Source organism: Amblyomma mixtum, chromosome 3 (genome assembly GCF_055824585.1).
Source record: "Amblyomma mixtum isolate Tamu chromosome 3, ASM5582458v1, whole genome shotgun sequence".
NCBI classification, from domain to species: Eukaryota; Metazoa; Arthropoda; class Arachnida; order Ixodida; family Ixodidae; genus Amblyomma; species Amblyomma mixtum.
The window spans coordinates 330098509-330242687 of record NC_143014.1 but is presented as its reverse complement, the minus strand read 5'-3'; the positions used below and the strand labels follow the sequence as shown (position 1 = coordinate 330242687).

Here is a 144179-nt window from a genome sequence, read left to right as displayed (position 1 = left end):
ACTTGGAATCATGGATCTCATCTACCCCTTTTTCTTGTACAGGAAACGTGCCGATTCTTTCTTTCTCCAAGCAAGAAAGTATGATGTCCGGAGCACCGTGTACACTCGAGCGGAAACTCGACGCTTATCTGCGAAAACACGCTGGTGCGCGATGTCAAAGGAAAAAAAATTAATAACCGGGCATAATTCTATCCAGGAGATTATTTTCTATTCAACCTTGCGAGGTACAGCAACTTCCGGTAGCTCTGTTCCTGTTTTTTTTCTTACCTTACCGTGGCTAGGCGCGAAAAAATACCTGGCACCCCCTATAAAATTACCTGGAAACGCAGCTCGCTGCTCTCAAGCTTTACATTGTTTAATTGGCAAGCCTTGCGAAGGAACTCGAAAGGCGTGCGCGACATGAGAGCTTCGTTCGACGTATCGGGCATCGCGATAAGGAAACTGCAACGCGTAGGCGTAGACGCGAGCCGCCGGCAGCACACCCGAACTGGATGCCGCCGAGCAGTGCTTCGCGCAGCATGGCCGCTGAGCAACGTGAAGTTCTCCTACAGCATGTCTGGTTCGGGAACACGGGGCTCTTCCTGAGAATTGATGCGCGGCAGTCGTTTCTCGCTTTGTCCCAAACCAAGGCAGGACGCCCACGCACGGAGCTGACCGGATACCGGCCAGTGGATGGGGAGTTGTTCAACGACAGGAAGCGAGCTTTCGTGGGAAGCACTGCATGGCCCATTCGATCGCCGACATAGCCGAGCTCGAGCACGCCGCGGCGGCGAGGCAAGTTGCAATGCCTGCTGCTGCTACCGTTAGACGTGTCGAGTGCATTTCATACGCAACACTTGAGTGGGCTGGAGTGGCGGCGGGCGTCATTTACGCTGTGTGCGGGCTGGTACGGGGCTTTTTGAGTGGGCGCGCTTGGGCGTGCGATTTCGAGGCGTACTCTCCGAGCCTGCCCGTAGACCTAGGCTTGCCGTGGGGCTTGTATTTGTCACCCTTTCTGTTTAATGTGGCTATGTCGGTGGTTACGGGCTACCTTCCCTCGGGCGCTCGACACAATGTGTACCAGGGTCGTAGCCAGGGTGCGGAGGGGGGGAAGCTTATGGGGTTTCAGCCTCCCCCCGAAATTTTTTACAACTGTCACGCACCGCTGAACAAAACAACCACCGGCGCCGGAAGTCGTTCTGGATTTTGTCACCTACAATGTCTTTTTCAGACTAGAAAAGACATTTTGGCACGAGCATTGCTAACTCTGATTAGATTTCGTGCCAACGCCCATGCACCTGGAGTCACGAACGCAAGCATCATTTAGCATCATGACCAAAATTACGATGCGAATACGAAAATTTTGACGACATCAATAACCGATCTTCATTGGCCTTGCTCATTGAAAGCCCTGCCCAAGCGGCGTTTTCCAACATATACACTCGGATATCGGTTATTTCAACTTGTGGCATCACTCGTGGCTTTCGTTTGTCCTTCTCTTCCCTTTTTAGCTAACTGCTTTCACTTTTTCTTTGAACCAAAAGAATACCCTTCTGTAATTATGGGTGCGGAATAATTGCCGTCGTGTAGGTAGTTATAAATTACGTACTTTCGTGTTTATTTCAGCATTGTTCTCCTAGTATTCTAACAATATGGTGCTGTCGCGACCCTAGCATGATCCAAGTACATATCTATACTCCGTCTCACAAGATGCAGCACTACGAAAGGTAGAGCTCTCTCGTCCAATCAGGATGGCGCGCACTACATTAGTGTGTTCCTACACGCCTCTTGCTCGATCCACCTGATGTCCAGGTGGCTCGATCCATATCAAAGAAGGCGTACTAGTAGTTAGCTTTAGCTTCTTTCTACCTCTAGCAGGTGGCGCTTGATGTCTTTTTATTCTTTCTTTGGTTTGTTTTTGGACAGGCGGACGCCGGTTCCAAAGAGACTAGCCCCACTTTTTTTTATGTCACGACCTGTTCTCATCAGTTCCTCTGTTATCACGTCACAGTAAATTTCAGTGATCGTGTCATGTGCATATAAATTTATTTACACCAGCGTGCCGAGGCAGCCGAATGTCGATGGTGGCGAAATGCAAAACAAGCCAATGTGCTGCGGGAAAGTCAACGCACGTTAAACGGGCTCGATCATCTCATCGTCCTCATCACAACTTAATTCAGCACTGCTGGTTGTGTCGTCCTCCAGGTTGACAACAATGGCTGGTCCTTGGTCAACAAAATCGTCGATGATGTGGTCCAGTTTTCTCACCACATCTTCCTCACTGATAATATGCTGCACGTAATTCTTCAATTTCTCAGCAGTCACTTGCGTGGTACCTTGCCAAACCAGAGGCTCGACGTCTTGGAGCTTAAACGTCTTGTTTTGGCCGGCCACGAAACCCTTGACGTCGCTCCAGACAAGCTCTATCGGGTTCAGTTGGCAGTCGTAGGGTGGCAGGCGCACAACGAGATAGCCAGCAGCGATGCAGTCCACACGGTATCACTCCCCACCTGTGTTCACATTGCTGACAAGCTGCATGAGCTCGGCCTTCACCATGCCGCTTCTCCATGCGAAACGTTTTCCAGACGGCCAAGCCTGTATGTCTTTTTTGAGGCTACTCATCCAGGACACTTTATCCTGCTTTACAGAATGATATGGCGCGTTGTCCATCACTGTAACGCTGCCGGGTGGTAGCAGTAGGGAGAGGTTTCTTGGAGAACCAGTTTTCGTAGTGTTCCCCGTTCATTTCCTCGTGGTAATCGCCCGAGTTTTTCTTAGCTCGGAAAACTTCCGCTGCGCCTTTGACAAAACCTTGCTCACTTCCGCATTGCGTCACAACAAGCCTGCCACCTTTGCCACTGGGGTTTTGTAGACCAGTCGACAGTCCGGATTGATGCGCTTGGTGTGCAGATTGGATGGTGCAGTCAGTCCACACTCGACTTCGCGTGTGGCCGGCGTTAACCCACGTTTCGTCGGTGAAGAAAATAGGCCGACCCTGGCGTCGCAGCTCCGCTATCTGGCGCAGGTACCGGCGGCGACACTGCACAATGTGCGTCGCTTCGGTTAACATCGCATTCCGAAAGCGCTTCTTGTATCGGAAGCAAAGTTTCTTCAACATCCTCTGCATTGTCGCTGTGGACACGGTCGGTAGAGTGTCGTCCTCTTCGAAATGCGCAACCACCTTCGCGATAGTTGGAATTTCCCCTCTCTGGAAAAAGCTGTGTACCACCCTTCGCAACACGCTCAGGTCAAAATCGTCCAGCTTCTTCGTCCGGTCGCGGCCTCTTCCGCCAGCACGCTTCTTCGGTGACAACACTCGGCCCGCCTTCAGCGTCTCCACTGTCCACTTGTAAAGCGTGCGCTCGCTCACCTGCGTGAGTTTTGCCGTCCTCTTGATGAGCGCATTTGTACTCGAACTGCCCCCGCACTCGACGCGAAGCGCTTCAAGAACATTTAAAGCCACCTGCTTCGCCTGCTTTGGGAAACAGGGCACTGTCGGTGTAGAGCACACAGGAGACACAACAGACTCGACCGACGCCATGTTGGAAAGTGGCGACGCATCACTACCTCGGAGCAGGCCTCCGCAGAGCTGTGTCCGTACGGGCTTTCTCTGGTAATATCACCAGTGATTAAAACACTCTCTACCATTAAAATATACCTGTCCAAAGCATGTTTTAAGTTGCTATGCTTATTGTTTTGATTAATAGTCATACGCTCCTCAAATATTCGAGGGGCTATTTTTTGTGTTTCTGCAGTCCTGATTGGACGAGAGAGCTCAACCTTCCGTAGTGCTGCAAACATCTTGTGAGACGAAGTATAGGCTTCTGCTATCATAGTTTTCTTCTTCCCTGGATCGTCTGTCTTTCCGTGTGTACAGTCCACTATCTGTGATTGCGCAAGATGTTTATTTGCCTTGTTTGACGCATTATATAGAGTGACTTTTGCTTAGGTACGTAGATTTAATGGAGACATACGTGTATATAAATATCTTGTTGCGAGGTTTTGTGTATACATACAGCGACTTGTTTCCATTGACACTTTTTAGTCCTTTATAAAATTGTATCTACGCATTTCTAATACTCCAATTTATTTTCGTACTTCTAATGCATATTTTGCAGAACTCCTCATTTATACATGTTCTCGCTGTTGCGACCAAAATTTCGGTGCAATTACTCGCAATGATTGACTGGTGACAGCTGCTGCTGCGCAGTACACTGGAACGCAGGACTGCGTCGTTGAGATTTTTTCCTGGCCGTTGCGTATGTACAAAAATGTAAAGGTTCTTGAACGACAGATATTCATTAAAATATTTGTCCTCTACTTGCTAATTTTTCTGGCCTTTATGTTTTTCATATTAGCGGCATGCACTGCTTTGCTTGTTTCGGACTGATATAGTTCTAGACTTCATGTGATATTCTCTTTACTTATTAAATACGCAAAAACATGGAAGCATTGGTATCAGTTATGTCTGCCACGATTTTTAAGACATACGAATACATTTTTCTATTTAAAAAAGTACATATTTCACTTGTCTAAACAGTCAGTAGCTGCTGACCCGAAAGACGCGGGTTCGCTCCCGGCCATGGTTGCTGAATTTCGATGAAAGCGAAATTCTAGAGGCCCGTGTGCTGTGCGATGTCAGTGCACGTTACAGAACCCCAGGTGGTCGAAATTTCCGGAGCCCTTCACTACGGGGTCCCTCATAGCCTGAGTCGCTTTGGGATGTTAAACCCCAATACACCAATAAACCTAAACATATTTCACTTGTCTAGACAGTTAGTAGTTTTAACTAATACACAATGGCATTGCCAATGGCAATGCAGTTATTGTTCTTGTGTGTGATCCCTCCACAAATTCTATGAGGAGGCCGCGCTGCAACATAAGGCCCCCCCCCCCCCCCCCAAACAAAATTTCTGGCTACGTCACTGATGTGTACTGATACTCTCATACGCAGGTGACATTGCCCTGTGATGTTTGGGACCAACGGGCGAGGCGCGCCGCGTGCGCGAGTGCCCGCTGGGAGCTCTGGCCACAGTTGACGCCATGTTTGCGTGGCCTCGGCCTCTAGCACTGTGCTGCCACGTCCATCGCCATTGACTGCGTTTTATCTCGCGCGCGCTAGACCGCCGACGCTTGAACGGACAGAACTGCGCGGTCGTGGTGCCCGTCGTTGCGATACCTGGGTGTGGTCCTCGACAAGGGCCTTTCCGTCCACCCTGCGGCAACGAAAGCCTCTTCACAGATGAAGAGGGCTACCGTCGCCGTGTACAGAAGCTCACCGCCCGCTGCCAGGGCATCTGTTAGCAAGCCGCGTTGACTGAACAACTGTTATTTCTATCACGAAAGACGTTTATCCCCGCCCACGGCACGCAGGCCTGGGTGACGGGGAGTTGCGCGTCCACGGTTAGAGGCTGGCTGGCAGTCCTTGACTAGTAGCGGCCTCTTCCGCCGTATGAATTGTGGTGCGCTCAAGCTCAGGGTCCGGGCTTCTTAGCAGGGTTTCCCAGGCTTTTGCTCTATCGGCACGTTTACCGCAGAGGGCGCAGTAGGGGCTGTAGCCGCCGGGAAACATCGCAGCATGTATAATGTAATGGCGTAATGTAGGGAGAGACAGCGTTTGAAGCTGTCGCCAAAGGACTGTGTCAGAACCAAGCACGTTCGCAAGCGAGCCGTCAACAAGTCGCCCAACCAACTAGTCCCACAACTTCATGTCACTCTGCACGAACCGCGGAGAAACGAGACAGGTTGCTGGAATGTTGCCTCGGTATGACAGCTTCCGGGAACCGGAACAATAAACAAACCGCGTTCGTGGACCCGGTTGGCGCTGTTCGCCGGCCGGGCGAATTTCCAGGTGACACCGCACCAACCAAACCAAGCACTTCGCGGTGATTCGCCGCTTTTGTGCCTTTCGTGCTTGGAAACGTCGTTTTCAAAGTGCAAAAAAGAGCGCTTCCTTTCGTGGTAATGCTGTCTGCTGTGGTATGGTGTCTTGCAGGCGGGTGCATACGGGAAGGCTGCCGTGGAGAAGTACGTTCGTCCCCCTCGCATTCTTGTGAGCAAGCGTACACTTCTGACGAGCACGGTTCTGTAGGGAGCCAAAAGGAATGTCCTGTTCCAGGGAGTGCCTCGGACGCGAGCTCCAGAAGTTTCTTGACGGGTTTGTGCGCGAGGACCACCCGAGCAGGAGCCGGCATACGAGCGTGCCAGTTGCTCGCGTGAACATGCCGCCGTCGTACTCGTGCCGCCAGGAAAGTGACCTGATCGCGATGATTGAAGAGAGGCGCCTTCCATGGGATATAACAGACCCAAAATATCAACAGTGCAATCTGAAGGAATCTGTGTTTCAAGAGATCGCTAGCTGGGACCGTATTTCACAGGTGAGCGCGAGTTACCGGTTACCTGTTCTGCTATTTTTGAACTTGAGATGAACAAGAAAGCAGTGCTGCATTTTTTCTTTGAGATCGCAATCCGAATAACTTTGCTAGGTTCCCATTTGATTGCAGGAATGATGAGTATAATTATACCTTTTTTTAGTACTCTGACAGCGTGAAACTCGATGAGTCTGCCGAGATTCTGGCGTGATTTGTAGTAACCGGCCGGGTTATAAAGCATTGTGCAACAGCAGCGCAAGATACAAAATTGGTAGAAGTAGACACAGGGCACAGAAAGTAGACGCGTGTAGCCCGTGTTTAATTCTCTCGCATGAAGTTTTTGAAAATGCTCAGGCGCTCTTCACAGCTAGTCTATCATCCAGCGCGGTTCCTCTGCGGTGGCGGCTCGCCGTCCGAGTCAGAATCGAGCAAGGCTGCACCTCAGCCGCCGCGTACGGTCATAATTCGTCCGATATTCTGCAAAACCGCCTGTACCTACGGCAGCGCAAGGTGTCTGCAGTTTCCGCGGCTGTGCACACGCACGGAGGAGAGCGCGCGAGCAAGAGCAGAGAAGCGCCGGGGAACGCGATCGAAGTGGTTTTTCTGGTATGACAGAATGTTTCTGAACAAGTAGCGCACATGAGGCCAACACAGGCTGGCGGGAGACAGCGACACGTTCACCCACTGTTCGTGTTGACGCGGTGTGACAGGATCGCCAACCCGACGAAAACACTGTTTCGTCGGACGGGTTGACCGACTGTTTCCGCAGTCTGACTCGGCCGGGAGGTGTCCAAGCGGTCCTTCGCGGAAAACACCGGGTGCACAGGAGCCGGCCAATGGCCCTCTCCGATGGGTGAGACCTCGAGCAGCGTCGTGTGCGTGTGTTTCCCGGTGCGGGTGCAGTGTGAGCGGGGATCCAGATGATGGAAATGATGTGGCCATCGATTAAGGCTGTCCGAAGGATGAAAAGAGCAACACGGGCAGAATGCCGGCCTTTGGCAATGCTGTGTAATGGAACCAGAAAAAAAAATTAAAAAAGGGCAAGGAACCTGTCTTTTCTCAGAGTGGGCTATGCATTTGGGTAGAATTTTGAGTTCATATTTGTGGTGGTGGTTCAAGCTTTCTACAGCGGAGCAAACCACCGCAGGAAAATGCTATAGAGAGTTTTAGCATAACGGATAATTATTTACCGCAGACGTATAACGGATTACCGGACGCATCCTGTGCATGCGCAGTGGCAAGGATGAGACCAGGTTCGGTAATCCAGTAAAAGCTTAATCCTTCTCTGCTATGCTAGAACTCTAATAACGAGTGTTTCTGTGAGCACTTCATAAAATTCTTGGAAATAAGTGGCTTTAAATAACAATAAATGTTTTTAGAAACGGGCTCACAATCGGGACGGACGTCAGTTAGATAAACAACGTGAATTGGTTGGCTAATTAACTGATGAGTACTAATTACAATTTTAAGTAACTCATTGTGATGAGCTATAGTGTCAATGGGGAGTTCGTAGCGACGGACAAGACAATGTTTCTCTAAAGCCCTGCATGCTTCGGCGTAAGGAAATTCGCTGCTTTTCTTTCGCTCAAAAGCGAAATTGAGCGCGCTGTGCTCGCAGGGTGCCCAATGGAAACACAACGTTCGCTGGTGGCGTGTTGCAGCGAGTATGGCGCCAAATTCCAGCTTACTGCGCGTTTGTAACGCAGTATGAACTTCCTTTATACGAAGATATCAACCAGCATATTCTTTAACCTCATTACATGGGATGCCGAACTGACTCGCCCTGCGTACTGTGTATGAGAGACAGGAGCCAGGAGATTACGTCGTTAATGACGTCAAGTGACATGACAAATCTTGCCATGAGTAAGTACATCGGTTATGCATGCGCTACTGAGCTCACATGACGCAACAGTTATAGGATTACGCCTAGCGGAGTTGCAGCAATCGCTGTGTGAATCAACATATTTTAACCAACTATGTGCACAATACCGAAACGATCGGTCCTTCATGCTCTACTGAGCTGACACATCAGGCTAACATTACGCAAGTGGTGACGCCCCGTTACATGACAAAATCATAGAGCCTGCACGTCTCAAACTACCTTGTTTCAGATATAAAAGTGATTGTCTCTGCGCACAGTACTGAGCTCACATACCACAATCCTACTGAGCCGAGAGATAGTATAGCCAAAGCATTACGCCACTGATGACCTCAAATGACATGACATTAAATTGAGGAATAAGCATATTTTATGCCACCTAGTGTAAGATATCGAAGTGATCAGTTGTGTATGCCCTACTGAGCTGACATGACGCAGCAGTCGTAGGTCTACGCCACGCGTGACGTCACGTGACGCGCCGACATCACGGGTTATCATATTTTAAACCACCTTGTGTAGGATAGCAAAATGACCGGCACCGCATGCTGTACTGGACCCACATGAAAGTATATAGCATTATTGTTACCCCATTGATAGCGCCACGGGACGTGACACGAAATCAAGGAATGAGCACGTTTTAAGCCGCCTTGCGTAAGATATCAACGTGAACGATTCTGCATGAGCTACCGAGCTAACATGACCAAACAGCTGTAGGGCTGAGCCAAGTGACGCGACCGCTATCACAGTGTCAACACATTTTAAACAATCTCGCGCGGGATATCAGGACAACCAGCGGTGCATGCTATACTGCGCCGGAACGATAGTATAATCAGAGTATTACGTCACTGATGACGCCACGTGACATGAATTCTAGGAGTCGTAACATTTTAAGCCATCATGCCCACCTTTCCGGGAAATGTACTACTTGCGCCATCTGTCGGCAGTGGCGGCGACACGGCGCGTAACTGAATGGGAAGGGGACAAAAAAATCTTAAAACGTGAACAAAAGCACCTACAAAAAATGACCCGGGGATTTTTATAGTATACACTTAGATGAGGAATGTGCCGAAGTTTCAGTTCTGTGCTGTTAATACACGACCTTCCCAGCGCGTTTGAATATTATACGATGCTGCCTATCGGAAGGGGCCACATTTTGCCCATTTTTCAGACTTTAAGACTGTATAGCGCCGTAACAAAGATAGATATCGAAAATTACACTCGGTTTTAGGTACCCTAACATATGCTGTTTAAAATGGTGTGTGTCGATCTGTCATAGCTTTGATCCAGAAGCTTCCCAAGGCCTTTTTATCTGAAACCTGGTATTGCCGAACATATGAAAGATGGCGCATGGTAGCTAGTTACGCTGCAGAAATGGTTCGAAGCGATGAATTTCCGTCCAGTTTGATTATTATCTTTTTGTAAGGTGACTTATGCCTTATAGAAAAGGACACATGCGAGAGTTCGAACCTAGTGTATGAACCGGAGTTTTAAACAAACAAAGTTATTAGGCTGGAAATTAACGTAGATACAAAAAGTATTCGTGGGTGTTCATAGTGCCTGTAGCGGAGCAACTTCGCGAATTGTCAGCCCTGTGCTATTATTCAAAAAGTTTATTTCCGTCTGTGATCATGGTAGAACAGGCTATGAAAGCTAGATCGTTGGAATTTAGATATTCTTGTTACTTTGGAAGGGCGTAGCGGCAACCAAACGGCCGGCATCAAAATTATTGTCTGATGTAATTGTTTTAAGCTTATTTTCTTAATGGTGAAGAAGATTGATGGAGCTTTACTTAGAGACGTTCTGTATCTGTTCAGCTTAGTGCATGTCGTCGGGAATAATAGAAAATTACAAGTCTAGAAGCAGATGGCTTTTGGTTACAAGGTCAACTATCGCTTCAATCTGTGATGCTTTCAAATTAGTGATTGGTCGGAATATGGTGACTGGGGTTTGGACTTGGGGTTCTAACCTGTGTTGGAAACTCTTTTTTTTGTCAACCGATTTTAATAAAGAGTTCTCGTTTCAAGGCCTCGAAAATATATTAGTATCAATGGGCAATTTCACGCATTATAACCATTCGTACATTTATTAAAACAGCTATACATGATTTTAGTTTCGATACCTGGGCGCCGCCATGTTTGTTTTACTCGAGCGCCGCCTACCGCCGACGCCATCTTGGACTGATAATTTGCAGCTGGTGGGCTGCAGACGAAGCAGCGTGCGATCTCTGAAATTGTCATCCGCCCGTTTTATTCCTGCCAAGCCTAGAAATTTTGGGTGGGCGTTCGCCTCGTGTCCATCCTCGTTTGTGCTATGCCATTAGCTCCTGCAATAACCAACTGGGAGCAAGCGACCATTCCTCGACGCAGCGAACGGTCAGCACCGGTGAGTGCCATGCTCGCAGTTCACGCGTGCTTTTTTGTCGCCGGTTGCCTGTAGGGCGAATGCGGCACGGTGTTGCATGTTAGAAAAAACGAAAGCAAAATGTGTTGAAACACAAGATCGCACGAGAGCAATGAATATCTAGTTTTTGGTGGAGCGCAGTTTTTCATGAACGCTCTCGCTGCCTGCTTGGACATGGCGAGTGTGACAGTTTAGATGCTGAGCTTGCGACAGAGTACCCCGTTTTGCAAACTGTACATTTTGGAAACAGCGAGTACATGACCTAAACGAATCCACTTCTGATGATTAGAATGTTTGCGGAGATACGCGCGATGAAATTGAAATTCGGCCCCTCCTGCCGCTTGCGTAGGGCTGTTCGTACTACGAGCGATACAAGCCAGTTGACTGAAAGCAATTCGCCTTCTCCGCTCCCGCCAGTACTCACTGGTGCACAAATACCAGAAAACGTGCAGTTACACGATCTAATAGGTTGGTACGCTAATGGAACGCTATTACCACTTACACTGACAGGCAGAATCGCCGCACCTGTTTTGAGAATTCCAATCTCAATCGGGTCGGGGCACTGCTCAAGTCGCTGCGTTTGTTGTATCTCTGGCACGGTTATGCATAGTGTGGATTTTTTTTTACAGTGCATTCGATGAGATTTCAGTCGAATAATTTATTACAATGCGTGGCAGAGTTTACCGTCCTGTGCATGCCGTGTATTTTTTCATCTTACGTTGCCATGGCTGCATTTTTCCTCACTTTGCAGTTGGGTAAAAGTTCATGTCGCCGCTTCTATTCATGCCATGCTGTGCAAATTAAATTAGTATTTTTGCACTCACGACATGTTTATTTTTTTCAGGTGGTGATCCCCACACCCTCCCGATATTGACGATCATGTGGGGCGGCGAAACGAAGTGGCCAAATTTGTGAAGTCCTCACATAGTGTACTGCTGAATTAAAAGAACTTTGCCAAGGCCGTCCAAATACTTGATCTCTTAAAATTATGCACATATTACAGTTTGGTAACCCAGGCGCTGAGCTTCGTTCCGCGCCTGATGTTAGGCACAGGCAGTGGGTTTGTTTCTGTCTGCATTTCGCTCACAAAGTGCATAAACGTTTAAGCTTTTTGTTGGCGCAAGTATTTTTTGTTCAACTACGCCCACTGCCAATGCAACTCGGGACCGGCGGAAAAGCGGTGAAGAAATGGACACCGCAGACGTGCTGAGACCTTCACATAACATAGTGCACGTAAATACTGGGGGCGTTTGTTTTTTCTACTTTCGTCGACTATTTCCGCAACCGACAATAAAACAATGATGTCTAGAAGACGTTGGTGTTTCGTACATCATTGCTGCTTTTGTTGTACAGACGCAAACACGCGCTTGACCGGTAGCTAAGCAACCGCGGACGTTGCTCCGCGCGCCGGATTATCAGCCCAGAGGAGGACGGCAACAGTGGGGTGTCGCGCAGCGCACGTGTTTGAGAGTATTTCTCCCTCTCCTGCCCGCTCCTCGTAAAATGGTGTATAGGCTACTTCTTTTTGGTGTTCTTTCATTCGGTTTGGTTTGGTTTATTGGGGTTTAACATCCCAAAGCAACCTAGGCTACGAGGGACGCCGTAGTGAAGGGCTCCGGAAATTTCGACCACCTGGGGTTCTTTAACGTGCACTGACATCGCCCAGTGCACGGGCCTCTAGAATTTCGCTTTCATCGTAATTCGGCTGCCGCGCCGGGATCGAACCCGCGCCTTTCGGGTCAGCAGCCGAGCGCCGTAACCACTCAGCCACCGCGGCGGGGCTATTCTTTCATTCAAATTTCTGCCATATACATGCATGACGTATAGCCAGGATCCAATCAGTGGGGTATCACTGCAGAAATAAGGCTGCGATTTTGAGTCACGAAAGTTCTCTTATACCACAAGATACCACCAACTTTGTTTACTTGTTGCGAATAAAGTGGGGAATTTAATTTTGTCGACTGCTGTCCTACGAAAAAGCGCTCTTATATGGGCCTCGGCAAGAAAGCAGTTTACAAATGGCAGATATAAATGGTAAGTAAAGCAGCTGTAGCATTTTGCTACGCTACCGGTAGGGAGATTGCATACAGTCGGATACAGCTCAAGAATTCAGCGGCAAATGCCCGACAAAGCAGACCCTTCAGCGAATGGCAGCGGCCGATTGTCATGGTGCCGCGGTTAATCCCGCCATCCCTCCAACAGTTACATTGCAGGGGGCTGGGAGGTACAAAAGGCTTAACCGCGGATTAATAGGGTTAGCCGCGAAGTCATGTCAATCGGCGGGCGCCATTGGCTTGATGGCCTCCTTTGAGCAGCGTTTGCACCTGTACTCTTGAAGCTGTGCTCTAATCATTTTTAGAAAAGAAATTATTCTATATTGCCAGTGTAGGAGATAAGTTCCGTTATCGCTCACATCTTTCTTTTACGATTCATCCTCCTGCTCAAAATGCAATGAAAACGAATAAAAAACTGATCGCGAAAAGCCAGGTCAAAGGATGTCGAAGGGGAAGAAAAGGAACAACTAAACAGCCCTGCCCAAGCCAATACAAATACTATGTTCTGAATCTTAAAAGAATGAAAACTGGAAACATATGTTAGGATGGGCAATAAAAAAAAAGGGAACTCTTCTCGTCCAAGAGCATGACGTCAAAGAGACAAGTCCCTGTGGGAAAAATCGCCCACTTTTGCTTCTAAACTGGTTTTGTATGTTTCAATCATTTTCCCATCGCCTTTCTTCTCCCGATTAGAGACGCCTTGGTATGAAGAGGGTATGAGTAACACCTTGTGCTCCTCCCGGTCAGAAGTCACATGATCTGCCCGCCACACCAGAGACATGCGCGCCGATAACATAACATCTCCTCTCTGGACTGCCGAAAACCGGTTCCGCCGCCGCTTCCACCGTACTAACGCGAGGTGCCCACTGCAGTCCAGTGAACAACATGGCAGCGCCCAGGGAGCCGTTACTGGAAAGGTGTATTGAAAGTGGACGTTTTCTTTTTTGGTTCCTACCTTAGCAGGTATGGAAAGGCACAATTGTTACGTGTTGCGGGGGCGACCGGTTGCGGGATGGAGGGGAAGTGGCTCTTGAAGGAGCGTGGCAACGCCTTGTGTTGTGAGTCATACCATGCACTCACTTGTTCTCTATTTTGTTTCTGCGAGTCGCTCCGCGAAGCATGAGGCAGGTCTCGGAATTTCGTCCAGTGTTTGTGTTCTGGGTAAGCTAAGAAGTGGATGGCAATAGTATAAAGCCCCGACTCCAATGACACATCCTGTGCGTACGCGCTCAGCGTCGGTGCTCTTGGACTACTCCGGAACGGGCGTCGAAAAGGGGCATGCATCCCCATGTCCCTGGTGCTGGCTCGCTCCCCCTCTCGAGTCTAGGGAAAGAATTTCAAGCCTTGAAGAAAAGGGGTTGGAGGGTGCTGAAAGGACCCATTAAACTGCGAAGAAAAGTTCGGGGAACCCGAAAGGGGCTCAAGTCATGAAAGAAAGAGTCACCGAGACTCCCGCGGTCCTCCGAGTGTTGCAAACCGGACCCCGCTTCCGACACGTACGCGAGCGCCCGTGCGCTGATATCTAGCACGGACAGACATCGACGCCTCGCCGAGGTTCGCCAAGAGAGAAGACGCTGGGCCCGTACGCCCAGGAAGGTCTCTTGGAGTTGGCACTTAAAACTTGGACTGAAATTTTGGTCGTGTTCTCAGGGTACCTTTGTGGTCGTTGCAATCTGGATGACCGGTAGCTCCGTGCGCTCCCTCAAGATGTTCCGAACGAAGTTCTTGCGTTGATTCTATTTTTCTGCTTTTCGTTTCACCAGTGCATGCCGTCAGGCACTTTCCACAAAGGATTTCGTTCATTAGGCCTTCATCTCTTTCTCTTTGGTGGAACGAGGAATATTTATCTCATGAAAAAGATGCACACAAATAAAGCTAGCAGAATGCATAGCCGAGTGCGCCATGGGAGATACATTTAATGGATAACAATCCTCGTGTCTTGAAGAGCAAACCGTGTGCCCATAGACCCTTCTCCGAAAATGAGGGGTATAGCAAAAAAAAATGAGAAATACAAACACAAAAAGTATATGGGGGCACCTAAGCAATTCTCATTTTGTGTAAATGCAAGAGCACTTCTTTTTCGCTGAGTTGTTCCTGGGAACTTGGGGGCTGAACGTTCTTTCGCTGCAGCAGCTCGCTTCGCTGCGTTGGTCGCGTATTTCATCGGCCGCCTACGGCTACGCTTTACTTTCTCGCCTGTCGAAGCAGACGCGAGCTATCGAACTTGAACGATAAATGCTGCATAGCACCGCAACCTCATTCACCTAATGCTGAAGGTCTGCGGCGGCGGGGCTTCAATTTTGTGTAATATCTCGCCGCGTTTACATAAACGCGACAGAGGCGCATCGTATTTCCTCGCGTATCTTGCGGAGACGACACGCCATTAGAGAGTTTTAGTATAGCGTCACCCTATCGCTTTGTGTCATAGGGAAATAGCGGGATGCTACTGCGCATGCGCAGAACGCTAACGCCCCTTGGGTGTTTGGGTGAGCGGGCGACGCTAACGCTAAATCGGCGAAATAGCGTGCGCCCCAAAGCCGCTTTACGTTGGGTCAACATGGCGGCGCCCGTCGAAGCGGGGCCTCTCGCTTCAGCACCGATTCGTCGTTACCGCTACTCTGGCTCACGCTCCCGGGAAACTAAAGGCGCACGAGGCTTTCGCTTTGGCTGAAGTTGCCCGAACCACAAAATTTTAGCGATAAAATACGCCTAATTTTCAGATTGCTTCCGTGTTTACAGAGCTGCTAGGCTTAGCGAGTGCTCGTCGAGTGACGTCAGAAAGCGGGGGAGGTTCGAACTACTGATCTCCACAAACAGGTTTGCCATTTTGGTCTTCCTGTGTGAATAGTCTTGGCTCGGATTGAACATGTCCGCATTATAAAAAAAAATATTTACATCATTTTTCTCATTTACTAAGTGTAAATTGGTAACTGTAACAGTTTGCATGTCGTTTTATTTACACAGTGAAAAAATACAGCCTATATATTAACTTATTTGTTCTCGAAGCTTCTCTTTCCCGCCGTTATGGCGCTGCCTTCAAACAATGCAAAGCGACCATCCGCGGCCCTATTCTATAGATAGAAAACGTGAACCCGTTCCCCTAACGCTAAGCGCATGCGGATAGGGTCATCCTATTCGCCACGACGCTATTCTAAACTCTCTATTGTTTACATGTACCACATCAAGTCAGGCGGTACTGTGGCATCTAGCCCAGTGCCTGCGGCAGAGGGGCCAGCAGCTCCCATCTTGAGCCTGGTGACCCCAGGAATGCGGTGGGGTGCCCCAAACCTGTTTCCATTCAACACGGAAGTCGTCTTGCCCTTCTCGGAAGGGGAGAGTCGCATTGATGATGATGACGTCACTCGCGTGCGGCGTCCCTGCCACGCGTGCCTTCCTGCCATGGCTTTCTGGCTACGTCGAGGTTTTCGCATAACGAGCCAAGTGCCTTGTCACACAGGCAGGATTAGGGACACTTTCACGAAGTGCACTTCTCTTGAACGAATGACACTTTGGGAGTGCGCTGTCACATGGCAAAAAGGAGCGTCATTTGGAAATGATGGCAGTGGCGAGGGATGTTTCTGCACCTTTGAGAAATTCTTTTTTTTCGCGTAAATACCTACAAAATACATTTTTTTCGCAAATGTAATTACTTCGAGTCAATTTTCACATTTATTTCCACATCTGAATAAATATTAAAAACAAAAAACATCATGATCCGTGCCCTGTTACAAGAAACTTTCGAATGCCTTCCAACTGAATGTCATTCGACTCGACTGCCGCATTGTGCTCCTAGAGAAATTTTTTAATAGCATTCGGCTGAGATACATTCCAGTCAACGTAGCTCTGCGAATTCATTCGAGATTTTGGGATACCTCCGAAGCTCGAACACAGCCGGCACCAGCCGCACTGACCAACAGCCGTCGCCATCGCATCGCGAGCTGCGCATTAGTTATCTTAATTAAAATAATTTTTGTAACGGTTGTACCATTTATTGTTTACAAAGTGCGACAACACTGTAGGAAGCGCCGATGCGACTGCGCGCCTGGGAAACACTTAGTAGCCTGGTTGCTGACATCGCGTAGGACCGGCGCTTCTCGGTAATCGTCCCAGCTTTCTCCGATGAGACAAATATCTCATTTTTAATCAGTTTACGCAGAAGCATATTCGATGACCCGTTCGCATTCACTGAAACAGCCTTATTTGTCATCCACAAGTGACGGCAGCGACTGCTGCTGGCTACCTAAGACATTGAGCGGCAGTCCGAATCCCACCGGCGCTTCCCGTTCAGTGCATGCGCGTCCTGTAATGTAAGCGACCGTCGATTTCAGGTCACCTTTGGCAAAACTACACTCGCTGTTCATTTGGGTTCGCTGAAATTTGAGAATTCGCTCTCCACAATCGCTGAAATTGCGTACACACATCCTGTGGACTCATTAGGCCTACACGGAAGGGGGTCGCAGTCGTCTGCAAAGCTAGAGTAGCTGTTCAAGTGTGCATGGGCATTAATTTTATTTGCAGATGAATCAGAACAAGCTTTCATTAAAAGGCCCAATCAAAAAATTAAGATGGAGATCTTTAATTCTCAAAACAAATTTTTGAATGCCGGAGAACTGCTGTTGCGGCTACACACTCGCCTTGCCGGACCAAGTGGAGTGCGCCCACCAAACTCGCTACGAGGAAAGTGCGTTCTGCAGCGAGTGTCACTAAAGCTCATCGTGTGACAGTGCTCAGATGACACTTTAAGCGAATGTCGCTTGCTTAAAGTGGCACTACATGCTCCAGCGTGGCAGGAGAACAATGCTCTCCCATTAAAAACGGTTCCAATCCGTGTTACACCAGATTGCAGTAATGCATGCGTTGTGTGCCGTGTTCTGTAGCAATGTATAGATATCGAGCGTTGTCACTACAGAAATCTTTATGAATTTGTCTCGTTGCGCTTGCATTTCGTGCTGTCTCCCAGGACGCCTTCCACGTGAGGGAAACTTCAAGAGAAACCTCATTTAGTGTTCTGGCTTCTATGGTCAATTGCCCAAGGGCGTGAAGTGATGGCTTGGCTAGACTACATGCTGCAAACGCTACTGCATGAAATGAACGTCGCTTCTCAGCTCTCGGTCGCTCTTTGCGAAGGTGATCTCGGCGCCTCTTCACCGCTCTTCGTCGTGGTGTTTGTGGCACCAGGAGAAAGTGCGCCTCTTCGGACTACTCCTTCCTCCTCTGTTAACATTCATGTCGCCAAAACCGCTTTACTGTAGAGCCTAGATCACATATTTAGTGTTTATGTCTCTTGGCTTCATTTCTAGTCTTTTCGTGTTGCTTTTCTGCCTTGAACGGGTCGCTTACCGCCGCTCAGCGTAGAGTGCTAATTTTTGCAACTATAAATGCCTTCTAGAGACATGCACTGGTGACTTAAGGGGATGGTCGTGCTGTTTACAAAGCCACACACTCTTATAGCGCACTTAAAAGTTAGAAACACGATGAAACTTAAAACTATTCCAGATGTGCTTTTTTTTCGGGCGACTTGTTGCGTCAAGTGGAAGGTGTAGCCTCGAAATGCATGCCTGTGTTAATACACGCTTGAACAATACACTCATGGCCACAACTGAACACCATCGCACAAAAACAAAATATATCACCTCATCGCATGGCCGGAATGTAGGAAACGACTTCCTCGTTTTCCTTCAATCTCTGATTTCTGTTACTATAATTTTACTTGGTCGATGAGGCAGACAGTGCGCTCATTTATTCCTCAGTCACTGTCATCACAAAGAAGGCTAACAATATTTCTCTTACTGTGTTGTTTCTTGATTTTGCAATTATAGTTGTTTTCTCAAACTTCAGCGCATATTGCCAGTGCGATATTTGCTCAATCGGCCACATGACACGGCGCAGGTATGCAGACGCACGCTACATGTGCTTTCTGTGCTCCAGATTGCGTTCGTGCGTGGGTGCGTGCGTGCGTATGTGTAGCATAGCGCGCGTGCAGGGAAAAATACGGGGCCGGAGAGACATGGCACTCTATGTATGACTGCGTCATGTTTCTACCAGGATGTATCTTTTTCTTTTCTCTACACCCTGGAGGCACCTTTTGGAAACCTTACAACTCGTCAGAAAGAAACGCGGAAAGCATCTTCGCCCCCTCGTGCGACTCAACAAGCCCGTCAAACACCTTGCCTTTCCCGTCCCCTCTTTCCCTTCTCAGCGTGCGTTCGTCAGGCGCCGAGAAGGCTTCACGCCTCATTGATACTTTTCTTTCGCCCGCAGAGCCCTTCCTGTTCCCCCTTCTCCCACAGTGTTGAAGATATAACCGCCCATCCCTCCGCAGTGTTCCCTCCCGTCTGCCCGCGTGCGGCTATGCGAGGCAGGAAAGGGGAAAATAAGAGGGAGAGGAGGAGTTCAGGGTGAAGCGGCCCGCGGTGGCAGTTTGACGAACTAAACGGCCATGTCCCGGAAGGCTGGGCTTGCTTGAGCAAAATATCAGAGTAACGGTTTCTGCATGCGCTACTGAGCCCATATCACCAACAGCAACAAGACTACGTCATTTGTCACGTGTACTCTTACGTGACGTGACGTGTGACTTCAGTCATTACTGCGTCAGCCTATTTAAAGGTACAGGAAGGAAACCTCTGCTCAGTTCTTTTCAGTAAAAATTGATCACCCGGCTGTTGCTGGCCGTGTTGATGTTCCTCCCGCAGCAAAAGCCGCTATCTGCGAGAAAATATTATTTAATATTCTCCTGACATTCCATTGAAACAAGTGACGTCATTGCGGAAACGAACTGGTTGCCATCGTTTTGAAGGAGATGGCAGTGTAGCTCGGCTTCTATTATCCGCGCCAAAGAAAAAAAGTCGCTGCTGACGCATGCATTTTACTTACGAAAATGACCGGTGATGGAGGCACCTGTATTTCCTTTCTTGTTCTTTTCCAGCGCATAAAAGTCCCTTCTTCGGTGAGAGATCAGAGTGCGGTACCCTGTATGTACAGGGCAACTTGTGTTTTACTTCAGAGTCCCTTTAAGGGGGCTTACATGGGATATAAAATTGATTGGAGCTGTGTGTTGTACTGCACTAACACGATTATGCCGTCATATGACTTTATCGCTTATGGTGTCACGTGCCATGATTAAAATTAGAGCGCGAGTCAGCATACCTCCAGTACAATCCGCCAGCCATACGTGCTTAAAGGCTGAAATTTTGTGATTTACAAGCTGACTACAGGTGCGGAATATAGGCATGCTGCGTATCTAACTCCGCAGCGACGCGCGCGCCTCTAGCCTCGGCGCGAGCGTCTGGAGGGGGAAGGGCGACGGTGATGGAGCAGCTTCTGCGGTTTGTCGCAGAGTTTATTTCAGGCACCTATGGAGCCTAACAAGAGTAACCACAACTGCTGTGTAGTTGGCTGCAACAGCACAGGCCGGAATTCGCCAGGGGCTAAGTTTTGCCGCTTTCCGACGAGGCATTGGGAGCACGAACGGCGAAAACTTTGCATGGGTTCAAATCGTCCGTTTTCAGAAGTAAGCTCCTGTTGTAATCTTTCTGCGTGACTGTTTTCATCGTACATGCGTTTGTTGTCGTCTTGTAAAGACGACATCTATAAAAGGCTATCTATAATATCTATAAAGGGCTGCTTTCCTGTTGCATACGTGCTGTTTGGAGTTAAATAATGCAGTAAGCTAATAATTCCCTAGCTATTTTTCTTTCCCGTGGCTCCTTTGTCGTCGGCCAGTGGCAAATGGCCACGTTACTTCCCTCCCATGTTTAGTCATAAAGGGACACTCAAGCACTTTCTTTGAAAATCGGGCTCGCAGAGGCGTCCTATAGTTTTTCATGCTGTATACTGGAATATCGCATCCAAATAAGGCAAAAACAAGCGCGAATTGCATTTTTTTTAGCAGAAATATGCGGCCTGTGACGCGGGGCACACCGTACGACGCGCCGTCGCCTGCGGTTGGTCAAGAGGTCGTGACGACACTTTGAGGGCCGGAGAAGCTGCCGATATGGATCCGGCGCTGCGCTGAGTGCCGAACGCGGCTTTCCGTGGCGTTGTAAAAGCGAATATGGCGATTGTATCGGGCATGCGCTGTCTGCCTTATCATGACAACGCATGGATTGTCTTATCTTGTTGTGGAAGTGCTACCGTAAACTGTACGCTTGGCACTGCTACTGGCCCGCCCCTATTGCCTGTAAAAGGGCGTGCTAATAAACCCTGCTGGTTCGTCTTGTTCCTGCTACCATGTAGTTGACTCTGTCCTTAGCGCGACACACATCGCGTTACATGGTGTCAGAAGTAGGCCGCAGCGACAACGATGGAGCTTCTAAGGGCCCCGCCACCCTTGCAACTGACCGGCAGTCCCTCTGAAAATTGGAAACGCTTCAAGCAGAAGTTCGACCTGTTCCTGCAGGCGTTCACGACGAAGGAGTAACCTCGCAGCGAAGCTGCAAAAGCCGCGCTCCTGCTGAGCGTAGCCGGTGATGATGCGCTGGACGTGTTCAACACGTCCAAGTTCGTGGCAGCAGAAAGCAAGGACGAGTACACAACGGTGGTTGGGAAACTCGAGCCCCACTGTGCCGAGGTGAGCAACGAAGTTCCTGAACGTTATGTCTTTCGCTCGAGAAGGCAGGCAGAGGGAGAGAAATTTGAGACCTTTTGAGAAATTTGTACGGGACCTCGAAAAGCAAGGCGCGCAGTGCAGTTTCGGAGATCAGCGCAATTCACTGATCAGGGCCGAGATCCTGTTCGCACGAATGACTCAAAGCTGCGCAGGAAAATGCTTCAAAAAAAGTCTTTAACATTGCTGAAAGCTGAAGAATTGTGCAAGGTAGCAGAGTCTCTCGCACAACAAAAAGAATTCTGGAAAGCTGCGGGAGACTGCGTCGATGCCGTTTCAAGGCACGCGCCACCGTCACGAACCAAAAGTGGCGACGAGTTCAGCAAGCAGTACCGTTGCAAAAACTGAAACCGATGGCACCGGCCCAGGCGGTGTCCAGCCTACGGGAAAAGGTGCCACGAATGCCGCAATCTTCATCACTTCGCAGTTTGCTGTCAGGGATTGTTTACGGTTGTACAAGTTAGCAAAGACAGCAGTGATGATGCCTTTGAAGTCTTAGACGTTGGAACTGACCACGGTGGAATCCACCGTGGAACTGACAAAGGAAGCAACAAAGACCGGGTAGTGGGAGCTCAAGTTGCCGGAGAAATATTTTCTTCAAAGTGAACACCGGGTCGCAGGCCAGCCTGTTACCGTTCTCGGTGTACCGCAAGACTAGAGAGGCACAGGAGTTGACGCCTACAAGTGCGGTGCTCCGAGCTTACACCGGGAGCGTCATAACCCACCTCGGAATGCCGACACAGGAAGTAACAGTCGGTATCGCTTCCGCCACCGTAAAGTTCTTTGTGGTAAAGAATGGCCGTAAAGCCTGGATGCAAGCGAAGCACTGGGACTTGTCCAGCGCATGGTGGCCCCTGTAAATGCCTTGGAGTACGAAGCAGTGAAGGATTTCAAACATGTCTTCCAGGGGCTAGGCTCCTGAAGCAACCCTACAGCATGGTCATGCAACCGTAGGCGGTTCCAGTCGTTCAACCAGCCCGACGGGTTCCCCTTTCCCTGCGACAACCGCTTCGGGAAGAGCTGCGAAGAATGGAGCGTGCGGGCATCATCGTCAAAGAAAATGGCGCCACAGACTGGGTACGCCCCTTGGTCTTGGTTAAGAAAAAAACTACGGCGAGGCTTAGCTTAGGTTAAGCCTAGTCAGATGCGAAGCATATTGTCGCCGAGTTGCATATCGAACACGCCGCTTGGCTAGACGTTCTTCACGCTCTTCATCAGTCTCTGTGGCACGCCGCAACTTTTGCTTCTCATTCCAACGAGCAGCCCTGTCTCCAGGAGGCATCTCTATCTCGTGTACGCCTAGGAGAGGCAGCCGCACCCCCTTGTATACCGCCGCTCCAGCATCACGTGTTCACTACAGCGCACCCAGCAGCAGAAGCAGGAAACACATTGGTCGCGAAGCCTCGCGCGACGGCGCGAGCTGGGGCCCCGTTTCTCCTATGTCGTTACGTCACGCATCACGTGGTTCTCATTGGTCGCGACGCCTCGCACGACGGCGCGAGCTGGGCCCCCGTTTCTCATCTGCTGTGACGTCACGCACCACGTGGTATGACATGGAGGTCACGAAATGTCAATGGTAACGACACCGCCGCGCTCGAGGAGCTGGGTTGGGCTATTTTAGTATGCTTCGCATAAAAAGATGGCAAACTTAAAGTTTGCATGGACCCAAGAAAAATAAACGAGCACGTAAAAAGGCAGCAGTACCAGCTCCCGAAGAGTGAGGACATGGAAGGGGAACTGGCCGGCGCAGCCTATTTTAGCTGTACTCGAAAATGGAAAAAACAGTAGCGCCGAAGAACACACACAGCTGAAGAACGACGTAGGACAAGCGCTCACTTCATCTGACTTTAATCTCTGAAAATCGAGCAAATATACAAAAGCGTAGGCATGCGAAGAAAGTAACCTGATGTCCAATCAACAGAACCGTTCAAGATATGACATTTCAGTTTTAAAAAGGTTCACAGAAGTATCGCTGACACAACTCTGCACAGTGTTTGGGCAGATGCGCACCTCCTACTTCTTTGAGCGAGCGCGCGTGCTCCGCTGCACGGTCGTTGATGCACCTGCCTGTTTGGCCCACATAGGCCTTGCCGCAGGTCAGCGGTATTTCATAGACCACGCCGGTGCAGCACTTCACAAAGTGCTTCCCATGTTTTTTACCGCAGTCATTCCTCTTCCCATCGCTCGCTACGCGTGCACAGATCTGGGCTAGCTTCCGTGCAGCCGAAAAGACGACAGACACGCCATATCTGTTTGCCACCTTTTTTGCGTTGTGGGCAACCCTGTGCACGTACGGAACAACTTCAGGTTTCGCGTCTTGCGTCCGTCGCTCTGAAGGCCGCTTAAACATAGCGCCCTTGAATTTTTGTTGGGGGGCTTCAGCAGCACCTGTGATTACCGAGCTTGGGAACCCGGCCCCCACTAATCGATCCACTTGCGTATCAAAGCTCTCTTGCATTCTATGCTGACACGACTTCACGAGTGCAGATTCGAGGCAAAGATTAGCAATAGCGCGTTTAACTGTCTTAGAATGAGCCGAAGCATTCGGTAGCAGCTCCTTTCTAGCTCGAGGGGCATACTGCCAACGTACGTGATCTTCTCCAAACGTAAGCTTCAGGTCTCAAAACTGTAAACATCCCTGCAAGCGCATCTCATGCGTGAAAACCAGTCCCCTCCCATTCTCTTTAAATATCTCTAAAACACTGCTTACAGCTTCGGTGTAGGTCACGTCGACCAGTTTTTTAAAAACCACTAAAAAATCGTCCACGTATCTGAACACTTTTTGTACCCCCTTCCCTGTCAAACTTCGTTCTAGGGCGAGGTCAATATAGACTAAAGATATGCTGGTTAGCACCGGGGCTACGCAAGAACCGATGCATATCCCTTTCTTTTGTCGATAAAAACTGTTAAAAGATACAAACGTCACTTTAAGGTAAAATTCCAGCATTCTCAAAAAATTCGCTACCGACACGCCTCACAAAGCCAAGGGCGCCATGTTTAAGCGGCCTTCAGAGCGAAAGAAGCAAGACGCGAAACCTGAAGTTGTTCCGTACGTGCGCAGGGTTGCCCACAACGTAAAAAAGGTGGCAAACAGATATGGCGTGTCTGTCGTCTTTTCGGCTCCACGGAAGCTAGCCCAGATCTGTGCACGCGTAGCGAGCGATGGGAAGAGGAATGACTGCGGTAAAAAACATGGGAAGCACTTTGTGAAGTGCTGCACCGGCGTGGTCTATGAAATACCGCTGACCTGCGGCAAGGCCTATGTGGGCCAAACAGGCAGGTGCATCAACGACCGTGCAGCGGAGCACGCGCGCTCGCTCAAAGAAGTAGGAGGTGCGCATCTGCCCAAACACTGTGCAGAGTGCAAGGTGTGTCACCGAGCGGCAGAACAAAATTGTGAGTTCTGCAAAAAGTGTGAACCACGACTTGATGGGATAAAGATTCCGGGCAGGAGCGGTGATAGTAAGGCACGGGAGTTTTTGGAGGCGTACCACATAAGAAAAAAAGGAAAAAGTTGTGTCAGCGATACTTCTGTGAATCTTTAAAACTGAAATTTCATATCTTGAACGGTTCTGTTGATTGCACATCAGTCTACTTTCTTCGCATGCTTACGCTTTTGTATACTTGCTCGATTTTCAGATTAAAGTCAGATGAAGTGAGTGCTTGTCCTACGTCGTTCTTGAGCTGTTTGTTCGTTTTTCTGCGCTACTGTTTTTTCCATTTTCGAGTACAATGAACCATCCAGCCCAAATAGAAGTTCTTCTAAAACTATTTTAGCTGTTTGGACTCAAATTCTGATTTCCATCAGATACCTCTTGATGAGAAGACGTCCAAAATATGCACTTTTTTCTACACCCTTTGGACGATACCGCTATCTCCGGTTGCCTTTCGGCATTCATCTGCTCCCGAGGTTTTTCAAGAGCAGATGAGTGACGTCTTCGGCGGTCTTGCAGGTTTACACATTCACATCGACGATATTTGGGTGTGGGGCGCAAGCAAACAAGAGCATGATCAGACATTAGTAGCAGTCGTGGAAGAGTCTGAAAAAGCTGGTCTGACGAACAACCCAGAAAATGTAAGTTTGGCGCAGTTCCTAGGCGATATCACATGCAAAGGCATCTCGCCAAACCCAAAACTTGTGAAAAGTTTGCTGCAAATGCCTCCGCCCAAGAACAAATCCTATGCTCAGCGCATGCTCGGTGTGTTGGACTATTTTGGTAAATACGTTCCGCGCCTGTCTAAGCGAACTGCGTTACTGCTCCCACTTATCAAGTCGCACGTTCGAGTGGACTGAAAACCACATGAGGGAGTGGAAAAGTGTCGTGCAGATTTTAAGCACCACACCCGTGCTAGCAATCTTCGATCCCCGAAAAGAATTCAAGATAACTTGCGATGCATCTCGTGTGCTAACGCAAGCTGAGCAGCGTTATGCGGAAATTGAAAGAGTTGCTGAGCATTTCTCTTGGCTGCGACAAGTTTTATCGGTTCAGTTGAATTCCCTCTTAAAGGGGCTGCGAAACATTGCTTGGGGGGATACCGGCTATACTTCAAGTGGGTTCTTTATGTCACACAGATGCTGACTTAAAAAGAATTACAGGAATCGATGCACAGGAACGGGAGTTATTCAGTGAAGAAATTTGAAAATACATGCAAACAAAACGCTGCCCTCAACTCAATTTTGGCGGGGCTTCCCACTCCTATTTCGCTCTCCCAATGACGGCACCTGGCGCAACCAATCAAAACAGCCAGCCAGAGCACGTCGCGGAAGTTTGTACTCCATGGTTGCCTGCTCTCTGTAACTCGTTCTTGCTGAGACTGGCAGCGTCGTCGCGTCGTTTCCATGCCAGAGCGCCCCTGGTGGTGTATTTTTATTTTACTTGCTTTGCAGGGCTTTTATCTAAGACAAACAAGTTGTTTTTGTTGATCTAATATAAAACGCAGACAGGTGACAAAATGTGTCTCTATTTATTCACACAATTTGCAGTATATTTACTGTTTGTCCGATCATCAAGCTCGCGCCAGGTGATGTCATATCCGCTGCTAAAAACCCGCCACTGTGTGGCGACACCATCAGAGCCATGAAGTTGTTTTTGGGAGGACATTAAAATATTAAAAAACGGCATATACGCGGTATTACCGACGCTAATAGCACCATTATAACTCACTGTATGCAATCAACAGACAAACAGTTGACTAAGATTGTGTTTCTGGGCCCCTTTAAGATCTCGTCGAGGGGAATTGCTGTTGAAGATGATTGTTGTAGGATTCTTGACGTCTTGAAGATTCGAATTGCTCAATCACATTGCAAGAGGACACTTTAGGAGAGGTTAACTTTTTATAACAATTAAAAGCACAAAGGAAGATACAAGCAAGGAGAAAAGATATTTACACTTGACTGGCTCGTAGTTCTACAGGACGAAACCAGCCCTCGGTCCTGCCGAAGCAGCGGGTTTTAAATCCTATGTCCCCGCCCTCGGTGGGAGAATAACCAATCAGGTACTATACAAACATCCACCAAATAACTTATTGGGGAAAGGAAAATACAACCAATAAATGATTGGGGAAAGAAGGTAGCCCCTCGCGACACCGTACACATATGTACACTTTCTAATATCACTGCTTCGAGCTTCGCGAACATTCACTTTCCCACTTTCCCAACGTCCGGTTGACCCAAGTTCCAGGAAAGCCACTCCAATCCATCCGTTTCTCATCGTCGCTCCTCATGCCTGCAGCTAGCGTGACAATACGTCAAAGCACGCCGCTGCCGACATAGCACAAAAGCCACACACTGTGACGCGGGTCAGCCTCGCTGTACACAGGTGCACACAGGATGCCACCTAATACTGCTGTCACACGGGCACTTTCGATCGCGATCGGTCTCGAGCGCGGTTTGAAGTTTGGAGCGCGATCGAGGTGGACAGCTGCTACACGTAACCACTCGATTCCGATCAACAAGTTAGATTGCTACATACGAGATGGCGCTGCGCCTACTGTCGTCATCGCTATCGATTTGTAATAAATTAAAAATAACAATCGTTGATAAAAATTTTATTGTGAAAATTTCAAACTATGAGCAGAAAAAGCAGCTTAATTACTTTCTGCTTCAACCAGCAGTGGACTCGATAGCGAGCAGCAGCAAAGCAACGCTCGGTGCACGCGTGAACGGTAGCGCCATCTAGTGACAAGGCGCCAAAGCACATCAACTCTGTGATGAAAAAGTTTTCTTCCGTATTTACTGGTAGCTAGGGTCGGTGCATTGCAAGCCTTTTTTTTTCTTTCCAAGAAGAAAAACTGCAAATAGTAGAAAATGTAACAACTGACTAAAAGCAAGACAACTGCTTCGCCAGGTGTCGCTCTTGCGAGGTAAACACTAGAGTTACTGTATATGCTACCAAAGGTAGCAGAGTTGCGCGTCTGTTTGATCAACGCCGCTCGCGACTCCATTGGTAGAGCGCCATCACGTGGTATCCAAGCAACCGTGTACTGCGGAGAAGACGACGCTCGATGGGCAAAATCCTCCACTTTCGGTTCTGAACCGGTTTTACCGGTGTCGAGGGCTCCCCGCCGCCTCTGTTCCCCGATTCGACACGCCCTGCAGCCTTTCTTCTCCCTGTGAGAGCCTCCTCGGTACGGTGCATGTTTTGCCCATCGGACCAGAAACACGTGCGCTGATGACGTAGGCCGGCAGCGAACTGGATTGACAGCCGGCCAAGTTCGAAGCGGATCCACTGTCCAACGGCTGTTTACGTTCGCTGCTGTGGGGTGTCTAGCGTGCGTAGCTCACGCCTTTTTCGTTTTTTTTTGCTAAAAGTTGCATTGAGGTTTCTTTACCGAAAACAGGCTGGACTTGCGGCTCTGCGCTTTTTCGTGTACACTGTTGAAACGCTAAAATAGAGCTCTGCGTTGCGTATTTATCCCTGCTGGCTTATCCTGAATGGCAAACAATTTTTAATCGAGGGAAACATGTTTAGGCACCTGATTGTTGACTTCAGATGGTAACGTTCATCCAGTTTCGATTAAACTGTATTTTGGAGTTTCATACTGTCCTTTGTATAGTTCCGGCTCATAACTTTTTGCAGGATTTCGTATTTAGTAAAGGAGACTATAAACAGGTTTTTTAAAGGGATACTGAACCAAACTTTTGGAGCGGCTCTTTTGCATGTAAACAAGAGCTTGACTGCTAAAATTGATAAATATGACAAGCATTTTAGCGAAAAAGGCGGATAACACGCTTTTTTTCGCGATTCATTGCCGTATCGTTGCACCTGGTGGCCGCCTGTGGAAGCTGCGACTAGACGTCATAACACCCGCGCGCCCACCGTTCCCGCAGAAGCACGATTGCCATCGCTACTCGCGGCTTTTCCATGTTCTTCGTCTGCTCACGGCGTACACAGATATGTCAAAATGTTAATCGATGCTGTCTACATACCATAACCGTATGCACGCTTACGTCCGCTAAATTCAGGTACTTTTTCCGGACCTTGTGCCATTTCTAGCATTCTCGCTTTTAAAACAGAAGCGCGACGATGTTCAGACTAGTGGCGCCATCCGGTGGTTAGAAGGGGAAGCATTGTTGTCAACAAACCGACACCCCTCTTAGCCTAAAGGGGGCAGAATCGCCACTCTAAATAAAAAATAAAGCAAATTTATTACTCGTAAGTTTTCTTATGTGCAACAGGAGATGAAACGAAAGACTGGTGGCCCATTTATGGCCAGTGAACGCGCTGAAGAAGCCAGTAACAACGACGCAACCAGTCCGAAGCGACGTTTCATGCATCGAAGGGCGCCGCCATATTTGTCGCCGCGGGAGGGTGCCATGACGTCACGCTTTCCACCTCGCGCCGAGCGGGAGGGTTGGCGCGCGCTCATGAAACATCGAAAATAAAACCATCCGCTGAAAAATATGCGCAGAGACGACTAGATTTCGCTGTAATCACATTCCGAGAATATATATTCAGCCTTTCTGTTCAATTTTCAGATTTTGCTTCAGTATCCCTTTAACGCAGGTCCGGTGAATAAATGTTGCCGCAAAGATGAATGAATGCTGCATTTGCACGGCGTAATTAGAGTACTGAGTCTGCCCTTAGGTTATCAGGTAAATAGTTCGGGGAAGGTGACGGTGGGAATCGCATGCTGCCGCAGCTCACGGCGCGCGCTAGAAACAGCACCGTTTTTTCTTGGCTATATTTTTTTACTAGGTTACGCGGTCAGCTTTTTAGATGCTTTTTGTTTGCGATCAATCGAAAAAGTGGTTTAAGAACCTCGGAAAAGCGCCCACGGTCGATCGGTGATACGCCAGGCATGTCGCCTGCAGAAACGGAGTGCGGCTTCGCCGCATAACTTCGGTTGCTTGACAGGCAAGATGGCGGACCTACGCGCGACTCTGCTACCTTTGGTAGCATATACAGTAACTCTAGTAAACACACTGCATTTAGTTAGGCCTAAGAGCTTGAAAATCGCCAAATTATCTGAAAAACAGGGGCTACTTATCGCTTAAATCTCTATGCGTGGGCGAGAGTGTGCGAAATAAAAGCGAACCGCTACCATTTGAGCGAGCTATCGCGTCGAAGAATCCAGCGGTGACATGTATTTATTCCGAAGCGGGCGAGCAGGGCGCCGCCATCTTGTCAACGCATCCCCTCGATCGTGCTCCATGCGCTCGAGCAGGATCGCGGTCGATCGCGATTGAATTCGCCGTGTAGCAACGCCGGATCTGCATCGAGTTCGATTTCGATCGACTCGATCGCGATCGAAAGTGACCGTGTGACAGCAGTATAACGACTCCGTCCATGAGGGGAGTTTGAAGTCTCCCGTAATCCCCCGCCATTCGGCGCCCCCTCTTCTCCCGCCGGGTTGACTGACCCCTTTCTGTGCGTTTGTGCGGAGGACCCAAGAAAAAGGACGTAATGGGCATTCCCATAAAGCGACCGGATGCAGCAACAAAATACGGCACCGCGAACTTCACTGGTTCGTTTACGGACAAATTTTCATCGAGATGGATCGTAAACCTCTGCTATCCATAGATGCAAAAGAAATTTGTGAAAGGCCTCCCCGCCTCCAAAGGTTCTTTTTAAAGCTTCTCAAATATGGCTTTGCGTTGCAATGTGCCCCGGTAAAGCGGTAAAGCAACTCGTCTTGGCAGACATGCTGTCACGATCGCCTCCGGCTGCTCAAGAGGACAGCACTGGCTCCACGGACGACGTGGAGGTACACGCATTTGCTGTCCTGGGCTACATGGTCACGGATGCAACATGTGAAAAGCTGGTGAATGAAACTCTGCACGACGACTACCTCAGGGCAGTCATCTCTTGCCTGTCAACCGGCGAGAACATCGAAGGAAAACTAAAGCCGTTTTCGTGCGAGCTTTCCGTCATGAATGGTGTAATGCTCAAAGGCACGAAAGTGTTCATACCAAAAAGCATGCGGCGTGGAATTCTAGCAGGAATTCATGCCAGACATTGGGAACTGCAGAAATGAAAAGAAAGGGCCCATCGTCTTGTCTCTTGAGACAGGTCCAATTCCTGAAAATATCGAAGTCCGGGTACTGGGGCTCTTCATACATCAAAACAGACGGTCAGAAACAACATTGGCCAAACTCCGTCAGGTGGGGGACCAGGTGGGCCGCTTGGTCCGCCGAGTTTCTAACAAGCGCGGGGGGTTACGATGTAAGGACGCCTTGCGGCTGGCGCATGCATTTGTAACCAGTCGAATTCTATATTCGACTCCATACCTCCACCTGCGGAAGCAAGACGAGGATTCACTCGAAGTCATCCTCCGCAAAATTATTAAGCGAGCTCTGGGCCTCCCCGTGAACACCTCCAACAAGCGCCTCCTGGGGCTGGGCATGGTGAACACATTTCGGGAGCTCCGGGAAGCCCACTTGACCAACCAATACACACGTCTCTCAAAGACATCGTCGGGTCGCCGCCTGCTTGCCCGACTGCACATCCAACACACCACTCTTATGGAAGAGCGCGTACGTATTCCATCCCAGTGGAGATGCGCCCTCCACGTGCGCCCTCTTCCCGCGAACATGAACCGTGAAGACCATAATGGCCGGCGCCTGGCGCGGGCGGAAGCCCTGGCCCGCCACTATGGATCGAAACCCGGCGTATTCTACGTGGATGCCTCCGGCCCCCACCACGGGGGATGGTACACGGCCGCAGTCATCCACCAATCCAAAACAGTGAACGGCCTTACTTTCCGAGCCCGTGACATAACACACGCGGAGGAGGTCGCCATTGCGTTGGCTGCATCTGATTCCAATTCAAAAACAATTATTTCCGACTCGCGAGGGGCATGTCGGAACGTCGAGCAGGGCTGGGTACCATATCTAGCCTACCGCATTCTCCAAAACAGCGTCTACACCGGGGACCCCGCGCACCGGCGTATCGTTTGGGCTCCTGCTCACATGGGCCTTGAGGGAAATGAGGCAGCTGACGCCGCCGCCCGCGCGCTCTCTCACCGGACATTTCCCTCCGACCCCGACGATCAGGAACTCGAATTCACTCCCGCTTACTCCTTTAAAGACATTGTTTTACATTATCAATCTGGCCATGGTCTTTATCCCCGCCCGTGTAAAGGTCTCTCAAAGGCGGAGGAGCGGCTTTTGCTTCGCCTGTATACCAATACTTTGCTGTGCCCGGCAGCTCTCAAACACTTCGACCCTTCTTTCTCGGGCAGCTGTCCGCACTGTGCGGAGAAGTCTTCGGACATTTACCACATGGTGTGGGCCTGCCCCTCCAACCCTGCTATCCCCCCTCACCCCAACCCAACCCGGGAGGACTGGGAGGCGACCCTGCTCGGCTGCTCTGACCTGCAGGCCCAACGGGCCTTGGTCGCGCGAGCCCGGGCGGCGGCCGACGCCACTGGGGTCCCGAACTAGGGACCTCCACCTAGTACTTGTAAGGGCTGGCCCCCTCTGGGTCAGCTCATGCAATACCTCCAGTAGTGCATGTGTAAATAAATGTTTTCCACCACCACCACCAAGGCCTGAGAGCTAATCTTCCAGGTTTTGGTGCTGTGCAGCCAAATGTGGTTGAGAAGCACCATAAGAAGAGTAGCGGAAAGACTGCCACATTTGGCTAAAGGATCTGTCGTGAGGCTCGGGGGTAAAACATGGTCCAAAAAAGGTACGTTCCTCGGCACTTCTGCTCCAAGGTCTTACCAGATGCAAACCGAGGATCGCCGGGTGTTCAGGCGCAACAGGCGGCATCTTACGCAAGCCCACGAGGAGTGTGTAGCAGACTCTAGTGACGACGACAGTTGTTCGTCCGAGCGGGAGCCAGGTAGCCTCTTCCCGTCCGCTCCACATATCTTTCCTGCAAGCACAGGACGACCATCTGCTGACTCGCCTCTGCAACAGTCTGCCACCGGCAGCTCGGCGTCCGCAAGCACTGGGCACCACACACCATTAGCTTCTCCTGGGCCGACACCTGCCCCAAGAAGGTCGGCACGTACAGTGAAGTCGCCGCCACTGCTCCCTTACGACGCTGCTTTTAATCAAGTAGCCTGAACATTCGTTGTTTTTATTACCCCGCGGGGGATGTATTGGGCATGGGCTGTCTGTTTTATCATGACAACGCATGGACTGCCTTACAGGGCCACGGACTGCCCTCAGGTAGTCTCTACCTCTCACCTCTCTTAAAGCGAGCTTCCTCTCCTTCCGTTCCCTCCTCGAGATTTTTCTCTCTCGCGCCTCGTCGAGTAGGCTCCGCAGGGCAAAATCACCCTTCCTCCTCCTATGTTAGCCGGAGGTGAGGTGACTGGTGGAGTGCGTCACACGTCTACGTCATGGCCCCGCCTTGAATACAATTCTTTTCTTGGTTTTTGCTTGCTCCCCGGTCTAGTTGCGTGGGGAGGGGGGGGGGAGCGGCGGGCCTCTCAAAGCCCTCTCTATTTTGCTCTTTGGGTCTCCTCGCGGTGTTTCGTCGCCTTCCTCTCCCCAGTTGCTTGGGTCGTGGACGTAATCGTTCGGAGCGAAGTGCCTTCCGCAAATCACCATATTCTTTACCGTTGTGTCTGGAAGGCCGATGCGTTGGAGCCAGACACGACTCAACTCATAATCTCCTAGAAATCTGTCCCGAATTGTGGTTCGACTCCAGTCGCTGCGTGCGCATCTACTGACGAAACAACGTCGTTGCATTTTCTCCGCACACTGAATGATCGAGAGGCGCGATCGGCTCGACCACCTAAACTTGTTAGCGAGCGCATCCTTTCATACATCAGTTTGTCAACTCCAGTTAGCGAGTCACCTTTTCATTTTTCTTTTTTAGGCCTACACATCGTTTCAAGACCGGAGACGCGGCAGTCGGTTTTGTTCGAAACACGCGCCGAAGCGCGGACCCGGCAACCACCCGTTTGCTTTTCTCCGTGTGTGTTTATGTGTTCTGTGTGTTTGTGTCTTTTTCTCCGCTCCTGAGCTCATATCGTTCATTGGAGTCAAGGCGTAGGCAAGATGCACGAAGGATAAGCGGTGTGTGTGCGGAGTGGTCAAGTGGGCGAGCGAGGGAAAGGCTTTACTGCACAAGTAAATAAAACCTTGTTTTGGGGGGCTTGCATGGAAGAAAAAAAAAAGCTGAGAAGGGAGCGCGCACGCAGAGGGCTATCTTGCAACGCGATGGAGGACCTTTGTTCTTGCACTTAGAAGCAACCTCACTTCCAGAGGCTGCTTTATTCAGTTTAACCTTCGGAGGCTGGGGGAGCGTCCACGCACGGCGTAGCCTTGGCTAGGAGATACAAAGCGCGGTGACGATGGCGACGGGCCGTCCTGCCCGTGTCTTTGTGGATGGACTGCCGTCGCGCTCCCCGGTCAACTGTTTGTTCGTTCCCGTTCTGAACTTTCTCTACAGCTGTCGCTAATTGGACTCTCGCCTTCGTTCTGACCTGTGCAGAGGAGCGTTCTTTCCAATGTATAACTTAATTCAGTGCATTTAATGCGATGTGTTTTTCCGCAACTGTTTTGTAGGCTGTCCATTACGCGCCTGTAAAAGCTGTCGTAGTCTTCGTATCGAACCTATAAACGTTGTTTTGTGGTTGTTACCTCTTAACACGCCTCTGTCTCATTCACTATGTTTGCTTACCGGCTGTGCTGGTCATCGAACGGCCAGCTCCTCATTTTCATGACTCGGTGATGACCTCGCGTAATCCCCGAATCCGTGACAGCGAGAGTTACTGAACCAACTCGCGACAATCCTACAAAGTAATGCACCAGTGTAGTAGAAATTATGGGCTTCAAATACCCAACGATTATTTGCAACAATACAAACTACGTAAATTTTATTAAGTCACAATTTACAGCTGCATAAATATTTTATAACAGAATTTTACATTTGTCTAGAAATTTAGTTTGTTACCAGACGTACGTGAATAACCTTGGTGGCCAGATTTCTGAACCAAAACTATAATTTCCCACTTTTAATAAAAATGCTTAATGACAACATATTATTTGGTGAGTCCAAAACAACCACATTTCTGCAACAACCAAAATATAAATTCGAATCTCATAACAAAGACATTTTTGGTGTAGTGTGGCCAGATGTTTGTGCTCATAATGGCGATTATTTCTTTTCGCAGATATGTTTTGCGTTTTATCAATTGAAAACTTGCAGCTGCACAATTATTTTATAACAAAATTCTACGTTTGTTTAAAAATTTAAACTTTGTTGCCAGACGTACGTGAATAACCTCGGTGGCCAGATTTTTGAACCAAAACTATCATTTCCCACTTTTAATAAAAACGCTTAATGGCAACATATTATTTGCTGAGTCAAAAACAATCCTAATTCTGCAGCAATCAAAGCAGCAAAAATTCCAATCTCATAGCAAAGAGTTTTGGTGCGTTCCAATACTCCCGAATAGACGTCTGCTTAGACCATAGAGTTTCTAATTATTACCTAGAGGGAAAGCTGGCAACCCTTCTGTGCGAGTTTGCATGGAGCTCCCTCAAGACCACTTCAGCCACCATGGGCGCTCAAAGCATCATGGGGCGGTGAGCTACCGACTGCAGAACTACAACTTTTGCATTACATAATGCAAAAATAAACGCTGTTTGATAACCAAGAATGTCCTAATATTCAATATCCTGTCTAATGATTGCAACAAATGAGCAGAAAAGCATGCAAATGCAAAGATTGCCCAAAATAAGAGCTACCTCGCTCTCCTATTGGCCAAGTATTGAACATACAAAAACTAATGTTTTGTGTTTAACAGGCGCACTTTAAAAAAAAATTTTTTTCAAAAAATGTTGTTGGAAAAACATTTTTAAAAGTTCTTTAATGGTATTTCGGAAATAAAAACCATTATTGACGTCGTGTGCTGTTGCGGTTTCACTACTATGGTTTTTGCACACTGCGTTCGCGCCAGTCGTCTGCGCACACACGAACACCTTTTTCGGAATGAAACACCTTAGTAGTGACACTCCATGTTCCCGAAAAAATACGACTGTCCCGAAACAAGGAGCTCACCGCCCCATGATGCTTTGAGCGTTCATGGTGGCTGAAGCGCTGCGCCGGCAGCTTTCCCTCTAGGTAATAGTAAGCCACTGTAGTAATAGTGAGAAACTCGATGGTTTAGACGTCTTGCCGGACAGCCGACATTTGGACACACGTTCCATTTTTCACGAAGCCGTCCAATAAGACTGCTTCGCCGAAGTCAACATCGATGCAGGATAACTTCCTGTCTAAAGATAGCGGAGCAGTTGGTGCAGTCGGAGCTGAGCGAGCCGTGTTCTTCGCGGGCACTGGAGCCCGGAGAGGCACCATCTTTAAGTGTGAGTCATTCCGTTAAGTTGATTTTTATGAGAACTGGCGGCCAATGAAGCAGTCTTTATGGACCTACGATTGCTATAGTAGGTTATATACGGGAGGAAATCGTCTGCGATAGCAATGAACGCACCATTACTGCAGAAAAAAAAGCAAGCTACTAACAGCGCGTTTTTAACTTGTTTTATTGACAATTTTTAAGAACACAGGCGTGCAACTATTCTTAAATTTTAGTTCAATTTATCTGCCGCAAGGCGGCGCGTGAAGTAGACACGTTCCAATATGTAGACATGTAGACGGCTTCCTAGACGTCACACTGGCCCCGAGAAAGGCGCGGTGACGCCACGTCCGGTTGAGAACGAGGGCGAAGCCGAAAAACGTCACTGAGAAGCGCATTCCGTTTACCAATCAGTGTTTCCAGCCTACCTTCCCCCAAGCACGGCCGGTACCATGGCCGGTGCGGCTGGTCTCGACGCGCGCGCTCTCTCGAGCGCGTCGAGAACGCTTCTCTAGAACGCTGTAGCACGGGGAAAGTGTGCCGTCCGCAGCGCGGAGCGGTGGGTGGTAGAGGTGGTTGCCGAATAGATGAAAGGGGCAGAGGGCGCTGGCTGTAAGAGGACTGCTGCCGCATCGCTCGCGCTGCGAAGAGAATACGTGCGGCGTTTGCCTCTTTACTATGTTTCGTGCGTTGTTTTCTGCCAAGTTACGTTGTTTTGCTGTCGTTCGTGCCATGGGACAATGTGAACTGACGAGAAAGGAGGACAGTCGACGCGACAAGAGACACTGCCGCGCTTGGCAGCGCGCAACAGTGGTGGCCGCTAGCTGGGAGAAGCCTTAAAGGGGTAGAGACACCAAATTTTTGTGTTGTACCTCTGGGTTGTAAATAATGCGTAGCGATTCAGTCAGCATGGAACACCATCTTAGAAGCATGAACAGAAGCATGAACTCGCATTATATAATTAATTATCGTATTATTTGTACCCAGCAGTTTCGGTTTCGGTTCGTAGTTGCCAGGTTTTGCCAGGCTTTTACATGACGTCAAAAACCAGACAATGCGTTGTCACGTGGGTCCGCAAAGCCGTGACGTCGTTGTAGGCAAGTCGTCTGCTTGACACGCACGTGGTGCGCGTAAACACGGAGAGCTGGGCGGAGGGCAAGTCGCAATGCCGAACAGCTCCGAGTCGAAAAGAAGAGTTTTATTTCGGCGAAGCCACCGATTATGAGGAATCGCGGGATGACGCAGACGAGGAACTACACTAGGCCGACGGGACCCCGATGCCGACGCGACAGCGATGCCGACGGTCGCGTCGGCCAACCTGGTCGTTCCCCGACTAGCCAGTCACACTGCACCGACGACGATGCCCCAACGACCAAGCGTCCTCCTAGTGTGACAACGCCGCCAACCAAAGATGCCGACGAGACCCGTCGGCCGACGTGTCTTGGGCAGATCGGTGGCCGAGCGAGAACATTCGCCGACCAAAAGCAAGTAGCGAGCTCAGAGCGCGAAGTGCAATCATTATTTAGACAAATAATGCACGCGCAGCAACATTCATCCAGCCATATGGCCACTTGGCCGACGCGCCACACCGATCGTCGCTTGCGAACTGCCGCCCCACTGCAAGCAGGGACACGGAGCGGTGAGCATCGCTGCGCCGCTCTACCCAAGCTCCGCCCACAACCGGTGTCGCACTTCGCCGCCGTGCAGCAGTGCCTGAGCGCTGCTTGGGATGGTGTACAAATCTCATAAGAAAAGACAAGATCGCCTTGTTATCAGAAAGACTGCTCGAGCAGCGACAAAGCATGCCTGCTTATGTTTCGAGCTTTCGGCAACGGCATCGCTCGCGGGCGCTCCGGGCGACGAGCTCTGCTGCTGCCTGGTTGCCGTGGTCGTCGCTAGGCCTATAGCCTCTTCCGCATCGAAGCAGCAGCGGCCGGCGCTTCGGAAGTCGCCTGCGCTATAATAAACGGCCTACTCTACACATCGCTTTACTGTCAACAGCATCATCTCACAATAAAATAATAGTATGGTAAATCTCCGCGACGCCTTCAGCAGCGAAGCGAGCGGGCGCCAGGCGAGCCGGACCCCTTCGGGCCAGCGGCAGCTGCGAGGCGGTTGCGGCGAGAAGTTTGCTCGTATCACAGCCGTTACCTTTGCCAGCAGCTCAGTATTGGTCAGCGATCCTCAAAAATTACACATTTTTCACATTTCTTATACCAGGGTTTATTATTTACGTCAATAACACACTTTGGCTCGTTTTTATGACGCCGGCAGACGGGATCCAGGCTGGCCGGCCGGCATGATCGGCGTACTTCACGTTCGCACAAGAAAATACATAACATCCATGATACCAGAGAATGCTTCCTAGATTAGGGCACCGGCAATATGCCTGCGCAAAAGTGGATCTTTCGGCAACGACATCGCCTGCGGCAACGCCGGGCGTAAAGCACCGTCGCACTCGCGAGCGTGCAGAAAAAAAAGACTCGTGAGCACTCGTAACCAATGTTGCTAGGCCGCGAAACCGCAAAACTTGGTCCCGTACGTCAGAAAACTGTGCAATGACGTAGGAAATACTTGCTTGTGTTTTCTTCTCTGTTCCTACGTCACATTGATGCACTAGCGATGGCTCAGACTACAAGAGTGAGCATTTTCACAAACTTTAAAATTAAATTAAAATATGTTCTAGACCTCCTTTAAATTTAATACTTCGCTCTTATGGTCCTCACATACAAAGGAAACGTATGGCAGTCTTTTGTACAACCTTGGAATTTGATGTCTCTACCCCTTTAAGGCGGGGACACATGTCAGGCGGGCGCTCCGAATCCGGTGCGGCTCGCCTCGTCCGGCGGCGCCGCTCCGGCCAGCCGGCGACCGCCGGACGCGTCAAACCGCGTAGATATGTCCGGTGCACCGCGTCCGGCGAATGTCCGGCACGCCGCTCCGGCGGGCAGTAGCAGCCAATGCGAGCGCGCAGAGCGCCAACGTCACGATGACGTCGAGTTCGCGACGTCACAGGTGAGCGGTGTGTCGGCTATGTGTTCGTTCAAACAGTCCCGGATTTGGGAGAACGAACAAGGGGTGCCGAGTGTAGCACCTTTTTTGAGCGCTGGCCAGTCCCGAAGAGCCCTCGGCTGCGGCGTCGATACGAAAACACTAGGCCTAGCGACGACTAGGGCAGTCGGGGACTAGCGCGCAGTTCGTCGCCCGGCGTTGCCGCAGGCGATGTCGTTGCCGAAAGCTCCACTCTAGCACAGGCATGCTGTCGTTGCTCGAATCTAGGAAGCATCCTTTCTGGTAGCATGGCTGTTCTGTATTATGCGAAGCATATTAACGTAGGTGTCGGGCCTTCGCGCGACGCCCGGCGGTGGCCACCATTGACCTTGAAGTGAGATCACATGATGTGACGTCACGTGATGACGTCACACCGGCTGCAGATGGGGCCTCATATCGCGCCGTCGGACGTCGCCCGGCGGAGGCCTGCACGCTTCGGTTCGCGCCGTCGCGCGCGACGCGGCGGCGGCGCCACCATAGCTGCCTCACGTGATATGTGACGTCACGCCAGGGATGAAGCGGCGCGCGCCCGCCGTCGCGTCAGTCTCTGTGCCCGCAACCGCGCCAGCGTCTTTGCGCCGGGCGTGTATGCGGTCAAGATGCCTCCAAACGCTAAGGACGTTAATAATAAGAATGCAAAACGAAGGCTGCTTCGCATCCACTGGGGCTTAACCTTGATAAGCCTCCAACATTTTTTCTTGTGCGAACGTGAAGTAAGCCGAGCCTGCCGGCCGGTCAGCCTGCATCCCGTCTGCCGGCGTCATAAAAACGAGCTAATGAGTGTTCTTGACGTAAATAATAAACCCTGGGATAGGGAAATGAGAAAATTATATCATTTTTTTGGTTCATTGGCCAATACCGAGTTGCTGGTAAAAGTAACAACTGTGGTACGAGCGAATTAGTTGCGAGAACCGCCTCGCAGCTGCTGCAGCTAGCTGGCCCGACGCTGGGTTCCGGCTCAACTGGCGCCCGCTAGCCGCTGCTGAAGGCGCCACGGAAACTGACCATGCTATTATTTTATTGTGAGATGATGCTGTTGACAGCAAAGCGGAGTGAAGAAAAGGCCTTTAATTATAGCGCAGGCGACTTCCGAAGCGCCGGCCCCTGCCGCTTCGATGCGAAGCAGGCTATAGGCCTAGCGACGACCACGGCAGACAGGCAGCAGCAGAGCTCGTCGCCCGGAGCGCCCGCGAGCGGTGCCGTTGCCGAAAGCTCGCAACATAAGCAGGCATGCTTTCTCGCCGCTCGAGTATAGCTGGCAGTCTTTCTGATAAAGAGGCGATGCCGTCTTTTCTTGCAATATTTGTATACCAAGCCAAGCAGCGCTCAGACACTGCTGCGCGGCGGCAAAGTGCGACGCCGGTTGTGGGCGGAGCTTGGGTTGAGCGGCGCAGCGATGCTCACCGCTCCCTTTGTGTCCCTGCTGGCTGTGGTGCGGCAGTTCGGAAGCGGCGACCGGAGCGGCGCGCCGGACGCGTTGCCGGACATGTGTCCCCTGCTTTATCTGTGTTTAGCGCTCCGCTTGTAGCCCATCGACGTGAAGCTTAATCGCGGTACGTCAAAAAGAAAAAAAAGAGAGAATGGCAGTCGGGTTCGGTACTGTGTGACAGTTTACTGGAAATAAAGATGATCCTACACCGCACCACTTCCTAGCCGGGCTAACGTTAAATATTAGCAAATGGTTTATTCTCTACTCAGAAATACCCGTTTTGCCCGGCGCGTTAGCAGGACGATTGACAACTTTGAAAAGAACAAATCATTGCTACAGCACACTGATCGCTTCACAGTCGGTAACACTCGGCACCATTTGCGCAAAGAATAATTGCCTGCAAACGTCTCGAAAGAGCATGTATTTTAGCGCGGTGTATCCAAACTTAATTTGTTGGGCAACAGCACCGAAGGCAAACGCGTTTTCGGAATTCTGCAAAAAAAAATGATATGGATATTAGTTACGCTGGGCTACACGCCTCTCAATAATTAAGAAGCAGCAGCAATTGCATAAAAAGTTTATTAAATATACAGTATTGTGCATCTTTATCGTTAAGGTTTAAAAAAATTTTCTCGCCTCAACCTCTGGCCCGTTCGCGGTAAAACTGAGCACAGAGCTTGCGTATTGTGGTAACTTTTTTCTCGTAGCAAGTTTTACAACGATACTTACTTGATTCAGCCACGAATGTTGCAATTCTGTAATCGTCTACGCAGAGGTCGACGAATTGATAAGAATTCAGTCTTCAATTACGCAGGCACATTTACGGGCAGGCTGCCCTTCCTGCAGAGCCCATGCAAACCTGCGTGTTCGTTAATCTAACTAAGCGACCATAATGACAGCGTTTAAATAAACGTCCGAGAAATAAAATTCCCACAATACGCACAGAAAATTGCATGCTCTTTCACGGCAGCTGAACAGCATTTGATATTACTACGCTGCAGGGTCGTAGCAGTCTTCCTGCGCACCACCCACACTTCTCGAGACCTACAGGCATTAGGCGCGCACAGCCACGGCCTGATATACTAGGCGAACACTGGTGCCTAAGCAGCAAAGTTTTCGTGTAACCGCCTTCGTAACCACGCGAAATATTGCGCCGTGATGACGAATTCAACATAAATTGCGGCGACAGAGGTGGCTCGTCAAGCTGTCTGCTCCGGGCTCATAGCACTCTTCTAGAGTTACTGTATATGCTAGCATATACATTAACTCTACACTCTTCTTACACACAGCGCCCTCTCGTGCCGCCCTGAGTATAGTGTAGTTCACTATAGACCGTTTACAGAGAGCAGTTTGCTCTGTCCACGATAGATGGCGCCACTAGAAAGTGCGCCACTTCTGGCCTTCAGAGAAGGCGTTAGCAGCATCGCCGCGCAGTGCGAAACGCTGTTGCGCAGCTTGTGTGCGAACTTCAAGTTACTCTTAAACAACCCAGCTGTGATACGGATGTCATGCGTATTGTTGAATTAATATCCAGATCTAATATCCCTATGGTGTGTGTCGGAGAAATAGACGCGCTTGTTACATAAAGGAAACCGCGAAACATCTTTGGAGGAGAAATTCTAGAAGCCCGTGTACTGTGCGATGTCAGTGCACGTTAAGGGACAGTGAGGAGAGCTCTATCAGTATTTTTTTGTTTACAGCAAAATCCGATAGTTTGGCATTTCATGGCTTTGTTGCCACTTGGCCGGCAGCGAAAGATGCATTTATTTCTAAGAAATTTGGATTTGAAGTTGAAAAAGTTTTTCCCGCCGCTCTGATTCAAACTTGGGATTCTCCTATGACGGCACAGGACTAAGGGACGTGAAACATGACGTGTACATGACGTGTACATGACGCAGACTCCGCAGGCGCAGACTCCGTGATTTCTGACGGCGAGCAGTGCGGCCTGGCAGCAGCCGAAAAGAAAGCTACCGCCGGCAGCACGTTGAAGGCATCTATCGGCTATTGAGGCCGTCGCTTCGTTTACGTTTGCACCGGCGTTTAGCCAGCGTTACGATGGATCCCGTTCTCGAAGTCGTCAAGGAAGTTCTAGCAAATAGACATCTTTAGCATACCGTGTACCTTGTTACCGCTAGCGGAATACCGGGAGCCCGCCTACTGCCGGTGAGCAGGCGCTTATTGGTCCCGATGCTGCAGGCGCGCGCGTAGCTGCCTAGAGTATATACAGTAACTCTACTGCCGGATACGTGGCGTCATCTGGCGACGTCAAGGAGATTTTCGCATGCATTGGCTGCGCCTCAGTGATTTGTAACTTCTCGTGTTCTAGTGTTTCTAGAATCATTGGTTCTAGCAACACTGTTTTGTCCTATGACGTCATCACGCTTGTACTTGCGAGTTTGGCCTGTGGCGGCGATACCTGTATTTTGGTTCTTGCTCTTTTCTACGTTACAAGAGCTTTGTTGTCAGTATGAGTGGCGTTTTTGTAATCGGGAGCTTGTATTCTGTCGATACAAGCCAGCTTCAATTTCTCCTCAGTGTCCCTTTAAAGAACCCCAGGTGGTCGAAATTTCCGGGGCCCTCCACTACGGCCTCTCTCATAGCCTTAGTCGCTTTGGGACGTTAAACCCCATAAACCAAACCAAACCGAAACCGCGAAACAATTACCGTCGTTTTTGAAGGAGCTGTCTAGCGAGTTCATGCTGCTTCCAAGCAGAACAGAACGTTAATCTGTTTTTCCACGAAAAAATAAACATATCACATACGCCGCGCGCCAGTTTATTTCAACGCCAGCAGTAGCTGCGGGAATGGCAGAACGAGCGCATATATGCCTGTAACTTTTCTCACCTTCGACAAATACTGATCCAATACATCGAATGATCGGTGCTTCTTTAGACCTTTGCAATAAATGCTTCCTTGGCGTCGGCACAGTGCTCACTAAACTGTCGTGCGTACTTAACGCTAGCGCGATGGAAGCAGCAACTGGGCGTTTGCAAAAGTCCTCAAAGGGGGCGCTTCGACAAGCAATTCTGTCGCCCAGTGCAAAGCTCTACAGAAGTGCGCTGATGCACGGGACAGGGGTGAAATTTATGATTACAGGACTTCGAATACTCCAGCTTATTCCGACTGCTTACATCCGCGGGTGCTGAACTTCGAGCAGTTTTCAGTTTTACTTAGCAAGAGAGCACGGTCGAACGTCGCTGAGCTTCTGAAGGGGTCCTTGAAAAAATTACCGACGATTACGTTACTTCCTAATGCGAAATTTGAGCGCAGCAAATAAGCTGTTTCACCTTTTCGATAGATTGAGGCAAAGAAATCGAGCAACACATGTATGCGCTATCACAGAATTTTTTTTTTAGCAGACGGAGGACTTCCATCGGTCGTCTCGCTCATGGCTCAGAAAGAACTGGCAGATAATTTCGCAGTGGCGAACGGCAGCGGCAATTTCGGCTCGGGCGGTGCACATATACAGATCCGCCGCCACCGATCTGGCTCTCTGATTGCCACCGCACAGGGCGAACGGCAGCGGCAATTTCGGCTCGGGCGGTGCACATATACAGATCCGCCGCCACCGATCTGGCTCTCTGATTGCCACCGCACAGGGGTTGCATTGGAGGAGGAGCGAAGAAAGGAATTAAGTTCGAGCCGGCGCTTTGACAACCGGAGACTCGCAGGAAGAGCGGGGAGGGGGGCGGCGTGTACACCCAGCGGCAAACGATGGGGGCAGAAGCGCGCGCAGCAAGCGGACAACACGATAAAGGGAGGAGGGAAGAGATAGCAGCGACTGACTGATGCCGCTGACGCCGATAGTGAGTCAACCCCAGCTGCGGATGAAAGGGGGGCGGAGCTGGTTACGAGGCCGACGACAACGCCGACGACGACGCGAAACCCAGGAACGGACGCCAAAGAGCTGCGCTCTAAAATGCAGGCTAAAGAAATTGAACGCGCCTGCTACAAAATGACAATTTGTGAACGCTGTGTTCGAGAAAATTTGTGTGTGTCAGGCGGCCAAGGATCATGGCCTTTCGATTTCTTTTATAAAGAGTGGACACTACGTGAAAGTTGCCCCCAGCAAAACACTTCAGGGCCTATAGATTCCACTTAATTCGCGAACTAACGCCACCCGCGCGCCACCGAACATAAACTAGGCTAGGCTGCAGCGGCACCGGCGTCATGTTAAATCACTGCTTGCTCTTCATGCAGTTCATCGCTTGTTTTGCTGACCACGGCCCTTGCGGAATCGTCTCGTCTGGCTTGGCTTCTTCGCCTCTGGATGGGCACGTGGATACCACCGTGTGCTTACCCTTGGACTTGCCAGCTGATACCCTGTGTGATGGCTTCGGGTTTCCCGCATTCTTCCAATATCTGCAAGCCAGTCATCTCGCCAACTTCTCGTTAGGTCAACCAATCTCGCTGCACTGCTGGTCCATGACGTCATCTGCCAAGGATATAAAGGCCATGTGCGCGGATCGGCTCTTCAGTGGGCTAGGCTGCAGCGGCACCGGCGTCATGTTAAATCACTGCTTGCTCTTCATGCAGGTATGTTACTATTCTGACGCTGAGTGCGTCCGGTCTGATGTTCGATTCTTGCTGCTGTACCCTTGCCCACGTACTCTTGTGTCCTGCTGCGTGCACGCGTTTTATTGCACATGTCATCTCCTCCTGAGTGGTGACGTGGAACTCAATCCAGGCCCCCATCAAAGTCAGCGAACTCCAGTAAAAGCAGTACATCTGGTACCAGACCTTTAACCCGGTCTGTGAGTGGTTCCAGTCTCACTCTCGGGGAGGCTTACGATGCGAGTTCTTCCGCTGTAAATCTTGACAGTGAAATCTCTTCGAATCCTTCGGTGTCTGACATGTTTTCTAGAATACTAGCTGGGCAGAATCAGTTGGCCCGTGACATCGCGGACATTAAGCAGTCTTTTGCTTGCCGCTTTGATGCTTTGGAGTCACGTGTGGCTGCATTAGAGTCTTTACCCACGCCCGAAAATTCCAATCTAATTTCTGATTTACACGCTGAAATTAACTCTTTAAATTCCAGAGTAACACAACTGATGCAAAAGAATGATGACCTTGAAAACCGCTCTCGAAGAAATAACATTATAATACACGGCGTTTCAGAAGACCCGAACGAAACCGCTGACACATTGTTGGCTAGCATCTCATCTGTATGTACTGATAAATTGAAGATTAGCTGTCCCAGTATTGAGCGCTTCCACAGGCTCGGTGCAGCTCGCAGAGGTTATACTCGTCCAGTTATCCTAAATCTTTCTAGCTTCAACGACAGAAGTGTGGTTTTTAAAAACGTCTCTAAACTCAACGGCTCTGCCTTCTTCATTACAGAAGATTTTTCTGCAAGGGTTAGGTCCATTCGTAAAAAACTATGGGACGCATCAGGGTCTTTTCGTGACAACGGTTCTGTCGTGAGTTTAAGTTTCGATCATGTCTTCATTGACAAGGTTCGTTGCAATTGGGATGAAAGTTCTAACTCGTTGGTAAAAGCTGTGGGCGATTCCTCTGCGCGGGGACGCACAGGCAGTCACTCGAGGCAGGACTTTGTACAAACGGTTTATTCTCACATCAGGGGGGCCGGTCGTCGTCGTGGCAGCTGGGTCAGGTGGTCCTTTGGCAGGGCTGGTCCAAGAGCGAGAGAGCGCGAGCCTTCCCGGTCTCGCCTTATAAAGGCTTTCTCCCAGCCTCGCTCCCCCCGTCCCCCAACTCGGGAAGAAGGGGTCCGAGGCTACCCGCGGTGAGCGGCGCGAGATTTGACTTGCCCGCGAGCAGACCCTACATCTCCCCCCCCCCCTCAAACGTCCGTCCCGGGGTCCGCCAGTAGGCGTTCGATGACCTCTGGGTCCGGGTCCATAGAGTCGTCGCAGGGGGGAGGGGTGCTCGCCGGGAGGCCGCTCACCGCTGGCTGGACGGGCTCCTCACGAGCCGCCTGGGGGAGCGAGGCGCCTGGCTCCACCGGGGGCCCTGCCGGCAGCGCCCTCCAAAGCTCCTCGGCCGCCGGGGACAGCAGGTCTGGGCGGCTGGACTGGAGGATGCGGAGGGCCGCCTCCTCCGGGCTGCCCCTCTGCAGTGGCGCAGCGGGGGAAGGTGCTGCAGCCGCCAAGCGCCTCTTCGCCGCCTCCCTGCGCGCTCTATGCAGCGCACCGGCCTCGCGGCGGGGCCGGTGCACAACAAGTGTGCCGCAGAGGGAACACAGGCCGGCCCGCTCCTCGTCATTAAACACGGCCGGGGGCTCCTGGTCCCTCTCCTCCAGGGTCAGGCCGCGGAAAGACAGCGGCACTTCCTGGAGGTCACCGCCGCGAAGGGGCTGCGCCTGGTCCCGCCACCTGGACCGCGCGCAGTAAGAGATGGCCGCTCCGTTGGCGACCGTGGTCCAGGTGGCCACGTGCCGCAGGACCCTGGGCCGCTTGGGTTGCGGCTGCTCGGCGGCCGAAGCGCCGGCTGGGTGCCGAGGGAGGCCCTGCGCCTGGTCGTCACTGGCCCTCTTGCGTTGTCCTGCACCACTGGGAGGTTCTCTCCAGTGGTCAGGCGCGCGGTTAGACTGGCGGTGGGGGCCACCGCGGCCGTCGAACCTGCGCCACTCGCGCGGCTCCTGCCGCCAGCCGGGTGGCGCGCCTTGATGGCGGCCACCGTTCGACGGTGGTCTGCCTTGCCTTCTGGAGTCCGAGCCACGGGCGTCGGTCCGCTGGAGCTTCCTAGAAGACATACTGAGAGGGCGAGAGCACTGCGAGTGATAATTGATCGAGAGACACGTGTGCTACCTGGTCCTCAGGTTGTAGCGTCGGTTGCGAACCTCACCGCTACCTGCTCGTCCTCCCGGGGGTGAGATCGCCGCATCGCGCTGATTTTCCACCGCTTCGCAGCCATCGTCCTTGCGAAGGTGGAAAGCCTTCAAATCAGCGACATGCACCGGACCGGCGGTTTCGCCGTTTGTCAACAACCGCAACTGGTAGGTGAGCGGCGTAGTCCGTGCCGTAACTTCGTACGGCCCAGCCCACTTGTGCGCTAGCGACGCGGCGAAACCGCGCGCTGCGTTACTAAGTGGGTGCGTTCTCTTGAGTACTAAGTCGCCCGTGTTGAAAACGACGTGACGGCGACCTTTGTTGTACTGATCCGCCTGCTCCATGCGCGCGACATCGAGGTTTTCGCGGGCTGCTCGCTGCGCTGCCTCCAGGCGCTCCCGGAGCCTTGCCGCGTACTGCGAAAGCGGAGTGGGCGCAGGCCCCGCCGCGTCGAGTAGGGCATTCTCTAGCGGAAAAGCGATCTCTCTCCCAAAATTCAAGTAAGCGGGTGTAATACCCACTGACCTGTTCACGGTTGTCCTTGTAGCGAACGCCAGTTCGGACAGCCGCGCGTCCCAATCTTCGTGCTGCTCGGTCGTCGCGACCAGTATGCTCTTCAGATTTCGATTCACCCGCTCGGTTATGTTGCTCTGAGCGTGGTAGGGACTCGTTCTCCTGTGGCGGATTTGAAGCGCCCGACAAGAGTCTACAAAGACTTTGCTTGTGAAATACGAAGCATTGTCTGTAATCAGGTCGGAAGGGAAACCGAAACGAGTGAAAGTCTCCAACAGTTTTTCCCAAATTCGTTCCGACACAAGCTTCCTAAGGGGGAAAACCTCAACCCACTTGGAATAGTGGTCCGTTATTACCAGGATGAATTGGTTTCCGCGCGCGGACCGAGGGAGGGGTCCCATGATATCGCACGCGACCACTTGCCACGGGTAGTTGCTAACTACCGCCTTCATCATGCCAGCGGGCTTGCCCGCCCGCGGCTTGGCTACCTGGCATACCGGGCAGGTACGGGCGTATCCCAGCACATCCTTTCTCATGCCTCCAGGTCGCGACACGGCATAACTTGTCGTAAGTCTTACTGCCGCTGCCATGGCCTGCCAGCGCTGAGTCATGGAAGTACTGCAGGAACCGTTTCCGCAACCTTCTCGGGACCACGACTCGGAAAGGGGATGCCATCGCCTCTTCCTCGTCAAGTTGGGGAATATAGCGGAGCAGCAAGCCATTATCGCCCAGCAGATACGCGTCGTACTTGCCCTCAGCGTTCCTGGTGCAAGCTGCGCTGCTCGCAAGCTCCTTCAGCACCCGCTGGCAAAGACCGTCTGCTTTCTGGGCCTCGATCAGCTCTTCTCTACTTACCGCTACTCCCCAAGAAAGATTTCTTTCTGCCTCGCTCCTAGGCAGGCGAGCGGTCGCCGCCACGAGCTGCTGTGTTTCCCTTCCGTCACAGCACCGTGCGGGACCTTTGTCCGTCTCCTCTCTCTCCAAACAGGGCGCGACACTCCCGTCCGCCCTCTCCTCCTCTCCAACAGCGGTGACGCCGCTTTTTACAAAGCTGGGCTGCGCCTCTGAAGCGCTTCCGCCAGCATTCCACGGTGCGCGCGATAAAGCATCGGCCACCTTGTTCAAGCTGCCCCGGCGGTACTCGATGGCGTACGCGTAACGTTGCAACGTCAGCGCCCATCTCGCGAGTCTGCCTGCGGGGTTCTTGAGCCTCTTTAACCAAGACAATGCCTGATGATCTGTCTGCACGGTGAAGACCGCTCCGTCTAGGTACATGTCGAACTTCGACAATGCGAACATGATCGCCAGGCATTCCTTTTCGGTCACGGAGTAATTCCGCTCCGCCGATGTGAGCGTGCGACTAGCGAACGCGACAGGGCGCAGTTTGCCCTCGTGTTCCTGTAACAAAACAGCTCCAACACCGTAGTCACTAGCGTCTGTCTGCAAGACAAACTGCTTGTTCAGGTCGGGGAGGCGCAGACTAGCGGTATTCGCTATCGCGCGAGCCAAGGCAACAAATGCGTCACTCTGTTCCTTGCCCCAGACCCACTTCGAGCCTTTACGCAACAGCAGGTTCAGCGGCCTTGCAAGCTCCGAACAGCGCGGGATGAATTGCCTGTAGAACGCAACCATCCCCAAAACCCTCTGCAAGCTTTTCACATCCATGGGGCAGGGGTAGTTCAGAATTGCCTGCAGTTTGTCATCATTCGGTCTCAGTGTGCCATCATCCACGACAAAGCCCAAGAGGTTCACTCTCTTCGATGCCAACTGCATTTTCTTTGGATTAATGGTTAGACCGGCTCGTCTCATTCTATCGAGAACGGAATTCAGGTGAATGAGGTGCTCCTCGAACGACTGTGAGAATATCACAACGTCGTCGAGGTACGCCATGGCGTAGTTGAACCTTGCATCGCCCAGCACGATGTCCATCAGTCGCATGCATGGGCGTCCGGAGGGGGGGGGGGGGCAAGGGGGGGCGGCTGCACCCCCCTGGAAAATCACTCACTCGAACCGTGAGTGATGGCCGCACGCCAGGGGCGGTGGTGCGCTCAGCCAAAAGGGTAAAAGCAGCCCCGCTTCGACGCTTGGTCACATCTGCGAAATGCCGCGTCCGGGCGCGCGTCGTTCCGCCGTTTTCAAACCACGCCACCGCCAGCTCTGCTGAAGGACGACCTGTTGCAGACATGCAGCGGCACTGGCGAGCATGTGTTTCGAGATGGGTGTCTGTTTCTTTGATCTCTAGAGAGATAGCGACACGGAGGCAGACAGTGCACAGGGCACAGGTCGCTCGCTATAATCATGATACGTTCGTACGCCGGCCAGCGATGAATTCTTGAGGGGGGAAGGACAAATCAGCCGTGTCCACCCCCGCTTTGTCGGGCTGCTCAGGGGCAAGCGGGCGACGAGTTGGCGCCGCCGCCGCGCGCTGTCTCCTCCGATCCACGGGAGAGCTCGGTGCGGTAGAAGCGCCGCTTTCAGAACCTTCGGCAAAGGGGATTAGCTGCTTTTGTTCACGGCGACGCAGTCTCCATAGGCGCCCCCACACCAGCGTTCCTTGCGTCTTCTCCGAAAACCAGCGCCTTTGGTCAACGCAGCCCGATGGCGCCTGCCTGGCTCGCCTGTCACCTCTGGCTGGGCCTCAAATCACAACAGCGCCCATGTACTGTGCGTGTCAGTGCATGGTAAAGAGACCCAGGTGGTCGACATTATCCGAAACTCTGTACTACTCCGTCCCTCATAGCCTGAGTCGTTTTGGGGCTCTGAACCCCATAAAAGCACAAAAACAAATTTTCCGGCCGAATTAGTTGCGGGTGTCCCTTCCCCTCGGAAGTCGCGCGGCGTTCCTTACACCCCAAAAGTGCGCATTCGTGGATATTGTGGCAAGTAAGCCCTTGCACGTGTGCGCGCCTCTGTGTTTGTGCTTCGGTGTTTTTAGTGGCGGGTTGTCAACGAAGGTGAGAACAACCAAGACAGCGGACGAGAAAACGACGAGCGGCGAGCAGTGTGTGTGCGGTTGCTCGACTGTGCGGATGCGCGAGCAAGATGGAGCGAGGTGTATGAAGCTGCGAGCGTGCATTTATCTTGTAAATAAGTTTTCGTTGTATATATAGTCATCTTTTGTTTTCAACGTACTCGTTCAACCATTTTTCCAATCAATATATATGATGACTGTGCACTGAGAGCGTGTAATGAAGCACAGAAATGAATTTATCACCCGTGTAACTACGCAATTCGCCCAGAAAAATCCGAGGCGCCTACAGTTGCTGTTCAAGGAAGACTGACTGAGTGACTGTAGTTGCGTGTTTGTGAACATATTGCGCTGTGTGCTGGTCATCAATTCGGGTGAGTCGAGAACCCGTATGCAGTAAGACTGAGCACTTCGAGTATTGATAGTATCTTTTTGCATTTTTATTAATTTTAATTGTTTCTCTGTTGATAAACTCCAATGTATCTCTACAATCCGCGCTTTAATTTGCTGCTTGTAATTTTCTTTCATGTGTGTATTTTACTTATTTTTTATTTATATATAAATAAATAAATTTACTCCGCAAATAGTGCCTTTTCGCTACGAATATACCCCCCCCCCTCCGGCGCCAACAACCAATGGGCCCCCCCCTGCAAAAAATTCTGCGGACGCCCTTGGTCGCATGAACGTGCTCGGGGCGTTAGACAAACCAAACGGGAGTCGAGTAAATTCGAAGAGCCCGCGGTGGCAGGTGAATGCGGTTTTCTCAATGTCACCTTCGGCCACCTCAATCTGCAGGTACCCTCTGCTTGCATCTAGGACTGTGAAGAACCTCGCGTTCCCTAACGCGTACATCACAGCCTCGATCGACTGAAAAGGGTACGCAACCGTAGGCGTCAGTGAGTTGAGCTTACGATAATCAACACACAGCCTGACCGATCCATCTTTCTTCGGCGCTAGAACCACTTGTGACGCCCAGGGACTTTGTGAGGGTCTCACCGCACCGGTGTCAATCATCTCGTCAAGGGCACAGTCGAGAAGCTGCCTCTTATGCGCACTTAACGGCCTCGGGTTACACCTGAAAGGGCGCGTATCACCCGTCTGAATCTCGTGCTGAAGCAGGTCGGTTCTGCCCGGTTTCTCCGTGAAGCAATCCGAAAACGGGAGTAAAGTTTCCGCGAGCCTTCGGCGCTGACTACTGGGTCCTGAGAAAGACGCAATAATCGCTTCTAACGGGCCACCGTCTCTCAGCATCTCGAGGGAGCTCACCTGCCTTTCTGTCGCACAGGTGTGGACACCCACCTTTTGTGCAGGACCGGGCAAGGATGCGCTTTCGAAGGGAATGAGGGGGGCGAGCTGGCTGTAACGATAGCCATTCTCCCCCATGTCGAGCACAATGCCTTCGCTCGAGAGAAAATCCCTTCCCAGAATTACTGGTATCGACAAGCCAGGCAGATAGACGAAGCGATGTCTCGGCTTTCTGCCGTCAAAGCGCATAGTAAGACGCACTGCTCCCTTTGCCTTTGCCGCCCCAGCTGCTAAGCTTAACGGGGTTTGGGCCGGTCTGACACGGATGTTACCTATCCGGCAGGCCTCGTACACCTCGTCACCGACCAGTGACAGCGTTGAGCCCGTGTCTACGAGTGCAGAGTAGCATCGACCCGCTAACTGCACTAGCATAAAAGGGCTTGAGCGCGGAACGACTCCCTGAGCTCTACAGGCGAGCGGGACAAAGGCCTCCCCGTCGCCGGCGCGGGAGTTCTTTTCCTGACTAGCACCTTGACAACCATGAAATTCTCCCGCTGACGGTGAAAGGCCGGTGCCACCAGACATCGCCGCCAGCGCCTGGCGTTTCCCTGCATACGCCTAGCTTGGCATTCGCGTGCCACGTGGCCGGGCTGGTTGCAATTCCAGCAAAGCCGGTCGTTCACCCGCCGCGTGGACGGAGGACCCCTCGTTCCACGAAGCGGTTGGGGACGACTCTCCCCTTTCTCCGCGCATTGCTCGGCGCGTGGCCTGTGAGGCCGGCCCGGCGCCGCTGCTCGAATGCGTACGGGTCCAGCGCGCGAGGGACAACAGGGGGTTCCGCCTGCCTTTCCACGGCCATTACCTCGGCGCGCCGAGCCCTCATCGCGCATTCTCGGCCTCCATCCCATGCGCATCCCGGTTCTAGCGATTCGGCCGGCCTGGGGGGCGGCTGGTAGCGCAGTTCGGCGAGTAAATCCGCCTGCACGGTCTTGGCCTCCTGCGCTAGGGCCTCGAGGTTTGTAAAACTGCGGCCCCGCAGATACGGCTTGAAGCGTGGATGGCACTGCCTGATCACACGCGCAACCTGATCTCGGTCGGTTGCCGTCGGATCTGCCCTCTTGTACAGCTCTTGCATTGCGCGTACGTACTCGAGGAGGCTTTCCTCTGGGTGTTGGGTGCGCAACGCGAGCTCCTCCAGCATCCGGCGCTCATAATCAGGCGGCAAGAACTCGGCGCGGAAACGGTTTTTGAAGTCCGCCATCGACTGGAAAGTCGGCTGGCAGCGCCTCCATCGCGCCGCGCTCTCGACGAGTGCTACAGGCAGGACCTGCCCTAGCATTACGTCATCTGGGGCGCCCAGAGCCGTCTGGTAGTCCTCGAGTTGTTGTAGAAACTCGTGGACTGATTTCGCGTCCGTGTACCCGGAAAAGGAGGGGACCTCCATATTTATCCGCGGGCGCGATGCTGTCGCCGATGCTACCGATGCTGCGGCCTGGTTGGCGCCAGCCACCGAACCGAGCTGACGGGCTAATGCGGCAAACATCTCAGTCACCTGCCCCATCACGGCCGCCGCGTCGGCCGTCTCACTACCGGCTGCCCCGCCATCCAAAGCCGTGGCTGAAACATCCTTTCTGGGAGGCATAGTTCGCGCTAACTGTCCGGCCGCACCGGCTAACTGCTCATGGCAACAAGAACATTCACATACACAACAATCTATCTACAAACACGCGGAAATACACAACAGAAAACGCCCGAAAACTACATAAATAACACAAAACCCCTAACAAATTTACAACACTACACAAGTCGCTACCCCGCGAACATTCCGCCTGACCCGCTCCTTAACCCTATCGGTCCGGCGTGGCCCCGAACAAAGAGGGCTTGCCACGAGTCTGACTGCACGTCCCAAAATCGGCAGAGAAATCGTCCACAAGGTGTTAATTAAAGCCCCACGTTGGGCGCCATTATTTGTGGGCGATTCCTCTGCGCGGGGACGCACAGGCAGTCACTCGAGGCAGGACTTTGTACAAACGGTTTATTCTCATATCAGGGGGGCCGGTCGTCGTCGTGGCAGCTGGGTCAGGTGGTCCTTTGGCAGGGCTGGTCCAAGAGCGAGAGAGCGCGAGCCTTCCCGGTCTCGCCTTATAAAGGCTTTCTCCCAGCCTCGCTCCCCCCGCCCCCCCCCCCACTCGGGAAGAAGGGGTCCGAGGCTACCCGCGGTGAGCGGCGCGAGATTTGACTTGCCCGCGAGCAGACCCTACAAAGCATACAATGATCCTGCTTGTTCTGCGCCTGTGTCCTTGACTGCCGCATCATCGACTCCCTGACTTAGCTCTGGCCGTCCTGATAAGCTAGTTGTTCTAAATATTAACGCTCGTAGCATTGTTAAAAAATTTCCAGATTTACTGTCCCTTATTTCTGTTCACTCCCCCTATATTATTGGCATAACGGAGACTTGGATGCATAGTGGAATTTACGACTCCGAATTCACTCCACCAGGTTTTGTTACCGTGCGCTTAGACAGAAGTTGCAGTACTGGTGGCGGTGTGGCATTGCTTATGAGATCGGATTTACGATTCTCAGTTTTGCCTTCTCCCCCTGATACAGAATCCTTGTGGTACAAAGTTTATCTAAACAATTATAGTATTCTAATCAGTGTTATTTATCGTCCACCTGGTTCTTCCGTTGATGTCCTTCACGCTGTCGCAAATTTCATGACCAAGATCAACATTACTTCATCAAGATTTATCTGTTTGGGAGACTTCAACACTCCTGGCATCCACTGGCCATCGTTGTCTGCATTTGGTCGTGACATTACAATTTGTAAAGAACTAATAAACATTTCCTTATTGTTTGGACTAACTCAGGTTGTTTCTAGTGCTACTAGGCTGAATTCCATCCTCGACTTAGTTTTTCTAAGCTCTACTTTGGCCCAAAATGACTTCTCTTGTGAAGTAATTGATGGGCTCTCAGACCATAAAGGCGTGTTAGTTTCACTCTCTTGTCCAGTCTCCAAATCACCCTATTTGTTTACTACTTTTCCTGACTTCACTCGTGCTGACGACAATTCCATTATTGAGGTTTTAGCTGATCGTTTCGATACATTCTCTGCTTTCTCAGCAAGCCACGACGTAAATTTTCTTACTAATTACTTTGAATGTCTTGTCAAGGATTGTGTCCAACGCTATGTTCCTATTAAAACTAAGAAAAGAAATACTAATGTTCCTTGGATGACTCGAGACATTTTGCATTTATCTCGTCGCGTTCGTAGACTAAGGCGATCTAGAAGAAGCAACGATCCCATAACCTTAGACAGATTTCACAAGGCAAAAAAAGAACTTAATCTTAAGTTGCGCATGGCCAAGGATTTCTTTTTTCGTGTCCACCTGCGCGATCTGTTAAAAACTAACCCCCGAAAATTTTGGTCATCCATCTTACCTCGTGATACTGCATCCACTTCGTTCAGATTAGATAATGACGTCATCAGTGAGCCGGCTGTAATATCGGATGCTTTCAACAAATATTTTAACTCGGTGTTCGTTCCGGATAACAACGTCATTCCGCCACTCACTAATATAATTTCTTCTCCAGCAATCAGTGATGTTGTCGTAAACACTGATGGCATCCTAAATCTTGTATTAAACCTCGACGTTAAGAAATGTACCGGCCCAGACGGAATACACAATGCATTCCTGGTTCGTTACTCCATGTGGTCTTCAAAATATCTGACCATCATATTCAACAAGTCCTTAGCATCTGCTACCGTTCCTTCTTCTTGGAAATTAGCCAAAGTGCTCCCTCTTTTCAAATCTGGTGATAGACAGTGCTTGTCGAACTACAGACCGATTTCATTGACATCACAGTCATGCAAAATGTTGGAACATGTCAGTCATAAACACATCATGCTTTTTCTTGAATCCAATAATTTGCTGTCTGACTTTCAGCATGGGTTTAGGCGCGGATTTAGTACGACGTAACACAATTAACAGAATTCGCTCATGATATATTACATAACCTCGATGTCGGTACCCAAGTTGATGCCATTTTTATAGACTTCTCGAAAGCATTCGATACTGTTCTACATTCCAAGCTTCTTGCTAAACTAAATGCTATACTAAACAATCCTCACTTGGTTGATTGGATATCTAGCTTTCTCTCATCTCGTTCCCAGTTCGTATCTTATAATTCTTCTCATTCTGCTGCTGTTGATGTAACGTCAGGAGTGCCTCAAGGCTCCGTCCTTGGACCACTACTCTTTTTAATATATATAAATGACTTGCCACATAACATTTCTTCTAACATTCGTCTTTACGCTGATGACTGCGTTTTATACGAAATAATTAATGGCCCTAATGATCATCGTCACCTCCAAGAGTCATTTGCTATGTTTTGTAGTTGGTGTAGTACCTGGCAAATGAGAATTAATTTCGACAAAACCGTCCTCATGTCTTTTTGTAACAAATCTTCTGTTTCCCATTTTAGTTACTCTTTCAATGGCCGTGTGGTGGATAGGGTCTCTCAGTACAAATATCTTGGTGCCATATTCACGCATAACATGTCTTGGTCTAAACACATTGATTACGTATGTAATAAAGCACTAAAAAAACTAGGTTATCTACGACGCACGCTACCCAATTCACCAAAAGACACAAAGCTACTGTTGTATAAATATCTAATCCGCCCTGTTCTTGATTCGAAATTCGAAATTCTTGATTCGAATTCGAATTGTTCTTGATTCGAATTCGAAATGATTCGAAATTAACATCTTAGAAGCAGTCCAAAAGAAAGCTGTGCGTTTTATATGTCATCGTTATGATCGCGATTTCTCACCCTCTTCTACACTTCTCTCATTGAATTTAACCACGCTGTCTGCCCGTCGCCACACTGAATCATTAAAATTCTTACATTGTGTTGTCAATTCCTCAGTAAGGCTCTCAGCTAACCACTACATTAACTTTGCACCATTATCATGTACAAGAAGTCATCACGAGCTTAATTTGATACCGTATTTTGCGCATGCTAATTTTTTCAAATTCAGTTTTTTTCCCCGTTCAATAGAAGCCTGGAATTCTTTACCTGGGTCCATTCGTTCTCGTCCATTTCAAAACTTTGTAACTGCCGTTGAAGACGCATAATAGCTGTGTATTCTTACCCTGTTGTTAACAGTTCCTTTCTTGTTTGATATTTCATTTGTGATTTTAACTTTTTGTATTTCTCACTTTGTACATTTTGCTGCATTTTGTTTCCTTGCATTTTGTGTTTTTCCCACTCCTGCCATAGCGCATTAAATTGCGCTGCAGTTTGTATAAATAAATAAATAAAGTAAATAAACTGTTGCCGTCTGCACACGTGAGCGTTCTCCCATTGACGGTGCACCACGGGTGACCATGGTACCAGAATAATGGTAAAACACAAAGAGAACTTAAGTCTCCCTACGTGGTGCGAATGCGTAAGAATTAAATGCTACTGTTTCGCTTCTGTTGCGCGGTTCAACAACTTAAGTCTCCCTACGTGGTGCGAATGCGTAAGAATTAAATGCTACTGTTTCGCTTCTGTTGCGCGGTTCAACAAGGGGAAGCTTTGGGCCAGTTGGTCAGACATGTTGGGGAGTAGGGATAACCGCAAACTTGACAGGACTGAAGATCGACCGCTCGTCCTGTCCTCATCTCGATCTTCAGTCCTGTCAAGTTTGCGGTTATCCCTCCTCCCCAACTGTTGCGCGGTTTCGTGATCCTCACATATTAATCGGTAACCGTAGACGTGGCCTAGTGGTTTGGGCGTCCGCTTCGGCTGCGGTAGTGGTTGGTTGGAAACCCACCGCCAGGCATGTTCTTTTTTTGTATTGTTTATTCTGGTTCTGTGGACACATTCTGCTCAAGATACGCATGAGGCAAGTAATTTGCTTACGCATTAATAAGGTATTCCTCTGTTTCTTCTTAATCTCGTGGTGGATACAGCAAGCGCGCCACTCGCAAGAGCCTACGCTTTTTCTGCAGCCTCAAGCGGCACACGTGCAGCCCTCGAGATTCATTGCGAGCTACGCGAGAGGGCCGTGTCCGTTGCGTAATCCGCGTGCACTCATGCGGTGCCATGGCGTCATCCCTTGGCGCGGCGCGGAACCCACTATAACTACTAACGAGGACGGCGGAAGTTAGTGGCATGACATGGCGACATGTCATTAGATCCGTCGCTACGAGAACTTTAATCAGAATGGGCAAATGGCTATGTACATCCGGAACTACAGAAATAAATGGAAAAAGGAGACGGAATTCCAGGGTAAAATGTTTTTCTCATTATTGTGAAAGTACTGTTAGACTGAAGATGATATCGATATAGATTATCATCTAATGGCACATATCCTTAATTTATTCAGAGCTCATGCATATCGTCGATTGTAGCTTCAAGAAGGCGCATGCTAGGTGCTTTGAGGTGACGCTCTCAGCGAGACCCTTTCTCTTAATGCATAAAAATGAAATGTGAGGCTGCGTAAGTATACAGCAAGGTATTTGCACTGTCGATGTGTGTAATCTGCGCGCGAACATTTAAAAGGTGAAATATTTATAAACTAGAGTTGCGCCGCGGTTCTTTGCCGCTTGCAGACTGGCTGTCGTAACCCGCCTCAGGTGATATGGCCTACTGCCGCGCATGAAAAGTGGAACTGCGGCCCCATCTTCAGGACCTGGTTAGCGCACCTGGTTAGCCGCAATGGTTAGCGAGCATGAGGGATGCGAAACGTAACAACGGAAAGAACACGCCGTGAGCACCACCTCAGACATCATGTGCGGGAAAGAAATCTAATATGTAAATATTCTTGCAGAAAATTAATTTATTATGCTTAAGAAATGTCGTCCCAAAAACAAATATTTTTGGCTACTTTCGGGCTGCGCAAAATTTTCGCTTTTGGCTACTTTTGGGCTACTACATAGACCAGAGGCCGGAGCCATCTGGCAACCCTGCTAAAAGTGGCGCGATACAGTTGTGGCGCGATTTGCTCGGGTAGGTTGAACGACTTTCAGGGCGGTTCGGTAAGTTACACGCGATTGTTCTCACACAGCTTTTGAATCTTTGATGACAGTTTGGAGGTGGGGTAGTTGGTGCAGGCTGATGCTAAGAAGGCAGCGCGGAGACGGTAAGTAGCGCTGCTGTTGTGTCTTGCTGGCCTCTCACGGCGTTCTTAACCAGATCGTTGACGGTGCACGTAGTCAGAATTCCAATCTTGGTTGCTGCTTGCAGGTACCTTTTATTGTTCCAACGATGAATGATCCGTGCAGCGTAACCAACCCTATGACGGGCAAAGTTGAAGAGAAGCCTCCGAGAGATGATAACGATCTGCAGCGAGACATCGCGAGGTAATCCAACGGCGTACCAACTGCGTTTGTGTTGCCTTTGTGACGTGTGTTAACGATGCTCTTTCTGTTGGTTTAGGACCTCCTTCGGAGATGTGTTTCACGACGAAGAAAGGGTAATGGGCATTTTTTTTCACCGTTGCTTTCTCAACGCACATTTTCCAGGTTAACTACAGGTTGGTAATCATTTCCTTCTTCTTCAGAATCGCAAGTACCATGTCGCATTATGCGAAGCCATCGACAGCGTCCGAGCACGGGGCGAAAAAGTTAAAGTTTTGACTCTTGGCACTGGATCTACTTTATTGGCAATGATGGCTGCCAAACATGGAGCAGACGTTGTATATGCTTGCGAGGTATGCTGCCGCAGTTCTGCGGTTTTGTCATTTGGCGTTTCTGCCTCTAGGTGAGGCCAGTGTCTGTCACCGGCAGCCGCGAGAATTTCTGGGCGGAAACTCTCCCTGTCGTTTAGTTTTTTTTTTCTCTTTGTTATTATTTTTCCATGAGTGCGCATACGGTAAAGGCCGGTTCACATGCAAGCGACTGAGCGATTGAGCGGCGCGTCGCAGTGAAAATTTCCAACTTGTTGAAACCTGGCCGCTCATCGCAGCGATAACTCAAAAAAGGTTTTTCCGCCGCGGCGGCAGGATCCGCTAGCATTTTCGCTTGCATGTGAAACAGGCTTAAGCTGCACTTATTTCGATGTTCGATGCGCTGAACTTCCATGCCGCGACTGCTGGGGGTTATTTCGCTGACATGAAGGCTGTCTCGAAAAGATCCATCCAGCAGCCGGGAGAATTTCCGTGCTCTCGGCTGCTGGCTGGATCTTTTTGACATAGCCTTCATGTCAGCGAAATAACACCCAGCAGTCGCGGCATGGAACTTCAGCGCATCGAACATCGAAATAAGTGCAGATTACCGTATGTGTACTCGTGGAAAAAAAGGGTTTCTAATGTTTTCTCTCTCTCACACTCATTATTTACTAGGCCATTAATTCTTCATGCCTTCCATAGAGCTTGTACAAAATAAAACCCAATGCTGTGGCGTTCTCCTGGCTTGTAATGACACATACCCACGCTGAGGAGGGGATTGGGCAGCCTAGAATCGGGAGGCGTAGGAACGCTAATCGGCAGGACACGATGTTTACAATATTCATGCACAGAATTTTCTTTGTTGTTTAGATAGTATTCGATAGCTACTCTAGATGTGAAACCCATATATGTGAGTTGTCGCTTTATTTCCATGGCTGTGGATAACTTGCCTAGGCATTTAATTCTATTTCCTTCTGCTCACTAAATGGCAAAAATGAGGCCATGTCATGGGGTTTAGGAATCACAAAGGTGGTTGTGTCAGCTGAACCAACGCAGTTTTCACTTTTCCCCTCCAGGGTTAGAAAAAATCGATGCAGGCATTATATTTTTTTAGCTATTTGAATTTGTATGAAAACTACTCATGCTGATTACAATTCCAACTGTTTCAATTTCTCTTCTTGAACACTTGCATTGGTAAATGAGTAGGTAGCACCTTCCAAAAAACTGCTTCCTCTTGTGCCATTTGACGCGAACGTTTACATGAACTGAAGATCCTTTGAGAAAAGAATTACATGTTTACTGATCTTCTTTTCTTTTGCAATTATGCAAGTCATTTCAAGCTGTTTCACAGTGTGCAGCGCAAGATATAAAGGATAACAACCTTGGAGACAGGATACATGTTATTCTCAAGGAGTCTACGAGTATTCAAGTTGGACCAGGTGAGAGCAGAATTAATTATCTTTGTATTATAGCCAAATTGCATGATTTGTTGTGAGAGTGTAGCACGATTTATTTGCAAGTTTGACTTAGTGTGTTGCCATCACACAGTATCCTCCAGTACTGCTCGAGGGATGGTACCGTCTCATAGCTTCAGACTTGATTTGGCGGGATATTTGCGTTTTAGCACACAGCCATGGCAACAGAGTTGTAAAGTATCCATATAACACATGGAAAGCGTACAGTATGGGCAGAAAACATAAAAGCAACTGCATTTTCTGTCTACCTCAATGCTTAAACTATCTGCTCAAAGGTGAGATGAATCTGATACACTCCCTCTAGATTCTAAGCTCTAGAAAGGATGGATAATCAAACCTCATTTTGGAAAGCCTGCGACCACGGCTGTGGCGGTATGTAGTGTGCATCTCAGCCCTAGTGATTTTAGAACCACCAGTGGGCAGCTGGTGAGCAATGATATTGACAGATGCAAGTCGCATGTAAGCCTTGATGGAAAGCTTTTCAGCAGCGACCACTTGACCATAAAAGTGTTTTTTGAGAAATGAAAAATGTCTGTTTCTTGCCTGATTCAGTGTGTGCAGTGCTTACAATCAGTAGTTGCCAGTTCACACTAACTTGGAAGTTTGAGCAGAACTTTTACGGAGGTTAGGAGCAGTCAGTACTGGCAGGTACAATCATTTGTAACCCCGAAGTACTACTAGTTGAGTTTTTTACAAGCTGTAACTTCTTATGTTTTGAAGCATTTGACACCAAGAAAATGTTTTCATTGGTTCTTGTTCACGATTTATGTAAGTAAAAATCGCTTGTAACTGGGGTGCTCCAAAAGAAGTCACTGGGGCTGAAATGCACACTGTAGGCTGTCTTTGCTGCTTTGTACCTGTGCTTTGTTGTGCCTAGACCACTATTCTTTGTGTTGTGCTTGTCTAGGCAGCCAGATGCAATGGCGTATGTGTAGAAGTAAGGTGGAAAACTGGGCCAGTGGCTGTGAGCCGGTGTGCATACATACTGCATGCATTAATATGCACTTTTCTACATCTTGAAATGCTGCAGTCTGTGACTGCTGAAAGATTGGACAAGCATTGAAAATTTTCTGCCTGGAGATCTGAGGACAAAAACAAAACAAGGAGCCAGAGTGCAGACATTTTAACTCTGATGGCAGAGCTAAAAGTTAGTTCTATCAATGGTCATTTGTCTACAACCTTGCTGTGCCCATTCTTTCATTTTTTTTCTGCCTGTTTCTTTTCGACAAATCACCGCAGCAAACTTGTGCATGCTTGTAATGTTGAAAGGTGTGGCTTAGCTGGAGTCATTGTGGCCTCTACATTTGTTTCACTCAAGTGTTGTGTGTTCCCCTGCAGCTTTTCTTCTGTCTCAGACCAGAGCTGTCTCAGTATGTGTTGCACCTGCTGCACTATGCCGTCAGGAGCCAAACGTTTTGCTTAACATACTGCCTTGCCTTTGTTGGGTGGCTTCGGTCACAGCTGTGATGTTTGCTGTGAGGGCTTGTGCCATGATAGACAATGTCCTGCATGTTTTCACACTACTACACACACACACACACACACCATGCACTGCACTGAAAGCTTCTTCACTTTTAGCAAGGCAGCACACTCTTGTCTCAGTTACACCAATGTGGGATATTATGCATTCCAATGTTGGAGGGTAGGTAAATTGCATGTACATTTGAATGCAGCATCAGATAGTGCTGCTGCACTGGGCTAGAAAGAGTGGCTGCGTGATCACTAGTCAGGCAGCCATATTGTTTAGTTTTTGGTGGAACTCACTAAAGTCCACGAAACTTGCAAATAGCAGTTGCTGCCATGGCGCAGTATTTGGCATATGCTATAATTACTGTTGCAGCGTCTCATTACAAGCAGTGTCATCTTGTGTGCTTTTTTTCTGCTTAGTTTTGAGCTTTGAACTGCCTTACAAAATAAAAGCTATAGTCGGATACAACGTAAGTCTCCAGTGAAGTTCCGCCCACATTCAGGATCGCCGCACAGAATTCCTTCGCGATAAAAAAAGTAGTCCGTTTTCAAAGTTTTTCTTGTTAACTAATCAAGAAGCTGATCACAAGAAAAAAAAATTATGAGCTCCAGAATTCTGGTACCTGGTTTGTTTAATATAGTAAAATATTAAAAAGCTTATTTCTTTTTCTGCTCTGAGTGTTTAGCGGAGTAATACAGGACACCTCAGACCGTGGCTTAATGCCAGCAACTTCTGTTTTTTTAAGCTGTATCTTACTATAAGAGCTAAAGCTCTGATTCTTTAAATAGACAAAAATGAGAATCGCATATGTCATATAGCTCATGTTGATTTAAACGGCTTTTGTTATCTATCTCAACTTTTTTTTCTGCAGCCTTGGGAATTGTGCACATGCTTGTTGCTGGGTGAAAAAAAGAAAGCAAATAACCTTTGAAAGTTGGTATGTGTTTCGTGGTGTTTCTTGTTCTCTTTCATGTCCATATTTTATTTTCTACAAAGTTTTACTTCCACGTCCCATTTTTTTCCCTCTTCGCTCTTAAGGCAGCACAGCTAGGCTAACCTCACTAGATAAGGCTGCAGCATTAAGCATGCCTGATTTACTTTGAAAGTGCAACCTGTAGATTTCAAGTACTTTCTGCTAAGTTGCAGGTCTGGCTATTTCCTTAGTTTTCACAACTACTGGGGATTCAGGGCCGAGGGTTTCTAATGAAATTTGCATGGGACATAATGGCATGCAGCGTGCACAGTCATGTTTGGTGAGCGGGTACCTTTGAGTTTCACAGAGTGTGTCTGCGCTTTGAACCAGCCTACCCAATCCTCCGTCACTGTTTAGTGGGATCAGGCAGCTTCCCAGGCTTGGCTTTGCTCCTTCAACACCCAGTTTCAGAGCCCAGGTGATGCCTTTTTTAAATTGTTTTGTGCCTACTAAGCAAGCGTAGCAGGGGGCGGCAGAAAGTTAGGTGGGCGGATGAAATCAAGAAGTTTGCGGGGATGTGGTGGCTGCAACTGGCAAAGGACAGGGTTAATTTGGAGAGACATGGGAGAGGCCTTTGCCCTGCAGTGAGCGTAGCCAGGCTGATGATGATGATGACCTTGCCAAAAGAAGGCCTGTACCCACTTTTTGCTTGAAGTAATGGCTTTTTGGTGACGTCAAGATTTGAACCCAGTACAGTCTGTACTTGAGAAGGTGGCTGTCTCACTAGACTGTTGCTGTAGTGACTGCTTATGGCTTCAAAAAGTTAGGGACATGGAGCATAACTTAATCAAATTATTCTTCTCTGCAAAAATTGATTCTGTGGCTTCTTTGATGTATTTTAGTGCTTGGCAGACAGTAAAAAGACCTTTATTGTTAGAAAAATTTCTTTTAAAAATCTTCCCAACACTTGATTCGCACTCATGACAGACCAAAAAGGACTCGGTGCATCATTTTTATGGTGAATAGGGGTGCAGCTTAACCTTTGGGATTCGCACCTAAAGAACTGCATCAACGCATGTAGTTTACTTGTGAAATCAGCCATAATGAAGACACTATTTTGTTTTGGTCTTTTGTATCCTGTGAAAGGTCAGTTTCGATGAAAGCAGCTTTGTTGTTAAAATGCAGTTTCTATCAATACAGGCCAACTTAACCTTTTGTAAGGCAGTCACATTTCCAATGCGAATTTTGAATTTTTCTAATGCCTTGCAAAATGGCTAAGAATAACTTTACTGCAAAAATGAGCTCCATATGTGCAGTGTTTACTCACGCAAGTTAAAAACTTTTTCTTTCAATTGAAGCTTTAAGGGGGGGAGGGGTGCAAATTACAGGGGAAATTTTGCAAACGTGTCCTAAAAAATTCTGCAAAGGTTGTAACAAGCAATTGTACATCGACCCCCCCCCCCTCTTGCCCCCTTTGCTGGCCAGGAGAAAGCAGAGTCGAAACATAGGACTCGTACTGCGCACATCCCCTCCCACCCCCACTCACGTTGTGTGGTTCCCTGCGGGATGGCATGACGGTGCATGCATAGCTAAAAGCAATCAATGCGCGATGGTACAATTACAAAGCCACCGCTCAGGTGCAAATGGAGATAAAAGACAATAAACCGGTGCTCTCGCATGTGGCCCGGCTCACTAGCAGCAAATCGAACAGCAAACAGTCCGGTAGTTTTGGATTCTGGCGCGTGCCGGTGATTACCAGAAGTTTGCTCTCACAACCATTCGTCCAGGAAAGCAACCGCCAGCATGAGTGAGCTGGGTAAACGGTGGGCACTTCATCCCCTTCTCGCCACTCACACCTTTCATAGCCGCACATTGTGATGCGGCCACACTGAAATCCCAAGCCTGCCTTGCTCACACCCGCATGCACGCTGGCGGTCTGGCAAAGCAAGGAGCATAAAATATGTGAGTAAATTTTTTTTAGACAAGTTAGTAAATTAGTGGTGCACAAATTACGCGAGTAAATACCATCAGTTAGCAAGGCCAAAAAATGTTTCCCACTAATACTATGGTTTTTTTTTTAAGTGTGGAATAAAAGTAACCCATCACCATTTTCAGAGGAACGCGAAGTATTTATCTTCAACACAGACTGCTTGGCACTTTGAATTTATCTTCGCATGGGAGCTTGCATGCAGTATGTGTCCTTGTGAAAAACAGAAAAATGCTCGATGGGCAGGGGAATACTGCAGGTTTAGCGTTCATAATTTGTGTGTGCTTCTTGTCCCTTGTGGAGCACCAGCAGCATATTTGCCTTGACATGCCTCGCTGTGGGTGGTGCTTACGACCCATGAAGCGCACTTCGTTTGGGACGCTCACCATTTTCTGTTCGTCCAGTTTTTTCTCGTTCAGAACGCGCCGATATCTTTGCATGTCCTGAAGGTTTTGCTGCTCATGAGTTGATGTTCCAAAAGCAGGCAAAAAAAAACTCATAGGTATATTCATGGCTAGCATACTGGTACTGGTTAAATGCTTTGGCCTCAGTGGCTTCGAGCCACTGCAAATGAAATAGTCGAATCCAACCCCTCTTCGAACTGTGATTGAACTGGTAGCTGTTGTGTCACAAATCAAAACGGTCCACACCACCTATTGTAGTAGGATAGTGGTTTTGGGTGTGTTACTCCTACCACATACCCATTAGTGAGCTTTCTGGGCACTTCTATGGTTTTTTTTTTGAGGTCATAGAAGTCAGATAGGATATGGACATCTTTGTTGCCCGACCATTGAAAGGTTGTTGCAACCCCATTGGTGCACCAAACATATTAACCTTTTAGAAGGTTAGCTTTAGACTTTACTTCTTCAGGATGATTCTTAAGGTTTGTGTGAATTGTTGTTGCTGCTAGAATATTGGGTTGAGCAAGCTTTTTCATGAGCCTTATGGCAGTGTAAAAATTGAAGTACAGCTCAGTTTCTGGTGAAGATGTTTCCCTAAAGGCTAAGAACAATGTTTGCCAAGAGTGACATCAGGTAGCCGTGATGAGTCTTTGCCCTTGTAAACTAGGAGTTGAACCAGGTAGCCTGTTTGAGTCTACTCAGCACCATACATTGTTGCCTCTCTTGATAGGCTTGAGTGACATGTATACTGCTTGAGTGATAAGCCACTTGTGAAAAGAACCAGGCTCTTGTGAATTGACTTATGTGCCAGCAGGCAATACTGAGTGGAAAAATGCTGATTCAGAAGGTTGACCAATAGCCTCACTCTTCAAAGCCTTTTGTAGCTGTCTTCACCCCGTTTCTTCTGTGTGGCAGTGGTGTAGAGCGTTCAAGGTAGCTTGGAACCTTTTATATGTTGTCATGGATATTTCGCGATTGTGAAAAAAAAGCTGTCACTGCTCCAATACAAATAAAAATGGTGCTATGCGTTGACGCATTTAGGAATGCCTCATGTTCGCTTCTTTCTGTATCTTGCTATTCACACCTGTTCTTCTGCTGTTTGTTTCTAAAACAAGTTGACTGATGTCAGTGTCAAAATAGGAGGAGTAGGATGGCTCCCTTGTCTTTGGGGCTGCCACAATGTTGGTTGGTGTTCTAACCAACATTGAGTGACAGTCTTGAACTTCATCCACAACATCTGTGTTTTTAGTGGTGGTATGTTGCTTCTTACTGCTGCATTTCTTTTCCTATGACTTCCATTTTTTTCTTCACATACATAGGAGGTACTTGCATATCTTTCTCATCTTCATCAGTCTGCACCAAACGAGGCTCCTTCTCTCTTGGCACAGTGTAATCAGATAGGCTGAAGTAAAGTTTGAGGGCTTCTCCAGTTAGTTGGCTTGGCCCTAGGATTTAATAATTAGTTATTCAAACAGTGCAAGAACAAACGCAAATGACTGAAGGACACCCACGCAATGCTGAATGATGCTTGGGCGAGTTGGTTGCACATAGTAAATGCAAACAGAGTGAGAACAGGTACAGAGAACTGGGGGACACACAGACGGTGGTACTCATAAAATCACAATTTATTTAAGAGATGTGCTACATGAAAATGTGCGGCAAGGCAGTTGGGGTTTGTTGGCCGGTGTATCGCGACATCGACCTCAAGCGACATTCACAAATAGTAATTTCAACGCACTATTGGAGATACCTTTTAAAATCTAAGGCCCAGAGACCCCATGTTCAAGAGCGTCAAAAGGGGAAGCTTACAAGGCATATGTATAGCAAAAAACTACCTCAGGAAACTGGTCCAAACAATTTTGACAAGGCCTTTTTGTTTTCAGCATTTTGTTTCTCTTAGTCACACCAACTGATTACTCTCAGAAGTGCAAGAATCACTTCTCTGTCCCTTCATAAGGTGAAAACATATCACTTTATGGAATGAAGTGTAGCCATTGTTTGTTGTGGAGCATTCAAAGGCGAACTGAAAAGTGGGAAATTTTTGACCCTGCAAGCCACAAAGCGTTTATTTGTCCTTGGTGTCCCTTTAAAATTGTGTGGTCAACCACTGTGATCATCATTACATTCATTGTTCAACAGGGAAAGATATGGAAGAAAGAGCCAACATTCTTGTGACGGAAGTGTTTGACACTGAGCTCATAGGTAAAGGTGCCATTGAAACACTCGTCCATGCATGGGAGGAGCTCTTAGAGGTAGGCTTCTGTTCTCTTTTTCTTTTCTTTTTCATATTGCCTTGTCAACCTTGTGATACCCAGGCTATTGCAGTGTTAATAAACTCAGAATTTTGTCCTTGCTAATGCTGCATTGTAGAGGTGTAAAAGACTGGTAGGTTTTTTGAGAAAAATACGGCTACTCTTTAAAGAGGTAATTATTTTGGGGTTAAGTTAGTGAATACAAGCACTGTTTTTTCTGGTATTAATATTTAATTGTTTATCTCACTGCTTTATATTGTGAAAGGTTGTGAAGAATTTATCATAGACATCCTGAGTGGTCTGGTATATTTGCTAATAAAAGGTTATATCTTTACACACCCATAGCCCACTGAGAATAACTCTTTGCATTTGCTTTTATTTTTTATTTTATTTTAGCCTACTGACTCTGCCTATTGCCTAGCAAGTTTTCTTTTTTTGTACTGCATTTTGCACCCCTTTTCACTGCCATTTCACCCCTGTTATCATCGCGTTTCATCAACTCGATACTGCCCCTGGTAATGGCAGAGGCACATGCTCAGTTCTCATGCATTTGCGCCTTCTCGCCCACTTAAGTGTTTTGTATAGCCCAAATATTTCGTTTGCTTTGCCGTACTCATTTTCTCGCTTTTCAGAGCTGTAGTTGTTGAAGGCTGTAGCTGGGCCATGCACACCTTTTATCTGTGATACATTTATCATTATTTTAGTAATGCTGTAGCATGTTAGTGCATGTGCTGGTCATGGGTTTTTTGAGCTGTGTAGTTATCGCCAAGTGTGTGAGGCATTCCTTTGCCATGTCCACTGGCGGACAGTGGACAGTGGCTGACTGAGATTAGTTTGAGTAACGCCTGCTGTTGGGCTAGTTGGTCATCCATGATCTTTGATGGAGTGCAAAAAGACAGCGGACAAGTTGAAGAAGGACGATGAAGTGCAGAAATGAGGCCTTTATGTTCAGGAGTGTGCGGTTCATAGATGTTGCGCATTAAATGTTCTTTTGGCAGACGTTCATACTTTTGGTTGTGCGATGTGTGATAGTACTTTGGCCAGGCTGCCACTGTTGCCTGTAATGTAGGGCTTGCTTTGTTGCTTATTTCTGTAGCCCCTATGAGTTTTCTGAGCATCTCCTGTCCGTGAACATGTATGAGGGAACACTACTAGGTTCATTATGCTAAGTCACTGTTAATGTCACCCAGGGGAGACCTAAATTTTGCCTTTTTATGGGAGATCATTGCAACTCCATGTTTGGCACATGGTATCCTCAGCTGCTAGTGCGCCATAAAACCCCAACACACCGACTGACCATCTTGTTATATGGCCAGTAAACTTTACATTGCACTTTAACAGTGTTTAAATGGCTTCTAAACTATTACTTACGGGAGGGGCATTTTCTTTGTTTTTGAGACTTTCTCCTCTCAGCACTGGAACGGTGTTGGAAGCTACAAGGGCACATACAATGCAGCATGTGTACCGCTGCCGATGGGCCACGTGGGATGCGCCTGACATTTGGCCATCCATGTGGCATCCTGCTTCGTCTTCATTTATTATTTCTGGTGGTGTACGCTTTACTACGTCCTTTTTTTTAAAGCAAGAAAGCAAGCAGTGGTGGCACATTATTTCACTTGACTTTTGTGATGTAACAGTGTGACCCCCTAATGTCTTGAAGAATGCCAAACAAACAGGTGGATGTGGGTGGGTTTAAAACACTCGCTGTCGGTGAACAGTTCTGTACTACAGTGCAAGTAAGTATTTCAACCAGAAGTAGTTATACCTCACTCTTGGTTGACATGCTCAAAACATGTAGAAACTTCTGTAGCTATTGTAAAGGTCAGGTTCGGTCACTTTGTATCTCAAAGAGGCTCAGTTATGACAATTACTTCTATTCATGAAGGTTGTGTTATCACAGCACAATAACAAAAGTGTGCGGAATTTCTTGCATTATTGCAGTGACTTGTGCCATAAGTAGAGGCTGGATTTTTATTTTTTTAGTCAGGGAGAAAAAAAAATCGTACAAGTATGCCAGATTAATTTCTTAGTATTCAGTTTTAACCTGTAAAAGTCAGTATCCTTGACATGCACACCACAGCTAGCTGGTTAGTGAGTAGGAGTTGCGCTCGGTCAGAGGAAAAAGTGGTAGGGTAAGAACGCAGGTAAACTCGGTAGACGTGTGCAAAAGCACGTATTTAGCCTGATTGGCTCATGGTTTTGCTTTGCTGGGCCGTCGACACATCTGGCGACGATATTATGTTTGAGTTAAGCTCTGATTGAGGTTGAGCTGATCTGATCTGTTCGCTTTGCCAATGGAAGTTAGTGAAGACGACAATGTGCAATGCACAGTGTGAGATGGTGTTGCAGTTTAACACGAGGCATGATTGGCTGTGAAAATAGCATATTGCCTTCGTGCAGTGGCCAGCAGAGCTGATCTGTTCATGCCGCTGTGTGTTTGAAACCCAGTTGCGGCAATATTTATTTTATTTCTGCATGGGCTGTGGCTATGCTAGGCTTTGCCAAGGTCACCTTCAAGGCTACAGCTTAACACAAACTCTGTGAGCCGGTTAGACCATGTGAAGTAGTGCTTTTGCACGTACGTAAACCAAGGACATAGTGAAATGGTGCTATTGGTGGATTAAGTAGTGTGGCTGTATGCATTGACGCATCTCCATCACCTCAGACACCCACTGATGCAGACAAGGAGACTCCATCTTTTGCCAAACAAAACACATTGAACACACAAGACTCAAACAGATTTTTGAAATACGCCAAAGAAGCAGGAATGTAAAATTGTGCAACAGCAGAGTGAGTGCAGTGCAACTATGGGTGCCTCCTGGCCAATTAGTTCTTAAAGTATTTTTGAATTACTGTTATTAACATTCATTTCACATGTCGATACATACTAACAATGAAAAGTAAACTGATTATGAAAGCAAACGAAAAATTTTTTTCCTTGAAATAAGGTATCACACTTACTTTACTTTTTCGGTAAATATATGTTTATTTGCTCTCGCAGTACTCACTTTTTGCTGCATTGTTAAGGGGTTCTATGATAAAACCCCAAAGATGCTAAGATAGAATTTGAGGGTAGTGGAAAAAATATCCCGGGAAAAATGAGGACAAGAAAACAGAAGCAACGCTTTGACTTGTCGTATTTCTTGCATTTTTATTTTTTCTAGTAAAGACACTAGCGTGGCCAACAGCCTTTTCCTGGGGATAGTGCAAAATACCCTCGCAAGAGTGCTGGTTACACTAGAATCCTTGCTTTATGTGCCTTCTTGACCTGTGTTTTTGCTCCCTATGTGAAAGCCACTGGGTCGGGGGTAAGTTGCTGCACCATATACTAGGACATGTGGTCCCTATGGGGCAGTCGGAGATATTTTTCTGGATGCATGCTGCATTAGGAGATATTTAGTTTGATATATTTATTTTAGTAGGTTGAGTCTCTATAAAGCCGGTACTGTTTGAAACACTTAATGATTCATAGCTTGAAAACAACAAAGACAAGATGCTGCAGCAACATGAGTACTCTCTGGCTGCTGAAGGTTGATTGAAGGTACAGGGACACTTTAAACAGTAATTGCAAAATGAGAAATGAATGACCGTTCTCAGAACTGACTGCGGGTGCGACGCTTGTGTGCATGAGTGTGTTTAGTGATTTGCGACCCGGGAACTCCAGCTCTTTTCTTTAGGGGCCACAAACATGGCTTGCAAAAGTTCTCATTAGTCTTTCAGTGTGGTATTCTTTTCAAAATTTTTCAAGTATGCTAGCTTATGTGCTTTGTGTTGCTGAAGTATTAAAGTGACATGTGTGGCAGTGATGGCAACTGAGAACAAGTCTTGTCTTTAAATAAAATGTCTAATTGGTGATGTTTTGACACAATCTCCTCTTTGGCCATTGTTCAGTTATCCTGCAAGATCTGCAGTGGATACCTCTGGCGCCCTAACTGAGTTTTTCACCAAACTGCCATACTTTTAGACTGTTGTCTTGCTTGCTATTGCTATTTCTTGTTTCATCTTGCTAGTTCTTGTGCAAAGTGTTCATTGTCAGTAAACCTACTGCAATACTACTAGTGTTGCCCCAAAATTTTCTGCTTGTCATTATCATGCTCTAAATGATGGAGGGCTATAAGTTGATAGAGGTAGTTTTTGCTTTTTGTTGTCCTGTGGCAGACAGAAGTCTTTGGGATGCACAGTAGTTAGTGATCTATGTGTATAAATATGCTATGTTCCAGCAAACATCTGATTAAACTTGCTCAACTTAAAGAACGTGGTTTCTACTTGCTCCGCTGTGATTGTGGCCTCGAGTCGGAGGCAGGTGAAAAAGCTATGCAGATCAGTTGGTGCTTACGTGTCTTGGAGGCTTATACCCCGAGTAGCACCTGAATACCTACATTTGCATTGCTGCTGCATGGTGCTGATTGTAAAAGTTGTGCACTGCAGCTGTTGTCAGGAAGGCATGTTGGTAGCAAGGTGTTAATGCTTTCATGTGCTGTCTTGTGATCAGTTTTATTTGCTAGTTTTCTGTGTTCCATTATTCAGAGAAATTTTCTTGTTCCCTTTGTTTGCTTTGCTTTTAATGTATTAAATTGTGTGAAGGAAGATTGCTGGGACAGTTGGTCCTTGACTGACACTAGAAAAAACACGCAACACAGGGCAAAAAAAGTAATGATACTGATATGTCTGTGTGTTTTATGCTGTCTTTTCTTGCAAAATTATTGCTTGGTATATTTTCTTTCTTAATCCATAAAGAAAGCAAGCTGTGCACAGGAAAATTTATGTATGTGCTGGGTGTACTTGTGGCTTTTATTTTTCAACCCACAAAGTCAACTTGTAACTTTCTTGTCTGTGCCAGGACAAAGCCCTAACTTTAATCAATTGCTTTTTAGAATCCATGTGTGGTGTATGCACCAAGTAACCATTTTGTACGGTCCTCTTGATAGCCTAGTGGATAGCGTAGTGGACTGCAATGGGTGGAACTAATCTGTGTGGAACACTTGGAGAGTGCAATGTGTGCCTGTCGGTCCACCTTCCATCGTGTGCCAATCCAACTTAGACAGGGAAGGAAAATACTTTGTCGTCGATGCAGTCATTGGTGGCTATGAAATCTTACGTGAGTTTTTGAAATTCATGAACCCTTGGGTAATTAGCTCCGAGAGAAATTAGTAGTCACTTGCAAGTACAGCTACTCAGAAAAAAAAAGAGGGTGGAGGAGGGTGTCACTAGGTAGCACATTTTCTTTACTTAATTGGCATACATCATCTCATTCCAACGCGAAATCAATGGCTCTTCACACTTATTTATCACTGAATGCTTAAACTCTAGCAAGAGCTCAATGCAAGGTGATGTGCTGCTGATATTTATGCAGTTTTGTACTATACAGGTTAGTTTTGCATTCTTAGCTTATCGCTCTTTTCCCTTCTCCTTGCAGCCAACTTGTGCGGTGGTGCCGCATGCCGCAACAGTGTATGCTCAAGTGGTTCATTCACCATTATTGAGAAGCCACCATGTACTGAGTTCTATCTGCATGACCCCCGAGCTCCAAATCAAAGTACCTCAGTCGGTGCAAACTTGTGCCGGGACATCAGCAGTGCATGATATTCAGCTTAACCAGCTGAATATCAGTGACTTTTTTCCAATCACTGCACCACTGCCCGTATTTAGGTGAGTAAACGCCTTGTGTGGCATGTTTATGCGTTAAAAAATTTTTAAAATGTCCGTCTCTTTGTCCACGTTTAATGGTGAAGTGTGACCAAATGAAATCAGTGCCTTACGTGGTTTGATTCAGTGCCTTCTGTGGATGGTGGCTGTAATGGGAAGTTGTGTTGGGCCTGGGGGGTCATGAGCATCGTGCTGTGCATCATGTGCTGCGCGTTGCTTCCCACAGACTGAAAAGGCTCCGAAAGCACCGCTGAGCAGTGCTACTGCTCTTTAAACTGCTCCTGATGCAGAGCACCATCTCTGGCAGAAAAATAGAAACTGGAGGTACCCACTGCACGCTTTCTTCTTTTGCCACCGCATTCCATCTCTCATCCGTTCATGTGCAGAATTCTCACGCTGCATCTGCAGCGCGTCGCGATGTACCGTCTGCAGTGCGACTTCAAAAAGATCTGCCAACATGACAGCTTTTTTGGAAAGCGAGCTTGATTGAAGGTAGAAAGCTCATTAATCGGGTCTACTCTTGGAAGCAGACGATTGACAAGGATGAAGCATGACTGAGTGAGAAATGCGGTTTAGGAGTCTGTGATCACATCGTTGACAGCGTGATTTACCTCAAGGTAAATCTGTCATTGTGTTCTATGCTCAAAATACCGAATGTTCTATAAGCACTGCGAAACAAAGTGGCACACTAGATCAACGTTTTCCGTTGTCACATACGAGGTGCAGCTTCTATTGTTTTGATATGGCGCCTTGCAGAAGTAATCATGTACTGTCAGAGATGAAAGTTTTTGAAAAAAAATCTCCACAGTCATGGTATATTATCCACTGAAAACCCAGGAAAAGGTACGAGACACGTGTGCTTCATCCATTGGAAAATCTTCACTGACTTGTCCGTGAGGCAGCTGAGCTTTAAGCACTACGAGGCTAGGTGCATTGCTCACCTCACTATTTCGGTACTCACGCCATGCTTGCACTTGAGTTGTGTGAGCATATCTGCATTAGAGATATAAAACTTGCTGCACAAATGCAGTATTCAGTGTAAGTAGTGCTGAATCACAGGCACGCTCGGCGGCTCGGTGCCTCCTCCTGTGGCCCAGCTGGTTTGAAGTGCTCGTTGCCACTGCTGCCAAACCGGCAGCATGTATGCCCAGTCGGCTACGGCTCGCCGAGAACTTAACTTGAGGGGTGACAAAACTTGAACTTGGAGCCGCTCGTTGACTTGGGGCTTAAGAACTCAGGGGCCGCATTTTCAAATGATGTGACGCTGGAACATGCATTATCGCAGCGCAGAGATGGCCAGATATTGGCACCGTATGCATTGCCTATGCAGCAGAAGGAATGAGGTAGAGTGAGACTTGGATCGGGATGGAAAGCAAAATACAGGAGAAAAACGCACAGAAATGGCAGTCACTATTGGATGCAGGGAGAAAAATTAGCCTATGATTACGCTGCTGCTGTGGTATTTGAACTTTAGGTGACCACATATGGAACGGAGGGCCAAATGGAGCAGGCTCTGGGTTTCCACTTGGGCAGTGTGCGCAGTGGTCCACCGCCGATGAGCCTTGTCTCAGGCAGACGGCTAGTGCGCTTCTTTTCTATAGACCATTTTACTGAAGTCAAGCTGTGAAGGAGGAAAATACTCTCTAACCCCATAGATTTGGCATCAACAGCCATTGCTGGTTCTGCCGGTTCATTGTTGACAGTCTCGAGTGCGCTATGCAGTCGCATGCTTTATGCATTGCAGAGCAGCCTTTTTCGTCACTCTTTTGCCATTTAAAATGTTTATATCCCTTTATTAATGCTGTTCTCAGTGGCTAGGTTGTTGGGACAATACTGGTTGATCATGGACTGCACGAATGATCAAAGAAATTGGAAGTGGATCACCGGGAGCACATGCGGGAAGCATACGACACTCCCAATGTGGTCGCAACATGCTTCTGCTACACTGCTTTCCTGCTGACGTGGAATTAAATTGCCATTAGACATCTTGCTTAAACAAGAAAGTTTTCGTACCAGTTACAAACTCTCAGATATGTTCATCCCATTTCATGGCTGACAGGCGCACAGAAGAAAATTCAGTACCCATGTTGAGCCTGGGATACAAGCGCAGTGCAAGTGATTTTTAAACTTTGGTAGTGTCGTGTACTGTTTAAGAAGTTGTTTCGCTACAGTGAAATTTACTTAGATCTTTTCGTAACAGGGATGGTAAATTTACCTCCGTTTTGCATTGTTCAACCTTTGCTGCGATTCGGAAAGATATTAGCAATGTGCGAGCGCTTGCGGAGCAAAATTCAGTTGAAGTTGCAAATCTGTCTTCCAAAATGGCTGATTTTGAAGATAGATCCCGCAGAAACAATTTATTATCTTTCGGCTTGTCAGACACTGACAATGAATTATGGGCCGAGTCTGAAAAGTTGGTTACGGAGTTATGTAGGGATAATCTCGACGTCACAATCTGCCCCATGGATGTTGAAAGAGCGCACAGGCTTGGAAAGTTTCAAAGCGACAAGAAACGACCTCTCATCGTCAAATTCGCTCACTTCAAAACTAGAGATAAAGTTCTTTCTTGCGCTAAGAAACTAAAAAACAGTAACTACAGAATCTCGGAAGACTACTCAAAACCTACCCTCTTTGTTAGGAAACAGTTACTGCAATTTGCGAAACTCCAACCACAGACATACAAACTCCGCCATAATAAACTAATTATTGATAACACTGTCTATATTTTCGACCATTCCTCACAGAAAGTAGTCCCCCTCCACCCCCTGCCCTCCTCCCTCCGCACGCCCTCCCCCGTCCGCACTCCCTCCCCCGACCGCACGCCATAGCTACTGCATAAACCTCCCGTCACTCCGAAGCTCTCCTCCTTGTCCTTCCTTTACACTAATATCCGAAGCCTCCTGCCCAAACTTGACGCCCTTGAAAGCCTTACGCGCACAATAGACAGCAACATATTCATACTCACTGAAACTTGGCTAACATCAGCCATACATGACTCTGAAATACTTTCCGTTTTTCCCAACTACACCATTTTCCGTCGCGACAGAACTAATAGACGGGGAGGAGGCGTACTAATAGGAACCCATGATTCGCTTCGTTGTTCTGAAATTAAAACTTCATCCCCTCTAGAAATATTGTTCATTCAGTGCCACGCTTCATTTCCTCCCGTAATCATCGGAGTTTGCTATCGTCCACCTGATTTAACCGATTCTTTTGTTGCTAATTTTCACGAAACACTTCGCGCGATAACAGCGGCTCACCAACATACTCCCATTGTTCTTTTCGGCCACTTTAACTTTCCTGCAATAAACTGGTCCGACCTTTCCACCACTACATGTAAAGATAACATCGAAAGCGATTTTGTCCACACGTGCCTAACCTTTGGTCTGTCCCAGCTCGTATCAAACCCGACAAGACAAAGCAATCATTCCTCCAACATACTCGACCTCGTATTAACTTCTCACCCTGATAACATCCCGCCGCTTCTTCATTTACCAGGACTCAGTGATCATTCCGTAATTCAATCCACGTACTCCTGCCAGTTGTCACACACAAAAAAAATACAAAAAACATTAACTCTATACGACAAAGGTAACTATGCAGCCATTAATTCTGAACTAGCTGATTTCTGCATGTGGTTTCTCCGAGATTTTTCAGCACGATCAATCGAAGATAACTGGTCCCTTTTCAGAAACAAAATGCATCAACTTATAGATAAACATGTCCCTACTATCACCATCACCGAAAAACCATCGTCACCATGGTTCAACAAAGAGCTGAAACGCCTCAGAAACAAAAAGAAAAGGCTTTTTCGATCCGCAAAACGCTTTGACACCGCATCTGCATGGGAAAGATATTATTCTGCAGAAATAACATACTCATCTTTAACAGGCAAAACTAAACGTACATTTTTCTCGTCTGTTCTACCTTCCATGTTGCACACTAACCCCCGCAAGTTCTGGAAAACTATAAAGCCATCACATTCGAAGCCTCTAACATTACATGACGACGACAACAATCTTATCCCGGAACACGAATCTAGCCACGCTCTTAATAACTTTTTTTCTTCAGTTTTTACTAAAGAACCTGACGGTGACTTACCAGATTTCGCAGCTCTCGGCCACCCAGCTATGCCACAGATTACAATTGATGCTAATGGAATCATGAAACTTATTGAATCATTGAAACTTACTTCTTCATCTGGTGTTGACGGCATAAATTCTAAAATCCTAAAAGATACTAAAAACACTGTAAGTGTAATATTGTGCCACCTCTTTCAGCAGTCCATATCAACAGGTGTCCTTCCACAAGATTGGAAAGTTGGTAAGATCATTCCAGTCCCCAAAAAGGGCTCACCTGTTTCATGCAAAAATTACCGCCCCATTTCTCTCACAAGCGTCTGTTCGAAACTAATGGAACATATTATTTATTCGCACATAGTCAAATTCCTTGTCTCCATAAAATTCTTTCATACTAACCAGCATGGCTTTTTGAAAGGACGCTCATGTGACTCCCAATTGGCTCTCTTTATTAATGACCTAAGCTCCAACCTTGATTTAAACGTTCCTACTGACACTCTCTTCCTTGATTTCGAAAAAGCTTTCGATAAAGTACCGCATAAAAGACTGCTACTAAAGTTATCGTGTCTAAATCTTAATTCGTTAGTATTAGAATGGCTTTCTAACTTTTTGACTAACAGAGAGCAATTTGTCTATGCTAACAATCATTCTTCTCCACGTAACTCGGTCATTTCAGGTGTTCCCCAAGGTACAGTCCTAGGACCTTTGCTTTTCCTCATATATATTAACGATCTTCCTTCCAGTATTTCCTCTACCATCCGTTTATTTGCTGACGATTGTGTAATTTACCGCCCAATCACTAACAGTACTGACGCTGGCATTCTTCAACAAGATCTTAACCGAATCCAAACTTGGTGCGAACGTTGGTTAATGTCTCTCAATATTTCTAAAACATGTTTAATCTCATTCCATCGTCGGAAGATGCATACTCCTTCTAAATACACTCTTTTCAGTTCAGAAGTATCGTCCGTCTCTTCCTGTAAGTACCTGGGTATTACTGTAACGCAAAACCTAACATGGTTATCTCATATCACGAACATCGCTAACGAAGCTAATCGTACCCTTGGTTTCATACGGCGCAATCTACGTTTTGCCACCCCATCCATCAAATCATTAGCATACATAACTTTTGTCCGTCCTAAACTAGAATATGCTTCGGCAATATGGGATCCTCACCAGTCTAACCTCTCTTTAACCTTAGAAAAAATACAAAATCGAGCTATCCGTTTCATTTATTCTGACTATTCGTACTACACTAGTGTGTCTGCCTTAAAAACTAAAGCTAACTTACCCAGCCTTGAAACGCGACGAAAAATTTCTCGATTGTGCCTCTTTCATATGTTTTATCATTCATCTTCAGGAGAATCAGTCATATCACCCGCTTATCGCCTCTCAAGCCGTATTAACCACCATAAGGCCGTCTACGCCCCCACCGCAAGAACTACCGCTCATTCTCGATCTTTTTTCGTCACGTCATCCCGGGACTGGAATGATCTACCACAGGACGCCGTGCATCACATCAACGCCATCCATTTTAAGAACGCCATCAAGACCATTATTGTATAACTGTCATGCCCATCCCTCATGTAATGCCCCATACCAGGGGCCTGTGAGGTATCAAAAAAAAAATTTGGCCTGATTATTAGTGGTATGAACTCGGTGCTGCACCAAGACCAACACATAGTGGACAGGTCTGCACTGAACTTTGATATTACATAATGGGCATAATATGGGCATTGCAACTTTCAGGCTACTCCTTGACGTTACTCACCAATTCAAAGACTTCCAGCCGATGTACAGTCAATCCCGGATATATAGAACTCGGATATATCGAATTATTGCCTATATCGAACAGATGTAGAATCCCCTTGGGAATCTCATGCAAAAGTATAGGAAATTTGTTTACGTTTATCGAACTCCTGTGCACCCTATATTTGATATATCGAACTCCGTGCCATGCCGAGCCCCCGCAAGTGCGCTTCTCCCAGTTTGCGCCACCCTGGAAGTGGGCTTCTTCCACTAGCACGCGCTCCTGCAAATGGGCTTCTCCTAATAAGAGTTCACGCGGCGCTGGCCTTGGACAGCTGCGCTCTTAGTTACTGATGGGAACTTTGTGGGGGGTGTGAAAGGAAATGGGAATGGCCATAAGGAGCTGGGAAGAGGGAAACCCTGCTGGCCGCAGGCCCGCAGACACCTAATTTCTGATGCTCACATCGTGGCTGACATCATCGATACCGAGGAAGCGGACCCGAGCAGTGAGGAAGATTGTGCGAAGAGGCCCAGCCGCCATGCACTGCGGCTGAACTTGCATCCGCATTCAGCGTCATTCGTCGCTGTTGTGGCGCAATGGAGGGCACTGGACTTTCTCATTTGGATACTATCAACAAGCTTGAGGACAGCTTAATGAACTGCATGGTGCAGAGGAAGAGGCAAGCAAAGCTCACTGACTTTTTTCTTGCGAAATAAAGCGCGCTGATCGTGGAGTTGTGCTTTCGTTTTTGTGGACTTGAGAGGAGTAAATCGGTAAGTTCCCACTTGCTACGATCCCGGGAAATTGTCCGAGATTTGCGCAGTTTTAAAATAAGCGTCTAATCGACATATTTTATATTACGAATTATTGATATATCGAACTTTTTCGCGATCCCCTTCGAGTTTGATATATCCGGGATCGACTGTATGTATGATTAGCCATCTGGAGAAAAGGAATTGAATGAGGATTGTGCAGTGAATGTAGCACTAACGTTATAAGCAGGACAACACGTTCAGCGTCTCAGCACTAGTGATTGTTTCCATAGTACACTCATACTTCTGTGTGTTGTTATGTTGTTTGCCCCTCCTGCTTGGGCCACATAGCTCAGTAAGGCATGTTGATGAGCTAGTTGGTTTTGCATCTTCAAACTTGGGAAAAACCCACCTAGGCGCAAATAATTTCACAAGGACACAAAAAGAGACGAGGAGACAACGGACAGGCGCCATCGTCTCCTCGTCTCTTTTTGTGTCCTTGTGAAATTATTTTTGCCTAGGTGGGTTTTTCCCAAGTTTGAAAATGGGCCACATAGGTCTGCAGTATTTTCAAATAAAGAAATAAATAAAATAAATAAACACGCTCGTACCACTCAACGCAATCACCGACTTCGTTGCAGGCCTATTTGGAGTTGCCCCTCTCACTGCGAAACCATTTTATTCACTATTTTCATTTAGCATGTATTTGGACATGCATAACATGCTCACTTGTCTTTTTTAGGAGAACTTTTGTTACTATGAACTTCTTATAAGAGGAAGAGATTTTCTGGTTCCTTGAAGTTCATGTTAGGGAGTGAATGTAGTGTAAAGTGCACCTCAAGGGAGTTATTTTTTTTTGTCGGGTACTGCGAGCCTCAGTGCAAGGTCTTGGGCAAGAAAACAGTGAAAGAGCATAAAACAAAACAAAAAATGTATGCGCGAAATATGTCTTTGATAAAAATAAAAGAGCCAATCAGTCATTGTACAGTGTGCAACATTTAAGCACAAAAGTAAGAATTCGCCACATTTCAATAAAGGCAAAAGGAAAAGAAAAAAAAACACATCAATGCACTGTACAAGTTTGCACGCATGGCAAAACTAGGCACCATTCACAGCAGTGACTCAGCATCTTAGTTAAGTGCAAACAATGGTGATTACATATGGTGGTCACATCACATACTACAGTTAAGGGATAACTGGTAGCTTCGCTATTGCATTCAAGAATGAAGTAATGCGGGGGATGACACAGCGTCAGCATGCAGGGCATTCCAAATGCGTGCTGTAAAAGGGAGGAATGATTTCTGGAAAGCAGTTGCTTTACATGAGAATTTTCTTACTTTTTTACTATGATGTGACTGTCATTCGTGAGTTCACAGGTTCGACGCATGAGTCTATATTTATACCTGGGCAGTTGTGGAAACGCCGATAGAATAATATTAGCCTTTCGTGAGAATGCCTGGTATCTCGGGATTGCAAGTTTGAGCTTTGTAAGAGGGCTGAAAAGGGCCTACTATAAGCGTTGGAAATGAACCTAATTGATTTTCTTTGCACCCTTTTAACGTATTAATATTTGTTATTGTGTGTTGGTTCCATACAGGAGCCACATGATCTAGTTTTCTGCGTAAAAATGCAATGTGTTCATTCTGCTGCATGTCAGAGGTAATTATAATTCTTAAATACTTTTAGCTATTGATGAGAGATATGCAGTTATTGATAAAAGAAATGAAAGGGCATATTTTTTGCACGCAGCTCTCATTGGAATGGTTTTCTTTAGGAGTAATATTCACCTGCCAAATGCAACACCAGGACTGTACTTGATCTAGGTAATTATTTAAATTTAAATCGTCATTAGGGTCATTGATGACGTGATATAGGATGGAGTCATCTATGAAAAGTCTTATCTGAATGGGTATATTTCTGACTACGTCATTAATAAGTACTAAAAAAAGAAGAGCGCCTAGAATGGAACTTGAGATACACATGAGTAGAGAGCTTGAACCATCTACAGAAACGCTTTGGTATCTGTCAGAAAGATGTGCCTGAAGTCACACAAGTAAAGAATTGTTTTTTAGGATCAGTTTTAATTTTGTAGGTAACCTCGGATGGGAGAGACAGCCAAATTCTTTTTTCAAAATCCAGAAATGTAATATCTGTTTGACTATGATCAAGAGCACGTGCTAGGCCATGAATGGTCTCAAATAATGTGGTGGTTGGAAGTCCTTTCCAGAAACTGTATTGACAAGGGTTGATTATATTGTTTCTGGGAAAGTTCAGATATGTTTACATGCTGTATGTTGAAGTACCTTTGTGCATGTACACAACAACGAGATAAGCCTGTGTGATGACACCAGTAACTTGTTAGATTTGGGTACAGGAATTATTTTTGGATATTTCCATTCATTCGGGACTACACCACATGACAGTGATTTAGTGAGTTTAATTTTTTAGATAATTGGAGATTGGAGCTCCATTCAACATACCAGACAAGAAATGTTTTACAGATGGTGTCAGTTCTGGAGGATTTTTTTTTTGCATCTGAACTCAGCACCACTAACAAAACACGTCCTTCGGAAATATGGACGTCCTGTAAAGGTGATGTGCCATGAAATGATGGGAAGCAAGGAGTGATTCTATCATCGATTGTGAACACCGAGCTGAAGTAGAAGTTTAACGCTTGTGCTATTTCTCCCTTGCCCGTTATGTTTGTATTGCTTATGGAAAGGCTAAATGAACATTTCTGCTTTGGTGCTAATGTGACGCCAGAGCTTTAATTTCTGGCGGATGAAGCAAGGAAATTTTGAAGGATGCACTCTGATAATAATCTTAAGGTTTTGTGATTTTTATTTTATTTATTTCCAAATACTGTTAGCCCTTGCGGGTTGTTACAGGGTGTAAATAGTATAATCAATCAGTACGACACAGTTCCAGCTCTTTTACAAAAGTTTCAAGTGAGCAAGTTTTGTTGAATACGTTTCGGTCAAGGTTATTCCATTCTATAATTGTTTTAGGCAGAAACGAAAACTTATGGACATAAACTCTCGGCATGTATGACATAACTGCGAAGAGATGGTTAGTACGCGATGACAGTCTTCCGGGTGGTCGCAAGTACAAGCTGGAATCCAGATTGAACATATTGTGATAAAGCTGATAAAAAATCTTTAGCCTAGCAATTTTTCTGCGAATAGCCAATGCTGATAACTTCTTTGTTAAGACGAAAATTGCCAATCTTTGAACACGTTCAACCTTTTCTGCAAGATATTGCTGATTAGGGTCCCAAATTATGCTTGCGCATTCCAGAGTTGGTCTTACTACTGATTTATATGCTTGTAGTTTGACATCTGATGGTGCATCTTTTAGCTTCCGCCTTAGGAATCTAAGTTTTCGTTGAGCTGCTCCACAAATGTTTTGCACATGATCACTCCAGTTTGTCATGACTAATTGTGATACCTAAGTATTTTAAGTTAATAGAACGCTTTAGTTCTCTGTTATTAATTATGTATGGGAACACTAATGAAGCCTTTTTTTAGATACAATCATAGAGGTTGGCTTATCATAATTAATGTTCATGTCCCACTTCACACACCAATCATACACAAACTTCAAGGAGTCATTCAAGAGAACTTGGTCTTGCAGGCATGTTACGCGACAAAGTAACACAATGTCATCAGCGAACAAGTGCGCTTCGACGAGAGGGTGTATGTCATTCGCGGTATCAATAACATATAATAAAAACAATATAGGACCCAGAATGGACCCTTGCAGAACCCCAGAGGAGCGTTCTTCATCTATTAGTACAAATTGTTCTCTGTTATTTAAGTAAGCCTGAATCCAATTATAATTATTTGTACATTGATACCCATCTCATGCAATTTGTGTAAAAGTTTACCATGACACACTCTGTCGAATGCTTTGGAGAGATCTATCGCAATGAGATCAATTTGCTCTTTTGAGTTTATGGCTGTAGCAAAAGCATGAGTAATTTCAAATAGTTGTGTTATTGTCGAGAGACGGCTACGGAGGCCATGCTGTTTACTATAAAAAAGGTGTTTACATTCAATGTATTCTACAAGGTATTTGGATATTATATGCTCAAACATTTTGCATACAGAGCATATGATAGATATAGGATGGTAATATGAAACATCAAATTTATCACCAGATTTAAAAACAGGCACAACTCTTGCTAATAGCCAGTCACCCGGTACAGTCCTATCACGCAATGATGCTATAAATATAACCACTAAAAAATAGGAAATCCATTCACAGTAACGCTTCAGAAATTCATTAGGTATGTTATCAGGACCAGGTGACTTCTTAGAATCCAGTTTTAAAAGTAATGAAAGAATGCCTTCTCGTGATATGACAATTCCATCATGCTGCTGGGTGCCTGGTGCTTTCTTTGAATGTAAATGCAGTTTAGGAGTAAATACCAACACAAAAAAATCTAGTAAAGGTTTCGGCGACTAATTTCGGTTCGTAGCATAAAGTACCATTTATCACTACTCCGTTTATCATTGAGTTAGAGCCAGAGAGATACCTCCAAAATTTTTGGGGAGCACTGTGCATATATTCTGCCAGTGTTGTAGAAAGAAAATGCGTTTTGGCTTCGTTCAATTCTTTTCGTACTTGTGCACTGAGAGCAGCAATTACACTTCATTGCTTAGGCTTCTTTTTTTTCGAGCACGTTGTAGACGGCGTTTTAAATGGATAATATTTTGAGTAATCCAAGGATTCGGTTTTTGTGACCGCTTTTTTTTATCAGAGGTACAAACCGCCTCAAACATTGCCTCACAGTTGAGATGAAGTAATGCCATAGGTTTTCAACACAATCATTTTGTGGTATCATGTAAAAGGCAGATTCCAAGTAGTCAATAACTGAAGTGTCATCAGCTGCGCGGAAATTGTAAATGTTCACCGTCTTCTGTTTTGAGGCGCACTTCTTGCTAACATTAATGGTAGCAAGCACACTTTTATGGTCGGAAATACCATCTTCAATATCTATTGTATAATAAGATGCCTCTGCAGACAAAAATATTAAATCCAACAGTGAATGAGAGTTTCCTTGAGTTTGTGTGGGCTTATCAACCATTTGAATCAGACCATACTTCGTCATGATCTCTAACATAGTGTCAGCGTGAGACCTATCTGTGGGCCCCGAAACTTGTGCTTCCCAATTTACACCCGGTAAATTAAAGTCTCCTACAAGTATAATTCTGCATCTATTGTTAGTAACAACGCTTAAATGTTCGTCAATCTTCTGGAGATACTCAACAGGGCTGGTTGGTGGCCTATAAATGACCCCAATTACTAATATCGAATTGTTTAAAATTAGTTTATACCATACACTTTCATGATCACTAATAAAGGGCAAGGTTTCATACTGCAGTGTGTTCCTGATTAACAGTGCCACTCCTCCACTTCTGTTTGATCTATCTGTGCGAATCACATTATACGAATTAGGAAAAACTTCTTCACTCTGGATATACTCGTGCAGCCATGTCTCAGTCACAGCAATGACATGGGGATTGTGCAGTATTGCTAAACATTCGAGGGGTCCTGATTTGTTTACGATACTCCTCGCATTTATGTTTAGTATTCTTAGTTCATGTTTTTGCTTGTGTCATTCCCTAGAACTGGATGCTTTTGCTTGGGTGGCTGGCAGCTTTGCACGGGTATTTGTTTTCAGGTCCCAGATGTAGGCAGTGCTACTGATAATCAGTTTATCAAGCACGAGCTTAACTTTCGCCCCCGCATCCTTATCGGCCTGAGCGGATTCCCGAAGAAGTTTTCTTTTTTGTAGAGTTGCCTGTGAATAGTCGTCGGAAACACTTACACTGGCACCTTTCAGTTTGCTGCAATTCTTAAATATAGCTAGTTTTTCATTGAAATCATAAAGCCTCATGATTATGGGCCTGTTTTGGCCAACCTTTGTTTGCCCCAGTCTGTGTATTCTTTCCAGTGATGTCACGGAAATGCCCAGCTGCTCTGAAAAAATTTCCTTTACCACTTTAGTTTCAATATCTTCTTTTGTTTCATTTGCGTCCTCTGACACACCAAATACAATGATATTATTGCGTCTGACTCTGTCTTTCATGTCATTTAACTTTTGTTGCTGGAGTTGTACAGTGCACTCAAGGTCACAAAAAGCACTTTCAAGTGTTAGCAATTCAGTGCACTGGTCCCTGCAGTGTTCTATCTTGCTTTTAATATCAGCCGGCTGAGCCTCAACTTGAGTTTGTTTGTCTAAAATAAGCTGTAGCATGGCCCCTGTTGTTGGACCCAGATTAGTTTCAATGTCACCGCAGAGCAGAAGTATAGCACGACACCACATAATAAGCAAACATTCATGCAACTTTGCTGGGAGTGGCAGCACAATTAGACAAAGATAGTTTGAATGAACATTAGCTGTATAAGAATAGTAACGAACCTGCAAAGCAAGCCAAGCATGCTCAGGCATCATGGTCGCTGCTGTGCTGCCGCTCCCACTGAAGACCATCAGTTGCATGGAAGGCTTTAAATGCTCGCCGCCGGAAGATGACGTTTCACTTGCTGGAATTTCCACTTGTTGATGTCACTTGCTTCAGGAAAAGTTGTTGACGCCAAGGCTACAGGATTGAAGTCTACAGCATGCTACAAATTGCAAGAGTGATTTCTGTATTGGCACAAGAGCTTGTTTATGTTAGATGTTTATGTTAGGAGAAATTCTTGAGGCCCGTGTACTGTGCGATGTCAGTGCACGCTAAAGAACCCCAGGTGGTCGAAATTTCCGGAGCCCTCCACTACGGCGTCTCTCATAGCCTTAGTCGCTTTGGGACGTTAAACCCCATAAACCAACCAACCAAAGATTTAGTTGTTGCAATGAAATGGACTACGTATGTACTTTTGGCATCAAGTGAAATCAGAGCAAGAAAAGGTAAAAGTGTTAATTGAGGCAGACTAATTGTTTGTGTACTCACCATGGTGGCTGAGTGGTTAGGGCACTTTGCTGCTCAGGTCAAGGGTTTGAGTTCAGTCCTAGCTGTGGCGGCCATTTATTGATACAGGTGAAAAGCAAAGCACCCTTGTGCTGTGCAATGTTAGTGTTGCTTAAAGAACCTCTGGCAGTTGAAATTAGTCTGGTGCCCTCCACTACAGCATTCCTGATAGCCCATGTGCCGCTTTAGACTGTTAAACCCCGTATACGGCACCAGGAATTCGTATGGCTAATTATCACCTCTGAAGCGCGGTGAGTGCTCTGCAAAACTGATAATAAACTGCTTTTATAATTCTTCTTCTGTCATTATTTCAATGCTTTTGCATTTGTGTTTAGATTGTTGCATTAAATTTTCACTTGATGCTGATAGTTACAAGGTGAGCTTTAGGAGGTTACAAAGATTTTAGTACATATTTGCAACAGAATGAGAGATGTTTTTCTTTTCATATTGTTTTGTTCTTTTTTTTTCTGCTTGCACTCACCTGCCATTGTTGAGTTTAATTGCCTAGTTGAATTGCTGAGCTGTGCAAAATTTTTTGGTTGAGATGGAAAGTTCATCTTTAGTACATCCAGTAGTATGCATGCCCACGTGCATGCTTGCATGTTGGCAGAATTTGATTCAGTAGGCTACTGCGAAGATTTTCCTCCTTTTCTATTCACTCATACCAACACATTCTTTTTTTTTCTAGCTCTCATTTGTGTCATTGTTAATTGCCCTTCTAAGCTTTCTGAGAGTTCATGAAGTTCTGTACTGTTATTTAATCACTTTGATTTTTCCTGAGGAAAAGTTTCTGAGCATCCTGCAAAAAAAAAGAATTTCTTGGCTGCCACTCTGGAAACACAGGAGGGCGCCTGTTGGTGGCACCATTGTGTGTTTTCAATTGAGTGAGTATTAGTGGTGATGTTCTGATTCTAATTTTCAAGGGCTACTTTACATCTGACGCTTATTCCGCCTTGGTGACATTTATTGATGCTTTATTTGTGTTCAGGTTTGACTTCACAGATGCCAAGACAATGCGATGGGAGGATTTCACTGTTTGCCCCACAAAAGCAACCTATCGTGGCACTGGCCATGCTGTGCTGATGTGGTGGGAACTTGGCATGAACCCCAGTGACACCACCAGTTTGTCTTGTGCTCCATACTGGGCACGCCCTGCTGGTAAAAGTGCGCCGGTAAGTCTGCATGACAGCCTCTCACGTCTTCAACCTAGACCAAGTCCATTTAAGCTGGAGCAGTCTTGTGTGTAAATTAAGCTGTGGGCATCTCATTAAATGTGATGGCACTTGTGGTTTGCCTCAAAATGACTTTGGCATTGGTTTGAAAATGAGGAACCAATTAGGAGGAGAGTAGAAGGTAGCATAAGCAGGAGAGCTGATGTCAGAGGCATAGATGAGATCAGTAACTTATGGCAGCAATCTGAATTGCTGAGCTGTGAAGGGGGGAAGCCATTTTGGAATGCGTACAAAGTCATTTGTTTTCATGCCTCTCAGAGGATTGAGAGCAATAGATTGTGCACTGCAGCAGACTTGCTTTTCAAGCACAAGCAGTTGTTTCTTGAGACAGAGGGATGCCAACAGGCCAGGGAGCTGTAGAAAGTCATGAATGGTATGATCTGGCATGTTTACATGGGCTCAGAGAAATGCCAGCGTGGGGCACTTCTAATCAATTTCACCTCCTAGGGCATTTTTTAAGGTGCATTGGCATAGCACAACACATCAGGGATGCTTGCATGTAATTTGCATTATGTTCAAGAGGTGAAGCGTGACTTGGTGGTTTGCAATGTGGGTGAAGAGCAACTTAACCTGTGATGGGAGGAAGATGCCAGGCAAGCATACACAACCTGCAAAATGTAAGTTGTATAGCAGTTATGACTATAACACTGGCAAGATACTACATGCATTTCATCTGCATTCTGTTGTAATATGTAAAAGTAGAGTGGGACTGTGGTGTGCTGCCCCAGTTGACTAAGTAGGATCTTAGATGTGAAATTGAAGATTTAAGTTTGGCACTTAAAGGTAGAAATTAGGCTTTTTGATTGATATCTTTACTGTGTTGAGAAAACATTTGGCTGGAAAGCGTTTTGGCGACGTTGATGAGGTCTAACGCTTCAATGACACGGCAGAGAGCTGGTAGGGCATGGGTAATCAAAAGCTGCCCCAGTGGCTGCAAAAATGCATTGCCCAAAATGATAATTATTTAGAAAAACAAAGCAATGCTCAAGCTTTAAGCTGATGCATCAGGCATTGAAAATAAGCATTCCTGTCTGTTTCCAAAATGACCACATACCTTATTTTTGGGATCACTCTTGTAGAAGCCTGACTAGGTGCAGGATGCGCTTCTTGCAGCGATGTGCTGGCAGCTCACCGCTTGCTGGCTGTCACTAGGCCTAGCTCACACCGCATTGAAGCTGCAGTGGACAGTGCTCTGGAACCAGCCACCGCCTATCAGGAGAGGTCTAATCCTGTTTCCAGTACATTATGAAGACAATAGTTTCTGTTGAAATTGAGGTGCAATTGGTTTCTGCATCGTGTGCAGCAGCACACCATGCGAAGCCATTGCCGAAACATTGCGATAATGTTACATTTTTGTTATGCTCAAATGTTATTTCAATGTCCTTAATGTCCTTTTTTTCTAATGTTTTGTAATGTTACATAAAAACGTTCGAAAAACCTTCCCCAAACATTCACGAAACATGTAAACAACATAAATGCAACATTCTCCAAAATGGTGAAGCAGCCCCGCACAAGCATGCAGGCCTGCCAGTGGTGACGGCACACAACTTACAACACTTTGCAAGAACCAACAACAAGAGCGACACCTTCTCCACTACACTACAGCACAGCAACTCGTATTCACTCCCCTCCAAACGGATATCATGCCGCCGAGCTTATATACTCGCTACTGCGGGATGTCCCATGAGTGACAGTGGGGAATGGGTAATAACTAAAGTTTTGTGATAAAATAATGGGGCTCTTCATGTAATCTATGGCGAGTACTATCTAAGAGATGTGGTTACAAGGTACTGTTAGTTGAAAAACATCTTTACTCTAAGAACAGTGAAAAAATGTCTGGAAATCCGTGCTCGAAATATATTTGCAATGTTGTTTTATAGTTGCGACTCTAACATTATAATAAAATTTAGAAGATTACATTAAAACAACGTTTGTTTAGAATGTGAAAGTAATGTTTCCTATGTAACTTATAACGTTATATGTTAATTTTTAATGTTAATGTAAAGTTACTATGCAACATGTAACATTACTCCAATTTACATAACATTTTTATAACACTATTCTAATGTTCGGTGCTACCTGTATGAAAGCCTTTTCACAGCTAAGTTGGCTTCACCGCATGACAGCTGGTGCACTGAATGGCGGCTTTTTTGCATGACAGTGGTGTCACGTTTAAAATAGGCACGCCATACTGAAGGCACGCATTATTGTGAGGCACGCCCACAACCACACCCAACGCTCTCCTCATATTGAGGTACGTTTTTACATGGCTAGCATTGACAGTAGGTGTCCAAGGCTGTGATTGCTGACCTGGCTGCACTCGCAAAAAGTGATCGCAGGTGGGCCGTGCCATTGCATATATCCAGTATTCTGCTGTATGCGAGTTTGATAAAGGCGCACAGTAGTGCTACATTTTTGCATGGAGTTTTCAAGGGTGTGTTTTGACTGTTACGTATAAACAATAATTTGACATATGCAGGATCGACTGGAATAGCGTGGAGAGGTGAGTGTGTTGATACAAAGTTAAACCAGTGGAACGGACACAGCCACAGTGAAGCAGACAGGACAGTGCTGGACTTTCAACGCTCAGTATTTTAATGAAAATCACATATATACTCTTCAACATGAAAACCTCAGATGCACACACATGACAGTGTGCATGAAAAAGACAAATTTACAAAAGAGGGAAGATGCCGGTCACATCGCTTGCCCAATACGCATTGATGACTGCTCTAAAGAGTTGTGACAGGTTCACTGATGTGTCACTAATGCATGCATTTACTGTTTTTGATGATGCGCTGTGCTTCATTAAAATTTCACGCTTTATTCCTATTTTTCCATGCCCAAGAATGGTTGTATTCTGAAAGAATGGTGTGCGCTTGTGCTTCATGATGTTGTGGAGTGAAAATGCACTTTCACTATGTGAACACACATCAGAGCTTGTTAGAAGGTGGTTATGAGATGTATCATCTTCTTTGTTTTAAGTTGTATTTGCTTTTTTATTGCCATTATCCCTCTTTGCAATGTGTTTTTTCATGTGCATGCTGAAGTGGAGCACTGCATGTGTGTCTGCAAATAAAACAGTTGAACAAAGGCAGGCCTGGTGAGACAGAAACAGCATCACACTTGCATGCATGCAGCATGTCTCTCATAGCAGTGTTGTATTAGCATAGAAACTGGTGAAACCTATGTTGCATACTAAATATGCTTGCTTTCAAATGATCACTTGGGTTAACAAAACACTCACATGGCAGTTACAAGTCTGTAACTCAAATGCTTGAGTGTAAGCTGTGGTGTGAAAGTTTTTTTTTAAACATTTTAGGTTTGCTGGTTTTCGTTATATTAAAGGGTGCCTGAAAAGGGTGTTAGAGTTTGGCAATAGAATGCCTGCATTATATAGAGTGCGGTCCACTGAGCGTTGATGCCGCATACAGGACCTCAAAGCGAGGTGATAATTTACACTACGTTTGTCAAAATTCCTGCTTCCGTACCTCGTGACGACCAGCAGTGCCAGATTCGGACGCGTCATGTAGCGCTTTTTACGTCAGCAGAGGAGGGCTATCATATTAGTTCGCTGTGCTCTTTCAGCCCCCAAGGTAACGGGGTCGAATCCTGGCCATTGCTGCTGCATTTTGATGGAGGCTTGATTCCAAAATGCCCACATGCTATGCAATGTCAGTGAATGTTCAAGAACCCCATGTGGCTTAAACTAATCTGGAACCCTCCACTGCAGTGTCCCCTAATATGATGTTAATACATCATATTAACAAAAGAGCATCAAGAGTGCCTCTCATTCAGTGAAGAAACCGCCATAGTTGGTAGCGTAGGCATCATGTCGAGAAAATAGGGATTGGTCTAGAGCGACATTGCATCACAACCACTTGGACTCGTGTGGGCAATTCAAACATCCCATAACGATCACACAGTACAATAGTAGTGACGTCACTACACAATTCCTCATTGATCTACAGTGTCATGACATAGTGCCTAAGAAAGGAAAGCAGTTGTGCTGAAAGGAAGATTGGCCGAGCCCAGCCGACGCGGTGGCTCAGTGGTTATGGTGCTCGGCTGCTGGCCCAAAAGACGCAGGTTCGAAGCCAACTGCGACTGTCCAATTTCGATGGAGGCAAAATTCTAGGGGCCTGTGTACTGTGCGATGTCAGTGCATGTTAACCAGGTGTATTTTTTGGAGCCCTCCACTGCGGCGTCCCTCATAGCCTTAGTCGCTTTGGGACGTTAAACCCCATGAACCAAACCTACATTCTTGTTTCTTTTAGATTCTGACATGAGAAATTGATATCCCTTTCAGACACTTTGTGCTCAGTGGTATAAACAGCAAACTCGCAGCTTTTTCGGAGAGACTGTTGCACCTAGCAGTCATTTCATTGTTTCAGTCGAGTTTACCACCCTTCTTGTCGCAAATAAGTTGGTGTTTTGTGCCATGTAGCAACGTAGTAAGTAATACCTCACAAAACAGTGAGCTAGGTAGCATATTGTCCACCATTTTTATGAAGACAGATTTTGGCGCAAGTGAAAGCATGGATTTTTGCTGAATTTCAGGCATAATGTGCGTCTTTGAAACAAAAGTGATTCCACATCCCAAGGGTGCTAACTGACTATTCAGAACATTTCGATGTTAGTATTTATAACAGATCTTATGCCTTATACAGGATGCACATCGTTGTAAAAACTTACCTGCTGGTCTTTCATGCTAGAAAACTAACAAATTATCTTTCTTGAAGCCTGAATATACTATTTAAAAAATAACTGGGTTCGGTTAAAACAAAAAATGGTACCTTAAAGAAATATGCCTTGTTATTTACTGCATTATTTATTTCCCTATTAGCAAAAGATTTGAGAATTCATTCTTTAAATGCTGATCTGACTGTTTAATGTAAGCCTACAACAATGTTGCTGAACTCTTTCATTACTATGGCACTATGCATCAATCACTGTTGATTGATAGATTCAAAGCGTAATTTCAGTGCTACCGGGGTCGCCAAGAATTTGTTGCGCTATCTAGTTTGTTTTTTAAACACTCTACTTTAGCTTCTTGCTTAGTTTGTATTTTTCCCACTAGGTGGCAATTTTTTAAGCACTCGTGAAGTTGACGTTCTAGTGTAATGCACTTGCGGGACAGCATCAGCCGCAGAGACAGCATGCGCTCTGAAAAATTCTGCTTAGATTCTGCATCTGCAGCACAGTTTTTCTATGCATCAAGCAGCAGTGACTCTGACGATGCTATTGCATCATCGAAATTTGATTTTGACGTAGACACTGTGTAACCTTAGCACAAAACATGGGCACATGTCTGCCTGTAGTATTTGCTTTCTGCTTTTTGTATGTTTTTTTGCTCATAGAGCTGGTTTATGTGTCGCACTGATGTCATGAATGATATCTCTGGTTTCCCGAGTATCTCGACATCATATGGTCAAGATTTACTCCCATCTGGCCAAAAGAGAATCAACTCAGGCCCAGTAGAAATCAGGAAACCGACCTCAGATTGACATTTCGTAATAGCGCAGAGCTGTTTGGAAAAGCTGTGCATGTCTTCAGATTGGTTCCAAATCATCCAAAACGTCTTCCGACATTGTTTCTTGTGAAACTGAAGCATTGTAGAGCATTTGCAACAATTTAAAGTCAAATCTTCTTGAACAAACAATTTATTATGAATTATTGGCTGTATCAAGCTGTTCATGAATATTTTTAAGAAACACAAGCATTCATATTTTATATATCCAATGCAGTTTGTCTTAAAGGGGCACTGCGATGTTTCCCTCGGTACCGATTGATATCATTAGATTGATTTATCATGTGTTCCTGAGACCAGTGCAAAAAGAATTATTGAAATCGGAGCATGCGAACGAAAGTTATTGCTTTTTGAAAACTTGAAGTGAAAAGATCAGACGAAAATGTGTTTCACTCACCCGGTACTTAGATTGGGCACCACCAATCAGAACCTCGTCTAGCCCGCACGCTGTGGAAGCTTGCATGCAATTGTTGCTTTGTCGGGGCAGCCCTACAGCCCCGCATTTTGCAAGGCTGTCCGCTGCCCCCCCCACCAAACTTGCCTCCCGTCTCCTATCCGGCCTTTCTCTACATATTTTTGGGCAAGGTGTGTCGACTGGCCTTTTTTTTTTCGCTGCCTCCTTGGTGTGGCTTGAACAGTGCTCGCCCCACGAAAGTTTGAAGTGCAACGAAAAGTGTTGCCCCTAGCATTATGCATATTAGTTTTCATTCACTGTCACTGCTTCTTTCTAGTGTTTGTGGCATGCACAAAGCTTTGAGTACTCAGAGACATAATATTTTGGATCCATATCGTGAGTATAAAGGAACAATATGCAAACTGGATGCACAATCAATCAGCGGCAGCGCTCAATCTGGATGCCACCTCATTTCCGCTGCCGAAAATGGCTGCTGCGTTGTGACGCCATCTGCTCAAAACGAGCATTTCTGGAGAAGAATAAAATATTAAATATTACGATTTTGGCGATCTCTTTGGGGGTTCAGAAGCTGTAATGCCCCTTACTCTGCATACAGAGAATAAAGACCTCATGCTTTATCTACATCTCAGGGCCTCTTTAAAACTGGTGAATCGAACTGCCGAGCGCCAAGCTGTGCCCGGTTCAGATGTCAGGCATCAGCCTTTGCCTCACTGCACGAATGTCTAGTGGTGGTGCGGCAAGCGTTAATGCGATGGTTCACGCTTTATCTCCCACAAAAGATATAGTGGCGAGAACAGTTGGTAGCCAGGTAATTAGTAACCGCTTGTGCCTCTCGCGCCGTAGATAGTGTCTCGGAACCATTGACATGGTCGGTTGTTGTCTTCCAGCAGCCATCCTTATGCTGACATTGACTGTTACGGAGCGGAGGTGGCAACAATGTCGATAGCTTTCGTCCTGGCATCCGATTTTTTACACGATACCGCTGTAGTGTGAGGCAGCCACCTGAGCTGGCATTTGACCTGCCACCATTGCATGCCATAGTGCTTTGTAGGAAAGCCAACCTAGCTGACGTTTACCACTTGTGTTTTTTTTTTGTGGCCTCTGCAATATCCACCAAATGGTGCTAAAACTACGGGAAAGGTCTTTCCCAGTTGCTGTTCTTTCACTGATTGAATTTTGCTTCTCCAGCGCGAATTTGTGGAGAAATTTCATAATACTAACTTTGGCTATGTCGAATCGTGTTTTTTTACCTATTCGCTATAAGGTGGTACCACTTTTTTGTTTTTTTTTATGTGAGTAAATCACCACAAATGATATGGCAGATATACTTTTTCTGTTACTGCAGTTTTCTTTCTGCATCTTTAAAGACATTTTTAGTTCGAACTAATAATGTCGAAAAGTGCATTTGACAAGCTATATTTTGATACATTACATTCTACTTCTAAATTTTTTTACTTGCTGTGACAAATTTGTTTAACACACATCGAAATGGCATTTTTTTATGTAGTACCAGAAAAACAATTTTAGCTTAAAAAGTTTTAGACTTACAAATTCAAACTTTTGGTGGCTGGTTAAGAAATATATTAAGAACATTTTTTTATATTTCAGAATGTTTTTACTGTTTTTTCAAAGGCATATTCTCTTGTCAATGCAATTTATTTCTCAATTTTAGACTGCGTGTTTTCGGATATTTTTTTTTGCAATATTCAGACAATAGTATTTGTGTTAAGTTGTCTTCAGGACGCATGTTCTATTGCCTTAATTTTTACGTATATTTCGCTTTTTTACATCTCGCATATTTTGCAGGAAAAAATTCGGTATCAGACCTGTCAAAACATTTATTTTTCCCATGGTAACGAAAGAGTTAACGGCCTTCCTTGCACAAGCATTTTTAATCTGTTACTCCTATGTTTGACGACATAAAGCTTTATATCCAATTTTGATGGAACAGTCATAACATTCTATTGAAAAGGCTTTTTCATGATAGTGCAGGAAGTCTTGCAGCACATCTTATGTTCTGAGATTAATTTTCAGAGCAAAGGTAATTTAGTTTCGACAATTTCTGCAAATAATGCCGTGGATCTGCAAGTGTAGCCTTTACTGGCTGTAGGGGGCTAATCTGTTTTGTTGAACATTGGGGGCCGTGACATTTCATATTTGAATAACACTGTCGAGCCTCTGATAATCAACTTTTGCTCTGTTCAGAGGCTGTGAATGCCAAGTTTTTGTATATCTGTTTTCTTGCCTTGCCTCAAAGCACCGGAGCTTAATTTGACTATTTAATTACAAGCCATTTATTACTATTAGTTTTTGATTTGGTCAGCACCAACTGCAGCCCCTGCTTGACATCACATTAAACCTGCTGCAGTATTGGTGAATAAGTGGGCTTGAAAATTTCTTACATGCTCTAACCTCCATCATGCCGTGGCATGTAGCTTGTCAGGTTCTGCATCACCGGTTTTTGATACACAGATGTCATGATTTTTGTTCTCATGTCACATTACTTGTCAATTTTTGCATGTATAGAAGTGTCAAAGCTGCTCACTGGCCAATACTGAAAATCATGTCCTTTGTTGGTCTCTGAAGTTTCATGTCTTTTAAATTTAATTCTCAGTTGCACTAAACCATGATGGTGTTTTGTTGTCACAAAATCTACACCATTTTCATTGCACATGTCTTAATAATTTTGCATTTCACTAATTGCAGTGGCGAGACCATTGGAAGCAAGGTGTATACTTCCCACCAAGTGAAGTGGAGGTTGATAAGGGACAAGAACTTTATTTGGCTGCATGCCACAATGAGTACGAAATGTGGTTCTCCACGTCCTTGAGGTGAGTTCATGCCGAGATTTACTAATGATTATGCCATATTTGCACACTCCATTTCATACATTGCAGTCAGCGCTGCCAGAGCTAGCGCGCCTGTTCACGCAGGCTAAGCCACGCCCAAAAACTGGTTCACCATACAGCCAAAGTGGACACAGGCATATTTTTTGCAACGAACCTTAAGTTCTATGACTGGCACCTCCTGGACTTCATTTTACCTCTTGCACATGTTTGTCCTGCAAAACGTCACGGTCTTGAGAAGTAAGAATCACGAGGTGGAATGATACGCAGCTGGTAGGGCGAATCTCTTACTGAATCCGCACCTAAAAAGTAGTTCAAACTCTGTGAAAATTATGGCCAGAGGGCCCGAACACTGAACACCTCATAGCTTCGATGTTCGTTGTAACAGATGTTCATTTCCTTCCAACTTTTCTAATTAGAGCCAAAAAAATATACTCAGACAAAAGTGGCATTTATATCCTTAAAAAGTCCATAGTGGACGTCCGTTTCTTCAAGGCAGACCCTAAATAGCCACTTTCTAGGCTCTCTAGCTTGGCCATGTGTTCCTGACGGAAACACCTGCTGCGGACGAGCTGCTTCAGTGACACGATAATGGCAGAAGTGATTGAGACATTCACGCCAATTGGTTATAGGTCGGCATCCTCATCAGCGACCCTCAATGCAGTGGTGAAGCTACCACAGCGCATATGAGAGCAGAACCTATGCTGTCTGTGCGCTGCCTGCACACAGCATCACAGCTCTGACTGGGCGGGCAACGGATGATACGTGACAGGGTGGGCCATTGATGCATACCTGATGCTTGGTATTTAAACGTGTCAGATCACCGTCATTGGTTGATCACTGGCCGTGTGCAGTAGCTCCATTTCCAGCGCTGCCCCTGTCTGGTGCTTTTACGCTTTTGCTTCTACTTAGCATGCTTTGCCTAGCCGGCTCACACGCACACACCAATTGACCTCTAGCCTGATGGAGTGGACTTTGCTAGCGGTTAACTGCAGTTGCAATGCTACTTTTATTAGCGGGTTTTTCACTCTCTCTCTTTCCCTCTTTTTTTTTCACCCCTTAACCGCTTCGGATGAGCTGCGTCCGAAGTCCTTGCCAAGCTGTCCCCAAACCGTTATGGACGACTGTAGCTCGTCCTCGCTGAACAGGTTCTTCCCTTCAGCGTTTCGGACGAACAGCACTCGTGTGTGGCTTAGATGGCATTTTGCTCGACAGATGGCAGCACTGATCTGTTAATTTCGTTTCATTCTACCACATAAACGTTTTTTTCTTATGGCAACCTGAGTTCTAAAAATGGCATCCGGCAGAGGCGATGCGTGTTTTGCTGAGCCATCTTCTCGGAAAAGACGCTTTTCTTTATCATCATCTTCTTCAGACGATGGTGATTCGGACACTGAAGTGTGCATTGTTTCAGGCAGCGAGGATTACAGTGATGACGTTGTGCTGATCAGTTCTTCCGATGAAGAGAGGACAGCTCAGAAGCGAACTTCGCGAGTGCACGTCAGTGGATTAAGATTGACGTCAGCAACATCCCTATGCGACCCCCTCGGTTTCCTTTTCTGGCAGTTCCTGGTTAGACCACTATACGCTTGCCTGATGGCTTGCTTGAATATATTTACCGCTAATTACCAGCAGGAAGTTGGTTTTCTGTATTGTGAGAAATAACAAATTTGAATATGCTAATTTGACTTCATGTTTGCTTCAAATATTTTTTAAAGATCCAATACATGCTTTTTATTCCAATAATAATCGAAATCAGGAATAAAAAAATAAGCAATTTTGTTAAGAAATTCATTGATATAACAAAACGGTGAAGGGGTTAAGGGAGGGTTGGTGGACACCTTTTTGTGGAAGATCACGGCAGCTGTTCGACATTCTTCGGTCTCCGCACTGGCGCACAGGGCACGTTTTTCGACCATAATGGCGAGAGAGAGAAAGAAGAAACTTTTTGCGTTTACTAATATACTTTGGCACAACAGGGTTTTTATTTTTTTTTCTCCTCTTGAAAGACAAAATGAAATCAGAATTTGACTTCCAGACCACAGCAGTTTAATTTGATTGGAGCATAAAGGAGTGTCATACAGTTGCCGAATGAGTTTTTGAACTTGGCAGGACCTGAAAAATACCCCAGATGTTCAGCAAATCAATTGTATATTGTGGGGTTTAATGTCTTCAAGTGAAAGAATGGTTTCCTCGTGGTGGTTGAATGATCATCATTAGTAACATTTTTTTTTACCTAAATAACTTTGTATCCATTGCCTGTGTAACTGAACATAAATATTTCATCTTTTTATGCACCAGGCACATGACGCAACAGCAGTTCCTAATTCTGTTTGCAGACGAGATCAGGAAGGCATAGAAACGTGTTCAAGAGTGGGTGTTTCCAGTGCTGCTGTTTCGATCTCCAGTGGCGGGGTCATGGGCTCCGATTCTAGTCCCTACTGCTCGCTGCTCTGTCTCCTTTAGTGCACTGTAACAGTGGGTCAAATAATCAAACAGACGAAATAAATCGGTGAACACATAAAAAAGCTGTTTGCTGAGAAAAACTGCCTCGAAAAAGGGCAATTTTCGCTATTTCTCTTATTCATCTTACAGTGGTTATGGCACTCGGCTGCTGACCTGAAAGATGTGGGTTCAGTCCTGGCTGCAGCAGTCAAATTTGATGCAGGCAAAATTCTAGAGGCCCGTGTGCTGTGCGATGTCAGTGCACGTTAAAGAACCCCAGTGGGTCGAAATTTCTAGAGCCCTTCACTACGGTGTCTCTCATAGCCTGCGCTGCTTTGGGACGTCAAACCCCATAAACCAAACCATCTTTTAGAATTGTCTTTTAGGCCGTATGGGTTAAGAAAAAGCACAAAACTCTAACACAAGCCTCAGAGCCAGCCCTCGAAGGCACACCTCATATAGCACTGCATGCATGCTCTCTTTTGCGGTATAGTCTGGTTTTTGTTTGCCCGGTTGTGTGTGCTCACTTCACTGCAGTGATGGAACTGCATCAGTAACAGTAATAAAATTCATGTTGCATATAAGCACGTGGAGCATCATTTGAGATATTTCCAGAAAGTTACTGTTAGTGTTAAAGTTCAGCGTCGTAAAAAAAATCGTCGGTTGTGGCTGCAGCATTTATGGATGATTTAAAACATCACGAAAAGTTTTATGGGGCATTTTAACTAACTGCCAAAGCTAGACTCGCATTACTTGAGCATTGTTGTACTGAGAAGAATCTACCACTGTGCTGATTGTGGTTAAAATGTGACATTTGCAAGCCTATCTCAGGGCAGTGTGCAGCTGATATGTGAACACTAAGTGGGTTACGTCTTGACGAGAAAGCTGAGTTTGACCGCAATTCCTGTGCCAGCACTGCTTTCCAGCTGTTGCGAGGGAACGTAGAGGGATGATGCCGTTCACATCGTAGCCTGAGCTGCCACTTCTCGTTCATTTTGCAAGCTTTCTCGTTCCGATTTTGTTCCTCTGCTGGCATTGTCCAAGCTAGAATCTTTGAAAGAAGACAAGAAAATGGTACCTGGTGGCTTTAGCTTTTAAGGATGTCATTTTTGCATTTTAATAGTTTTATTAATATATATCGTTATATTTCACTGTCAATAAAAATTGCTGTGTTCAGCAACTATTTTTTATTTGAAAATTCAGGGTGCTTTTGATTTTTTAAATAAAGAGTGCTGTAGTGACGGAATATCTGTTTAGGGTGTTTTTTTCACTGAACTTGCCAACTCCAAAAGGCAAAATTTTTCGATGAAACGCAATTTTTTTCTTCTACAAAAGCTGCAACATCTGCTACAAAATGTTGATTTGCTGCTACAAATTACAATTTCTTCTGCCTTAAAAGCTGCTAGAAGAAGCCTGTGTTAGGTCCGCCACTGTGTGCTCAGCCAATCAACTTTCAGAATTGTTACCTCTGCGGTGGGGATGCGCAGGGTTAACCACTGTGTGCTTGGTAACATTTACATTATTCCTGTCTTACAAGCCTTAGCTGTCAAGATAACCTTATGCTGGTTTCCTGGAAAGGCATCTGGGGATTAATGAATTTCCTGGTCAGCTTAATTTTGAGGTGTGCTCTATTTCTGTGGAGTTCCTTTTACCATGTCTCTGTTTATGCCTGATGTTGACATGTTTGAGTGTGCCTTGCAAGGTATGCATAGCAGCTGCAAGGCTTTCGCCGAGATGACTACTATTATAAAATTTGCTCTTACAGTTTTTTTATTATTATTATTATTACCTTGGTTTGAGAAGTCCATGCACAAGCTTGCATTTACGTTGCACCAGAAGTAGCACCATGACTGCTTTTTTCAGTTTATTTGGTTGCCGATTTGTGATGCCCAGTCATTTTCAACTTTTTCTTAAAGGGACACTGAGGACAAACTGAAGTTTGCTTGTGTTGACATATCACCTAATTCTTATGAGAGACACTGCTTTTACTGAAAATAGAGCTTTTATTAGCTAGAAAACGCCTTTTATTAGCTAGAAAATGCTTAAAAATGAAATGCAGGTGTCTCCATCACCGGCCAGTTCTATGTGAACAACAGTGTGTGGGTGTTTTTTTTGGCATGGATCCTAGAGGCTCGGAGGCTACACCACTATTCACTTAAACATGGTGATCACGAAGCCCATTTTGGTGTAGGCACCACAAGTTTGAATTGGGGGGTACAAAAATTTTTAAATGCACTTTTCCCAGGAATAAATGCATCTTCTGCTGTCTGAAAAACATCAACATACCCAGAAAGAGCCATAAAAGCGGTTTTTACTAAAAACAAATTTCTTGGAGTGGTCCTCAGTAAATCAAAAGTGTTAGTACCACTGCAGTGGTTCTAAGGTACCACTGCAGTGGCCTTGGCTCTCTTGGGTGCATTGTAATATGTCATGAATGTGTTTCATTCTTAAAAGCTTAATTTAGTGGCAAGTTGAACGATCATTGTCGTTTTCCAGTTTTTGTACACCATTTTGCCATGAGTTTAAAGGCAGAGATAAAATTTTCAAGGCCATGTAAGTGCTGACCAGATTGCATTGCTGCACCACCTAGTGGCTTAGTGCTTTCCTGTTGTAACCATGCCAAGCATTGTGTATGTTATGCAACACATGCTGCGAATTCTCCTCTGCAGTGACTACGACGAGCCACCTCCAGTTCCCAACTGTGTCTGTGACCTTCATGGGGCATTAAGTCATTCAAGGATAGGTATGCTGAATGATGAAGCGAGAAACGCAAAGTACATAGCAGCACTAACTAAGGTACGTACAGCCTTTAGGTGGCTTTGGCATGTAAGTTTCATATTTCGGTTTCGTCTTTTGGTATCTTGCCATTAATTTCTGCTTATTTGCATGGGCCATTTCGTAACTGATCCCATCGAGGGGCGACCATTGCCACACTTTTCTTTTTGTTTCAAAAGTTCAATTTTTGAGAGTTGAGCACTCCACTGAAGTATTTTTCCTGAAAAGAAAAATGCCATGAATATCATTCAGATTTTTTGAGTGCCAAACTAGGTGTACTAAAAGTTTTCCACACAGCAGATATGTTGCACTTCACTTAAACTTTCTTTGCCATAATCTGCAATTGGTGCTCTTACATTAGAAATACCTTTTAGATGACAACTGTCAGTTTATTACATGAAAAGTTGATGTTAATTTTATTGCGTTGGCCATGAATCATGCTCTGTCCTGGAACTGTTTTATTTTATTTTTTTACAGTACCTTTTCACATGTGAGCGCGTAATGGCAGTTCAGGAGCAGACACATCAAGTATTTTTGACAATTTTTTTAATGGTGCATAACTCAGGAGACATTTCTATGCATAGATCACCACGAGGAATTTGCCTGTGCCTGCTAAATATTTTATACTAATTCAATTTATTTCTCTAGTTTTGGGTTCAACTGCCGACAGATGTCTGTCATATCACAGATGAGTTGATGCGATGTTGAGGTCACATGAGGCTTTCAAAACATCAATGAAACTGCTGCTTTTTCATTTTAATTTGCTCCAGCTCTTATACCAGCCTGTCCTAATAGCTGGAACAACAGCAAATGAACAAAAAGCTATTACACCGCTGTTTTTGCATGCTTCACTTGATACTGCTTTTTGAACTCATCTATGGCACCATAGCCACCGTTTGGCAGGTGAAACCGAAGCCAAAACAACTTGAGAGAAAAACTGAATTAAAGGTCATTTAGTGGGCGTAAGTGAATTCCACATGGCAATCCATGTTTTTTTTCAAGTCTTGTGCATCATTACAAAAAAGAGCACACACACCACAAAATGTGGTGTGTTTTTTTGTGATATCAAATCACGAAAATCTAAAAAAATTAGATTTTAGAAATTATCAGAGCTGGTATTTAAAGTCTTTTAAAAAGCGCATCCCGAAAACTTTTTCCTGACTTTCCCCGAGTGTCATTAACAGATGTTTTTGTGACTGTAGGTAGCAAAAAATGTGGCTGAAGTCTCTGCAAAAAGAGGCTGGTTTTAAGTCCGATAGTTCCGCTTTTGCACTCCCGCTTACGACAAGATTGGTGTCACCGGAAAGCTGGTTTCACCTCAGTTCTCCTTCCATGGGAATTGCGTGTCCGTGATGAGAAACAAACGTACAAAAAGTTGAAATGTGGTGGCCTCTTGAAAGCCACTGTGTGGTGTTGATTGGTCTGGTGTTGGTGTTTATTGGTCTACACTGTGTGTGGCTGCTGATCAGTGCCCTTTCTTGGGCCATCTGCTTCTATGGTATGTGTGCGCGCTTTTGTGGACTTATCAGCTGTTCTTGAATCTGCTGCTGCTAATCTATGAGATAGCACTCCTTTTTTGCGCGAGGGTCTGTGCGCCATTCCTTTCAAACATTCTTTTGAATAAAACTTGAGTGACTGCAGGCTCCTTACCATGTTTTTTTGTCACGCCAGGCTTTCTGCAAGTTTGGTAAAAGCAATGACTTATATAAGAATTTGATGTCAAACCCACCTAAGATATTTCAATAAAATTTTGTAGTTATTAGTAGACTTCCCAATAAGAATGCCAAATTTCATTGTTTAATGCCAAAAAAAAATGAGGTTCACCACCAAGAAAGTTGTTCTGACTTATCTTTAGCAGTTTAAAGTGGTGTTTAAAGCTGTTTCATGGTGGTATAAATAGTGTAATGAAATAATCAGAATGCTAACTCTCAAATTTAAGCAGATTGATTGTTGAATGGGAAATAAACTTCCTGGAAACATGTACCCTGCCTATTTCTAAGCCTTGCTTTATATGCATGACGGAAGCCAAAAGTCAAGGAAACCAAGTGGTACAGAGGATGTTTTTTTTTAAATTTGTTGCGTTCATCAATGGTAGATTAATAAGGTAATTATTTTAAACATAAATGATTAGAAAGCAGAAGAAAGAAACAGCCAAATACCGCTGGTGGGATCTGAACCCACCACCTCCGAATTTTGCATCCGGTGCTCTGCCAATTGTAGCTCAGATGCCTTTCTCTGTCGGCTTTTGCTCGGTTGCTCATTTCTTTTTGAATTTTTTCCCCTTTATAATTCTTGGTCGACTTTTTTTTTGTTTTTTTTTTCGTACAGCATTTGCTTTTGGGCACAGGCTAATCTCAGTCACGTTTTCGAATTGCGCTCTTCTGGAGCTGCCTTTGCGCAACACAAGCAGTGGATTTTGTAGACAGTAAAACATTTTTTTTAGTCCTTTGCAAGCAAGATAATATCCCATGACAAAATTTGAGTGTATCTCTTGTCAAGCCACGGTTGATGCAAGCAAAAAAATGCACAATTTCTTGCTCTTTCCATTCTCTTTTTTTTTATTTGTCTGGTCAGCAAGAAATGGTCTCCCCCCCTTTTTCTATGAATTTCAGGTGGCGGGGGGTGACTTGGGATGTTACAGTACTCTTGCAAAATTTGAGTTATATCTCCAGAAATTTGTTTTCTAATATATATTTTCCTTCTTAGTTTCGTAAAAAGCTGTAGAGTACAGAAAATTTGGCAGAAAGCTGGTTGAACATTCACTGCGTTGTTACTAGCGTGCTACAAGTTGGCATTTTTTTTTTCTTGCAAATCGCATACTATTTGTTTGGAATTTTTGTGATGCAGTGTCTGTTGACATATCTAGAGTGAGAAGAAAACTTCATGCATGGAATTTCAAGCTCACAAATGTGAAAAACAAAGAATATCTTGACGTGCAGTATGGTCCTGGGACTGCAGCAAAGCAAACCGGGTCGAAATAGTTAAGACAGTGACAAAGAAATCTTTTTTCCCAAGGTGAGCATCTAGGCACAAAAGAGAGAAAAAATCAGTGATTGTGGGAGCTTTTCCTCGCAGTGCACAGCCACCGCAGTTCACTAAATAATTTTGTTACAGTACTCCCTGGTTGATTTCAGCAGTGAAACTTCGGGACTGCATAAAAATTATGTGTACAAGTGGATACATCAGTTACCAAGAAATGAGTCTTTTAGCCATTTTTCGAGATTTCAGAGCTGCGTACCCTCTTAAAATGAAAGCGAAATAACTTGAGCAATAGCATGAATTATAAATCGTTCAGCGGGCACAAGCAAATTCCACATGGCAATCTATGTTTACTGGTGTTTTGTGCATCATTCATTTGGTGTCCCTCTTCCTTTAAGGTATAAGGCCACTTTGAAAACTTGATATGTTTGAGTTTCATTTGTGAATGAACTGCAGAAAAAATTATGTTCCTAATTAACACTGTTCCAAAGGTACCGCCAAAGTTGTAACCTCCTGCACATCTCATGAAACCAAACAAAGTTCTCCAGCGAAATAAGTACTTAATTTTTGCATTATTATAGTTACTTTTTCTTGTTAATTTTTCAGATTAGACTAATGATAAATGTTTATTGCCATCTATGTCTGTTTTTTTTACTTAATCATTTGGCTGCCCACAAAAGAGATGCAAGGTGTTTGTAACAGATTGGATGATGATGTCAGCCTAACAGCACTGCAGTTTGGTTTCTCTGATGCTGAGTGTCATTTCAACAACGACAACAGATGGATGCTAGTCATTTTGAAGCACATCGGGATCAAACCTGGTGTGCACACTCTGAAAGCTTGCCTGACAGGTGACCAACAGAGTATCTGGAAATCTTCCTGTTGGTCTACTATTGCCACAAAAAAGAAAAAGAAAAAAAAAGTGTGTTGCAACATGAGCAAAAGCAAGAGTAATGAGAAACTATGCTGCAGATATGGTGGATTTTAACCATCTTGGACACTGGTTTATGGAATTTGCAGGGATTCCTAACATTCTCAGTTGGTTTCCTTGAAACTTGCTTTTTTGCCATTCTTTCATATGCCAACAATCCTGTCTTTATTCCTGTTAAAGATTTTGTATTTAAATTTTTTGCAGTGATTTGTTTGTATATTGAGCTGTGTTTTGAACCACAAAAAGTAAAATCAGGCAACTTTTTTTGTTATTGCTGCATATTTTCTCAAGAGATACTTATAGGAAAATCATTGTTCTTGGTCATTCTAGTAAAGTTCAGTGACAATTGGTGTTATCATGATTATTCTATTTTGGTTCATTGCACAGCTCATGTCTTTAAGTATGCAACTGGAAAAGCAATTTTCCAAGCTATGAATTGAATTACTACTGCCGTAAGATGTATATTTAGTACATTTTTTAAAATATAAAGTTTTTATTTTCATCTGGTTTAACATTCTTAATAGGATAAAACAATGTGCTTTTTAAAATAGACCACTCAGCTATTGCTTGTCATCATCATCATCAGCCTGACTACGCCCACTGCAGGGCAAAGGCCTCTCCCATGTCTCTCCGATTAACCCTGTCCTTTGCCAGCTGTGGCCACCGCATCCCCGCAAACTCCTTAATCTCATCCGCCAACTTCTGCCACCCCCTGCTATGCTTGCCTTCTCTTGGAATCCACTACGTTACCCTTAAGGACCATCAGTTACCTTTCCCTTTTTTACTAACATTTTTTCTCAACATGAAGTTGCAACAAGCCTGTGGGGATGACATTTAGGCCTTCCCTCACTCCGTCTGGTATTCTCCAGCTTTGAAAATTGAGCTGATGCATTAATAATAACACCTTATTACTTACAAAGCCCAAAAGAGTTTTACCTTCCAGTAATTGCCCCTCACCATTGTCTTAAAGGGCTATGAAACGCATTCTGATGAGAGCACATAAACTCGCTCAGCGACTACATGGTGCTGTCATGCACGCCTGAGCCACATATATTACACTTCTACATGTAGCACAGAACCTACAATTGTGCTTGAAAGTTGGCAAGCCCTTCCCTGCGACTTTTTCAAACTCGCGCCCTCCTCAGTCTCATGCTCCTGTGTATGCCGGTTAACATTCTCCTGCCCACAGGAAAAGTGGTAGTTCTTTGGGTGGTATATTAAATATTTTTCTGCCCTCATCAGAATATGCTTGGTACTAAAGTGTATAGTATTAGTTTTTAGGGGAGGAAGTTCTTTTTCCAATAGTATCGGTCTCGTATCAGCCGTTGCTGTGGCTCAGTGGTTATGGCGCTCGGCTACTGACCCGAATGACGCAGGTTCATTCCCGGCCATGGTGGTCGAATTTTGATGGAGGCGAAATGCTAGAGGCCCATGTACTGTGCGATGTCAGTGCATGTTAAAGAACCCCAGGTGGTCGAAATTTCCAGAGCCTTACACTTCCAGAGCAGCCATGACGTCACGGATACACTTCCAGTAGCTGTGAAAATTGTCCACTTGTGCCGCCGTGCGACCCTCTTCGGGCAAGCGTGAGCCAGGGAATTGCCTTCGCACATATGGTTTCAATTTACCTCTGCCGCCTCTTTCTGTTGGGAGTTCGGAAACCACTCGAGATAATCCAGGAAGGCGAAGAGAGACCGGAGAGACCCTGCCGACACTGCCACTGGGGTGCTGGGTGCGACAACCGGAAGTCACAAACCGAACATCATCGAATGACATATTCATGGGCAGGGCCCTGTCCCTGAGCTGTTTTCTTAATTTTTTTCCTCCCGGGGAGAGGAGAAGCATCATTTTTAATCACCTATAACTTTGTTGTTATTGATGCTAGCTCAAAAATTCTTGCGCTGCGGCGACGAGTGATGGATTGCCTATCTTTACGTAATCTCAATTAATTTATTGCATAGTTCCTTTAAACGAGCACTCATCACCTGACTGCAGAGCTTTTTCAAGCACCACTATGTGGAGAAAAAATGAAACTAGCAACTGAGAGAATAGTTCTTCTATTACTCACTGGATGGCTCTAGATGTCAAGGGCCACTTTGAAAGCAGGAGAACATAAATTTGAAACCATCCATTGCAGACTATCGATGGGGATAGGCGTGGACAGGAAAGTGTAGGTGGCTATTGGTTAGATTCTTTCAGACATTAAGCAGCTGCCGTGGCCGCTGCCAGTTCGCTGTGCCACTCCGGCAAATTGGGAAGCTGTGCCCTTCGCGGAATTCCTGCACACTTTGATGGAAGAGCTCTGACCTTTGAGCGTGCAAAAAGTGACAAGAGGAGAGGGAAAGGCATGCAGGCACTGAAATTCAAACTTTGACCACAGGTAACTCAGCTTCTACAAAGTGCATTAAAAAAATTCTTGCTGGAGGATATTCGGGAAGTGGCATCCTTTAACATCCCAGTCATACTGTAGCTTTCTTCAGAGCCCCTTTAAAACGTGGGCATTCCTCTTCCATTCTATGAATACATGTGATGGGCCAGTCTCATTTCTGTCACGGTGCTTTGCACTGAGGACAAATAGGGGCTTACAAGTAGTACTTTTTCTAAACCGAACCAAATAGGAATAGTGTAGCTAAAAACTCAATCAAATGCGAATCAAACTATTTTCGTGAATCACAAAATGAACAAGGGAGGGGAAAACCTCAGTTTGCTAGAGCCAACGTTTCGACAAGGGGACTTGTCTTCGTCTGGGCAAAGCGTTCATCATCGGCAGGGATTATATAGGGCCTTCGCTCCGATGAGGAAGGCCCCGGGGGTGGGGAAGGAAAGTGGTGTGGGAGGGGATGCGTGTCAGGAAGGGGAGGGAGGTGAATCATCATTCGCTAGGCTGCAATAGTGCAACAACCTATATCCGGGGGGTATGCAATGAACAAAAGGCTTTGAAGGGGCTGTGACGGGGGGGGGGAGGCGCTGGGTGAACCTGCAAAACTCAGATAAAAGGATTAGTCAGCGTGGTACAGGGAAATGATAACAAGGGAAAAAAAGGGGGGGGGGGCTGGCACTGGAAGGAGAAAGGAAGGGGGGCATTATTCACACTAAACAAAATAAGAGTGCAAAATGACCAAGCGCTAGTGGCTGCACCTCTAACTTGTGGAATTAATTAATAATGCTTTCAAATAACAGGTCTGCACTGGGGGTGTGCAGCATGAAATGGTGTAGTATTAATTCTATGAATGTCTTGTCATACACATAAGGAAATTACTTTTTTGCAACTATGAATAAGTTAGTCACACATCTCAGTGAGAGGCAAAAGATATTGTCACGTAGCAGTTGGTGTTGCCTAGACGGCAGGGAGACGCCAACAGCAAGAAGTTCTGAGAAACTGCAACAGCAAAGAGAGGCGGCCGGAGTGGATCGTCAGTTTCTTCGCCAAAACACCAGCATGGTGCACGAGCTACTTGCCAAGCAGCTGCCTAACGGCTATTGTTGCAGATGTGGCATTACCCTCCCTCTTGGAAAAAGCATCGGCCTGATGCTTTAACAAGACAATAGGGAGAACAAAAAGAAAAACAAAACTGAGTAAGGCGCGGCACTCAGCCACTAAATGTCTCGTGAAAAGTGGGGCTTCATCCGTGCGACATGCACAATCTCAGGTCTTAGCTGACGGAGAACTCTGTAGGGGCCAAAGTAATGCTTTAGCAGTTTTTTGAAAAGACAGCGGCGTCGAATGGGGGTCCATACCCACACCCTGTCATCCTGCACGAATGTCACCAGTCTGTGGGTGAGGTTGTAACGCCGAGCATCACGACCTTGTTGGTTCAGGATGCATACTCTCGCAAGTTGTTGAGCTTTTTCCGCACAAAGAGTAAATTTCTCGGTGCCAACTTCGGGATCGTGGCCACCATGGGGCAGCATTGCTTCCGACATTGTCAACACTTCGCGGCCATACAGTAGAGAGAAAGACGTCCTCCGCGAGGTTTATTGTTGAGCCGTGTTATACGGGAAAGTAATATATGACAAGATATCGTTCCAAGATCGATGATCGATGTCAGCGACGTTCCATCACGTACGTTCCATAGTTCCATAACTCCTCACAGCACCCGTAGGGAGCAGGCAGCCTGTTGCCATCCCCACCACCACAGCGCTGCAACCGCGGGTTGAGCTAGGAGAGCGAGAGTCGTCTGCTAACGTGCAGCATTTTGCACGAGCACTCGCATTCGAATCATCGCTGCACGACTGCTGTTTTTTGTTTCTGGCTCTTGCCCAGAGGTATTAAGGCGAAAGCCTTTAATGGCTCATACTGTCATGACCAAGACGTATTAGCAAATTTGTCTGCATTTCAGATTGGTCGAAATGGTCGTGACGTCACTGCACGCGAATTTTGACGGGTGTCCACCGAAATATGTGAGACAGTTACTGCGCAATTTCCTTTCCTCAAATACAATTTTCGACTGGTGTCCACCGTGGTGAGACAGTTACTGCGTAATTTCCTTTCCTCGAATACAATTTTCGTTTTCTTTATTATGGCCCTTCTTTCTCTTCTTTCACTCTACTTCCTCCCTTCCTGTGCGGTTCAGGTGTCCACCGAGATGACAGAGAATTACTGCGCCATTTCCTTTCCTCAAAAAGCATTGTGTTCAAAGGGCAACGCGTTGCGCCGAACGGGTGGTGGCGTTCCGTGGACTCCCTGGCAGCGCTACAACACGCTGTTACGTTCCACTCCTAAAGGCAAAGATTAAGTGTCATTAATTGGCAGTTAAAAAATGCACCAACAGGATGTGAAGTGAACAATCGCGTAGCAGAATGCAGCACTCAGGCTTTCGCCTTTCACCACTTTAGCCGCTAAAGTTCCTCGTAATTTTTTCGTAACATATGTGTGCTTAGCGCGTTTGCAAACTTAACAGCGGTATTCTGAGCAGTGTCACAAGCGGCCGTTTTGTACGGGCAATGACAAAATGCATGCTTCGATTCTGCTTCTCGTGAGATGAACCTAACCTTGCTACTTCAATAGGTTCGGATTATCCGCCGAACCAGTTTTTCGCAACTGGCTGTTGTGTCACGCATTTCGCGCAAAATTACGTTTATATTTTATTGCAGCAATACTGGTGCAAATAAAACTTGCCGCTGTCTCAGTGGCTACGGCCCACGGCTGCTTTCCCGAAAGCCACGAGTTCGATACCAGTGTAGGCGAACTGCAAGAGTAACTCAAAGCCCTTGGCATTTATATAGAAAAATTTTATTCACAAACCCAGTAAACATCGTTGTTGACAGATTTGCTGTCAACTAATATTTGTCAGACAAGCTTCGCCTTCTTTCGCTCTCTTTGAGCTCTAACGGCTCGACTATTTTCCAAGCACTTTGCTCGCGCAAAGAAGTGCATGCATGTCACTAAATAAAAGTAAATTAATTGAGCTGTGAACACCTCAGCATGCTCTGGACAACCAACACCATTCCTTCCTTTTTTTACAAGAGAATCCAGCACGTTCCAAAACAGGTTGCCGAACAACTCGCCCTTTCTAGCCTGTTTTCTAGTGCCCTCTACCATGCTTACACAGGCAAACATCTTTTCGGAAGGGTACGCGAGACTGCCACTGACATACCCACACTCAATAATGAGCATAGCCTCATGCGGCTGAGAATCCTGCCTGCCAAGTGCGTCCACTTTGCAGAGTTCACATTACGTTTTCTTTTCCATTTTGAAAGCCACATATCCTGCCAAATAATACAAGGCTGTTTCTTCTGGTGATGGAACACTCTATTTGTGGTCGTTGGAAGCATTGGAGAGGTTCCTGAAAGGTATCGCGAGACCTGTTCTTTCATAGCCTTTTTCTGGAGGAGGGCATCGCGACACTTTTTTCCGAGGCTCTTCAAGGCGCTAAGTAAAACACGATCAGTTCCCGTCTCACAGTTCCCTTTCACAGCTACTTCAACAAGCTCCGGATCGGATGGCGGGGCAAAAAAGTGGCTTTTCTCCGGGTTGCTCTTGTACCCACTGGTACAGCTGGGCACGAAGCAGGTCGGCATCATCACGCTCGAAAGCTGCTTCACAACCAGCAGCGTTTGTTGTTCTGAGTGCACGATAGGGACCACATGTTCGCAGAGTGCACAGGAGCACAAATGGACAAAAAAAGGCAACAACGACAAACACGGGCACGGGCTAAGTAGTAACTGCAGGAGAGTGGCCACGCGCGTGCCGGCGACCACGCAAACCTCGACTGCAGTGCCCTCTCACCGCCCGGGTACAAGCAGTGCCCGCTTTCAGAGGAGGAGTTAAGGAACTAAAAAAGTATCTATAAACGTTGCCCATGATGGCTGATGACATGGCCCAGGAAAAGGAGCTCCTCATCACCAAAGTGGCATTTTTCGGGCTTTAACGTCAGGCTGGCAGATCTTACAGCCTGTAGCATGGTCAAGAGGCACTGGAGGTGTTCTTCGAACGTTGGCGAAAATACAACATAGTCCAGGTACACCAAGCACGTTTGCCATTTCAGGCCGGATAAAACAGCATCCATCATTCTTTCAAATGTTGCCAGAGCCGAAGACAAACCGGAAGGAAGGACCTTGAACTCATAAAGGCCATCCGCCATCACGAACTCTGTCTTCTCGCGATCCCGCTCGACAACTCCAATCTGCCAATAGCTACTTTTTAAGTCCAACAAAGAAAAGTAGCGCACGTGCCACTGCCTATCAAGAGAGTTGTCAGTGCATGACAATGGGTAGATGTCTTTTTTTGTGACCTGATTAAGCTTCCAGTAGTCAATGCAAATCATAGACTGCCATTTTTTTATTTAACCAAAACCACAGGCGAAGCCTAGGGCCTCCTCGATGGCTGGTTAACACCATCCCGCAGCATTTCTTGTACTTGCCGAGCTACGGTCGAGACAGAGTAGGGGTTTTGTCGAACCAGTTGGGTACTGTCACCCGTTATTATGTGATGTTTAGCGAGAGGCATCTGTTTGACTGCCAACATAAATGAGAAACAGTCTTGGAACTGATGCACAAAGCCTACTACTCTTTCCCTCTCAGCAGAAGGTAAGCCTGGGTTCACATCAAGGACCAACTGGGGTGTTGGAGAGGTGGATATTTCACTCTGGAGGGCAAGACAGTTGTAAGTTTCGGCGATGTCCTCGAAATATGCGACCGTGGTACCCTTGGTGATGAGTTGCCGTTCAGTCCTGAAATTTGTTAGGACATCGGCCAGGCCATTGGTTAAAATTGCGATATCTCACGCAACATAGACCCCATGAGAGAGCACAAGCACAGTGTTCTGTTCAGTAACACCGTCTGCACTGTACTGGTCATCAAAAATGACTGTAACGAGAGCATCGTGTAAGCATAGTCACATCTGCGTTGATGATGCGCAGAGCCACTCTGCGTGGTTCATTGTCAGCTGAAAGTGTTCCAGGGGTCGTAAATGTTACCAGACAGCCAGGAACATTTATGACTGCACAATGCTCGCACAAGAAGTCCATTCCGAGGATCAGGTCCTCGCAGCAGTGGGGCACCACAAAATATCCAATAAAAGCAGAGTTGGACATGGCAAATCAAACCGAGCACCACCCAAGGTGACCACCAACAGTACAGATTTGTGGTTCATTCCATTCTGTTTTCACCTTGTTGAGGCGATCCATGAGCTGCTTGCTCATTATCGAAAAGTCCGCGCCTGTATTAACTAAAGCCGTCACTGGGTGCCCATCAACGTGAATGCGGAGGTCAGTGCTAAAAACTGTATCAGTGTCAGGGGAATTTGATGTCGCAGAATCAGGCTGCTGCATCATTGGGATCTTAGCATCGCGCTGCAGCATTATTGGGGGCTGTTCGGAATATCTGCCATCAGCAATCTTCCCCCCTGAGGTCGCCGCTTTCAGTTTCTCCCAGTGAGGGCTTGAAGACCACCCCTTAGTCCATCTGTGAAAGCCCGGCAGCTGGGCAACGTGTAGTGCGCAGGAGACGGAGATCATGGTCGGCTTGTAGGGGAAGTGTCACGGGCAGCAAGGTATTCCTTGATTTCACAGGGTCACTCACCGAAACGGGGACAGGGAGCATCACATGGGAAACCCTGCGGCCATATTTCGCAGTAGGGGCAACGGCGATACGGGTGGCCGGCTTCCCTGCAATGATAGCAGAGCGTCTGCTGCTTAGAAGTGCACCAGACAGCCGCCTTCCGGGCCAGTGGGCGCAATGCAGGTCCTTGCTGGGGCCGCTGATAGAATAATGGCGGTGGAGTGGTCAGCGGCAGTAGGTGGTCAGGCAGACGTTGCACACGTGGCAACTCGGAACAAAGAGCCACGGTATAGGTTTTGGGGCGGGGCTCCGGCATCAATTGAGGCGGTGAAAATGCGTGCCGGATCTCGTTGCGCAAGACTTTGGTAACAGCCATGGCTATCGGATCAGGCAAGCTGAGGTTCAGTTTCTGTAGCTCTTCACGGAGCACTGCACGTATCAGTTCACACAAAGACGAAGAGTCGTTAGACACGCACACTGCTGCATGGCTCACCGCACAAGGAGTCATTTTGGAAGCAGTGTTGCTACAAGGCCCACTCAATGGCGGTAGCTTCTTTTATGAAGTCTGCTGCAGTCTGTGGGGGATTACGGACCAAACCAGCGAAGAGTTGGTCTTTCACACCTTTTATCATGTGGTGGAGCTTCGTGGTTTCCACCATGTCTGGGTCAGCGCGCCAACAGAGACGGGTCCTGTCTTCAGCAAACATGGCAATGCTGTCATTAGGTGTTTGTACACGAGCGTCCAGGAGGCGCCATGCACAATCCCGGCAATCCATGCTAGGAAACATGTCCCGGACCTGCTGGCGAAAGGTATCCCAGCTTTGGATGTTGGCCTCCCTGTTCTCGAACCAAGCCTTTGCTCTATCTTTGAGTGTGAAATAAACTTTCCGCAACTTCTGAGCAGGGCTCCACTGGTCGAAATCGGCAACGCACTCAAACTGGTCAAGCTAGTCTTCAACATCTTCAAAAGTGGAGCCATGGAAACTGGCTGGCACACGGGCTGCTGATGCGTCAAGGGAGACATGCGGCCTGTGCCATGGGGGTATGCTCACCGGGCCGCTGAGTAGGCGCCTCTGCGCGTATGGGGCCAAACTCTGGGGTCAGTCCCAGGAGGCAGTGGATGGGCGTGCAGACTAGCGGAAGCTGGTCGGGACTAGAGATGTGAAGGCCTGAAAAAAACACTGCAATTTTGGAAAAAAAAACGGTTTTTTTCGTTTTTTTCAGACGAGGGAAAATGGAAAAAAACATTGAAAATTTCACAATACAATTTCAAGGTTTTACGATTGCTTGCTTTTAGTTTAGGTTTTTGTTTTTGCGTTGAAAACAATTACAGCGTGCATCTTTGAACGATTCGACGGCAGTCGTCATCGCCGGTGCCAGGTAGTGCTTTTTAAAACGTTCGTGCTACGAGTACGGGGGTTGAAGGCCAGGTCACATATAAGATCCAGGCTTGACTTAAAAACAAACTAATACTTGAACTCACGGCTGAAGTAGAACAAAACGGCTGCAAATTTCACAGCGCTACACACACTGCATAAATAACATAGGCTGCTGTGCATGTAAGCGGTTTTAGCCAAATACAAGCCTAGCTTCTTGATTTCCAACATAGCAGAGTACAGAACATTCGCAGGAATTTGGTATAGGACAGGGGTCTTCAGCGAAGCACGTGACCCTATCTACCTGGTGGCAAGGCCTTTACCCCAACCAGTCGCTAACTCGTCTGGCTTGCCGACTGCTGCAGATACCACCATCATCCGCCAGCTGCGAACAAACTGGTCACGTTTCGCGAATGTCCATACAAGGATTCGCAACAGGATTTCAGGGGAACGCATTCGAAAGCTTGTGTATGTGCAGTCGAACCTAGCTGTGGACGCAGCTTCAATCCATGCTGCTGCGCGTGGTGCCACATCCAGCGACAGTGATTCTGAGTCCCATATGGAGTGACTTATAGATCAGTTTTCATGCTCCCTTTCTCGGTGCAATAGAACAAGAAGTTCGTTCCACAAATATGATATTTATACCTCCATATTCGCATGAAGTGCAAATCATTATTTATCTTCTCGGTGCGATAGAACCAGAAGTTCGTTTCACAATATGACGTCTATAACTGCATATTCGACTGAACTTCGGAGCAAGGGCGTCCGCAGAATTTTTTGCAGGGGGGGGCCCCGTTGGTGCCCCGGGGGGGGGGGGGGGGGGGGGGGGGGGGGGGGGGGGGATATGTTCGTAGCAGAAAGGCGCTATTTGCGGAGTAAATTTATTTATTTATATATAAATAAAAATTAAACAAAATGCACACATGAAAGAAAAATTACAAACAGCAAATTAAAGCGCGGCTAGGAGAGGTACATTGGAGTTTATCAACGAAGAAACAACTAAAATTAATAAAAATGCAAAAAGATGCTATATCACTTCGTGGAGAAGAGTGCTCAGTCTTGCTGCATACGGGTTCTCGACTCACCCGGATTGATGACCAGCACACAGCACAATATGTTCACAAACACGCAACTACAGTCACTCAGTCAGTCTTCCTTGAACAGCAACTGTAGGCGCCTCGGATTTTTCTGGGCGAATTGCGTAATTACACGTGTGATAAATTCACTTCTGTGCTTCATTACACGCTCTCGGTGCACACTCATCATACACATTGATTGAAAAAACTGTTGAACGCGTACGTTCAAAACAAAAGATGACTATATATACAACGAAAACTTATTTACAAGATAAATGCACGCTCGCAGCTTCATACACCTCGCTCCATCTTGCTTGCGCATCCGCACAGTCGAGCAACCGCACACACACTGCTCTCCGCTCGTCGTTTTCTCGTCCGCTGTCTTGGTTGTTCTCAGCTTCGCTGACAACCGGCCACTAAAAACACCCAAGCACAAACACAGAGGCGCGCACACGTGCAAGGGCTTACTTGCCGCAGTATCCCCGAATGCGCACTTTGGGGGTGAAAGGAACGCCGCGCAACTTCCGAGGGGAAGGGACACTCGCCACTCCAGTCGGAAAATTTGTTTTTGTGTTTTTATGGGGTTCAGAGCCCCAAAACGACTCAGGCTATGAGGGATGGAGTAGTACAGAGTTCCAGGTAATGTCGACCACCTGGGTCTCTTTACCATGCACTGACACGCACAGTACATGGGCGCTGTTGTGATTTGAGGCCCAGCCAGAGGTGACAGGCGAGCCAGGCAGGCGCCATCGGGCTGCGTTGACCAAAGGCGCTGGTTTTCGCAGAAGACGCAAAGAACGCTGGTGTGGGGGCGCCTCGGGAGACTGCGTCGCCGTGAACAAAAGCAGCTAATCCCCTTTGCCGGAGATTCTGAAAGCGGCGCTTCTACCGAACTGCGCTACCCGTGGATCGGAGGAGACAGCGAGCGGCGGCGGCGCCAACTCATCGCCCGCTTGCCCCTGAGCAGCCCGACAAAGCGGGGGTGGACACGGCTGATTTTACCCTCCCTCCTTAAGAATTCATCGGTGACCGGCGTAACGATAGGCGAAAACAAGATGCCCCGTGCACTGTCTGCCTCCGTGTCGCTATCTCTCTAGAGATCAAAGAAACAGACACCCATCTCAAGGCGGCTCGAAACACATGCTCGCCGGTGCCGCTGTATGTCTGGAACAGGTCGCCCTTCAGTAGAGCTAACGATGGCGTGGTTTGAAAACGGCGGAACGACGCACGCCCGGACGCGGCATTTCGCAGATGTGACCATGCGGGGCTGCTTTTACCCTTTTGACTGAGCGCACCACCGCCCCTGGCGTGCGGCCATCACTCACGGTTCGAGTGAGTGATTTTCCAGGGGGGTGCAGCCGCCCCCCCTTGCCCCCCCCTCCGGACGCCCATGCTTCGGAGCATTATTATTGATTGTTGTGCTATTGCAAATAGATCTGTTTTTGTCATGTTTTGCAAAATTTCCAATTTTTCATGAAAAAAACCCTGAAAAGAACGGTTTTTTTTCACTCCATTCAAATTTTCCTGAAATTTTACATCTCTAGTCGGGACTCGATGAGTGGCTGTCTGAAGAGGTCCTGGACATGGGGGTGTCAAGCCCGCAACCTCCACCAGTGTCAAGTAGCAATTGGTATTGCCTAAATGGCAGGAAGACGCCCACACCGAGAAGTTCTTTGAAGCTGCAACAGTACAGAGTGGAATGTCACTTTCTTCACCCAAAACACCACCGTGGTGTACGAGCTGCATGCCGACCAGCCGTCTAGCGGCTATTGTTGCAGATGCGGCAACATACATATCAGTCATGGATTCCCAGATGGAGCATCAAGGCATGGTTGGCTGAACTCACCGGAGCCTTTTCGTTGTTACCAATGCGGGAGGCCATGCATGAGCATCACGAACACCACCACTCAAATGAAACTCGCTGCAGCAAGCTGTGCGTCGTCGGAAAGGGCTCTGTTCTTGAAAGCATTGTTGAGGAAAAAAATACGCCGTTCTTTATCTGAACTTTGTGCCAGTAACTTGCAAACTAGTATTTGAAAATACGAGGGCATATTCTATGTGTCACGAATAATTTTGAACATGCACTGTTTGATTCATTAAGGGGATCGAACAGGAGGATATTCAATTTGCTATTAGAAAATTTTGAATATTCACGCACCTCTTAAAGACTTAGCTGCGGGTGAGGAGTTTTTTCTTCTTTGAATGAAAAATTCATTTGGCGGCGTATTTAAAGATCTTGCAGTATTTAAAGATCTTGCTCGGTAGCTCTGTGGCCGTAACTTTTGGCTACAGGGCACGAGTGTGTGGAGGGAGATCAAGTTCATGGGGTCAGTGGCAGCTACATTCTGTGAAAATAAAATGTGCCACAAATGCCACATTCGCTGCAATTTTGGAGCATGTTAACCCTCTGACAGACATTTTTTTGGAAATGGGCACAAAGTGCAAGAAAATATACGGCAATCTAGTCTCGTCATGAACCTGAAATGAGAATCGACTTATGATGAGCCTGGCTCGTCTAAGTCCGCTAGGGGGGTCTAAGAACTTCAGATGGTAAAAATTAACCTGGAGACCTTTGCTGTTGCATGCCTTGAAGCCTACGCTGTTGTCATCAAGATACCGGCAGAAAGCTGAGCCATTGTGAACAACGAGGTGGAGCCAACTTCTCGATCGCCTTGGGCTGTTGAGGCAGAGAATGGGGCGCACATAAAGGGAGAGAAAGTGGCAGTGAATGTGGAAAGAAGGTGGTGTGGGCTGTTGTGTAAAGAGAAGGCAGTGAAAGAGCTGTTTGTATTAGTGAAGGCAAAAAAGGGCAAATTGGCACAGGACTGAGCAGCATGAAAGAAGGAGCAGTAGTGACAGGATGTGGAAGCACAGTGGCCGCTGCTGCATGAAAGACCATATGCATTAACATTGTGGGAAGCTTCGTGGCACTGTATTTTCTTGTGCATGCCTCTGAAGCGTTGCCTCTTTTAAGATGTAAATGACACAGATGGCAATGCCACTTTCACAAATAGACCTCTGCTATAGTTGGTCTGATGATTTTGAACTCACTTTCTAATAATTTTTTTTTTCTAACTTTTCCTGAAGGCTTCTCTCTTGGTTATCACATTCAGGGATAAGTTATATATGCGCAAATACAGTACCTTCTGCTGGAGGTCACTTCCTTCTGTTCCTGCAACTTCAGCATAACGTGAAGTTGCACCAAAAGGCCCAGAGCAAGATATGAATGGGCTGTAGCATATAAAAATTGTAGCTCACAATACAATCAAGAGCTGCAAGCTACCTTCTTAGAGATTTATGAAAATGGCTTAATTTTTAGATATCTTAGTAACATACAGGGATTGCACCCTTCTGTCAATCCAGGTTAGTTGCACCATCCTGATAAAAATTGGAAAATTGTACCATACTGCTCCACATTCATTGTGTTGGAACAGGAAGCCACTGTGTGCCAGTTATTTCACCCAGACATAACCAAATTTACTTTTGATGCCATTTGTGCAAGTCACCATAGCTTTGGCCAAGTTCCAAGGCACTTTTTCATATTACTGCTCTTTTCTTCCTTGGCTACGAAACAGTGCGAGCAGCACACTTATAGAGATCGAAGGATTGAGTGACATCCTGAGGCATGTGTCTCTTTAATTTGCTGTTTCAAGGCATCCACGAATGGCAGTTTTGAATCAATCCCTTTCCGCACAAGAGTTGATTGGTTGGTGTAATGGGTTTTAAGGTGCATAAGTGGCTGAGGCCAAAATGCACCAAACACGGTTGTAAAAATATCACTGCTGTGCTGCTGGACAACTAGTTCTTAAGGTCTTTCAATTTGTTGATGACATTTCCATAATTTAGGAATCAAACTACTCGCAGTAAGTCTATTGCATTCTCTTCTAAAAATGTTTGTTTGTTGTTTGTGTTATGTCTTTGTTCATGGTATGCTGGTAATGAGACTGCTCTTCAAAGAGCCATGAAGCATAGGTTGCACCCAAGACCAGATGTGATTGAGCAGTTATGATGGGCTACAGCAGCTTCAAGCATGCATTCCCATCTGTCTTTTAAGTTCGTGTACAAGAAGATTTATGTTCCTAAGTTGCAGATTGCTCTTTCTGCAAGAGAATTGACCTTCGGTTGGTATGCCACTGGGGAAATCCAGTTCTATGGATCTTTGTTGTGCCAAAAAATGGAGCTTCTAGTTATGGAAAGCTGGTTCATTTTTTGCAATAACGACCTTTGCACTCCTTCCTTCAAGGGCAACTTCAAAAAGTATGTGCTTATCAATGGCCACTTGAAACAAACCAGTATGCCAGTATTACCATCTGATTTCCTTTTGGTCTGAACAGTGCTTGTGCGGGACAGTAACACTGTATAAAGCCCATAAAAAGTTTTTTAGTGGTGCTTCTCATGGCACACCTGATGCGTGAATGTGTTCTTTGTGCATGCACTAACTGAGAGAATACATGTACCTGTTTTCTGTAGAATAAAGCAGTGTGAGTAGCGCTCTGTGCCGTCGTCTTCTCTAGTGTGTATGTGCGTGTTCTTTGGTGCCTTGAAATATTTACTGAAATAACAGCTGTAATTGTGGTATTTTAGGCCCAGTATTAGTTGCTTTCACGCTTGTAGGATATTTTTCTTAGAAATATTTCTTTCATTAGTGGGGACCAGCAAAATGTCGCACTGATGCATACATGTATTGTATGCGACAATCGTATCGAGCCATGAGCAGGCATATCTCGAGCACTCAAGCAATCTGCTGTGGCGCAAGTAAAGCAAAATACTCGGCAGCTGATTTGTTACGGACATGAGGTTTCACTGTACCTTCTAAAAATTTCGCTTCCTTTTCACCTCGGAGCCAGTTTGAGTGCTGTCAGCCGCTGGTCGCCTTCATCGATGACACCAGTTACACTTAAACACATTTATTGAAGCCATTCAAACTGGAACACATGACGCAAATCACATGATGGTAGGAGTTCCCCTCTTCTCCCCTCGTCCGCCTGTCCCCCCCTCTCTCCAGTCCCATCTCCGTTCTTTCACCTCTTAGCTCTTGTGATATCCCCTAGCTGGCGCTAGGTGTCCAGAGATAGTGGAGACTGTCGAATGCTCACAGTGCTCTAGACAAGCTTGCTCATGACCATTTTGCTTGCAGCATTCATGACCTCAAGGTTTTCGTGATCATGAGGAACTGCCATAATGGATGGAAATTTCAATTTTCTCAGATTTTTATGAATCATATTACCACTGTATCATACATTATAGTTAGTGCTTTACTCAGAAATGAGCTGACATCTGTTGAACTGCATTGCATTTATTTAGTCTGTGGTTTTTTTTCATTTTCAGATGATAAATGTGCAGTCAGTGTGCTTGTGCATTGGCAGTTTTGGCTTGCTTCCTCTGATGGCTTTAAAGCTGGGAGCTAAAAGGGTGAGTGAAATGTTTGAATTTGTTCATATTTCATTAGCTCTCCTTTAAAGGGGCCCTGCAACACAGTCTGAGCTCCCGTATTTTATTGTAACAGTGGCTGCATAAAATTGCTTATAGTGGTGCCTTAAAGGGACACTAAAGGGAAATAATATACCCGCCGCGGTGGCAAAGTGGTTACGGCGCTTGGCTGCTGGCCTGAAAGACGTGGGTTCGATCCCGGCCGTGGCAGCCGAATTTTGATAGCAGCAAAATTCTAGAGGCCCATGTACTGTGCAATGTCAGTGGACGTTAAAGAACCCCAGGTGCACGAAATTCCCGGAGCCCTTCACTACGGCGTCCCTCATAGCCTGAGTCACTTTGGGACGTTAAACCCCAATAAACCAAACCAAACTAAAGGGAAATACAGTAAAACCTCATTAATTTGAACTCACTGGGACCGCAGAAAACATTCGAATGAACCGGGCTTTCGAATTAACCAAGCACAGCAAAAAAAAAATGGGACTCAGACAAAAAATTTCGTTGCGGGAACATGCTGCCTGTATTGGACAAACTTTGTAATTGCCATATACTGCCGTGTAAAGGTCTACCCTGGACCCATGGCTCCTACTGGCAAAAAAAAACTCCACTTACAAGTCAACGCCCCCTCCCCCCCCCCTTCCATCGCGTTTGCATTTTGTTTTGTAGCATCCCATGCAATGGAATTGCGGTGTGCCTGAGACTCTAAGCAATAAACGCTTAACGGTGCAATCACAGGGGCAGTGTCTGAGGCCAATGGAGATAAATAGTGCAAAAAATTCCACTCCATCCTGTCTTCCATGCTCGCGTGCGGCCCAATTGACTATAGCAGCAAGGCGAACTGCAAACAGTTGTGTAGTTCTGGATTCCAGCGCGACGCACGCCTCGGAGGTTATCAAAAAGTCGCTTTCCCGCTGCCGATGCTCGTCCGAGAAAGCAATCGCCAGTGCGAACAAACCAGGTAAATGGCGCGCAATTCGAATTTTCTTTAGTGGAACCATTTTGCATAAGAATTGCTTTTTTATGCCTGAAGCCCCATGCGTCATGTCGTAAACGGATGCCGGCAATGGGCACATGGTGCAAAGGCGCACTGTACTGTCAATTATGTTTGTTGACAAAATACGCAGTAAGTATGATCGCAAACAACACCTATGATTAACTGCTTGGTCGTTGTGATTTCTGCTTTTGTGAATTGCTTCCTGCAGGCTGCAAGCAGAAATGAATCAGAATACATCCTGTCCAACTGTCCTGTCCCCCCCCCCACACATATACACATTATATATAATTCCCCGCAACATGGCATGATGGTGCATGAGCAGCTCAAAGCAGCAAATGTCATCATCATCATCAGCCTGACTACGCCCACTGCAGGGCAAAGGCCTCTCCCATGTCTCTCCAATTAACCCTGTCCTTCGCCAGTTGCGGCCACCATATTCCCGCAAACTTCTTAATATCATCCGCCCACCTAACTTTCTGCCACCCCCTATTACGCTTGCTTTCTCTTGGAATCCACTCCATTACCCTTAAGGACCAGCGGTTATCTTGCCTTGATAGGTGTAACGTTAAAAGATCGGAAGAGGGCGGAGTGGGTGAGGGAACAAACGGGGGTTAATGACATCCTAGTTGAAATCAAGAGGAAGAAAGCAGTAAATGTGGCACGATACAATTGCAAATCCAGCAGTCAGAGGCAAATGCAGATGCAAGGTGATAAAACTACTCTCACATGGGGCCCGGCAGAGTAGCGGCAAACAGAACAGTCAACAGTTCGGTTGTTTTGGATTCTGATGCGACGCAAGCTCCGGAGGTTACCAGAAGTTTGCTGTTATGGCTGCTTGTACAGGAAAGCGACCACCGGTGCGAGTGAACTGAGTAAAAGATACACAGTTGACTTTTCTTTATTAGACCCAATTTACAAATGAATTACCAACTTTTTTGCAGTACACACTCGCCTTTCACAACCACACGCGGCGACGCGACCATACCAGTCTTCTAATGCCTTCCTTGCGCGCACCTACTCGCATCCTGGTGTGCCTATGTTACAAGGAATGCGAGTAAAACTTTTTGTTATAAGTCCAGGTAATAAAATTTGGGTGTGGGAATTATGCGAGTAAATACGGTATTTGTTATCAGGCGAGCCTACCTGATCAGTCGAGCCTGACTTAGTATTCCCCTTTAGCATCCTTTTATTGAGGTATTTCACCCCACAGCGGCAGTTCTCAGCTGTGGATAGGGCACGCATAATGTCATTTGGTGGGTACTCAGTTATTGGGCAAATGCCGAGTATAATCAGGAATCTTTTCAATTACTGTGAGCTCGTTACTGTTACCTGTAACCTTTTTTACTCTGGGTAAGTAGAAGGAGTGGACGTGCTGTGAAAAGAAAGCACAATAAAATGAATAGTGTGGAAAAGACCGGCAGAGGCCTCGTTATCCCTCTACTCCAGAGCTTACTGTAGTTGTATATCCCTTTCAGGCACTTTGTACACAATTGTGTAAGCGGCAAACTTACAGCTTTTTCTGAGAAACTGGAGCACTTAACAGTGATTTCATTATTTCAGTCCAATTCAGCACCCTTCTTGTTGCAAATAAGTTGCTTTTTTGTACCATGTAGTGAATGCAGTAAATAAAATTTCACATAAGTGTGAGCTAGGTAGCACTTTGTGCGCCGTTTTTGTGCAGACAGATTTTGCCGCGAATGAAAACATCGCTTTTTTTTGCTCAATTTCAAGCATAATGTGAATCTCCCAAACACAAAGCGATTCCACGATCCCTAAGGTGTTTACCTGACACACGAGAACATTTCGATTACTGACAAAACTGGCACTTTGTACAGAATTCTCCACATCGTTGTAAGAACTGACCTGCTAGTCTTTCACGTTCGAAAACTAACAAATTCCCTTTCTTGAGGCCGGAATATACTACTTAGGTGAAAAAATAATTGATTTCAGTGAAAACAAAAAAATGGCGCCTGAAAGGGATATACATATTCCCGCCATTTGCAGACAGCACCAGTTCACGTTTCCTGCAACCAACTCACAACTTGTTTGCAGCAGAGTGGAAGCAATGTAAACCATTTGGCAGCTTCCAGACCTGCGTGGTTGGCTCACAAGTGCATGAGAATAATATTCTTGTAGAAACATTTGCCTTGGACTTTTAGCTTCTGGTCTACTGTAAGCAGCTTCCTGGGATGGGACACACTGCCAGTAGCTCGCACGCTTGCACCTGCCCAAGCCACCTGCAGCAGCAAAGTGGCCACAGGTTGCATTGCTGCGGGAAGGGTTAGACAACAGCCAAAGCCAGGTTTGACCTTTCTCTGTGCAACACAGCAACCCTCCCCCTTCTGCCGTTTATCACGAGCAGAGGAAACTCAGGATCTCGCATTGAATGCTAGAAAGACCGACAAATGGCTATGAACATCATTAATAGCCTTCGGTGGGCTGTCTACAGGCTTGTCAGCATGGGCGTAGCACCATCAGCTTGCTGCATGAAAGCGAGTGATGGTGATCAGGCAACCATAAAGTGCATACTTGTGTCATTACATGTACGGAAAGGTTGGTTCAGTTGGCTCCATCAGTTCACATTATTGGGAGAGAGAAGTGGTATATGAACCTTCTATGAACCAAACTGCGGTCCGTATTAAGGCAAAAGCCTTTAATGCCTCATTCTGTCGTTAGCAGACGCTGTCGGCAGCCGTGTGGACAGACGCTGTCAGCAGCCGTGTCGAGAGACACGTCGGCAGCCGCGTCGGCAGCCGTGTCGACAGACGCGTTGGCAGCGATGTCGACAGAGGCGTCGGCAGCCGTGTCGACAGATGCGTCGGCAGATTTGTCCGCCTTTCGGCGTCACTGCTTAAAAAGAAACTGAGCCGAGGGTGGGAATCGAACCAGAGCCTTTGGCATTTGAAGCAGAGACACTAACACTCCGCCATGAAGGCACAAGGTTTGAGCATGAATAAAGGCACATCTAGTGAATGCATGGGTTTCATGAATAAAATAAAAAGAATAAAGTGAAGGAAAGGAAAAAGTAAAAATAAGAAAATAAACAAAATAAAAAAAAAACATAAAAATAAAAATAAAGATATGGAAATAAAAATAAAAACAATAAAAATTAAGAAAATGATCTAAAAATAAAACAAAAAATTATGAAAAATAAAAAATAAATACAAACAAACAGTGCGCCAGGAAACGCTTTCGCCTTGCAGCACTTTAGAGAGCCAAAGTGCCCCCTGAATTTTTTTGCTTCTATATTGAACTTTATTCAGTAACTCCTGTTCGTGTGCACTCATTTTTGTACGGTCAGCAACAGAAGTTTACGGGATGAAAATGTGTGGACAAAAATTTATTCCGGTGTTGTCACACACGCCAATCGCCTGAAATGCTTGCATATGTGGGGGATGTGCGTTCTGTATCAACTGGTGTAAATTTTAGGTGGCTTGGTTGCAGGTCAGCACGCGCATCTCATAAACTTTTGCTGCCAACTGTGCCAGTGCTTTCTACAACTCATATTCTGTATCACCGTGATATCAAGAATGTACCTGAAGCGTAACTAGAATCGCAAAGTGTTGCAGGACCCCTTTAACAATTTCCACAAATCGTTAGGTATTGCAAGATATCAGCTGCATTTTGGATATTCCATGTAGAATGCAATTATTCATGTTTGCTCTTCCTATGCTGTGGAAAATTGAATTTCACACTTTTTTCTCTCTGATTGTGGCACAGGTCTATGTCTATGAACTTGACAAAGAGATGCGTTCAGTGCTGCAAGAATATGCATCTGTTAACCAGATCGAGGGTCTTCAGTTTCTGTCTGGGGAACAAAGCGAAGAGTACAGTGCTGAAAAGTTGAGTGAAGAGGGCAGTGTAGAAAAGGTAAGTTTAGCATTGGCTTTCAAAATGATGAGTTTACATGTGAAAAACATTTGGACAGACATTGATGTAGGCTTTTTCTTTGAAAAAACACTGTGTGAGAGTGCCTACACCTGCAGTATTGTTATAAATGCTGCTATTTGTTGTTGTTGTCAGTTTATGATTTTTGGGGCTTTGTGCACCTTTTTTTTTTCATAGGTCACCCTGCTGATTGGTGAGCCTTTCTTCACCTCCAGTGTTCTGCCTTGGCACAACTTGCAGTTCTGGTTTAAGCGATTGTCACTTTCCCACCTGCTGGCTCCCACAGTCTTAACCATGCCATGCACTTTTGCTTTATATGGAGTTGCCGTAGAATTTCATGACCTTTGGAAGATCCATGCTCCAGCAGGTGCCACTGAGGGTTTTACCCTCCATGCCCTTGACCGACTGATTCAGGTATGTTAATCACAGTGACAAAATGGCTGTGTCCAGCAGTGCATGTGCAGATTCCTTTTGGAACTCCATTGGACTGGATTGGGAACAGTTGGGGATAAGTGTTAATGGAATATACCTTAATAATATGTGATTCCCTGATGACATTGCCTTGCTATGTCACTCAGGCGATGAACTGCAAAGCATGATCAATGAGTTTGACAGGCAAGGCAAGAACGATGGGTCTAAAAATTAATATGCAGAAAAACAAAGTAATGTTCAACAGTCTCTGAAGGGAACAGCAGTTTACCATTCCTAGCGAGGCACTGGAAGTGGCAAGGGAATACGTATGCATGGGTCAGGTAGTGACTGCAGATCTGAATCACGAGCGAAATAACTAGGACATAAGAATGGCGTGAAGCGCACTTGGCAGGTTCTCTCAGATCGTGAATGGCAGTGTACCAATATCTTTCAAGAGAAAAGTATATAACAGCTGTATCTTACCAGTACTCACCTGTAGGGCTAAAACATGGAGGTTAATGAAAAGGGTTCATCTTCAATTGAGGACAAACCAGCAAGCTATGGAAAGGAAAATGATAGGTGTAATGTTAAAGGTGCAATGAAGAGGAATCTGAACTCGTCTTTTTGCCACGGGAACTCAATCTACACGTTCCGAGCATTCTTAGAAACTTCGATTTATTGCCCTGTGTGGCTGATTTCCCTAATTAAATCAGATTAACATCTGGCTCCTGCCCTTTTTTTTTAATTCTCCGTGTATGGTGGGTGGAGTGCCTTTGAGCCAGCTCTGTGGAGGCTTGCCGCTCTGCCATTGGCAGAGTAATACGTAGTAATCCGTAGTAGCAAATAGTCCGTGCGTATATTTATTTCAGAGGGCTTATTTTGCAGCTATATTGTTACGAAAAAGACGAAGCTGGCAGTGGTGCGGGACGGAGTGCTCACGCTAGGCCAGCAGCCATTAAATCATCTCTTATCCATCATTCATCACGCCTCATTCTTCGGCTGGTCGCCGCATAACATTTGGTGTGAGATGCTGGGGTCCCTTCATCGCCATCCTGGTCACGGAGCTTCGGCATCCTGCTCCTGCTGTGGACGTCAGCCGTGAGTACCTGGTCCGTGCCGCCCGGCCGTGCCCCAGCCCGCCCGACCTGAACCGACTTTGCCGCTCACCCCAGTTCCGTCCCCCGCCCGGACCACAAGACACGACAAACTGACGATGTTGCCGCGACGATAATGACCCCGCCGACCCGAGACCCTGCCCACACATAAGGACACCGCCCCACTGCCCCTGCCGTTCGGTGTGTCCAAGGACCTCGGCCGTCAGCTCCTGGCACCCTACGGCCCGGATGCTTCGTGGACCGGGACTCATCCGCCTGTCATCTCATCCACCGTGACGGCCAGCACTTCATCACCTTGCCACTTCTTTTTTCCCCTGAGAAGCCATCGCTGAATCACGCATCCCTTCATCCATGGCTTCTTCAGTTTACGTTCAGGACAATCGCTTGGTGGCCCTGGGTAATGTTACGAAGAAGACGAAGCTGGCATTGGCGCGGGACGGAGCGCTCGCGCTAGGCCAGTGGCCATTAAATCATCTCTTATCCATCGTTCATCATGCCTCATTCTTTGGCTGGCCGCCACGTAACAATATTATATCCGAATGAAACTATTTATGCACGGAAACCTAAAAAACAAAATAAAGCGAAAGCAAAGCCTCCGTAGAGTTGGCTGAAAGGCACTCCACGTGTTGGCTGGCTCCGCCCACCGTACCTGGAGAATTAAAAAAAAAGGCGGGAGCTGGACGTTAATCCGATTTAATTAGGGAAATCATCCACACAGGGCAATAAACCGAAGTTTCTAAGAATGCTCCGAACGTGTAGGTCGAGTTCCCATGGCAAAAAGACGAGTTCAGATTCCTCTTTACTGCACCTTTAAGGGACAGGAAGAGGACAGAGTGGGTGAGGGAACAAACATGGGTTAATTACGTCCTAGTCAAAATTGAGAGGCAGAAATGGGCTTGGGCAGGGCACTTAATGCGAAGGCAAGAGAACTGATAGTCCTTAAGAGTAACGGAATGGATTCCAAGAGAAGGCAAGCATAGCAGGGAGCGGCAGAAAGTTAAATGGGCGGATGAGATTAGGAAGTTTTCGAGGGTAGGGTGGTTGCAGCTGGCACGGTTTGGTTTGGTTTATGGGGTTTAACGTCCCAAAGCGACTAAGGCTATGAGAGACGCCGTAGTGGAGGGCTCCGGAAATTTCGACCACCTGGGGTTCTTTAACGTGCACTGACATCGCACAGTACACGGGCCTCTAGAATTTCTCCTCCAAAGAAATTCCAGCCGCCGCGGCCGGGATCGAACCCGCGTCTTTTGGGTCAGCAGCCGAGCACCATAGCCACTGAGCCACCGCGGCGGCGCAGCAGCTGGCTCGGGGCAGGGTTAATTGGAGAGATATGTGAGAGGCCTTTGCCCTGCAGTGGGTGTAGTCAGGCTGATGATGAAGGCAAAGAAAGAAAGAAGAGATCTTTGCTTGTACACTAGGTCTATATGCAATCAAAGCCACCTTTCTGTTCTGTTGCTGCTATAATCTGCCCTAGCATTTTTATTTCCTGCCTGTAAATGGCACTGATCCTTTTAGTGCCTTTTTTCATTCCATTTTTTTATGCTTTTCTTGTATGTGTGTTGCAAAGTACCCTAATGAAGCACTTTTATCTTATTTTATTGCAAAAGAGCAGGTGAGGATTTTTGTGGACAACAGTCACGAGGTGTCTTGCAAAACAGGTTTGAGTTTTGCAAGAATGGACAGAAGTTAGTCCCGAGTACAGGCTGGGGACATAATCTGCACTCGCCATTGTCCTTAGCAGTGGTTCTCAAATTCTATGTTTTGTATGGTTGACTGTCATCCTCACTTTTCACGTGGTGACAGTTTATGCTATTGTGCCAGATCACAGCAGTATTGACAGGAAGGTGACTCTTTTGGTAACAAGTGCTTAAGTTTCAGCTGCAGTTTTAAAGCTATAGGTAGTGACTGATGTGCAGTTCTGCAGATCAAGCATGGTGTTGTGGTAACTGTATTCTTGGGTAGTTTATCCTGACACTTCTTTTTAGTTGGTGCCACATCATTTGCAAAATAAATCATTCTGCGTCAACCTGCATGCATAGCTTAAAACTGTTGCACCATTTATCTTGACTTTATGTGAAGTGTGTTGGACATTGTCAAGCACGCACTTTTTTTAGTCACAGTTGGCCTTGTACTTCCTTCCCAGTCATTTTTCATCCACCCATCATGAAGAGAACATGCAAACACATTTATGCTTGCTACCTTCATCCTCACTGTGGTGCCAAGATTGTGATGTTGATCCTGTTTCTAGTGACCTTTGCACTGGTTTTTGTGTGGAGGTGAATCTTTGTTGGATTTTTCATTATGAACAGGGACCTCACTTGAGTCAGGAGTCTGGCTTCGATTGTCCTGGGTCTTGCTGTGTGAGAGCATCAGGAAAACGTTTGATTTGGCAATCTAAAGCAATAGAGAAACAGTCCTTTCTTGACATTCTGGTGAATAAATGATATTTCTTTGTAATTATATTTAAGACCCAAACGGAAACACTTCATCTATCATCTTCATGCAGCGCTGCAATGGCTGTGTGTGCTCAGGTACAATCCCTGTTCGGCTTTAGAATCCTGTGCTAGCTACTACCTCAGGGAAGCTTGCACATCACATCTGATGGTTAGGAAATTTGGGCGACCACATGGCCCATGCATCTGAGAGCCCTCTTTGCTTTCCTGGCAGCAGCTTCAAGAGCTGCTTCAATGCAAACTGTTCTAAAACATCAAACAATGCACTAGGTTGTAAGAGATATGGAAATGAGACAAGGGCGTTTGGTAGAAGACTTTGAAAGTAGTATTGGTTACCATGTTTTCCCCTCATTTGAAGTTGTTAAAGGCAGAAAAACTGATTTCTGAATTTCTGTAATAGCTTTATGGCCATTTCAACAGGCTTAAGATGCACAAGTCACAGCAGATGCAGTGCTTTTCCTTGGTCGCATGCCATGCTTGCTTCAGTCGTGTTACTATGCTGCTTTTCCAGGAATCAAACAACATTAGCGATGACCCTGTGGAACCACATCCTTTGTGGGAGTACCCCTGTACAGCCTTGACAAACAAGTTTCAGATTATGAACATGAATCTGCAAGTAAAGTCCGAGGAGAGTGCTCTGCTATCGTCCGGTAGCACCAACTTCAAAAGGTACAATGTCTATGCACATTAAAGCTGTAGAATCAGCTGCTACAAGTCACTTAGGTCAGGAGCATATTTTTATATACGAAGCACATGTTGGGCCCCCACCCCCATTATTGGGGTGCCACTTTTGAACCTGAAATTAGCTCTTCTCCCATGTGTTCCAAAGTAGCATTCAGGTACATGCACAAAAAGATATTAAAACGTGGTGGACTTCCCTTGCAGGTCCAACATTTTTGTGCACAAAACACACATAGATTGCAGCCAGTCTTGTACATTTTGCAGAAAAGAAATAATCAATTACAATTACGTCATTTGAAATGTAACAGATTTCAGCAGTCTGTTATAACCTCCAAAAGTTACGGAGCAATTACAGAAGAGTAATAATTGATAACTATTCAGTTATTTTCCTTACAACTTTTATTAGCACAAGACAGCTATGCATAGACTGGAATGAGCCACTGCGTCTTTGTTGTCTTTTGCAATTCATATGCTGTCAATTTTTACCGGCAGGTGTTTTTGCAGTTTTTGTCAATATTCTTTCCATGCTCCCATGTAAAAACATCAGGAGTGACACAGAAGACTCAGTGCACGCTGGAGGGAAGGGTGGAGTTGTAACATACGAAGACCTTGCACATTAAGGGACAAAGCTGGACATGACGTTCTGTTGGTTCCTAGTGAAAAAATGCTAACTTCAGAACCCTGGATTAGTGAAATGCAGGCTGCTTGGGCTTGAAAATATATACCACACTAGCACTGGTGCTTTCCACCAAATTTTAGGTGCTTCATGTTGTTCCGGTGGTTAGAACTTGTTTTTCTAATGGAAAAACCAATTACAAGTAATCGATTGCTGAAAAAAAAATTGGATTGCTGGAAATGTTACCTCCTGCATAAAGAAATCAATGCATTACAAAATTAGAAGAAAATCTAATTTGCACTTGTAATGCATTATATACAACTCTGATTGCAATGTATATGAAAGAGCAACACATTCTTGCTGCATTTTAACACATCTGCTCATTAGTTTGTGCATAGTTATGTCCTTTGTAAATGCCTTTGAAACTTGATTGCTTAAATTCAGGTGGTGCCACATGTAATCAGTGGTGTTTTCCTAGCTGAATTGAACAGCCTCATGCAGGCTCATGTGATTGCTGCTCTGTGGTTTTTGGTCCTTTCCCATAGGCCAGCCTTATGTTCATGCCATACTTTCTCTGCCAAGTCCTAGCAACCTACCGAGCTTCATTTTTATGCATCAAGTATTGGAGTAACTAATGCAGTTTTGAATTGAATTCCAAAAATGTGCCTTTTAATACATTTAGTTTAGTAGAAACTGCTTGGATGTGAACGGAGGGATCTTTTTCTGATGCACCTACTCTAAAACAATGGCATCGTGTTTGGGCTTTGAAAACTATCTATAACTGTGCAAATATTCAGAAAGGCAATAGAAATTGCTTCAGTAGATGTTTGAAAATGACATTCATCTTTTCTCCTACACACACACACACCTGCATGGCTCCATCTTGCGGTTCCGCTTGCCTTCATTTGAGTTTGCTTGTGCTTATATTATGCAGTTCAGTCTTTGTATACTGAAAGGAGTTGCTTGAAATTGACTGAAGAAAGCTTTGAAGTGAAGAGACGATGACTGAAGTAACAGCAACTTTCAGAAAAACTTTAATTTTTAAATTTTTTATGTACCATATTGTAAGTTGAACAGAACATATTTTTTTTAGTGTGGTGGATATCTTCTCATGCATCACTGTTTTACCACTTTTGTGACAGCCGTGGACTGTGCAACGGGGTTGTATTGTGGACAGATTTTGACCTGGATGGCGACAACGTTGTGACTGCTGGGCCGTCAAAAACAATTGTTCCTGGGCAAACAGTGACTTGGGACAGATTTTTTCATCAGGGCGTGTATTTCTGCAGCCCAGGCCAGCGAAATGCTGCCAAGCTCAACTGGAGCTTTTCCTTTGACCTTTGTACTGGGTCAATGACCTTTGACTTTAAGTTTTAAATGAAGGATCAAGCTTAGATCCGATGCTGGTTGGTGGAAGTGAAAATATTGCAAGTGCAATAGAGTTAAGTTGCAAGACAAACTCGACAACGAGTGCAGTCCTTCAGCCCTGGCCAGCAAAATGCTGCCAGGCTGAATTGGAACTTTTCCTTTGATCTTTGTGCTTGGTCAATGACCTTTGACTTTTCTCAGTGAGTTTGAGACGAAGGATCAAACTTAGATCTGATGCTGGTTGGTGAAGTTAAAATGTAACAAGTGCAATAAAGTTGTTTGTTTTTTGTGCTTAATGCTTCATGTTTTGTAATGCAACGTAAGTAGACACTGCCTTACTACAGTAAAATGCCACATGTAATTTGTTCAAGTTCGCCACATTTGATGTCTGCAAATGTTACCTTAAAAAGAAAAGTAAAAACAAGCAAGTTGAACCAAAGCACATGGTGCTGTGACCTACACTATGTGAGCCGGTGAAAGCAAGGCAGCAGATTATCATCATGCAACCAAGTAACTGTGAACTGAAATTTGACAGTCATGCAGGAGAAGGTAGTCCTTGCTTCCACATATTTTGCAAGTGCACTCTAAACATATAACCATGTTAGTTGCATAAGAGCCTTCCTCCAGAGTAAAGATGCTGCATCATGCGTAGTCCATTTTAAACCGAAAATTCTCTCATCCTGCTGGCCTTGGCGAATGTTATGAGCACCAAGTTGGGCCTGGCAGGCACACCCAAGGAGGGATGGCGTGAGTGGTGTACCTATTGCTGTTGATTGTTATTGTGTAAGCAATACTGCGCCAGGTTTCGAGCCATCGCGTAGCTCCCGGCAGTGGCCGAGGTGAAACAGATGGAGTGCTGTTTGCCATAGCAACCGTTTCAGCCATGCTCCACCAGGCAGCAGGACCGGCGCTGCGTTTTTAGGAGAGTTTCGGTTTTCATGGTTGCCCCCGTTAGAAGGCTGCTAATCTGTGAAGCGTGTATTGTCAAGGCTGTGCCATGTGAATTGTGTTACAGTGCTACCACTTCTGTGACAGCTCCCAACTAGAGTGGAACTCCAATTATGCAGTGCCCATTTAAGCGGTGACAGCCTACCCACATTTTACAATGCATTATCATGGGTCCAGCAACCGCTGCGTAGAAGCATACATTAAATGTGTGGATTATATGCCCCGTACATCGCCTGTAGAGGCGCCACTGTAAACAGGGTCAGGTCGCTGTCCTCTGCTTCTCCATTACTGTGCAATTTACCAATTGTGCAGATGTGCACAGACTATTTCTGCAGTGACAATGATCAAAGGAATTGCTTGATGGCGAGCACGAGTCCAGCATCGCAGCGATGTAGGGTGATCTGGTTGGTGTACACACGGTATGCTTACCACAGGCTAATGTCAAAAAGCCTAGCTACAACGTGGAGCTGATTATGAGCAGACTGTTGTTTGAATTAGTGCCTTCTTCTACGTGTTGCACTTGAAGAAAAGTCTGACCGCTCCAGTTTGCTTTCCTGGAGAGTACATGGTGCCTTGCACTGTGTGCCTAATCAAGTGGATAATGACAAAAGGGAATGCAGCAAACACGCTGACTGAAGATCAAAAATGACCTATGGCAATTTGGACAAGGTAGTGGCACGCACAACTGTGGTATAATAAGCCACAACTTTTACAGTAAAATGCACAGCGTAACAAAGCGAGGCCTTCGTGCTCTATGTGAAGTAAAGGTTTTTGGGAGCCAACATCATGCAGTTCGCATTTCTGATGTATGCATGTATAAACTGTGTATGGCACACGTTTGAGCAATTGCACGATATGCATGATAAATAGGTGGTGGTCCAGCACATTCAGGTCATAGAGAATCCAAGGTTACCTGAGCCCCTGATACGTTTGCTGTGAAGCTTTGTGTGCCTACTCGGGCTTGGAGGCTTATAACACTGCACTGGCACAACTCTTTCCTTACTGCTACATAGACCATCGGTTATATATGACCGATGCTTTGAGCCTGCTGCAAAAATTCAAGACGGCACTCCTGAACAAGCTGCGTCATCTAGTTTGCTTCAATAACACCATTTCTTTGGTTTCAGGTTGTTTTCTTTTTCCAAAGCGAGGAGGCAATGCAAAAAATGAAACTTGGACTACATAGTCTGCCAGTTGCCAATCATGGCATCTGTTTCGCCGCACGCCCCTCAAGGCGATCGAAAGGCTACACAGAGCTCTTTTGTCGGTGCTTATGCTGTCCATTTCTTTAGAGTAGTAGTGGCGAGTTAGACAACCACGTGGAATGGGCGGATTTTGAGTTTCATTTGTGGGACTTCGTTTCAAAGCCCCAGGACATCGTCGTGTGCTTGCACATAGTTTGCTTTACCATTGACGTATTTTATGTAGCGCGCCCGATTTGTAAATTATGAGTGGTTTTATTTGGTGCTTTATGATTTTTAGAACATACTGCCAAGATATTTTACGAAATGCACCAGCAGTTTTTTTATTATGATGATATGAAGAAAGGCCACGGCTTCTTTTCCACGCCATACATTAAAAAAAGTTCTTATGAAGAAATGTGAAGAAGTTCTCTGCCGTTGACGAAGTTCGCTTTGTGTCTTCAAGACCACAGTGACGGAATTTGAAGGCGCAGGCTCCTTTCCCAAGCCATGCACCCTGAGAAGCTGAGCACCAGGCCGGAGCATAGTTTTCCGACGTCCATAGCGTGTAGTGACAGAAGCAGCTAGGCTGCGATGTCGGGGATCGTGGATGAACGCCTGTGGGTGCACTGGTATTTCTTGGTTCGGCAGAATCTATGTAGGCTGGCTTCAGCCGGTCGATAGAGACGCGGACGGCGTTCTCGTTAATGCGCAGGGTGAAGGTTTTTATCGTCGCGACGGACAACTGGATAGGGTCCGCTGTAAGGTGGCTGGAAAGGCCTGCGGACGGTGTCGTCGCGGAGAAAAGTGTGCGTGCACGTTGCCAGATCCTTGCAGAAGAAAGGAGCAGTCTGGGTGACGGTCGGAGGGCAGCGGTGGTGCGTCGGAGCCGGGCGACGAAATCGTTGGGACCTGACGTCGCGGTGGCGAAATGTTTTGTGGCGAAAAGTTTTGAACTTGGGTATTTTGGTGTTGGGTTTGAAAAAAACAGATTTAAACCTGTGACATGTCCCGAGAATAGTGTTTTTACTTAAACTACTGCTGTGCTTTTGAAGGAAACTCTATAGTACTATACTGTGCTACTGCCTCTAACTTAACGCCGCCGCGGTGGCTCAGTGGTTATGGTGCTCGGCTGCTGACCCGAAAGACGCGGGTTCGATCCCGTCCGCGGCGGCTGGAATTTCTTTGGAGGAGAAATTCTAGAGGCCCGTGTCCTGTGCGATGTCAGTGCACGTTAAAGAACCCCAGGTGGTCGAAATTTCCGGAACCCTCCACTACGGCGTCTCTCATAGCCTTAGTCGCTTTGGGACGTTAAGCCCCATAAACCAAACCAGCCTCTAACTTAACGGAGCCCTGAAAAATGTGTGAGGGTACCTTAAGCCACATACATCCAAACATACATATTCATGGTGATAGCAGGGTTGCCAGATCGCTCCGACCTCAGGTAGCCAAATTGACCTCCGTAGTAGCCCGAACGTAGCCAAAAGCGAAATTTTTGCGTAGCCCAAAAGTAGCCAAAAATATTTGTTTTTCTGACATTTCTTAGGCATACTTAATAAGTTTTTGGCAAGAATATTTACATATTAGATTTTTTCCCCGCACATTATGTCTGAGGTGGTCCACACAGCGTGTTCTTTCCGTTGTTGCGCTTCGCCTCCGTCATGTGCGCTAACCATGTGCGGCTAACCAGGTCCTGAAGATGGGGCCGCAGTTCCACTTTGCAGGCGTGGCTGTGGGCCATATCACCTGAGGCTGATGACAACAGCCAGTCTGCACGCGCAACAGAACGGTGGCGTTATATAACGCAATCGCAGCTTTGATTGTAAAACATTTTATTCGCCGGAAAGAGCTTGGTAAGAGGTCGCCTTAAGTGGTCGAGAGTATGCAGCCCTCGACGACTTAGTCAGCCCACTCCACCGCCAAAACTTGCGTTCTGGGGTTAGGCTAGCCAGCACGGTCTCCCACCGCTCGAGTGAAGGAGCGGTAACTAGATCACCCGGAGGTGGCTCTATTTTGCAGTCCCACAGGATGTGATCATAGGTGGCTCCTTGGCCGCAGTGTTTACAATTTGGGTTGTAAAGATCTGGATAAACGTGCGCGAGGAGTGATGGGGTGCGTATCGATCTCGTACGACGCCACGTAACCTCTACTTTAGTTTAAAAATATTTCACCTTTTAAATGTTCGCGCGCAGAATAGGCACATCTAAAGTGGAAATACCTTGCTGTATACTTACGCAGCCTCACATTTCAATTTTATGCTCTAAGAGAAAGGTTCTCACTGAGAGCTGCACCTCAAACATCTAGCATGCGCCATCTTGAAGCTACATTCGACGATATGCATGAGCTCAGAATAAATCAAGGATATATGCCATTAGATGATAATCTATGTCAATTTTATCTTCAGTCTAACAGCACGTTCACAATAGACCTTTTCACAAATTCCGCCGCGCCACCAAGTGGCCGCGCAAAGCACTCTGGGAAAACGGAGCGCCGCGGCGCCCGCGGCGCCGCGCTCGCGTCTTTTCGTCCGTCTCTCCGACTGCGCCTGCTCACCGGAAAGCCTTTCTCAGCCATCTCGTCGCCATCGCTGTTTCTTATACCTGTGCTACACGGGAACGTTCGAATGACATCTGAGTCGAATGACTCGACGGACGCGCGCGGTGCTGCACGAAACCTTCCAAACGCATTCGAAAGCTCAGCTCGTTTTCAGTGTACAACGACGACGACGACGGTGGTCACACTGCTCCGCCAACGACACTATCACGGTCAACAGCAGCATGTGATTATAGTGAAATATCTAGTTTACTATAATATGGTTGCAGTGGGACATGTTTTTCAGGCCAACGACACCGACGAATCCGATCGGCGGACGGTCAGCCTTGTCGGCGGCTGAGCGAAAGCACGGTGATGAGGCGGCGGTGCAAATATGTTCGCGCTTCTAAATGAGCGAAACGAACAGCCATATTTCACATGTGCACACATGAACAGTCACCAGCGATAAGCGCTTGCCAAATTAATTTCCGTCGACGACGACTCCCTTCACTTCCGGGACGACTAGGCCTAGCGAGTTCGTAGGATATGATCTGTGATTGCGGCGGTTGTGATGAGCGAATCACTCGTTTTAGTGAATGAAAATGGTCACTGAGTGTAGTTTTGGCTACAGTGACCTGAAATTAACTATTGCTTACATCGCAGGGCACGCATATGATGAACGGGAAACGTGTGACTCAGACTGCCGAGCCGTGCTTTACGGCCAGCAGCAGTCGTCGCCGTCGCTAGCTTCCCAGACAACACTAAAATATCCTGAGGACATACTGAGGATGTTTTTCTGAGGACATTCTTTATCCTCAGGACGTCCTCAAATGATCCTCAAAATGTACTGAAAAGGTCCTCGTGTCCGGCCTCAGGACATCCTCAGAACAGCCTCAGAAGGTTATTATATGATGTTTTGAGTACATTCTGAGGAGGTTATAGCTGGTCAAGCTGCATTGAAAAAAATGCGAAAAATTCATGAAAATCATTTATTTGCTGAGCTCTTCAGTTGCTTCACTGCTGTTTGCCGCCATCCCTGTGCGCTGTGCCGGTCTTTTTACGTCTCTTCTGAGCTGCTGTCTTCTGTGCTGCCAAAAGAAATATAAATGGAAAGTCAGCAGTTGATTATGTGCAATTCAGTTCAAGCATTCAAGCACGGAAACAAAAAGTTCTTAATGCTACTAGTACAATAATGTGCTGCAAATATGACTTGTAATATTTGAATATACAAGTTACAATTTACAGTGCAACAGTGCCCTTCAGCATGAGCAACTGCCATAAAAGTTAATCATTGCAACATGTATCCCTGCTTCTACACCTAAACGACGGTACTGTTCTCCCGACATTTCGGAAAGGTCACTCGACTTTTTCGGAGTTTAGAGTCGGAGAGCTTAGCTAAACCACTAAGCTCTCGCCGATGAAGGAAGTGAAGAAAAACACCTGTGGCTGCGGAGCACTTTCAAAAGAGACGTGGCAGCGGCATGCGACGACCCAGATTCTACTGCCACGTTTGAAGCTTACGTCGAAAGTCGCTATGCCCTCGTCATCGCGTTCGTGATCCGCTTCAGTACCAACCTAGCCATCAATCTGAGAAAAATGGTCTTGACTGCAATCAGCGCTTGCATCTACAAAATCAATACTGCCCCAGGTTCAATGCCTTCGCTTCTGAAACGAGGCCTCGACACGTCCTGTCTGGCAAAGAATGTTTGCTTACACACAGAATTCACACTCAAACTGGTTGCACTGTTTTGGCAATTGATCAGGATCAGCTTCGGCACACGCAGCGAGCACAGGCTAGCGTCAACGCTTCGTTCTCTAATGCGGCAACATTGCCGCGCATGACTATCGGCACATATCGTGAAAATATACAAAAGCATCACTCACTTTTTCTTTGCGTGTATCCATCATTTGCGCACAACAACGCGCACGTGCGAGTCACTTGCGTCTTGTGTGGGTCGATGTTGTGGATGCAGGCTTAGGCTTGGCTTGAATTCAAACTGGCCGCACACAATAATGATGATGAAGACTTTGCGGTCGGCATGCGATTTTATGAGGCACGGAACGATTGATTCTATGAAAAACAATTTTTTATTGCGAAAATGCAAACCATTTATAGAAATTTGTCTACAAGCAACACACAGATGGGCCCCAAACACACAAGAATTCAAGCCTGTGGCTCGGGCTCTTTCGCCAAAGGAAAAGCTAGCGGCATGGCTAGCGGCACTGTTTACATCAAGGAGGTTTACATTATGGAGGGCTGGAAACGATTAGCCGAAATGATAAGCACGATAACATCATCGCATAAAAGAACGGCATTCGTAACTGCGAGACACCAGAACTCAACGATTTTCACAGGGCATCAACCAGCAGCGATGCGGGTTGTACGACGTTGCATTACCCGTGCCCGAATCGGAGCGGCCCAGACTTTTTTCTGTGTCGTTTGCACTTCGTGCGCAGCAAGAGCGTCTTTACATTAAAAAGCCTGCATGAATGCGGTTACTCTTGTTTCCGCGCGCAGAAATTTGCGGACTAGGCTTGCTGTCGTTAACCAAACAAACCTTTTCTACATGAGGTTGTCAAAGGGAGAGAAACTGTTCAGACTAAAGACTAGCGCCGCGCAGTAATGCATCTGGAAAACTAGGACAGCATAGAACTATATATTAGAATTCAAATTACATGCATTATTTTGCTGGTGATTTTCACGCATGCGTGTTCGCAGATATGTCCTCGAGAGGACATTTTGAGGACCACGAACCCGCCCGTATGACCTGAGGACATCGTTCTGAGGACGTTTCCAGGACAATCCAACCTAGGACATTATGAGGACATATTGAGGATGTTTTAGAAGCCTTGAGGACGTTTGGACCATTTGAGGACGTCCTCAGGATGTTTGGTGTTGTCTGGGTTGTGGATAACAAGTTAGGCCGTTTCAGTTAAAGCGAACGGTGGCCAAACATACTTCTGGATAAAGTAGTTTAAAATAAAGTACTGGTCACGTCGGAGGAAGCCGGGACAAGAAACGAGAAGCGCCGGTCCTGCGCGATGTCAACAGCCCGCGGCTGTCAAGTGTTTCTCAGGCGTGCGATCTCATCATCGTTTCCCACACATTATCCCACTGCGTAAACAATCACGGCTACAGCCGGTAAAAAAGAGAACAGGTTGTTTAATATAACTAAAGCGCCGATTGCGTTTTATGTCATGAAAACGAGCACTAGCTGTTCGTACACGCGATGTAAACAACAGTATGAGTGCAGTTGTCCTCATCGGCGCACTCCTGGGGAAATTTCATGCTGACGCGGTAAATGTTCATTGCTGTAATATATAATCTTCAAGCACTCCCTTAGACAGAGCACGAGCTATTTGCTAAACATGTCACAGTAAGCATGACACAGTTGGATCTGGCGTTCCGCTGCCATGGCCGAGCACCAGCAGACGCAAAGACCGGCGTTCTCCCAATGAATGTATACGCAGAGCCCTCGCCGCTCATGTGCCCATGGTGGTAGTGAACAACTTTACTCATAAAAGCCTAAAAAAAACGAAAATTATGCAGCAGCATTGCAGGCGGCCTTCAGGCTGCCGGTTGCGGCGTCCTGGCCGTACCTAGTCGCGACGTCCTCTGCCCCAGTCACTAGCCGAAGTTGGAGATTCGCATGTGAATGCCCATTGCTCTGTGTCCCGCTACTGCCCAGCTGCCCGAAATTTGTGTGCTCTTTTCGTTTGGGACGCGTTATAGCTTCCGGACGTGTTTTTCTTTGCTGCTGCTGTTGACAAGTCATCAGACAGCTTGGTCTTGCACTGATCGTTCGGGCTCGTGTTGTTTCAACTTTAGCCGCACCTGCATATGCGTGCAACGTTGCTGCCATTTCTTCGGAATGCAATAGTATGCCTTTTCCGACGCGAATAAGTGTCCGCGCAAGGGCGAAGTTTTGCCGCCAACGCTTCAGCCGCCGCTTAGGCGTGTGATGTGATGTTGCGTAAGATTGCATGTTATATACGATGAAAGGGGAAAGTTGGGCAAGCATTAGCAGCAGACAACCGTCTTCTCTCGAAGCGATCGTCTTACCCGTAATCGCAGCAGGCGTCCGTTCCGCATATACTCGGTGTGGAAAGATCGTGGGAAGACGATCGAAGTATCCCTTGCGCCCGCTTGTGTTGAAATGCGTACCACATATTTTGTGGTGTTTCGAAGGCTTCCACAGGGTAAATCGCCCTTGCGAACCTTGCCGATTTATCCTGCGCACCCATTCTAGCTTCAGCTTCTTGTCCTTGGGGAATACGTGGTATGAAATGTTGATGTCCTTTCTCGTGTTGTTACTACAGCCGGGCACGCAGCACCTTTGACCGCCACCGCGATTCTCCTCTGCAGACATGTCGAATGTCTAAAAAGTGTCTAAAAAGATCCCCACATAATTGCAGAAAGATTAACAGATAACCACCACAGCAGTGCGCTGCAAAATTTTGCTAAGAGACACCAACAACGCGCACGAGAAGACGCACAACGCCTGAACGCGGCGGCACAACACAGCAACGCGCTTGACAGCAGACGACGCGGGCGGCGGTCGCTCCTTTCTCCCATCATGCTTTGCGCGGATCCGCTAGGGGATGGCGCGGCGCTGCGATTTGTGGAAAGGTCTATAATGAGAAAAACATATTACCCTTGAATTCCGGCTCCTTTTTCTATCCCTTCTTGTAGTTCCGGGTGTACTTCGCCACTTGCCCATTCTGAAAGTTCTCGTAGCAACGGATCTAATGCCATGCTATGCCACTAACTTCCGCCGCCCTCATTCGTTACAGTGGATTCCGCGCCGCGCTGAAGAATGGCGCCATGGCTGCCATGGCTCCGTATAAGTGCACGCGGATTACGCAACAGACACGGCGCTCTCGCGTAGCTCGCAATGAATCTCGATGACTGCACGTGCGCTCCTTGAGGCTGGAGAAAACAGCGTAGGCTCTTGCCAGTGGCGCGCTTGCTGTGTCCACCACGGGAATAGGAAGAGAGAGAAAAAAGACTTTATTAATGCGTAAACATTACTTGCCTCATGCGTATCTTGGGCAGAATGTGTCCGCAGAGCCAGGATAACAAATGCAAGAAAAGGACATGTCTGACGGTGGGTTTCCAACTAGCCACCTACTGTAGCAGACGCGGGTGCCCAAACCACTAGGCCACGTCTATGGTTAACGGTTAACATGTGAGGATCACGAAGCCACGCAATAGAAGCGAAACAGTAGCATTTAATGCTTACGCATTCGCACCACGTAGGAAGACTTAAGTTCTCTTTGTGTTTTCCCTCTATTCTGGTGCCAAGGTCACCCGCGGTGCACAGTCAATGGGAGAACGCTCACATGTGCAGACGGCAACAGTCTCATGTTCGGTGGCGGGCACGCCCGCGCGGGTGGCGTTAGTGTGTGGATTAAGTGGAGCCTATAGGCCGTGAAGTGCTTCCTGGGGGCAACTTTGACGTAGTGTCCACTCTTTATAAAAGAAATCGAAAGGCTGTGATCCTTGACTGCCTGACGCACATAAGTTTTCTCGAACACAGTGTTTTCAAATTGTCATTTT

The 144179-nt window shown here is 46.6% G+C and overlaps 1 protein-coding gene across 1 annotated transcript; it reads left to right on the top strand.

The window, feature by feature from the left end:
* Positions 1-59010: 59010 nt before the first annotated feature.
* On the top strand, positions 59011-134159 carry LOC149355929 (protein arginine N-methyltransferase 7-like). The gene is made up of 16 exons (XM_089584043.1): positions 59011-59041; positions 59121-59174; positions 59279-59394; positions 59471-59507; positions 59595-59744; positions 61030-61138; positions 68083-68195; positions 73612-73844; positions 88385-88568; positions 97280-97404; positions 102534-102660; positions 122331-122414; positions 127147-127296; positions 127492-127728; positions 131805-131962; positions 133733-134159. Exons 3-16 carry the CDS (start codon positions 59300-59302, stop codon positions 133965-133967), a joined length of 2037 nt encoding a protein of 678 aa, XP_089440169.1. The 5' UTR covers positions 59011-59041; positions 59121-59174; positions 59279-59299; the 3' UTR covers positions 133968-134159.
* Positions 134160-144179: the final 10020 nt, after the last annotated feature.

Bases quoted from the DNA above. Each gene is read 5' to 3' on its own strand.
- LOC149355929 (XM_089584043.1), top strand. From the start codon at position 59,300: ATGAATGATCCGTGCAGCGTAACCAACCCTATGACGGGCAAAGTTGAA. The intron at 127,729-131,804 runs GTATGTTAATCA...CTGCTTTTCCAG, and splicing joins CCCTTGACCGACTGATTCAG to GAATCAAACAACATTAGCGA. The intron at 131,963-133,732 runs GTACAATGTCTA...CTTTTGTGACAG, and splicing joins GGTAGCACCAACTTCAAAAG to CCGTGGACTGTGCAACGGGG.